General features: G+C 43.6%; 3 long non-coding RNA genes across 11 annotated transcripts; 2 read left to right on the top strand and 1 right to left on the bottom strand.

Annotated features, from left to right (window-relative positions):
* Positions 1-43,367: 43,367 nt before the first annotated feature.
* LOC122429477 lies at positions 43,368-55,258 on the top strand. Of its 2 annotated transcripts, XR_006266030.1 has the most exons (4): positions 43,368-43,842; positions 49,260-49,364; positions 52,995-53,129; positions 54,492-55,258. It is a non-coding gene; the product is annotated as an uncharacterized LOC122429477 (long non-coding RNA). The 2 variants fall into 2 exon arrangements; XR_006266029.1 differs by lacking the exons at positions 52,995-53,129; positions 54,492-55,258 and adding an exon at positions 52,064-52,198 and having other exon boundaries at positions 43,623-43,842.
* A 10,156-nt stretch (positions 55,259-65,414) lies between these two features.
* LOC122429469 lies at positions 65,415-92,560 on the top strand. 8 transcript variants are annotated; one of them, XR_006266010.1, is made up of 7 exons: positions 65,415-66,992; positions 69,084-71,985; positions 75,616-75,750; positions 76,195-76,527; positions 77,113-77,292; positions 77,898-78,044; positions 78,951-81,094. It is a non-coding gene; the product is annotated as an uncharacterized LOC122429469 (long non-coding RNA). The 8 variants fall into 8 exon arrangements; XR_006266006.1 differs by having other exon boundaries at positions 69,084-69,249; positions 71,903-71,985; positions 76,195-77,292; positions 78,951-81,060; XR_006266005.1 differs by lacking the exon at positions 78,951-81,094 and adding an exon at positions 89,255-92,560 and having other exon boundaries at positions 76,195-77,292.
* A 1,207-nt stretch (positions 92,561-93,767) lies between these two features.
* LOC122429476 lies at positions 93,768-101,396 on the bottom strand. The gene is made up of 3 exons (XR_006266028.1): positions 101,257-101,396; positions 99,126-99,258; positions 93,768-96,512 (listed from the first exon to the last, which is right to left on the bottom strand). It is a non-coding gene; the product is annotated as an uncharacterized LOC122429476 (long non-coding RNA).
* Between the last annotated feature and the right edge of the window lie 18,526 nt (positions 101,397-119,922).

The raw sequence follows: 119,922 nt of genomic DNA, 5'->3' as shown, positions 1-119,922 counted from the left end.
GTGCTGCCTGACATCAGACCCCCCATGAAGGACGTGTCGTGTCAGTGGGTGGGTACTCAGATCCTAAAGAACACCTGGGAGGTGTGTGCATGGGAGGTCTCAGAGTGAGGTCTCTGTGGGATGCCCTGAGTGGTCTCAGGGTGAGATTTCTCAGAGTGGATGTGTGGGAGGTCCCCCTATGGAAACAGTGTGGGTCTCTGTGTGGAGACTCCTAGTGAGGGCACCTCGGTTGCTGACTGTTCTGCCCCTTACAAGAGAAGGGCACAGGGATTTTCCCCTTCTGGTTTCTTGCTGTTCTGTCGCAGTCCCTCTGTGTCACTTCTCCGCACAGGTGTCTTCGGGGTCAGCTCCCCCCACCCTCAGCACTGACCTCTTGATGCCTCTGAGGACCAGGCAACCCCCAGGCTCAGAGTCTCTGCGTGTGCCTCCCTGTCTCCTGAGCTCTGGAGGCCACTCTGTGCCCTGAGTCCCAGCCGCTCCCTTAGACCCTGTCTGAGCCCCCACTGCTGTGCCCACCCTGAGCTATGGGGCCCAGAGACAAGACCTGGCTCAAGGCAGAGACCTCAGCACATGCAGGCCTGTGCATGCCGCCATGCAGACCTGGACCTGGTCCCGTGTGTGGGGGTCCTAACAGACGTGGGGGCAGGCCCATTCCAGCTGTCACTTGGATCAGTGCCCCCTCCTGGAGCCAGTCTCTCTACCCCATTAGTGATTCTGACACAGAGCCCCGAATCGCTCTAGAGAATTGTTCTTGTCTCCTTGCCTTCCAGGGCTTCCCTGGTGACTCAAATGGTAAAGAATCTGCCTGCAATTCAGGAGTTCTGGCTGCGAAACCTGGGTCAGGAAGATACCCTGGAGAAGGGAATGGCTACCCACTCCAGTATTCTTGTCTGGAAAATTACATGGACAGAGGAGCCTGCAGGGCTCAAAGAGTTGGAAAGGACTGAGTGACTCACAGTTTCTTGTGTAGATGGGTCCTGGGGAAGACAGCTGACTGCACCCTTCTCTACAGGTCACTTCCCACACACCAGTTGGCACACCCTGTCTGCTGGCTGCCTCCCTGTCCAGGCTCAGGGCTGAGCGAGGCTGATGACAGCTGAGACTCGGTGTGACACAGCAGAGCTCCTGGGACTGTTGAGTGCCACCTGTCCTCTGGGAGCCTCCTTGGGCCACATGCATAGGTAGAGGTCCTGGACCATGAGACTGTGCTGAGCTCCCAGTCCTGAGAAAGCCGATTAACTACACTCTGGAGAGGTCGAGATTGCCTGCTTGGAGGCTCTGCTGCTTCTGAGGGCCTGGCCCTCTGTCAGGGACTCCAGGTGACCTCCGTCTGTCTGGGCTCTGGGAATTGGAGTAGCGGGAAGGCTCTGGGGTGGGGCTTCCCAGAGCCAACGGCCCCGTAAGTTCTTTCCTCTGGGTGTGTAGATGCTGGTGGACATCAGGGGCTCCTTGGTCACTGCACCATCTATGCGCACCTCTGACACCTGCCTCCTTTCCCTGCATGCGACACTAGGGGTACTGTGTCCCACCCTCAGACAGTGAAGTGACTGCACACAAACATGCCCCCTGCCCATTCCCTGGCAGAGGTGAGTGCTATGAGCTGTCCTCTTCTCCAGGGCAGGGGTGGACCAGCCCTCAGGGGCCTTCATGCTCCACACTGCAACCCTTAGAGCTGAGAGTTTGCGATCCTTATTCTCACCCCTGCTCCAGAGCATGAGAAAAACAGGGGAAGGGTGACAGGCCTGGCATGTTTCATTACAGCTCCATCTGGAAGAGGAGGAGCTTCCAGTACAGCGCCATCTAATCCCACCATGACACGTGGATGAGGTTTCTCCCACCCTGGACTCGGGGCCAGCACTGCCCCAAACTCCCCTCCTTATTCTGACGGGTGAACTTGCTTCTGACACTTTGTGAGCCTGGGGGGAATTTCAGCTTGGGCAAACTCTTCCCCTACAGACTCATAAGTTCAAGGCAGAGAGAGAGGTGGGCAGGACTGAGCTGCATCCTGAGGAGAGGGAGGTCTTCAGGTCTAGTTCACCGTGACATGTCCTGAATGCTGTTGCTTGTTTCTAGAATGCTGTGCTGGTATTATGGACACTGAGGTGCAGGGAGGGAATTAGGGTGTGGATGAGTATCCATGCTGGAGTTCACTTTCCTTCCATGACCCCATCCCATATGGAAGTCAAAGCAGGCGCCTGGGAAGAGTGGACCCTGACCCATTTCCTTTCTCCAAGCAGGGCACAGACAGAGCACCATTTCTCAGGAGAAAAGACATTTATTTCAGAAAACAATTTTTTTGGTAGGAAGAAGCTTTTAACACACAGAGGATGTGCTAACATGAGAGAAAAATTGTTCATATGCACAGTATGCATTTTTTCTGGGAGAAGAATTTTCCTACCAGGAATGCTGTGACAGGGATGTTCTGATTGACCAGCAGAGGTGTATTTCTGAAGAAGACAGTGCCTTGGGCTGTGGAGGGAATGGCCTGGGAAACTTGTCACTCTTGATCCGTGCTGGCAGGCTCTGCCCTGCCGGGAACCTGGCTCCCTGGGTGGGAAGGTCCACGTGTTGTTCCTGGGACTGGTCCACTTCCTCTTTGTAGGATACATATGGCCTATGGGGGTAGCTCACTAGTGGTGGGCTGTTTGTTTCGTCACTCTCCTTTGCTCTTGATTTCAGAGAAAGCCGTGGCAGCAGTAAGCTGGACTTACTGGGGCCTAAAGTTCTGCTTTGTACCAGTGAAGCTCCGAAGATGTGGTCCATGGTGAAGCTCCATCTTCTCCTATAAGATCTGTCCAACAGATGTCAGTCATGAGAGCCTGAGCCTCAACACCTTGCTGTCCGCAATCAGACTTCTTTTGACAGTCCCCTGCCTCTGGGCAGTGTCTGCTGCAGGCTTGCTTTTTGCAGGGCTTGTTCCAGTCTTTTGCCTTCAGGGGCAAATCCACTGCAGAAACTGCTTAATCCTTTCTTTCAAGTGGTTTTCTGAAGAAACCTGTCCCTTCTTCAGGATTAACTGTTTTGTAGGGACTCTGCTGATTCCTTTTTCTGGCCAGGGTGGCTCATCCTGCGGGCCTGGTAGAACCTCTGTACCACCAACCCCTTTTTATGCTATTGTAGTTTGGGTCTCCTATTAGGCTCTCTCGCATCAGTGGAGACCAACTTCCTTTGCTGACCCTTAGGTTGGGGCTGCCTTCTCAGGGCTTTCTGCTGCCCCTGGCTGCTCCCTCCACTGGACATAACATCCCATGTGTGGGAATTGGACAGGGTTTCAGAAGAGCACAGAGTTTCCTGGGAAGCCAAGGTGTTTGTGGCAATGAATATATCTGAGTGACAGGTTTTGAGAAGCCTCCCAGCGGCACAGTCTTGAAAGAGCAGGCAAGTGTCCTGGCCTTAGCCTGTTTCTGCCAGTCTATGAACCCTTGGAACTTAAGCTTATGAAACTGTTCATCAAAGTATACATCTTCTGGATTTGTGGCAACAGACTTTGTGTTTGAGGAGGGATTTTTATGGGACCTTGGAGACCATGATCAATATTAATTATTTGGGATTTGATGAGTAGACTAGATTCAAAAGAATCTTTCTAAGCAGGGTCTCCCTCCACAGCCTCTTGTTTTCTGGAAGATTGGGAACATTCATCAGGGTCCATGACAGGCACACTAGAGCAAGTTTCTGGGGTGGCCCAATCCCCAGATTCCTCCTGTGCCTCATTCCTGGGCATTGCTGGATGTGGACTGGGCTCCAAGCTGCCTTTGTCAGCCTCCACAATAGACTCACTGTGCCAAATTCTGCTCCCAAAGGTGTATGTGGGGGCCTGAGAAGGTGGCTTGTCTTCCTGTCCAGCCAGAGGGGCCTCTGAGGGCTTCTGGATGTTTCCAGTTGAGGTTCCTCCCAGAGCCCCCCAGGTTTTCTCAGTTGCCTGGTAGGGAGCAGGGCAGGTACTCTCCAGGGTGGGCACTGCCTGGATTGTTATCACTTTCTCTCCTGGATGGGGATGAGAATGTTTTCCTGAGCCCTCTGTTAACTTGGGTTTTTGGGTGGTCCCCAGAGTCACTGGTAATCTTCAAGGTGGATCTTGGAAGTCGTATGTGATGACAAGTTTTCAACTTCAAGCTATATATGAACCTAGGAGAAGGACCCATCTGTGCCTCACCTGAAACTTTATTATATGAGCTTCCAGCTCCTGTTGAATATGAGGACTGAGGACAAGAGACTCATAGGAAGTCTACATGGGAGCTTCCCAATCCTGAGAACAACCTGCATTTTCTGTTCCCATAGGAGCATTTGACTGTCCAGGAAGGTCTATGAAGTGGTTGGCAGAAAGCCTTGAACAATAGACATTAACAGGGATCCAACCCTCATGGATCTGCTGTGACTTCCTGTTTATAAAGACCCCCAGGATTTCTTCTGGATGCTTCCTGCCTGGGCTCAACTCTCTTTCTAACTCAGGCTTTGCACTTGGGACCTTCACTGGAGGGTTTGCTGAGGTCATGCACAAAACTTTTAGGAACCTACTCATGCTCTGCTTTACATCTTGGCTCAGGAGCTTTCCTGTTGGGATCCTTGCTAGGTACCAGGATGACATTTTCTGTGTTTCCTGGCTGCTTTTGCCTAGACCTGCAGAAGGCCTTGAGGATCTCTTTGTGTCCATTGCCTGCCAAGGCCTTGGGGATTCGCCCTGAGGCTGCATCACTTTCTGAGACTCTTGGGTTCTGCGGGGCGGCCACTCTCTTGCTGCATGAACCTTTTGGAAAGAGGGCACTCCAGTCTCTCCTGAACCTCAGGGCTGATTAGATCCCCAGGAACAATGGAGACAGATTTGCGTGCCTGGGAAGACCTGTTTTCCTGGGGAAGATTGGGGGTGATCTGGCTAAAGACTTGCTGAGAATTTTCTAACCAAAGAGGGTAAAGTTTGCCCACTTTCTAGGTGCTTTTTAAAAAAGTGACATTGTAGGATTTGAATTGCATTGACGATCAAAGTTTATGCCTTATATTGGAATGTAGGTCAAGACACTTCATCATAGTCTTCAGTTGAGAGGAGGATGGTTCCACTGGGAAAGAGAGTGTGAGATGGGCAGTGGGTCCCCATGTGAGTCCGGGGTTGTGGTTGTGACTGAGGTTTGATTGGAGTGAAGGATTGGGTTCGGTCCTGGGTCCCCATGTGAGCCTGAGTTGGTGATGTCTGAAAGTGAGCTGCGGTTGGAGTCTAGGGTTGGGGTGAGTATGTGTGTCCACATGAGCTGGAGGTGGTGGCTGGAAGTGCGTTATGGGTGGAGACATAACTCCGTAGTGTTTTTTTTTTTTAATTAATTTATTTTCCTTTATAATATTGTATTGGTTTTGCCATTCATTGACATGAATCAGCCATGTGTGTACATGTGTTCCCCATCTTAAACCCCCCTCCCACCTCCCTCCCTGTCCCATCCCTCTGGGTCATCCAGTGCACCAGTCCTGAGCACCCTGTCTCATGCATCAAACCTGGACTGGCGATTTGTTTCACATATGACAATTTACACGTTTCAATGCCATTCTCCCATATCATCCCACTCTCACCCACTCCCAGAGTTCTAAAAGACTGTGAAATACCTCTGTGTCTCTTTTGCTGTCTCGCATACAGAGATGTCATTACCATCTTTCTAACTTCCATATATATGTGTTAGTATACTGTATGGGTGTTTTTCTTTCTGGCTTACTTCACTCTGTATAATAGACTCCAGTTTAATCCACCTCATTAGAACTGATTCAAATGTATTATTTTTAATGGCTGAGTAATATTCCATTGTGAATATGTACCATAGCTTTCTTATCCATTCATCTGCTGATGGACATCTAGGTTGCTTCCATGTCCTGGCTATTGTAAACAGTGCTGTGATGAACATTGGGGTACATGTGTCTCTTTCGATTCTGGTTTCCTCAGTGTGTATGCCCAGAAGTGGGATTGCTGGGTCATATGACAATTCTATTTCCGGTTTTTAAAAAATCTCCACACTGTTCTCCATAGTGGCTGTACTAGTTTGCATTCCCACCAACAGTGTAAGAGGGTTCCCTTTTCTCCACACCCTCTCCAGCATTTATTGCTTGTAGATTTTTGGATAGCAGCCATTCTGACTGGCGTGAAGTGGTACCTCATTGAGGTTTTTATTTTCATTTCTCTGGTAATGAGTGATGTTGAGCATCTTTTCATGTGTTTGTTAGCCATCTGTATGTCTTCTTTGGAGAAATGTCTGTTTAGTTCTTTGGCCCACTTTTTGATTGGGTCTTTTATTTTTCTGGAATTGAGCTGCAGGGGTTGCTTGTGTATTTTTGAGATTAATCCTTTGTCTGTTGCTTCATTTGCTATTATTTTCTCCCATTTTGAAGGCTGTCTTTTTACCTTGCTTATTCCTTTGTTGTGCAGAAGCTTTAATTTCACCATTGCAATGAAAAAAACAAAATACTTAGGAATATATCTAGCTAAAGAAACAAAAGACCTATATATAGATAACTAGAAAACATCGGTGAAAGAAATCAAAGAGGACACAAATAGATGGAGAAATATATCATGTTCATGGATTGGAAGAATCAATATAGTGAAACCGAGTACACTACCCAAAGCAATCTGTAGATTCAATGCAATCCCCATCAAGCTTCCAAGTGTATTTATCAGAGAACTAGAATAAATAATTTCACAATTTGTATGGAAATACAAAAAACCTTGAATAGCAAAAGCAATCTTGAGAAAGAAGAGTGGAACTGATGGAATCGACCTGCGTGGCTCAGGCTCTACTACAAAGTCACAGTCATCAAGACAGTATGGTACTGGCACAAAGACAGAAATATTGATCAATGGAACAAAATAGAAAGCCCAGAAATAAATCCATAGTGTTTTGATTGGACCTGGATCTCCACTTGAGCCTGAATTGGTGATTGACACTGGGGCATGGTTGGAGTCAAGAGTTGGAGTTGAGTCTAGCCTGAGTGTCCATGTGAGCCCGAGGTGGTGGATGAATCTGGGGCATGGTTGGAATTAAGGGTTGGGTCTGGCCTGGGTCTAAATGTGACTCAGAGGTGATGGTCTTAGCTGGGACATGGCTGGAGATAAGGACTGAGGCTAAGCCTGGGCTACAGGGTGGATCAAGGACTGGACCAATAGCAGTTGTGAAGTTAATTTAGCTAGAATTTGGGATTGCTTGGCCTTAGAGCATTCACAGAATACGATACGGTGCAAGTCTAGAGGGGACCCAGGTACTGTGTCAGTAGACACCAGAGACTGACTGTGCAGAAAGGGGAGACCCAGAAGAGCTGCCTGCGTGTCTTCTGTAGATGAACCCTCAATGTGTGAGGAAATCGGAGCTTTTTGGGACCAAGCATCTGTTCGGGTTTGCTTTTTATTTTCCACAAATGCTGGTGCCCAAGATGTCCTGCTTGTCACTCAGTGACTTAATTCCCTTCCCCAATGATGTCAGATGGCAGCCTGCCTCCTCCTCCTTTTCTTACTCTTTCCAAATTTTTAATTCCACTCTCCTGGTGATTCATATCTCTAGCAGCTTCTGGATATCTGTGCTGACAAAAAAGAGGCTACCTGCCTTTACTTGTCTGTTTCTGGGGTCTCACCAAAATCATGCCTCTGGTGAGTGTATGGGAAGGTATTCTTTTGGGTCCCCAAGTGTGTCAAGGTGGAGAAGCTCCATTCTTTGGCAGCCCCCACCACCAAGACAGGGTAGGAAGAGGATAGCTGGAACGGACGATCCCTACGATGGCTGGTCTCCAAGGGCAGCATGGGCGTGACATTTGTGGGACGGTGCCCGTTGTTAGTGCCATGGGCTCACCCTGAGGGAGGCTCAGCAAGGAGCCTAATGGTGCTGAGGTGGAAGGCAGGTCCCTGTATCAGGATGACATGGTGGGAAGGAGAGAAAACCAGTGGGTGGAAGACTGTCCAGGGGAAAGAGAGGCTGTGGTGTTGGCGAGGCTCTCAGGGATGAATCTGAGTGAGTGGAAACTAAGGCGGGAACTAAGCCTGGAGAAAAGCTGGAGAAATGCTTGAGGCTCGAGGCAGAGGCTGTTTGGGCAGAGGAGACATGGAGGACATGGGGAGCGGACTTTTCCCGCCAGAGCTGTTGGGCTCCAGGAGGTGTTTCTTTGCACATCTCCCCTGGGCCATCTTGAGAGGAGACCTGATAAAAGCTGCCTTTGTCAGAGAACCTCCCCAGATGTCTGCAGCAGACATGAGGAACAAGCTGCAGCCAGGAGTTTCTGGGCCGGGAGAACTGGGCAGGCTGGGAAGGGGTGGTCATCTGCAACCAACTGCCCTGCACGAGCCCCATACTGAATTCACAATGTCCGTGCTGTCTCTCACCACAGGATTTTAGCCATAACCCACCCCCAGGACTCCCCCTTCCAGTTGAACCCCAGGCTACCTGCAGCCCTGGGGTCACACCATAGGCTCTGGAAAGAAGAACCACTGAGGAGAGAAGGGGATGATTCTCTACCGTTGCAGAAGCGGTGTCACCTCCCAGACCTCTTCCAGTGGTTCCAGGCAACCTCTGCAAGCTGGAAATTAGCAAACTGGGTCATGGTGAGGAAGCCAGGGCATAGGGGTATTACAGGAGGCTGACTGCAGTATCCCTTTAAGGGGACACAATTGGGATATTGGAAACCAAGTACCAGGGCCCAAGGCCACATGATCCCTGACAGTGATGGTGAAGCTTGTGATAGGGTTTACATTAAAAAAGTGCTTTCATACCCACTACCCCTTGATGCCTTCACCAGTCCCTTTGTGAGGGAGAATGGGCAGCATTCACTGCTTAGATGAATCTGAGAAATGTTAAATGATGTGCAAAAATAATTAACCTCAAATTAAAATGAATAAATTAATTAAAAAAACAAAACAGTGTGTCCACAGTTGAACCTGGAGTCCCACATCCCAATCCAGGTGTTATTGGTAGTGTAGCCCAGAGGCTCCTGCTGGACCAAACCTTTTTCCAGGCCCCTCCAGCTTCATTCTCTACATGGAATCTGGGTAGTGTCTGGGTCCTGTTCTTCCAGGAGCTTCCCTGAGAGTTCTCTTTCCCAAGCGATGGGTTCTGCCACTGGCCTCCTCTGAGCTGGTGGACCTGGGCCCTCAGAGTCGGAGAGATGGGGCTAACTCCAGGGCACACATAGCTGAATGGCAAAATGTACCTTTCAAAGCTCCACTCCTTTCCCTACTCCTACTTCTCTGCTTTGGCTCCTTTTGATGCTGAGACACAGAAAAAATGAGGACTTGAGACCCAATTCTCAGTCTCTCCTCTCTAGACAAGCATCAGACTCTCAGTGTCCATACATAATATGACTTTTGGCATTTCACTAACAGAGCTCTGTGGTTTTCCTTTTCATGAATTTTTAAGGTGGATAAAAATATTTTGTTTTCCTTTTTTGAAGCACATAAGGATTTTTGATCTGAGATTCATCCGGATCTTTTGTCATTGTTCCTCTGCTCAAAAACGCACACATTCTCAGAACAATGGGTGAATCTGACTCTGTCAGGTGGTCCTCTGTTTCCGAGTCCAGTGCCCCACTCCAAGACTCTCAAGACCTCAGCACTGTCCTCAGATCAGTCCTGTCCAAGATACCTATTCACGGCTGGTAAAGCGGTGCTCGCGCACCTTGCTGTAGTTGAGACTGAACTCAGTATCCAGTCCTTGTGCCCTGGTTACTGTGCTTGGGAGATACCATGGAGCCCTCGAACATACCTGGAAAACTGATAATCTGAGATATTTGTAGAGACGTGTTCACTCTGCCCCCTGTCCAGCCTGGTTGTCTCCAGAGGGTAATGTTTTATTCTTCCATGAGAATAGATGTCCTATTCTTTCCCTTCTCAGGAATCTCTCTAGATGATTCAGAAGCGTAGAAATAATAATAGAAAAGAGAGGATCACGTACTTGTGGATCTCAGCCAAGGTTTCCTTATCTTCGTGATGGTTCCATGTTTCTAAGGAGGAGGAAAGAACGGGTTATTCTCGAGCTAAGGAAGGATCCAGAAAAGGAGTCCTAGTGTACACAGAAAGGGGAGGATGGTATCCATCTCCCAGGAATTGGAGCTGGAGTTCAGTCTGTATCAGAAGTGCTTTTCAGAGAAAAGAGAGGATTCTCCATTTTCTGCATCACACGGCTGCCCCCAGGAAACTGGGGACAGGGTGTGCTTGGGGGCTAACGTTCTAGGCCCACGTTCTCCAGCTCTGATCAGTCACAATGGGCTCCTGAGGGTGAGGAAGGAGCAATGGAGGCGAAGGCTGGGACACGCCACCCCCTCCCCGGGACATTCAGCCCTGCAGCTCCACCCACCTTCCTCCTCTGAGACTCCCTTCCAGCCTTAGTCAACTTTCAGTTCATCCTACCTGGAACTCAGACAATGCTTACTACAGTTTATGTCAGAAAAAAAAAAAAAAAAAAGATGGAGGGAACCAGATGCAAGTTTCTGGTTGTCTTTCCTCTGGGCTTGTACACTGCTCAGCTCTCTCAGCAAACAGTGTGACAGTGTGTGCAGAGCAGTGCTAGCCATCATTAAGCCTTGGTGTCCAGGGTTATTAGTGGGGCTCAGTCACATTCGAATGAAAGGATCATATGACTGTACTTAGCTACTTAGTCACCAGTACCCCTCCCTGACATCAGACTGTTATAGCCTGTCCAAATGACCAGGACTTGATTAATAAATAACAACTTTTCTAACTTTTCTCACTGCTTCCAGCTTAGGACAAACCAGAGAAACCCAAATATATATACCTAACCAGTCACATAAGGTGCCCTACTTTGGGACTTCCCTGGTGGTAGAGTGGCTAAGAACCTGTGTGGCAATGCAGGGAACATGAGTTTGCTCCCTGCTCTGGGAAGATCCCACATGCCCTAGGGCAACTACACCCGTGTACCACAGCTCCTGAGCCTGTGCTCTGGAGCCCACAACTACTGAAGCCTGAACACCTAGAGCGCGAGCTCTGCAACAATGAGCACCTTACTCATCACAGCTAGAGAAAGCCTGAGTGCCACAGTGAAGACCCAGCACAGCCAAAGACGATAATAAATGCAAACGTTACAAATATGCCCTACTTCTAGTTAGCTGTCAACAGCTTCCCAGTTCCAACAGCCTCTACTCAGGGCACACCCAAAGCCTCCCATTATCTCCCCTGTAAAGCTCCCCCCTCCCCTGCCAAGCTTTGGATCTCTGGCCAACACAAGTAATGGGGGCTGACTCCCTTGTTAAAGCAAGCTCCGAACAAACAACTTGGCTTCTTTTCATTTGGTTGGTTTGTATTTATTCCCAGCTACATTTTTAATGGCTTTCCCAGATTCAAGTCTTAAATGATAGAAAACTGAAATAGAAAAGTTATAGAAAGAACACTGTCAAGGTTCTGATTCAAGATGGTGATGCAGGAGGATGCTTTGCTCACCACCTTCCATGGACACGCACATTTTACAGCTCTATGTGGAATAATTTCCTCGGGGAGGGGCTGGGGGTCTAAAGACTGGCTGAGCAATAACTACACATCAGGCAAAAGAGAGAAAACACACACTGAATCAGATATGAGAAGGCAGACCACATCTCACAATTAACCCCACCTCTGACACTGCAACGCACAGTAGCGAGGGAACTCAAAAATAGGAGATTCTCCCTGAGAAGCAAAGGGCTTGAACCCCACATGGAGTACCCCAGTGTTTAAGACCTACATATGAGAAATGAGCCCCCAAAACATCTAGCATTGAAACCCAGCAGAGATTGCATGTATTATACAAGACCCTAAGACTGCCATGATCTAAGAAACAGATCTTAAAGAGCTCATGAATGACACTCACCCATCCAATGGCCCAGCCCATTGTGCAGACTTTAAGTGAGAGAGAACCATTTGCATGTATTACAGCACTGACCTGAGGGGCACACATCTAATTTAAAACACACATCAAAGAGTATTCTAGAACACTTGGGGGACAGAGACTCGGGGGGCATACCAGTCTGGATATGCATTCTCTCTGTCTTGCTCTGGACAACAGGCACCATCTATTTTTCTTCGTCTTCTTATGGGGGTACTCACCAATAGGTACCCACCTAGCTACAGTCAACAGAGGGCATGTTTGCATGCTATCTCTGCCATGCTCCAGAGCACCAGATTCTATCAGAAGGAAGCTTTTACAGGCTTCTGGTGCCCTGATTTCTGTAGCTAATGCCCAGGGAACCTCCTTAATCATCTGGTTCTGGAGACAATGGGAGTCTCGTATTCTTTCATGTCAGAGAGACACTTTTTGGTAGGCTATCAAGCCCAGAGCATTGCACAGATAGCAGACTGAAAGATGCCCCACACTTTTTTCAACAGTGGAGGAGGCATATTTGCTGATCTAAGAGCTCTGGCCTGAGGAGCAGGCTTATGGTATGATATAAATCCAGGGACCTAAGGTAGTGCTTTCAGGGAGCAGAGGCCATCAGAGGCGATCTCTGCATTCTCCCTTGGTCTCACCCCAGCTCATCAGTATCTCCCAGAAGGTAGCTTCTACCCTCAGCAGAAACCACAATTTTTGCACCTGCTGCCAGGTGATGCCTGTACATGGTCTGTCTCTGGTGGTTAAATGACTTACACTAATACATCCCACAGGATCGTAATCAAAAGAAGAAGTGTTCTCCGGAGCACAGCAAGAGACAACAGGCCTAGGAGCTCAGTCTATGAGACAGGCCTAATTTCTCTCTCTTTGCTATTGGAGTCAGCTTTTCCCCTTCAGGGGTTCTTATTCTTTATTTTTTGTTACTGTTCTTCTTCTTCTTCTTTTTTTTCCTTTTCTCTCTCTTTTTTTCCCCTCCCTCACACCCCACATCATGTGGGAGCCCAGTTCACAGGTCAGAAATGAGGTGTGAGCCCCTGTGGCTGAGTTTGAATTTCTTGAGTAACAGAGAATGTGGGGCCCCAGGAAATATTAATCAGAATAAAGTACCCAAGAGGTTCACATCTTAACACCAAGACCTGGTTCTACCTAACTAACTGCCTGCAAACTCCCCTTCTGGAAATGTCAGGCCAAACAACTAACAAGATGGGAATAAAGCCACAGTCATCACACACACACACACACACACACACACACACACACACACAAATGATGAGGCGGCAAGAAAAAAAATGTTCCAGATGACAGAGAAAGGTAAAAATTTACAAGACCAAATAAATGAAGAGAAAATAGGCCAACCTATCTGTAAAATAATTCATGATAGTAAAGAAGTTTCAAAATATCAAAATAGAATGGAGAAAATGCAAGAAAGATTTACTCATTTAACGAACACCTAGAAGAAATAAAGAATAAACAGGGATGAACAACACAGTACCGAAATTAAAAATACTTCAGAAGGAGTAGATAGCAGAATAACTGAGGCAGAAGAATGGATAAGTGAGCTGGAAGACAGAATAGTAGAAACAACTACCAAGGATCAGAATAAAGAAAAAAGAATGAAAATAACTGAGGACTGTGTCAGAGACGACTGGAACAATATTAAACACACCGACATTTGAATTATAGGGGTTCCATAAAAAGACAAGAAGAAGAAAGGGTATGGGAAAGTATTTGAGGAGATTATAGTCAAAAACTCCCCTAATATGGGGAAGGAAAACCACCCAAGTCCAGGAATTCTAGAGAGTCCCATACAGGATAAACCCAAACAGAAATGCACCAAGACACATATTAATCAAACTAACAAAAATTAAACACCAAGATAAATAGTAAAAGCAGCAAGGGAAAAGCAAAAAATAACAGACAAAGGAATCCCCAAAAGGTTAATACCTGACTTTTTGGCAGAAACTCTGCAGCCCAGAAGAGAGTGGCAAGATATATTTAAAATGATGAAAGAGAAAAACCTACAACAAGAGAACTCTACCCAGCAAAGATATCATTCACATTGGATGGTGAAATCAAAAGTTTCATAGACAAGCAAAAGCTAAGAGAATTCAGCACCACCAAACCAGCTTTACAACACATGCTTAAGGAAATTCTACAGCAGGAAAGGCCAGACAGGAGAAAGATCCACAAAAGAGACCTATTGCTAATCATCAAAGATGCACTCTGAAAGACAAATTTCTAATCAAACACACATGTGAGGTCTGACAGACATCCTTTCCGTAGAACTCAGAGGCTGGGTACTAGTAACATTTGACAAAATTCAACATCGATTTATGGCTAAAAAATCCAACAAAGTGATAGAGCAGGAACAGACCAATATGAAATAAAGTGATTTATGACAAGCTTACAGTTATGGTGAAAAACTAAAGCTTTTTCTCTAATGTAAGGAACAAGATAAAAACGTCCACTCCTGGTTTATTCAGGAAAGTGTTGGAAGTCCTAGCCAGACAAATTATTTAAAATAATAATAATAAAAGCATTCCACTAGAAATAAAGAAGTAAAACTGTCACTATTTGCAGATGATGTAATATGATTTACAGAATAAAATGAAGAAGGATCAGTCAAGATGACAGGGTAAGAGGATGTGAAACTCACTATGAACACAACAAAACTAAATCTACATGTAGAATAATTCTCAACGAAAGGTAACAGAAAACTGGATGAAGGATTCCAGTACAATCAAGACTATCAGAAGGAAGCACAGGTAGTCAGGTAGGAAGGGATGAAAAGCAATCTTCTTGACATCTGTGACCTTAAGAGGAAACTCAGAAGAAAAGGGAAAACACACAGCTGGACATCTACCCCTGGGAGGGATTCTTAATACCCACAAATTGGGTTCTAACACAAGGGAGACAAGCCCATTGGGTGGTGGAAGGACTGCTGGGACAAATAGATGGGCAGTGGGAAACTTGGACTTTCTTCACAGGGAGAGCATGTGCTTGCTGGCTTGCTCCTGAGGCAAGGCGAAGAGAATTCTGTTCTAGCAGCTGTTGATTTTCTCATTATCACCTCAAAACATGTCCTAGCCTTAGAAAAGCAAACACTTTGGTCCTGCTCACTCCATGGCAAAGTTTGGCATTGAATCTGGAGCAATGACAACCAGACATGAAGACGTGACCGTGGGTGCAGAAGTAACCTGGCTTTGGGGTAGAGCCTGGGTGCGGCAGAAAGAGTGCAATGCTTGGTGCTTACTCAGCAGGGCATCAGGAGCAGCCCAGCCCTCTGACAACAGCCACTGCATGATATCTTGCCCCCCAGATACATGCAGAGAGATCACCAAAGCCCTTTGTCTCCACAACTGGGCAGGAATGGCAGAAAATGGGGGCAGTGATCAGCTGTGAGGACCAAAGAAGTCTTGAACCTCACGCTGAATCTGTGCAGACTGAAAGAAGTAACTATGGGTGCCTGTCCATGCAGAGCATCAGAGAGAGCTCAGGCCTCTGTCCACAGCACACTTAACTGAAGAACCTCCAAAGACCCCACTTGCTGCATGTCTCCCCCGCTCAGAGGTAAGGGACCTGGTGAAGGGACAGGAGAAAACACACTTAAAGGAAACAGGGCCAACTTGGGCCCAACCCATCAAATAAGAATATGGGATTTCAACACCTCAAGTGCATCCGTGGCCTTCATTGGTACAATAGACAATAGATCAACTGGACTTCATGTATCACTACAAGACATTGTATCCTAAAGTAGTAGAATAAACATTCTTTTTTAAATGCACATGAAACATTCATATGAATACATCACATGCTAGGGCACAAAACAAATCTCAACAAATTAGAGAAGAAAAATTATATAAAGCATTTTTTTTCTGGTCACACCAGTACGAAATTAAAAATAAATTGCAGTAAGAAAAAGAGAAAAAGCACAGGAGGCTAAATATGCTAACAGCAGCAACAAAAAAGCAATTTGTCAGTGAATATCTCAATGCCAAAGAAAGGCAATGCCAAAGAATGCTCAAACTGCCACACAATAGTACTCATCTCACACACTAGTAAAATAATGCTCAAAATTCTCCAAGCCAGGCTTCAGCAATACATGAACCATGAAGTTCCAGATGTTCCAGATGATGTTAGGAAAGGCAGAGGAACCAGAGAGCAAATTGCCAACATCTGCTGGATCATTGAAAAATCAAGAGAATGCCAAAAAAACATCTATTTCTGCTTTATTGACTATGCCAAAGCCTTCGACTGTGTGGATCACAATAAACTGTGGAAAATTCTGAAAGAGATGGGAACACCGGACCACCTGACCTGCCTGTTGTGGAACCTGTATGCAGGTCAGGAAGCAACAGTTAGAACTGGACATGGAACAACAGACTGGTTCCAAATAGGAAAAGGAGTATGTCAAGGCTGTATATTGCCAGCCTGCTTATTTAACTTCTATGCAGAGTACATCATGAGAAATGCTGGGCCAGATGAAGCACAAGCTGGATTCAAGATTGGTGGGAGAAAGATCGATAACCTCAGATATGCAGATGATACCACCCTTATGGCAGAAAGTGAAGAGGAACTAAAGAGCCTCTTGGTGAAAGTGAAAGAGGAGAGTGAAAAAGTTGGCTTAAAGCTCAACATTCAGAAAACTAAGATCATGGCATCCGGTCCCATCACTGCATGGCAGATAGATGGGGAAACAGTGGAAACAGTGGCTGACTTTATTTTTCTGGGCTCCAAAATCACTGCAGATGGTGATTGCGGTCATGAAATTTAAAGATGCTTACTCCTTGGAAGGAAAGTTATGACCAGACTAGACAGCATATTAAAAAACAGAGACATTATTTTGCCAACAAAGATCCGTCTAGACAAGGCTATGGTTTTTCCAGTGGTCATGTATGGATGTGAGAGTTGGAATATAAAGAAAGCTTAGTGACAAAGAACTGATGCTTTTGAACTGTGGTGTTAGAGAAGACTCTTGAGAGTCCCTTGGACTGCAAGGAGATGCAACCAGTCCATCCTAAAGGAGCTCAGTCCTGAGTGTTCATTGGAAGGACTGATGCTGAAGCTGAAACTCCAATACTTTGGTCTCCTGATGTGAAGAGCTGACTCTTTTGAAAAGACCTCTGATGCTGGGATTAAGGGCAGGAGGAGAAGGGGACGACAGAGGATGAGATGGTTGGATGGCATCAGGGACTCGTTGGACATGAGTTTGGGTAAACTCTGGCCGTTGGTTATGGACAGGGAGGCCTGGTGTGCTGCGGTTCATGGGGTTGCAAAGAGTCGGACACAACTGAGCAACGGAAATGAACTGAACTGAACTGAAAGTGGAGGTAGTAATATTTCGTGTGTTATAGGTTTATTAAGAGGATCAAACCATGTCTATAAAGTCATTGCCTCTTTGGGAACCCATTATAAAGTTAAGTCGGGCTGATGACTGTTACTACCCTGGCCAATTGCCCAAGGTTCCCGAAAATGCAATGTTGGAAATTTAAGAGCTCCGACGATAAAAAAAAATTCATTTATTGACAAAAACACAGACCCAAGAAAGGACTCAGTTCAGTCTCTCTGTCGTGTCCGACTCTTTACGACCTCATGAATCACAACACGCCAGGCCTCCCTGTCCATCACAAACTCCCAGAGTATACTCAAACTCATGCCCATCGAGTCGGCGATGCCATCCAGCCATCTCATCCTCTGTCGTCCCCTTCTCCTCCTGCCCCCAATCCCTCCCAGCATCAGGGTCTTTTCCAATGAGTCAACTCTTCGCATGAGGCGGCCAAGGTATTGGAGTTTCAACTTCAGCATCAGTCCTTCCAGTGAACACCCAGCACTGGTCTCCTTCAGGATGGACTGGTTGCATCTCCTTGCAGTCCAAGGGACTCTCAAGAGTCTTCTCCAACATCACACTTCAAAAGCATCAATTTTTCGGTGCTCAGCTTTCTTCACAGTCCAACTCTCACATCCATACATAACCACTGGAAAAACCATAGCCTTGACCAGATGGACCTTTGTTGGTAAAGTAATGTCTCTGCTTTTTAATATGCTGTCTAGTTTGACCATAACTTTCCTTCCAATGAGTAAGGGTCTCTTAATTTCATGCCTGCAGTCACCATCCACAGTGATTTTGGAGCCCCAAAAAACAAAGTGTGACACTGTTTCTACTCTCTCCCTATCCATTTCCCATGAGGTGATGGGACCAGATGCCATGATCTTAGTTTTCTGAATGTTAAGCTTTAAGTCAACGTGTTGACTCTCCTCTTTCACTTTCATCAAGAGGCCTTTCAGTTCCTCTTCACTCTCTGCCATAAGGGTGTTGCCATCTGCATATTGGAGGTTATTGATATTTCTCCTAGCAATCTTGATTCCAGCTTGTGCTTCTTCCAGCCCAGTGTTTCTTATGATGTACTCTGCATATAATTTAAATAAGCAGGGTGACAATATACAACCTTGAAGTACTCCTTTTCCTATTTGGAACCAGTCTGTTGTTCCATGTCAAGTTTTAACTGTTCCTTCCTGACCTGCATACAGGTTTCTCAAGAGGCAGGTCAGGTGGTCTGGTATTCCCATCTCTTTCAGAATTTTCCACAGTTTATTGTGATCCACACAGTCAAAGGCTTTGGCGTGGTCAATAAAGCAGAAATAGATGTTTTTTTTCTGAAACTGTTTTGCTTTTTCAATGATCCAGCACATATTGGCAATTTGATCTCCGGTTCCTCTGTCTTTTCTAAAACTAGCTTGAACATCTGGAAGTTCTTGGTTCACATATTGCTGAAGCCTGGCTTGGAGAATTTTGAGCATTATTTTACTAGTGTGTGAGATGAGTGCAATTGTGCGGTAGTTTGACCATTCCTTGGGATTGCCTTTCTTAGGAATTGGAATGAAAACTGACCTTTTCCATTCCTGTGGCCACTGCTGAGTCTTCCAAATTTGCTGGCATTGAGTGCAGCACTTTCACAGCATCAGCTTTCAGGATGCGAAATAGCTCAACTGGAATTCCATCACATCCACTAGCTTTGTTTGTAGTGATGCTTTCTAAGGCCCAATTGACTTCACAATCCAGGATGTCTGGCTCTAGGTGAGTGATCACACCATTGGGATTATGTGCGTCGTGAAGATCTTTTTTGTACAGTTCTTCTGTGTTTTCTTGCCACCTCTTCTTAATATCTTCTGCTTCTGTTAGGTCCATAACATTTCTGTCCTTTTTCGAACCCATCTTTGCCTGAAATATTCCCTTGATATCTCTAAGTTTCTGGAAGAGATCTCTAGTCTTTCCCATTCTGTTGTGTTCCTCCATTTCTTTGCATTGATCACTGAGGAAGGCTTTCTTATTTCTCCTGGCTATTCTTTGCAACTCTGCGTTCAAATGGGAATATCTTTCCTTTTCTCCTTTGCTTTTTGCTTCTCTTCTTTTCACAGCTATTTCTAAGGCCTCCTCAGACAACCATTTTGCCTTTTTGCATTTGTTTTCCATGGGGAATGTCTTGATCCCTGTCTCCTGTACAATGTCATGAACCTCTGCCCATAGTTCTTCAGGCTCTCTGTCTATCAGATCTAGCCCCTTAAATCTATTTCTCACTTCCACTTTATAGTCATAAGGGATTTGATTTAGGTCATACCTGTATGGTCTAGTGATTTTCCCTACTTTCTTCAGTTTAAGTCTGAATTTGGCAATAAGGAGTTCATGATCTGAGCCACAGTCAGCTCCTGGTCTTGTTTTTGCTGACTGTATAGAGCTTCTCCATCTTTGGCTGCAAAGAATATAATCAATCTGATTTCGGTGTTGACCATCTGGTGATGTCCATGTGTTGAGTCTTCTCTTGTGTTGTTCGAAGAAGGTGTTTGCTATGACCAGTGCATTCTCTTGGCAAAACTCTATTAGCCTTTGCCCTGCTTCATTCTGTACTCCAAGGCCAAATTTGCCTGTTACTCCAGGTGTTTCTTGACTTCCTACTTTTGCATTCCAGTCCCCTATAAGGAAAAGGACATCTTTCTGGGTGTTAGTTCTAGAAGGTCTTGCAGATCTTCACAGAACTGTTCTGCTTCAGCCTCTTTAGCACTCCTGGTTGTGTTATGTGGCTCTGTGGAACGGGAACGTCTGTGAGGAGACATTCCGCGTCCAAGGGCAAAGGAGAAGCCCCAGCAAGAGGGCAGGAGGGGCGAAGTCACCTTTAGAGTCAAACCCCATGCCTGCCAGAGACTCTCATTGGGCTCACACATACGTTGTACACACCAGGACCCAGAGACCCCCACATGGACTGAGACAGAACTGTGTCTGAGCGTCTCCTGTGGGGGTACGGGTCAGCAGTGGACTGCCGCAGGGGCAGGGGCTCTGGGTGCAGCAGACCGGGGTATGGCATAAGCCCTCCTGGAGGAGGTAGCCATTAACCCCAGCACAGAACCGCCAGAATTTACATAGGCTTGGAGAAACAGACTGGTTGAGGGCACAAACAGAACCTTGTGCACACCAGGACCAAGGAGAAAGGAGCAGTGACCCCATAAAACACTGACCCAGACAGGCCCGTGAGTGTCCAGGAGTCTCCAGCGGAGGCATGGGTCGGTGGTGGCCTGCACGGTAGGGGCGCTGAGTGTAGCAGTGTGTCCATGGGACCTTCTGAAGGAGGTCACCATTATCTTCATTACCTCTACCATAATTTGGTCTCAGGTCAAATAATAGGGAGAGAACACAGCACCACCCATTGACAGAAAACTGGATTAAATATTTACTGAGCATGCCCTCCCCCGCCCCCACATCAGAACAAGAATCAGTTTCCCCCTCAGTCAGTCTCTCCCGTCATGAAGCATCCATACGCCTCCTATCCTTCTCCATCAGAGGGCAGACAGACTGAAAACCACAGTCACAGAAAACTAAGCAATCTGATCACATGGACCATAGCCTTGTCTAACTCAATGAAACTATGAGTCACTCCGTATAGGGCCATCTAAGATGGACAGGTCATGGTGGAGCATTCGGAGAAAATGTGGTCCACTGGAGAAGGGAAAGGCAAACCATTTCAGTATCCTTGCCGTGAGAACCCCATGAACAGTACGAAAAGGCAAAAAGTTAGGACACTTAAAGATAAACTCCCCGGGTCGGTAGGTGCCCAATATGCTACTGCAGGAGAGTGGAGAAGTAACTCCAGAATGAATGAAGAGACACAGCTAAAGCACAAACAACACCCAGTTGTGGATGCGAATGGTGATGGAAGTAAAGTCCAATGCTATAAAGATCAATATTGCATAGGAACCTAGAATATCAGGTCCATGAACCAAGGCAAATTAGAAGTGGTCAAACAGGAGATGGCAAGCGTGAACACTGATATTTTACAAATCAGTGAACTAAAATGGACCAGAATGGGTGAATTTCACTTAGATGACTATTATATCTACTACTGTGGGCAAGAATGCTTTAGAAGAAATGGAGTAGCCATCATAGTCAACAAAAGAGTCCGAAATGCAGTACTTGGATGTAATCTCAAAAACGACAGAGTGATCTCTGTTCATTTCCAAGGGAAACCATTCAATATCACAGATCACAGTAATCCAAGTCCTCTTGGGTAGTCCTCCATTATTTGAGACGTGGCACCGAGTCTCTCCTTCTTCGTGGAGATTTCTTGACTGTCCAGCTCTCATTGAGCCTTTTCACTTCAGCCCCTGTTATCTAGTCTCTGAGGAACAGTTTAGCCCCTAATTTTAAACTGTCATCTCCCCAGCGCCCCCCCCCCCCTCCGCCGCGCCACCCCTACCCTCGCCATGGGGGAGAATCTTGGCTAAGTATACATTGGTTGAACAGGGAATATTTATTGATATGCACAGCTCTTGTCTTGCATAAATGGACAGTAACAAAGGATGACAAGAATGAGGCGTTTTTTGTTGTTGTCGCTGTTGAGAAAAATGTATGGATCATCTCACTAATCTATTAGGAAATGGGATTTCTCCTTGGAATGCCATTCAAATTAGCAACAAGTCTTTGTAGTTCAGAAAAAGGATTATGGGATTAGAATCCATATTTATAAGATTTATGAATCAGAGTCTTATTTTCACAGTCTCCTTTTGGGAGGCATTTATTGACTTAGCCCTAGATAACGGAATACAGTATCCATCTCTCAAACTTCTTTAAAACCCTGGGACATTAAGATGAGGGGATGGAGTAAGAGACGGTCTATGAAGAGGTGACTTGTAGTCATTTTATGGAGGAAAGATAGAAAAATATTATTGTAGAACAATAAAAGAGTGTAAAATCAAGTACAAACCTTGTGTGACAAAGATGACAGTGAAGAATATGTTTTGTGATTCTTGGTGGTGTGAATATCTTTCTTGATTCTCTGAATAATTCCTGGTCCTACATTCTACAATATAGATATTCATTTGATCCTGGGCTTGAGTTAGGCTGTGCTCAGTCCACTTTCTTCATTACCAATTGGTATTGTATTCCTGAAGACTGATGATCTTCCAGCAGAGCTGGAAACTGCATTTTCAAACTGTCTGCACTGGATGCACAAAAATCAAGTGTTCAATAGGAGTTATTATCTATGAAAGGAATTCAAAAGAAATGTGAAAAACTAGAGAGAAGAAAAAGAAGTTGGAGCAAGAAGTAATGAATCTCAAAAGTCATATAGAAAAAAGAATATAATAGAACACAGTCAAGTTGAGCAGTATAAACAGGAGACTGTGGAAAGAGGGAGACAGGATCTAGCAGAGAAATAAAAAGAAGTCAAACTATTTTTGCAGGTTAATTCGTTGATCTGTCATGTGCTTGAATTCACTTTCACTGCAGATTACATTCCAGATGTAAACAGCTTATCTGTTTTCTCTATTTCCCTTAGAGCAGTTTGTTTTATAGATTTCAAAGAAGGGGACACTTGTCCTCCCTTTAGATATTTCAGTTTTCATCACACTTACACTAAATTGACCTATCAGAATGATCCTCACAAGAGAATCCTTTTACTTATCAATTGGTATAAAACAAGACTATGAGGAATAAAGAAAACATTGTGGTTTAGAGCTAGTATCATCCTCTTGAATTATTCTTGTCTTGTTCAATTTTTAAAATTTTAAGTTGATCCTCTTATTCTTTGAATTGTCAGTATATAAGTACTACTATAATAATGATTTCACTTTAATTTTATAATTCAGATTTAATTCACTTGACATTGTCAATAATTATTTTAAACTTCCGTTCTATTTTTTTTTTCACTTTTTAAATCTCTCTCTGAAAAACTGACTCAACACTAAAGGGAACAAATATAATATCCCACGTTATAAATATTTCTAAAATGTTACCTTTTTCAATTTGCTTTAGATAAAAGCAGGATCTCAACAGATGGAACTCAGAAGTAAAGTCTTGGACTCTGAACTCTCCAAGATGAAAACCTTGCATGAAGATTCTAACAAAGCAGAGTTGGAAAAATATAAGAAATTGTACTTAGTAAAACTAGATGTTAGAAAGTCATTGGAAGATAAACTACACAAGTGAGTCAAAACACAGAATCACAGAAAAGAAATTTAGGTCATTAATTTGTCTCTAAAGCTTAATTTTTATAGAGTGTGTTTCATGAGATTGGTAGAAAGTGAAAGCTAACTAGATAGTCACTGCTAAGGGAGGGCCCTAAGACAAACTATTAATACTGTATCAAGTTTTTCTACACTATGAGCAAAGTCTCTGTTTCATAATTTTATTAATATATTTTTATGCATCTACACTGTTCTTCAACTTTTATGAAAATATCAACATCAGTTCAGTTCAGTTCAGTTGCTCACTTGTGTCCAACTCTTTCTATTCCCATGGACTGCAGCACACCAGGCTTCCCTGTCCATCACCAACTCCGGGAGCTTTTACAAACTCATGTCTATTGAGTCGGTGATGCCATCCAACCATCTCATCCTCTGTCATCCCCTTCTCCTGATGCCTTCAATCTTTCCCAGCATGAGGGTCTTTTCAAATGAGTCAGTTCTTTGCATCAGGTGGCTAAAGTTTTGGAGTTTCAACTTCAACATCAATCCTTCCAATGAATATTCAGGGCTGATTTCCTTTAGGATGGACTGCTTGGATCTCCTTGCAGCCCAAGGGACTCTCAAGTCTTCTTCAACATCACAGTCCAAAAGCATCAATTCTTCGGCCCTCAGCTCTCTTTATTCCCCAACTCTCACACCCATACATGACTACTGGAAAAACCATAGCTTTGACAAGATGGACCTTTGTTGGCAAAGCAATGTCTCTGCTTTTCAATATGCTGTCTAGGTTGGTCATAACTTTTCTTCCAAGGAACAAGTATCTGTTAATTTCATGGCTTCAGTCAACATCTGCAGTGATTTTGGAGCCCAGAATATCACCGTCACTGTTTTCATTGCTTCTCCGTCTATTTGCCATGAAGTGATGGGACCCGATGCCATGATCTTAGTTTTATGAATGTTGAGTTTTAAGCCAACTTTTTCACTCTCCTCTTTCACTTTCATCAAGAGGCTCTTTTGTTCTTCTTCAATTTCTGCCTTGAGGCTGGTGTCATCTCCATATCTGAGGTTATTGATAGAAATACCAATATTTCTAAATTTCAGTATTTCATCCCAGCAATCTTGATTCCAGCTTGTACTTCATCCAGCCCAGCATTTCTCATGATGTACTCTGCATATAGGTTAAAAAAGCAGGGTGGCAATATACAGCCTTGACATACTCCTTTTCCAAGTTGGAACCAGTCTGTTGTTCCATGTCCAGGTCTAAGTGTTGTTTCCTGACCTGCATACAGATTTCTCAGGAGGTAGATCAGGTGGCCTGGTACTCCCATCTCTTATAAGTCATCAGGAAAATAGAAATTAAAATCTCAGTGAGATGGAACTACACACACATTAGAATCGGTGACATTTAAAAGGCTAACCATACCAAGTACTGGAGTGGATGCAAACTGGAACTCACACACTGCTGGTGTGAATGTGAATGCAAAGTGCACAACCACCTTGGAGGAGTTTGGAAGTTTCTTCAAAAGTTAAACTCACACCTACATTAAGACCCAGCCAGTTTACTCCATTTTATTTGGCCAAAGAAAAGGAAATACACACTCAGAACAGACTTGTACATCGACATTCCTGGCATCTTTTCTGTAACAGCCAACTGGAAATAACATAGTGTTGGCAAAGAAAGTTACGGGGAGTGACTCTTGTAACTCCTGGTGTAGTATAAAATATAATTCCTATATATTTCAGAAAGAGCCATCAGAAGTACAATTATCCTACACACAAAGCTATGCGTGTGTAAAATGATGCATCTACAAGGGTACACATATAGCTTTGTCTATAACAGCAAAAGGATGGAATCTGTTCAAGTGTCTGTCAATTAGGTAAATACATTAAAAAAAAAAACAAAAAAAGACACTGAACGTCCTCTATTAGTTTGCAGGGGTTGCCAAAACAGAATATTACAGACTGGGTGACTGAAACAAAAGTAATTTATTTTCTTACAATTCTGGAGGCTGGGAATCCGAGATCAAACTTATTAGCAGGTTTGTTTTTCCTGAGGTCTCTGTCTTTGGCTTGCAGATGGCTGCCTTCTTTGTTACTACATTTTGTTCTATAGGAAAACATTGTTTTTGTAATGTCACAAATAGAATAAATTCAACTCATCCTAAAATACCATCAATTGTGAAAAGCAATAGACCACGTGAAATGAGCACCTCCCTCCTCTATATCCTAGAGGATTAATACAGTATCAATACAGATACTTCTTCCAGTTATAGGGCTAAGACGAGAAAGGAAAGACAGACACATATTAGGGATAATCATATGTAGTGAAATGAAAAAAAAAAAACGGTCTTAATACATTTCAAAATATAGATTTAAAAAAGCTTAGGAAAAAAGACTAACTGAAATTTACTTAAGAAAAAGTAGAAAAGTTTGACTACAAACTAAAGAAAAGAAAAGAAAAAATCATCAAGTATCTCTCTCCAAAGAAGGTTTATACTGAGATAGTTAGATAGCTATCAATGCCATTTTCAAAGGTACATGTCTATGAAAAATAGATAAAGAAACTTGCACCACTAAAAACTGACATCAGAACACTGACACCCCATCTGACTGTGGGGCCTCTTGCTGTTCTGCCTTTATGTGGTCCACGTGGCCTCTTCACTGACTCTGAGCAATCGGGGCTGTATTAGTTGACTGAATTTTGGCAGAAAATGGTGCTAGTCCACTACCAGTCCTAGTCGTTCAGAAAATTAGCAGCACCCACATCCATCCTCTTAACCCTGCAGGGTTCCAAGCTGCCAGGTAAGAAGCCCAACCAGCTCACTGGAGAGAACCTCGCAAGAGGCCCACATGGAGAACAGAGGCCAAGCCATCCCAGTCAGGCCACCAGACGGATGCACCTGCAACAGGGACCCTAAGCAAGAGCTGCAGAACCTCCCAGTAGAGCCCAGTCAACCTGCAGACAGGGCTGGGAAAGTCAATCAAATGGTGTGGTTTAAAGCCATTGTGTTTGGATGGCTGTTTCATAGGAACAGATGACTGAAAACACTCACAAAGCAGAGACACATATGCTAATACATAGACACCCATCCCTTCTTGCTAAGCACTATGAAACAGCATCACTCAACGTTGCAAAATTCCACAATAAAATAACAGCAAATCAAATCTTGCAGTTCAATGAATGGTTAACACACCATGGCCAAAAGAATGCTACAAATGGACTGTAAGATAGCATAAGTTATATATATATGTAATCCATAACTTGAGGGAGTTAAAGGAGAAACCATATATGATCATCACTCAAGTTCCAAAAGTACACTTGGAAAACATGTTAATTACCACTGTTTTACTACCGTTTTAAATTTATTTTGAAGTGTCAGGCTGCACTGAGGGAGGCCACAAGTCTCGGCAGTTTTCCTGGAGAACTATGGGGCAGAGAGATGAAGACAGTGTCATTCAGGTTGAGTGAGGAAAAGGATAAGCTGCCAGCTATTGCCAGCAGTAGTCAACATTTTTCCGAAAGTTCCAGATGACAAAATCAATGTGAAAAAGAGATGACTTAGTATAGGAAAGTGGCCAAATCATCATCATTTACTGCTTTTTAATATTTATCAGCCAAAACCAGTTAGAAAATATAACAGAAAAGAAGATTCCATTCACATCAGGAACAAAACTGACAATATTTCATTGGAAAAACACCTGAAATGGGATTGTATTTTATATCCGTAATCAGTTAACAATGGGCACACTGGACGGTGGCATTGAGTAGGTAAAATGGGAACTTACTTTGATTTTCTACATTGTATGTTTTCTTTTATCTTTGTAATTGTGCATTACCTTTAAATTAAAATATATATATGTATATTAAAATTCTAGACAGAACTCTATAGAACCAACCAACATAAATCAATAAAACCTACAAAATTTTAACTTTTCAACCAGTATACATTTACTTCAAATAAGAACTATACTTATTATTTTATTTTGGGAATGAATCAGAAAAGTATATCATACGGTTTATATACAGGAATGATGCTGGGCTGGCAACAGGGCATTGGCCTTTACTGCAGGTTCCTCCTCACAGCTGACTCACATGGACTCTGGGCTCCCCTGCACATGGTTCCACATGCTTGGAAGAGCAGAATGCAAGGGAAGTGACCACTGGCCTACAGTTCAAACATCATCCATCCCATTCACTAGAGAAACTTCCTTATTGTTTCCTGGCAGAGATTCAGATGAAAATCTGATCTGGCTATGAATCTACGGAAAGAAGTATTTATAAGAATGAGGGGATTCCCTAGAGGTACATGGCTAGGGCTCTGTGCTTTCAATGCCCAGGGTGCAGGTTCAATCCCCGGTCGGGAACCAGATCTTGTGAGCCGCACAGCTTGGAAAAGAATCTGCCAAGGGCAGCCTGCTGACCTAAGTTCTAATACGTGTGTTGTGAAAATATGGAGATCCACACCCTAGGTAGAGGCTCTCTGTAGCTTGACTACTTGAGTATAATTTTGGCCTGAAATATTCCCGTCTAAGAAATAAATTGTACAGAGAGTGCCAGGTACTGGGTTTATCTGGGTTTTAAACTTGAATGTCTCTGAGATGACTGGGCTGGTCATGGAGGGGACTGGTGGAGAAAGGGTATTGACCAGCAGGTAGGACCCCCTTGTGCCTCTCTTATGCCTATCATTTCAATGGACAGTAGAAATTGCCCTCCACTTAGCTGATCAGCTCTTCCTGTGACTTTTTGGTCAATGTGACTCTGGGGGCGAAATTGCACAAAATTCCTTTCCTAGCCCCAGTCTCAATTTCCTTTTCCAAAATGGACATCCTGCGACACAAGCTTGCACACAGGCACGAGCCAGACCAGCCACCACTGGAAATGGGCAAAATCCATTGGGTCCTTTAGACACTGCCAGCTCCACCTGCCCATGGGATGTGGAAACAAACTTTGGAAACGCAGCTCCCTGGCCTGCACAGCACACTTCCAGCAACAATCCAAGAGACAGAGGGACACGAGGCCTCCCTTCACACCAGGCGAAGCTTTCCCTCAGTGTTTAAAAGAGTCGAACATCTAACAAGTGTTCACTGGCATGAAACTGAAACACAGGGGAGCATTTGGGGAATTGTAGGACGTTGTGATTACAGAGACAGCTTACTACACAAAGGGGAGAATCCTGATAGAAACTCAAACCTCCTGCACGCTGTGAGGACAGAATGAGAAATGGCAGTTTACATGCCGGGAAGCATTCTCTTTAAGCGCAGCATCTGCTAAAACCCTGACCTTGGACACTGCTGTAGAGCTGTGGACAGCAGGGTGGATGTGTGTGGATTCTCTGTATGGCCAGAGTACAAACTCTCTTTTGAGAACCAATACTTCAAAGTACAAACATACAACACAGATTCACAAATATGTTTACCATGGAAGGTAATGGGATTATATTCAGAAATGAAAAAAAAGAGAAATTAACATCCAAATGAAAAGAAAACAAACAAACAAACCAAACTCTTCTGCAATGCATTCCTGCATAAAGAAAGTTTCCATTTTGGAATCAAAAAGCAGTGGGCCTTGCGGGGGTAGAGAGGGAGGTGGAGAAGTGACCTTGGTTGGTGCAGTCTCACACCAGGAGGGAGTCTTAGCAGCCATCTGGCCAGGGGTCATGACAGCACACGCTCCAGAACGCCTTGTCTAATCAGCTGCTCGTACTTCCACTGAGGTAAAAAGTGCTCAGGGGAGAGGGGAGGAAGGGAGAGGAATGAAAAGTGTTTTAAATTACATGTTGTGTCATTAAAAACCAGCAATACACGATGAATATTTCAAACTGCACCAGTGAAGGAGTTAAAGTAAGCTTAAGTATATTTGCTATTCTCATCAACCGAAATTGATGTTACTTAGAGCTATACTAAAATCTGAATTTTATACACAAATGCATTCCTTGCTTAAGTTAAATTTAAACTAAAGACTTATGAATTCTAGTAGGTATTCTCCTCAGTGTTCGCATTTTAAGATTTAAACACAGGAAAGCCAGGTAGGTGATCTGGGCCACGGACCACAAGGGCTGTGGCAACAGTTCACTAAGAAGGCAAGCGGAAGGAGTGTATTCTCCACTAAACCTCTTTGAGGATCTATGTCTGAACAGTCATTCCTCTAACAGTGCAACGCTTCTCCCATATTCTTCAAGGATGAAAAGTCTTTGTAACCCAAGAATGCTGGTCACGCGCTGTGTGTGAGGCAAGTGGTGCCCGGCTAAGGCTCATCCTCCCCATCTCCTGAGAGCACACTGCTCTCATTCTGAGCTGGAATGGCATCTCCTGGTCTCATTCCCTCCCAAACAGCAAGGCTTAACACACAAGGGCACACTGACTAAATTCTGGTATGGGGAGGTGCAGGGAGTGAGGCAGGAAGACTTTTCAAGCTCACAGGTGACCAAAGGAAACTCAAAGACTAGACAGATACAGATACTTGAGTAAAAATGGAAAACAGTGCATTAGAAAGTGCAGCGTAGAGAACTCTAGAAAGGAACTGAAGGAGCGAGTAGAGTAAGTGCTCAAGGAAGCGGATGCTGTTTCAGCAGCACCGTGCGCCTGACAGTTCTCTACAAGCTCAAAGGCCTCGCGTGGGACCCACGGCCAAAGAAACTCCTGCCAACCAGTCATGAAGACCCATGGGCCAAGGGCTGATGTCTAACTTAACTGAATGTTTAAGTCTTACAACTATGAAATCCAAAAAGTAAAAGAAAAATAAAAACGATGGAGTTGTTCACTGAACAGTTATTCCAATGTCTACTAAAGACATTTGTTCTCATTTCTGGGCAATGAGAAACATGCCCCATAGAGTCAAGAATAAAGGACTGTATGGTAGGAAAATGTTTCCCTATTAATATTTCACATTGTGTGGGTGACCTATAACACAGATTTTATAGAAAACTTATTTCAGATGTGCTAAGATATGTTAGAAGCCCCTTAATGTCCACTACAGTCGATGATGCTCTTAAGTTACCCCAGTTTTACAGACTGTTACTGAGAGACAAAGTCTCATCAAGAGGAAGGCTTCTGCCCACAAACTCTAGAATCCACATGCCACAGAGCCCACACACCACAACTACCAAGTCTGCGTGCTGCCACAACGGAAGCCTGTGTGTCTAGAGCCTGTGGGGAGCGGGCAGTCTGACTACACCCATTATCCCTACATGATGTTCAAGGGTCAACTGTATCGTCCCTTTCTGCTTCAAGGTTTTAGCCAAAGGATAAAAGCATATTTTATGATAAAGTTAATGTCTATGACACAAATGATCATCGCAAGGTGGTATTTAGTTTACTACTGATTCCAACATTTCCATCATTTGACACTCTTAAAAAGTTAAAGTATCCTAAGACAGTAAATCCCTGGCTATGTTTTTTTTTTTTTTTTTTAATAGCACTGAAGTACCATCTTCAACTTCAAATTCTCCGTAGTCTTTTAGACACCACACCTGAAAAGAAAAACTGATGTTTTACAATATCTACATTACTTTTTTTTATTATGGAGTAACCATCCAGTACTTGGGCACTGTACATGCACCTACAGGTAAGCATTCGGCTCTGTTTGCGTCTTCTCTGTGTAGTTAGGCTTAGCATTCTTTCCTGAGGCATTCTAACAGTTCAAACTGTCCAGTTCTGATGGTGAGGAAGAAAAATGTCAAATCTCTGAATATATGTATAGGTCAGCATGGACAGCAAGGAAAGTGAAGGAGATGCCAAGGAGAGTTTTGGGTTGGTTTTTCACTTTGATTTCATTTTCTTTTAACAATGTGTAAAATACTTAAATGGTTCTAAAGCTAAAACTTTAAAAACAGGTACAGCCAGAAATTTTTAATTGTTCCATCCCATTACCACTACAGGCAAACGTTTTGGCTTGGGTTTATGTTTCCTCTCTTGTTTGTGCTTTGCTTTATTGTGCTTCTCTAATACTGATTTTTTTTTTTTTTTTTACAAACTAAAGATTTGTGTCAACCCTGCAATGTCAGAGAGCAGAAATTTTTAGCAATAAAATATGTATATAATGCTAAGACATACTCAATAGATGAGTATAAGCATGTTTTCCATGTGCGGGGAAACCAAAAGATTTGTGTGACATATTTCAGTGAATATTCACTTTATTGTGAGTCAGAAACCAAACCTATGGTGTCTCCAAGTTATATGGCTATATACACTAGTATATATTCCTATATCCTCTCCTTTGGACAAAAGTAAGCACACTCTAAGCATTAAAGAAACACCCATTAAAGGTATATTTACTTCCATATATAGGCTTTTTGGAGGTTTCACATCCTGTGTGATGTCCAAACTTTGGTCTCCTGCCAATGACCTCAAGTAGGTAGCAAGGGACATTTTGTAACCATTGAACCAGTCCACCTGGAAACATAAAGATGGCCATTTGACAAAGCTGTAAGAAAATAAACTTGCAGAAACTGTACACTAAGCCTTTCAAAAACAGCACAGATGCCCACATGCATATTTCCTATGACCATTCATTCAAACTACAAATATTATCGATTGCCTCTTATGAACCAAGCACTGGTACCTAGAACAGGAGGTATTGCTCATTCTGCACAGTGGTACCTAATAATGATACTTTCAAGGACTGGACGATTCAGTATTACAATAATGTTAACTGATCTACAGATCCAAGTCATTCTCAATCAAAACCCCAACTGTTTAAAAATATCAAACTTGACAAATAAGGCTAAAGTTTACATGGAAATGCAAAAAGCCAAAAATAGTCAAGACACTTGAGAAAGAAGAACAAAATGGGAAAACTTACTTAAGAAGTATTACAAAATTATAATCATTTAAACAGTATGAAAAAGGTACAAGGACAAACAGACTAAGACAAAAGAAAGTCCCCCCCCCCCCCCGCCAACCACAGACATGCAACTTGGCTCATACATTATTCACAAAAATCTATTCCAGTACCATGGATATCTCTGTGAAAAATAAAACAAGATAACTCCGAGAAGACTCTACAGAAAAACATCTTCATAACCTTCACTAGTAAAGTATGCGCATGAATACATACACACATACACCCCTCCCTCAGGTTTAATACTTGGCCAGAACGACTCTCAGGACCCAGGAAACCACCGCCCTGATGTCCACTGTTGTACTGTAGTGAAAGGAATACAAATGAGAACCAGCCAAAGGAAGAGACACCCAGGGTGAGGTCTGGGAGGGTCCCAGATGTGAAGCTTTGATTTCCCCTCCCCGAGGAATCAGGACACACCACCCTCCCGGCACACTGCCGTGGAACAATGCACATGATGTGGTGTCAACCAGGGAAGCTCGCACAAGCCTGGATGTCAGGACACAGGCTACATCGATGGATCAAACTATGACGGACTGAATCCAGGTGACGGAGCCCTACTTCTGGCTCCCCTCTCCTCTCTGCACTGATGTCAAGAGGCTGAAAGCCTCAAACCTGAGGGGAGAGTGGGAACCTCTGAATTTGCAGCCAGGTGGTCAGAAGGAAGAGTGGCCCTGGGAACCCCCAAACCATGGCTGGTGTCTGAAGTGAGCGCAGTCTTAACCTATGAAGTTTGGTCTAACTAGGGAGTTAGTGTCTGACTGCAGCAGATGCTATGACTTTCACTTTGCAAATGAGGGAATTTAGGCACAGGGAGAGATGGAGCCTCCTGCCTAGGATCTCACAGAAGCAGAGCCAATATTTCCACAAGAGTCTGCTTGCCTTCAATCCTGTGTCCTTAAATATTGTGCCTCAGTGACTGAACAAATCAAGAATTTATCACACATATTCACAAAGATAAGCAAAGTATGTGTGTGCCTGCTGAGTCTCTTCAGTCGTGTCCAACTCTCTGTGACTGTATGGACTGTAGCCTACCAGGGTCCTCGTCCATGGGATTCTCCAGGCAAGAATACTGGAGTGGGTTGCCAAGCCCTCCTCCAGGGGATCTTCCCAACCCAGGGATCAAACTCGCATCACTTACGTCTCCTACATTGGCAGGCAAGTTCTTTACCACAAGTGCCACCTGGCAAGCCCCAAGCAAAGTATGTACACACACATATTTTATGAAAAATTTCCAAATAATGATGCCACTTTTGCAGCCTATTGATGGATCTCTAGCAACTAACATAACGGGACCCTTTATTTTGTTAATAGTAGTTTTCCATACAGCATTTAGAATTACTACTACCATTCTCAAACAGACCAAAAACTACTGAAAATCAAAGGTTAAAACAAAAAGACAAGTACTATAAATACTACTGTAGAAATGAGCCAGAAGCTCAGCCAGTTTCCGACTTTACAGATTTGAACAAGAGTGTTAACTTATCTCTTCAGCAGACATGTGAAATCGTAAAGGCCTTGGCAAGACACTGCCATAACCCCACCTGAGGGCTCTAATCCGAAGCAGCTGGTCATGCCTGGAACATTAATACCGCATTGGAGCAGAAGTTGTCTTGATCAGGAGAGACTTAGGACTGAACCACCAGAAGGTAACACGTGGATTTGATTTGGTTCCTGAGGCAAACAAACCACTGCAAGGGGACACCTTCGGGACAACAGGGAAAAGAGGAGCAGACTGGATGGATGCTGTGAAGGGACGGTCACTGCTCCAGACAGGAGAGTTACACAGTGGTCACAGGTCAACTATACAGTGAGAAAAGGCCCCAGAGGGCCTTATTTCTTAAAGATGCACACAGAACTATTCAGCGGTAAAGTGCCCAATGTTTAACCTAGACACATAAGACAAAGCAATTATGGCAAAATGTTAAGAACTGTTTGACCTATATGATGGCTCCATGGGGGGCTGTAATATTACTCCCTAGTTTAAGAATACTGCAACTTTCCATGATAAAAAACGTTTAAAAGGAAACAAAGAGAAAATTCAGAATGCTCATAGAAGAGAGACATCGCCAAGAATTTCTGATACCCCCTGGGACGGGAACACCCTCTGCTTCCTGCCACCCCCGCAAACACAGAAGCTCACAGGCAGGCTCCAGCGCAGCGCTGACTTCTTAGCAAAGAACAGTGTCGAAACTTGATGGCTAGGACCAAATCACCCTGTCCTCCTGACTTTGCGTTATTCCTGGTAAAACATTTAAGGAAAAGAATGCCTACTGAGAACAAGTCACGTTTTCAAAGCCAGCTAACAACTGAGGCCATACTTGTTAGCCATTTGTGTTAGTAGTTAACCTACCTGCCTCCACATCAGAGCTTTTGCTAATAGGATAAAATAGAAAAGGGTCAGGGAATTCCCTGGCGGTCCAATGTTTAAGACACTGCACTTTCACTGCTCAGGGCAAAGGTTCAATCCCTGGTCAGGAAACTAGGATCCTGCAAGCTGTGTGCAGAAACTTAAATTAAATAAATAAATAAATAAATACCTAACTAATTTGCCTAGGATCATACTCCCACTCTCTTGCTTAGCCAAGTGGCACATTGGGTTTTGTACACTGATGAATTTCCATTGTCTCCAAAAGACAATCTTTGCCTCACTTTTTTAGAATCCCTTTTTCATGATGGGATAAGTGATCAAATATAATGGTGCATAAGATTATGGCCTCACATCATGCTCTCATCCTACGAAGTCCTCTTTCTATGATATCAATACTTTCAAATCCTCATTCCCAGAAAGTGAGCAAAGGACTCTAAAGTCAAGTGCTCCTCCACTCATCCAAGAAATAGTTCTTTATCTTCAACTCTGGGCATGTTTGTACTTTAGGGTCCTTTACACAGAGAGGGAGAAAATTTTGGCTTTACCCTATAAAATATGTGTCTCCTTAGATATCAGACAAGCATCACCCTTTCCAATCACATATACAATTTTTTTACTGGGTATGGTGTTTCAGTTTTGTAAAATGAAGAGTTCTGAAGAAGGTGGTGGTGGTGATAGCTATATGACACTATGTATGTTTAGAATACACAGAATGGTATGTGTTCTCAGTCACTCAGTCATGTCCGCCTTTTTTGACACCATGGATTATATCCTGCCAGGCTCCTCTGTCCTTGGAATTTTCCAGGAAAGAGAACTGGGGTGGGTCACCAGTTCCTTCTCCAGGGGATCTTCCTGACCCAGGGAATGCATCTCCTGCGTTGGCAGTCAGAATCTTTACCACTGAGCTATCTGGTGTGTATCTTAACCACAATTGAAAAAAAAAGAAAACAAAACAAAACCAGATGTACAGAATTAATAGATAACTACTTTAGAGTGTTAAAAGGAACAGATAAATACAAAATATATGTGCCTGCTCTAGGCCCTGAAAATAGAGGCAAAATATATGTCCCGTGTCTTCTAGATCTGTACCATGTACATAGATGTACCATGTCTTCTAGATCTGTTCGAGACACTTCTGCCATTCTAGAAACGTTAGATTTATTCTCCACACTGCTTACAATGTGCTCTTGATTATAATGAATAGCACAAATAAAATACACCCAACTTAACATCAAAGTACTTGATTCAGCACACAAGAACTTCCTTAAAGAATTCACATTTCCATGTGAGCAATTAAATAGGAATATATTTCTTCTGACAAAGAATTTTAACCAGAAACTGGTAACAGTGGTGTCCTGCCCTGAACCAAACTAGGAGGATAGGGCACAGAATTTTAGATCCTGATTTTCCCCATGGTAGAACAAAGGAAAATCATTCCCTTACTGGACCAAGGCCTGTTCAGTCACCTCCTAAACAGCTGTGTAAACTGTTCTCCTTCCCGCTGGACTGGCTCACCTCTCCTGTCAGCTGCATGACCACCATCCTCCCTCTCGATCCCACCATCCCCTATCCACATGGGGCCAGGGTCGTCCTTAGATGACCTTAGAACACAAACATGCCACCACCTGCCCCACATCCTTAGAAATCTCCCCTGGTGTTGCTCTCGGCCTGCTCACTAAGTTCCAGCCACACTGGCCTTTGGGAAGGCCCAGGTCCCTGGGCATCCCACCCTCTTTCAAAACTCAGGGCCTTTGCACATGTTGTTTCCTCTAACTAGAATGCTCTCTGCCCACAGTTACTTCCTCGCTAAAACCTGCTTCTTCAGGCTCCAGCTGAAGAGTCTATTCCTCGGAAAGAATTTCCCAGATTTCACAATCTACCAATATTTTCAGTGCATGACTCTCCTCCCAGTATGGTGTTTTCCTTCACAGCAGGTACTCTGACCCGCTTTACCTGCATTTAACACCTGCCTTCTGCATGACACTGTTGAGGGCCATGGGGGCAAACCTCTTGATTCTGCTGTTTACAATTGAAGCACCAGAGCCCTTTATCAGCTCATAACTGCTGCGTTGCAGGAACAAATGAAGGACTTGGGAACCCGAGTGCAGGACTTTCCATTTCCCTTACATTTACCGCAGACCTCTTGCACATCAGTTCCTCATCATCAGTAACACAGTCACTGCAAAGTGTTCCTACTGTTCTGTGTACTCCACGCACCCTGACAACATGCTACCGATTTCTATGCCCAACTAACTGATGAAAACACTACCGAACAAGGCCAGGGACGAAATCTCAAGTTGCAGAAATACTTCTCTCCAGGATGAGCTCTCAATAACTCATTTTCCCTCAAGCAGTCAGTACTCTTGTGTCTTATTCTTCACCCACTCACAGGTCCTCTGAAGTTTGTCATTCAGCTCAAATTCTCCCCTGTGCCAACTACCATGCTTGGCTCTAGACAGTCTGAAACTCCAGAACCCTCTAGCCTACCAAGCTGTAGTGTTCTGCAGAAAGAGTTCCCAGCCAACTTCAGTCAAGCTTTCACAAGTCTCTGCTACTCCTGCTAAATTTGCAAGCTGCCTCTTCTCCCTTTAAGCCCACTAAGGCCTCACCTGATGAAAACAAGCAGTGGAAACAATGCACTTTACTCATCAGCTCTGTTACTTGCTCCTGGATCATCTCTTTTGGATCCACCCTAATTCCTTTCAAGTCACACCAGTCAAACAAGAAGTATTTATTGAACATCTACCATGTGCCAAGCACTATTTCATCCCTAGAGACATAACAATCATTAACACAAATCCTTCTACTTCTGTATAGCTAGGGTATGGCCAGGCTCACAGAGAATTAAAAAAAACAAAAAAAACAAATCATATCTAAAAACTAATGTTAAGATGATCTGACATCAATATCATATTTCTTAAACTGTTTCAAAATATCAAGTTACCAACTTACCCATCAGGTAGGTTTTGCTCGTCTAAGGCTTTCATCTCCTCCAGAACTTGCCTCAGTCCATCCTCCTGGAACATATACAATTACACTCATTAATTCCCCCACCAAGTTGGTAGCAACAGTCTTTGCTTACGTATCTTATGAAAAACCAATAGTCCTTCCACACCTACTAAGATGGCTATAATAACAAGTGTTGGAGTGGATGTGGAGAAACTGGAACCCTTGTCCAATGCAGGTAGGAATGTAAAATGGTACAGCCCTATAGAAAACAGCCTTGTGAGTCCACAAAAAGTCAAATTTCGAATTTCCATCTTATCCAGCAATTATTCTTCTAGGTATACACTCAAGAGAATTGAAAACCTATGTTCATACAAAGTATGTCTATTCAACGGAAAATTACTCAGTCAAAAGGAAAATGCTGAGAGATACAACAACATGAACTTTTAAAACACTGCTTAGTGAAAGAAGCCAGACACAAAAGGACAAATATTGTATGATGCAACTCATCTGAAATGTCTAGAATAGGCAAACTCATAGAAGCAAAGTAGATTAGAGGCTACCAGGCTGAGGGGGTAGGAGAGTGGGTAGTCACTGCTAGATAGCTATAGAGTTTATTTGGGGTTATGAAAAAGCTTTGGAAATAGAGGTGATGGTTGCACAACAATGGGAATATAATTAATGCCACGGAAGTGGACACAGAAGAATGGTTAGAAATGGCAATATTTAGTTTTATATCACTTACTACAATTAAAAAAATTGAAAGGAATGAATTACCAACAAAACACACAATCAACATAGTCATTAAGGGTAATCTTAAAGACTGAGAAGTCAGACAGAAAGGAGCACACACTGTATGCTTCTAACTGGCCCTGTACAGAGGAATTTGCTTTTGCTGGCATGTGGACTCCAGAAATACAATAAAAAAGACAAATATAATCTGCAGGGGAAAGAAAATCCTTGGCTACCTAAGGCTGCAGATGGGAAGTAGCCAGTGCCACAAAAGAGAAAAGGGAATCCTTGGGATAGCAGAAATCTTGGTTGGGTTGCTGGTTATAAGGATTGTATACATTTGTCAAAACTCTATTAAAATGTGTATTGTGTTATAGAGAAATTATACCTCAGTAAAACTAATGACAAAAAACCAATAGTCTACAGAAGTAATAACACATGACAAAAGCATGAAAATAACTTACTATTTATTGGAAAAGGATCTTAAAAGGTTACTACTGAAAAAAAAAAAAAAAAACCTACACACTGCTAGGATAGAAAACAGAAGGGTAAAAGGAGTTTTTCCACTTTCTACTTTGACAAATTTCTAAAACAATTTCCCTTGGAAGGATAAAAATACTAGAATTATAGAATTCATAAATGCTACACACTGTTTGTCAATAGGAAACCCCTATGCCTGAAACACTGTAAATAAACTATATTTCAATTAAAATTTTTACCAAAATAAAACCCAATAATGCTATAACAATGACAACAAAAAACAAACAAACAAAAGAAACCTCAAAACAAAACAATGATAAGCAACCCATCTACTGTTAGAGCCAAAATAAATGCATTAGCAAAAAAAAAAAAAAAATGCTTTAGCACTACGGGTATAACTGTAAAATTACACTATTTAATGCTGCTTGGATGTAAGAAATGATTTCTAATGAAAAATGAGAACATGACTTTTACATACTCTTTAATCAATTGGTTAAGAAGATATCATGGAAAAGTCTGATTTACTAGAATTCACTTAAATATTCCTTTTATCACAAATATTATTTTAAAGGACAGACAGCTGAAACTTGCACGATTAGGAGATCAGCAGGTATACAAAAGATAATATGAAATAAACTTGTAAAGATACAACCGAGTTTTCAGATTTAAATTTTTATTTATTTTTTAAGACTTATATTTTTAAAATTTACTCTGGGAATTGCATCATTTTCTGCTCCCACCTCCAGCTGTAAGCCCCTGGAAACTCAAGATAATTTTCCTAAAGACTCAAACGATGATCAGTACTGCAGATACAAAGTGCATCATTCCAATTTGCCAAACACAGCACCTAAGGGATTCCAGAATGAACAAGGCAGAGTCCCTGCTCTAAACCAGCTACCATCTGCCAGGGAGGAATGATTCTTGAAAGCATGTGTGGGTTCAGGGTGTGAGGACTCAATCAGATCAAGACCAAGTCTTAGTCTAATTCCAACTCAGCTGTCCCAGTGGCCAGCCCCCAAAGGCAGCCACAACTGCAAGAAAAGGTGCACTGACGCCCTCTAAGACCCAGAAAAGCCAGTGATTTTACACTTCTAAGTTCATCCCTGAATCCCCCACCTCCACCCTGCCTCTTCCGAAAGTGGGAAACCAACACTTCAAGTCTGAGAGAAATAGACAGCCGGACTAACAGTCTGAAAAGCCAGCACCTGTGGGCACTGTCTGCACCTTTGGGCTCCTTTCTTCCCAAGTGACCTAGTCTTCCCACCCTAGTGGGGACATATTGGAAAGCCTCCACCCTTCTCAAATATCTGGCTTAAAACTCAGCATTCAAAAACTAAGATCATGGTATCTGGTCCTATCGCTTCATGGCAAATAGATGGGGCAAAAATGAAAACAGTGGCAGAATTTATTTTCTTGGGCTCCTAAATCATTGTGGATGGTGACTGCAGCCGTGAAATTTAAAGACCCTGGCTCCTTGGAAGAAAAACTATGATAAGCCTAGAGAGCTTTGCAGACAAAAGTCCCTCACTATAGTCAAAGCTATGGTTTTTCCAGTAGGCATGTAGGGATATGAGAGTTGGACCATAAAGAAGGCTGAGCACCAAAGAATTGATGCTTTTGAACTGTAGTGTTACAGAAGACTCTTGAGAGTCCCTTGGACAGCAAGGAAATCAATCCACTCAATCTGAAAGGATATCAACCCTGAATATTCCTTGGAAGGACTGATGCTGATGCTGAAGATCCAATACTTTGGCCACCTGATGTAAAGACCTGACTCATTGGAAAAGACCCTGATGCTGGGAAAGATTGAGGATATGACGAAGGAGAAGGGGGGGCTACAGAGGGTGAGATGGTTGGATGACATCACTGACCCACTGGACCTGAATTTGAGTAAACTCAGGGAGACAGGGAAGGACAGGGAAGCCTGGTGTCAGGCCTCAGTACATGTGGTCATAAAGACTGGGGCATGACTTAGGGACTGAACAACAACAACCCCTCTGTGATCTATGTCTCCAGTGAACCGCCCACTGTGGTCTCCTAACTTTTTAGATAAGGTAACTGCCTGAAGTTGCAGGAATAACAGACTGGAACAGAATTCAACCTGGGGCTCCGCTTCCAACAACTGCCAAGTTCAGACATGCCCATTAACTTGATGCGTAAGTCCAGTGGTTCAGCTTCCCCATCTGTTAAATGGCCCAAGTGTCAGACTAAGTGCCCTTGAATGTTCAAAACAAAACTCACCTTACCCAAAGGCTCTCCCTGATGACCGCCAGATGTTTACTCTGCTTCCTGAGAGAAGCCTCCAGAGACGCGGTGTTTCCCCTCCCCTGCTATTCCTCTCACCTCCACCCCTGTCCTTGTACCTACAAGACCTGTCCTCTCAGGACACGGTGTTCAGTGACCCCCGACCGGGCTGTTGACCACATCCATCTCTCGTGCTGTCTATCATAACTCACTCAGAACCAGTCTTTCTTCTACCTGATCCAATCCCCTAAGGACTGCGTGGTGGTTTAGTCCCTAAATCGTGTCCGACTCTTGCAATCCCATGGGCTGCAGACTGCCAGGCTCCTCTGTCCATGGGATTCTCCAGGAAGGAATACTGGAGTGGGTTGCCATTTCCTTCTACAGAGCATCTTCCCAACCCAAGAATCGAACCTGGGTCTCCTGCTTTGCAGGCAGCTTCTTTACCGACTGAGCTATGAGGGGAGCCCCTTCATTAGTGAAGTGAAAGTCGCTCAGTCTGACTTTGTGGCAGTCCATGCCATAATAGTGGAGTGGGTAGCCTTTCCCTTCTCCAGGGGATCTTCCCAACCCAGGGATTGAATCCAGGTGTCCCACATTGCAGGCAGCTTCTTTAACAGATGAGCCATAAGCACTGCGACAGCTATCTAAACACAGAGACATCCCATCGCTCCTCTGAAAAGCCTTGTGAGTGAAGAGCGAACCTCCCGCCCCAGAGCCCCCTTGCGGCCCGCCCTTCCGCGGCGGGGAGGGGAGGGTGTTTGCCTGGCCGGCCCCGGGGGGCTACCCACACCGCAGCCCTCAGGGCGCGGCCCTAACGCCCGGGCTACCCCGTCCCCACTTCTCCGGGGTAACTGGCACCTGAGCTCCAACCGCCCTTCTCCCGGTCTCTCCGCGCGTCTCCGGGGCGAGACGCCCACCGCGCAGCCCGCGCGCGCAGCGGCTTCCAGGACCTGGGGCAGCGGGGGGCGCTGAGGAAATGGCGGCGACCCCCGCGCGCGAGAAGCCACCGAAACCGACCTGCCCACAGCCACGGAGTGGAACCACAAGCACAACCGCCATCCCGCTCGCGGTTGTGCAGCCCCAGAGTAGCGGCCCGGGAGGCGCCCGCCCGCCCCCGCCCTCACTGCGCCCCGTCTCAGGCAGCCTTCCCTCGGCCGCGCGGCGCAGCTCCCGGGCGGCTCCACGGCCTTCTCGCAGAACACGGCGCAGGCGCCGGGCGGAGAGCTTAGCCGAGCCTCTGCGAGGGTCAGCCGCGCGCAGAGGGTGTGAGCGGCTAGTAGCTGCCGGCGCCTGCGGAGCGGGGGTCGTGTGGCCGGCGAGCCAGGCCGGCGCCTGCGCGGGCCGGCGGCCGGGGAGCGCGGGCCTGCGTCGGGGGTGAGAGCCGAGAGCGCCGCTGGCGCACTGGGGCGAGGGCGGCGGGTGAGCAGCGAGCCTGGCGGGGCGGGGAGCCGGGAGCGTGAGCTGGGAACGTGGGAGCGGCGAGCCGAGCCCGCACCGCAGGGGGCGTGTGAGCCAGAAACCGGGCCCTGTCATTGGGAAACGGGCGCCGGCGCCCCTGGGCCCTGTGAGCCGGGAGGGCGGGCGGTCGTCCTCGCCTGAGGGGCGGGCAGCTGGCCCCTTCCCTGAGGGCCTGGCGGGAGCCGGGAGAAAGGTGCGAGGAGCCAGCAGTGGGCTTGGCCAGTGCCTGGGTCCTGCCGCCGCTGGGCTCCTAATTGTTTTTAATTTGAGGATAATGACAATATCCTGATTTTCCTACCCTACACTTTGGCTTCTGAAGTGACATTTATCTAAAAACTGCTGCATTGTTCCAGGTCAGTCTGTAGCCACATGTTTGTGTTTCTTCCCTCCGTTCTCCCCTCCGTTTTACTAGAGTAGAACTGATTTACAGTATTGTCTCAGTGTTGGCTGTGCAGCGAAGTGAATCAGTTATGTGTCTATATGTGTACCTGCTCTTTAGAAACGTTTTTTCCATACGGGCTGTCACAGAATGTGGCGTCCCCTGTGCGGTACAGTTGGCCCTAGTTAGTTATGTTTCGCTCACAATAGTGTGTAGTGTGTGTGTCAGTCCCAGCATGCCAGCCACATGTGTGTTTCTTTGGTGCATGTGTGTGTGTAAAACTGCTAGAGGGTCAGAAACAGGCTGAATTGTGGTTTTTTTTGTTTTTTTTGTTTTTTTTTTAACTCTTCGGCTTTGAAAAGATAGTTCTTGAAACTTGAAAGAATTACTGCATTTGGATTGTATAGTTGATCTGCAAGGAACATTTCAAGAGACACAAAAGCGTGGGGGGTAGTGATAAATATGTGGGCTTATGACAACAGCAGTTTGCTTTAGTGATGTTTTAACAAGGGCTTCCCTGGTGGCTCAGTTGGTAAAGAATCCGCCTGCAATGCAGGAGACCCAGGTTTGATTCCTAGATTGGGAAGATCCCCTGGAGAAGGGAAAGGCTACCCACTCCAGTATTCTGGCCTGGAGAGTTCCATGGACTATATAGTGCAGGGGGCCGCAAAGAGTCAGACTCAACTGAGCGACTTTCACTTCTATGCTAATAATACAAAGCATTTTGTATGTGCAGAGTACGTTTTTGGCAGTTGTACTTGAAGAAACAGAAAGTAAGGCTGCCCTGTTTGAAGGTGGCACCACTGGAAGGAGACAGGAAGGGCCTGTTCTCTTCGTTGCAGGCGGCTGCTGCCTGGTGATCCAGCACCGTGCCTGAAGTCAGCATCCTGGTTCTGACACTTACCAGCTGTGGGATCTTGGCAAAACCTGTCTTACTGGGTTAAACGTGGGCAGTTTTTAAAAGTAGGGTATTTTCTTAGAAAGGGTTTAGGAAATCTTCAAGCACCTGAGTATTAATTTTAACAGAGTATCTCTGGGAGCCTTCCACAGAAGTATGTGGATCCTTTATCTGGAGCTGCTGGCCAAAGAGGAAAAAAGACATTAAATGGACAAGTAGAAGGTAAGAACTGGATTTGATAGAAAACTCATTGACAGAATGGTAAATTAAAATGGGACTGCTGACATATTCTAATAGCCAGAGAAAATCACCTGTTGGACGTCTAGTGACGAAAAAGATGAGGAGGGAAATAGTGTATCTTATCAGGTGTCAGCCACAGATTAAATTGAGATTGCCATTTCAGGAGCTAAGTTATGAGTTCCTGGACTTCCTTGGTGGTCTGGTCCAATGGTTAAGACTCTGTGCGGTTAAGACTCTCCAATGCAGGGGGTACAGGTTCGATCCCTGGTCAGGGAACTAAGATTCCATCTGATCCATGGCCAAAAGGAAAACAACAACAACAACAACAAAATATATATATATATATATATATATATATATTAGTTCTGTTTCAAGATACTCTACAACCTCAGGAAGGTTGAGAATTAAGAGGAAAGAGGAGGTGAAGGATGAGAGACGCATAGGGCACAGGGAGGAAATGAAGTGAAGGAGATGGAAGCAAGCATCTCTGGGGAAGGTGGCAAGGAAAGAGATGGGTCTTTAGTAAAAGGGACAGTCCTTGACATGGGCGATGATTTTGAAGTGAGCTTGTCCGAGAAGAACAGCAGAGTTTTCCCCATCTTCCTGTTCTCCTGGCTGTTAGAAGGCATTCAGCATTGAGGTGCCTGGGCGTGCAGAGCTGTGTGTAAGCCTCTGTGCAGGAACACGGGCATAGGTACTCGTCTGTAAATGTGTGCAGATTGATGTCATATGAAATGTTACTGCTTTATAGGATGGTGTCACGTTGGCCAGAACAAGAGAACTGGAAAGGAGAAAGCAGGGGTCGTGATGGGGAGATCAGGGAACCTACCACCTGATACAGTGTCCACTGGAAAGTTTCCAACTTCTAATGCAGTTTCAGTTTGGAGGGAAGTGTCTCCAAAGTGAGGGTAGAGTGAGAGTAGGTTGAGGCTAACATTTTAGAAGAATAAATTAAGTTGAAGTCATGTAGAAGCAGACTCAGTGTAGACCAGAGTTTCTCACATTTGATTTAGTTGCCTGGGGACCTTATGGGAAGTGCACTTGCTGAGCAGGAGGTCTGAGATTCTGTGTTTCTAACAAGTTCTCTGACTAGCAAGGGTGTAGCCTTGCCTTTAGAGACATCTGGAAGAAGAGCATTGGATAGTGCAGGACATAAACAGGATCAAGAAAAAGCATTATTTTGTTTTTCTTTCCGAGCGTGTTTATAGCCAGAGGGAAGCAAGGAGTTGAAGTAGCAATTACAGGTTTAAGATACCATTGCTAAGAAAAGAGGGAAAAAGAAGTGGTGGAGATGATCCATAGAAAGACTGTAAAGGGGGAAGACTTAAGACCACAGATCCAGAGAGTACCCTTTGGAGAAGACAGATTCTAGTGAAAGGAGGAAAGTAAGAAAGTAAGTCCTTAGGGAGGTGAGTTTGGAGTTGATGAGGACACTTGAGAGAATTCCTTCTAGATGGCTTCATTGTATTTCCACTGAAAAGAGATGAAATCATTGTTGCTCCAGAGAATACTGGGGGTTGGGGAGAAGGGTGGTGGTGCTAGAAGTAGGGGAAACCCCAGCCACTCTAAGTAACTCTCAGGCATCAAAGGTATATGTTGTATTGATATTTGTTATTTGAAGTAGATTAATTTGAATATGGAAGGCATTGATTTTCTTTTTCTTTTATTTAAGATAACTGATTTTTTGGCAGTTGTTTCACAGAAATCCTTTGAAGCATTAGCATGATGTAGCAAACCAAACTAAGTTTTCAAACAAAACAGATGAATAGGGTTCATTCCCTAAATGCTAGAGCTGTCATTTTCAATAAACACTACACTGATTTTCAAACATGCAAGGTTTTTAATATCTAATAATTTTGTGGCAATTGAATTGTTCATAAAGTTCTTATGGAATACAGAATAGGGAACAGATTGAGTGAATCAATGTAAGTCATACTAGAAAACTAAAAATTAGAAAAAATGAGACACACTAGTTAGCATCTCTTCATGAATGGCAGTGACGTGTAAGATACAATAAGCTGTGAAGGAGTAGTGAGTTTGAAGGGAGAGGAGGACGTGGAAGTGATTCTCTGACATAAGAGTTTGTAGGAGGTAGTCAGAGTTGTATTCTTACTCACATTCTAATAAATGGAGACTTTGTTTTCAGATTTTTCAGATTGGGATTCTACTCCTTTGAGCCTCAGTAATGAGACTTGTCAAAGAGCCAGGCATTTGCAAGTTGATGATCAGTGTCTGTTGATTTCACAACCAATGACCAAAAATCAGTCAGCATCCACAAACTTGGAACAGATGACCTTGTTAGGTAGTTAGAATAGGAAAAAAGAGTCCAGAACAGCGGTGGCTGAAAGACAAGGAAGGGTAGAGCCCACAAAGATAGAACAAAGGAAGGTCCAAGGACCGGAGTGAGGACCTCAGGTAGAACAAACAGCACTCCTGGCTAGCCCAATTTACATCGGGCAAGCCCAGGGGGAGGATAAAAAACATATAAGAGAGGAACCAAAGGGCCAGGGGTGTCTCCCCTATGCGTGTGCGCTCTGACTCTCTCTCTCTCTCTCCCCCTCTCTTCTCTTTGCGTCTTTTGGGTCGGCATGCCCTCACACCTCCAGGATGTATTTTCCAAATAAAACTGAGCTGTAACATGGAGCTATAACACTTTCGGAGGGCTGTGACGCGCCGAGAGGTTAAAGTCTGTTGCTTCAAATTTTTGCTGTGACAAGACAGAAGCGAGGAAATTACACACTCCCTTGACAACCTTAATAGATGAAGAAAAGGTGAATATTGGAGTGGTGTTTCTGGTAGGGAATCACATGCTCCATCAGCTGTGCAAGTCTCAGCTGCCAGAAGACAGAGAAAGCAAACAAGGCAGTGAAGAAGCCCAGAGCACTCAGCCCTGGGCCACCTGTGCACCGACGTTTCCAAAATTAGATGTTGTGGCAAAACCTACTGTGTGCTGACTCCTTTTATGCAACCTGCAGCCAAACAGTATTTCTTAGAAAGGTGTTTGCATTCTTCCTGTGACCATAGTAAGACAATGCATGACAAAGAGTGTCAGGAGAAAGTAAATTCATTTAGGCTATCATGTAGCATACCTGAGAGTGGGTAGCAGGATTATATGTAGAATTTTGCATCTAGTTGGGAGACCTGGGTAGACATCTAGACATTGCCTTCTCAAAATGTGGCTTCGTAGTCATATTTTTGCATAGCTCTAAATTCATAAGTATTTGTTATAAATTATATTCAGTATGACTGCAGGAGCACCTCTGAAGCCAAATGCTAAAATATTTCTTGTGTTTTCTATGACGTTATATATTTTAGAATTGGCTTTCCCAGTGATAATGGGAGTCATGGGAAATTGCTACATAGTACCTCCTCAGTTGTACCTGTCTAATATATCAACTTGTTTTATTATTTGTAATGAATTAATAGTTCAGAAGGAATGTTGGTTTTAAGAGTGCTGTATCATTTAAAAGCAGTGTATAGAAAAGCAATTCTTATTCTACTGGGATGCCCAGACTATTGAGTAACCACATCTAATACGTGTTGTCCATGAATACCAATTAATTTAGTGCCTTCAATCGGTCATACAATCAGGGCTCTAGTAAGAAATCATACACTGTTTCTTTTTTCACTCCTATTGTTTTTTCTTTTCTTTCCTCACCTGTAGAACTTCCCTTTGCGTTTACAAGATTCTCAGTTATCTCCTAGAATAGTGACTACAAGCTATAAACTCAAAGTGTTTTGTGTGTGTGTGTGTATGTGTGTGTGTGTTTTACATCTCTACAAGTGACTTGTTTGCTCTTGTTTCTCAGTGAGCTTGGTTGGTCCAAGAAGCACAAATTCAAATAAATCACCTACCTGAATCCTTTCAACACTGGAAGAAGTGACATAGGAAAACCACCAAATAAATAGAAGCAACTTCAGACAGTTCATGCAGATTCTCAGTCTCTTCTCAGTCGCTACCTTTTATGGAGTAACCGGCAGAGTCTATTCCTTTAGGGTCCCAGGATTTGTACATGTATTGATTTCATATAGATTTATTCTGTACTCGACCTAGAACATTTTATATCCTAAATATTTCTGGAACCATTCCCCAGTATAGGCCTGCATCACCTTTTTTTTTTTTCATTATTAATGTCTTCAGATTCTTCTCCCTCCACTTATTTGTATGCCCTTCAGATTCCATCCCCTGTAGTGTTTAGAGTCACCTGTCTTAAAAGCACATGTGACCGTAAACCACTCGTCAAATCGCATTAATATGTAGACATCTTACAGCGACGCGTGATGCTTTCATAGTCTGACTTGCGCCTGACTCTCCATCTCTCACCCTTCTGTCCTTTGCTCTGGAATCCTGAGCTGCTGCTGACGCCCCCTCACCCGTCCCTGCGCTCTGAACAAATGTTCACCCTCTCCTGTGCGCTTCTGTCGCCGTCTTGCTACAGCCTTCCGTGCGCTCCCTCTCCTGCCCGCTGTTCCCGTGAAGTGCTGAAGTCTGCGCTCAGGCAGTCTCTCTCGAAAAGCCATCCCTGACCTCCTTTATCTACACTTCTCTTTAAACTCCAATGTCTAGTACTGAGCAGGAACCCCCCAAATAATTATTGAATAAAGAACTAAAGACTTATGTATACCAGGATGATCTTGAAGAGCTTGTCCTCTGCAGTCTAAGAGCCAAGAGGGTAGACATGTGAAGAAATAACTTACATTCAGGTGATGAAGATACACTTGAAAAATCTATAAAGTCCTACGGAACTTTAGGAAAGAGATACCTGTTTATCTGGGGGGAAAAACAGCTATAATCAAGGAGAACTTTACGAAGCAGGCTGAGCCTTAAAAGGTGAAAAATAATTTGTTGGGAAAGAAGCATTTCAATTTAAGGAATTGAGAAAAGGAAAAAAAAAAGTAACAGGAATTTTGTAAACCATGAATAATGTTGCAGTTGAAGCTTGGCGTGTTGTTATGAAGTAGAGAAGAGAAGATATTGTGGCTAATGTCTGTCCAGTATTTTGAAATTTTGTTTGGTTTCTGATTGTTTTGTTCACTGATGTTTGGATGAATTTATGAATGAATCTTTGAGATGTTTGTGTGCCTGTAACCTGATGAATTCTGGTATCTCCCAAAAGGTTTCTTGAAGTTTTAGATCATTGGAAGTATTTCTTAAAGACGTAAAAATTCAGCTGAAGATTAAGATTGATATAAGCTGGGAGGAGGGATCAGGATGGGGAGCACATGTAAATCCATGTCTGATTCATGTCATTGTATGGGAAAAACCACTACAATATTGTAAAGTAATTAGCCTCCAACTAATAAAAATAAATGAAAAAAAAAGATTGATATAAGCTGTCATTTGATGCAATGTTTTAAATCTATGTTTTAAATATTCTATTTTTATCTAAATATTCTAGGTAATTTTAACAAAACGTACAGATTTGTCAGCAGAACTAGACTTAGAAATGACATGAGAGGAAGAACAAGAAACATCTGATGGAGATGAAAATAACCATTCACAGGTATGTGAAAGTGTAAATTTAAATTTCTGGTTTAATGCTATTTTCTAGTCTTTAACAACATAATACAGTTTGCAACAAAGTTCATAACAAATAAAATTACCTTTCAAAAGTAGACTTTTAGAATCAACAGATGATCACTTAAGTTTTTATAGCACTTCAACCAGAAAACATAAAATATTGTTAGAGTCTACTGTAATTTATAGCTTGTCTTTGGAATTTAGGCAAAAAGCTCTCCTGACTACTGTTTACTTCTTCCATTTTTATGATTTCTTTACATGGTAAAGAAGGTGAGATCAAATACCAAATCATAGGATTAAAGAGTTGAATTTATGAACAATAGGACAATGATGGTCCCTGACCTAGATATGTGTAAAGAGAAATCATTGCCAGTGGTCAAGGTTTTCTGTTGAAATTGCCAGTCACTGGTGCCAAGACTAAAGATTCATTCTCTCTGATATCTCAGCATAGTTGACTTCAGTTCAGTTCAGTTCAGTTGCTCAGTCATGTCCAACTCTTTGTGACCCTGTGGACTGCAGCAAGCCAGGCCTCCCCGTCCATCACCAATTCTCGGAGTTTACCTAAACTCAGGTTCATTGAGTCAGTGATGCCATCCAACCATCTCATCCTCTGTCGTCCCCTTCTTCTCCCGCCTTCAGTCTTTCCCAGCATCAGGGTCTTTTCAAATGAGTCAGCTCTTCCCATCAGGTGGCCAAAGTATTAGTTTCTGCTTCAACATCAGTCCTTCCAATGAACACTCAGGACTGACCTCCTTTAGGATGGACTTAGGGATGAGCATTCAGCAACAGAGTAGATCATAGAATCAGCCCAACTGCCTATTAAAAGTATTGAACCTTCCAGAGTGGACCTTTGTTGTTAGGGTACAAATAATAACTTTATAGTTTATTTCATTTCCAGGTGGGAAATCCGTAAATATTATTAAAAATGCTTTATCCACTTTCATCGGTGGCTGTTAGGATTTAATATAACTGAATGTAGGGGCTTCCCAGGTAGATCAGCTGGTAAAGAATCCACCTGCAATGCAGGAGACCCCAGTTCAATTCCTGGGTCAGGAAATTCCCCCGGTGGAAAGGCTAGGATACGCACTCCAGTATTGTTGGGAGATCTGGGTTCAATCCCTGGGTTGGAAAGATCTCCTGGAGGAGGCTGTGGCAACCCACTCCATGTTCTTGGCTGGAGAGTCCCCATGGACAGAGGATCCGGGCAGGCTACAGTCCTAGGGGATGCAAAGAGTCAGACAGGACTGAGTACACACATAACTGAATTTAAGCAGATAATGTGTATTGATGTATAACATTATCATTATATATAATTTGCATTAATTTAGGAATTGGTTTCTCTTTCTGATTGGTGTTAATAGATTTTGGCTCCTCATAATATAAAGTTTGTCTGTTCTCCAGATATTAGTCCTTAAAAAAAAAAAAAAAAAAGCTTTCAAATGTGCTGTAGGGACTCCCTGTTTAAGATATAGTGAGAGGAAATATTTTTAAGGGAAGCCAGCATTTATAACATTAAAAATCATCTCCTAATTCATTTTTGGTAGATTTAATATACATGAATTAATTCAAACAAACAGGGACAAAATTGGGTTTTGAGTTCAGGTGTTTCTCCTATTTTCGGGTAAGGCAAGTTACTTTTCACCTAACCGCAAAAGGGTGAGGTGAGGACGAGGGCCTCTGGCCGGAAGTCGTCTCAGGGCCTCGTCCCCTTGGCAGCTGAACTGTAGCAAATACACGTAAACAGCTGCACAGGCGCTATTTCCTGGGACAGGCAGTGGAGAACTGGATGGTAACTGAAGGGGAATAGGGAGTTCACAGGAGTTTCCTATTTTATATTCAGAGGGGAGCTTTTAGTGTATATATGCTGCTAGAAATGAGCCAGCAGAGGACGTGTTTATTGAGTTGAATCTTGTTTCCATTTCCAATCTTGGAAAGCTTATTGATTGTATGACATTATCTTTCAACTATTACAGTAAACTAATTGTACACAGTACTTCTGTTCATATATAGTTTTGTGGTAAGGGCTTGTTCATTGGTTCTGAAGTGTAATATTCTTATGTAATTGAATATGCAGATGATTGCTTCAATTAATTCTATCATACATAGATTTTTAAAAATTATAGAATCATGAATATACAAACCCTTAGGCTATACTGAATAGGATTTAATTATTCCTTGGTGATTCTGGATGATCGTATCATCGTGAGTAGCTACGGTTTTGTAAGGTACTCTGAAACATCACATCATATTAACTTCATGTTGTTTAGAGATTCCTGGGAAAAGGGGAAATTTTTGTTTATATTCAGTAGAAAAAGCTATTGACAATCTTTCCTTAATTATTATTTTTGGATCATGAAGTTCTAAATTACTAAAACCATGCTTCCCATACTAAGAGTGTCGTTAACACATCTTGTGTGCTCAATAAGTGCATGTCAGATGCATGTAGAAAGAGCAGAATGGTTACATGAATGCCTATTGATGAATTTCTTTCCAAAAAGCAAGTCTTTATTGCAAGTAGATTTCCAATATTGCCTACATGGAAAGATGTTTGATTTTTCTAGAAATATGCTAAGATTCAGAAATCATTAATTATTTATAGCTATTGGTAGGCATGGAATAATAATATAGATTCATTTGCTATGATATTACTTAGAAAGACTTCTTTAAATCTCACTTTCTCAGCATGCTTTGGAGCCGCAGTGTTGAGGCCAGACTTCCTGGGTTTGAACTCTGAGTCTGTTGGTGACCTGCCGTGGGCTTGGACATGGTCCTCAGTCTCTCTGTGCCCCATCTTTCCCTGTGTAGAGACCTCATGCATTACCTGTCTTCGAGAATCACTGTGAGGATCAAAAGTGCCTTCAGATATGGCAAGTGCTGATCATAATGCATAGTGGTTGCATAGGAAGTCCTCAGAAGACTAATATCATGGTTATTGTGGTTTTCTTAAAAATGGGTTTCTTTCTTATAAGGAATTAAGGAATACTCCAAGATAGGTTTCACTGCCATAAAAGGTAGTTCTTATTGAAAATGACAACTGCCGCAAACCCTGGTATACTGCTTCCTATCAAATAACACAAGTAATGTTATATTTTTCCTTTTCCTTTGATCTAAATTCAATGCTTTATTAGTATTATTCATATATTTTCTTTGTCCATTAATGCCACTCTTATTCATTGTTTAATCTTTTAGTAAAAAATTACTTCCCAGTGCAAAGGTTTTATGTAAAAAGCGAAAGTTTAGATATTGTTTGTATTTTTAAATATTTAATATTAGCCTGAAAAGAATCATTTGTTATTTTAGGGCTGCAAAGAAAACATCTAATGAAAAGAATAAGGTATAATAAAAAAGTTAATTATAAAAAATATCATCCTAGTAAAATATATTTTGTAAAAGGAATAGTGTCAAAACAGAAAATCTTCATATGTTGTAGAGACATACACTTTGAGAACTTAATTTAGAAACACTATTGATCAAAGTATCATTTTGATAAAAATCTGTCCTTTTAAGAAGTGTCTATTTTTCATTTAATGACGAGGTATTTATCACCTTTGCACAGTTAGTATATTTTATAAATATTTTAAGGACATTGTGAAACAGTATTGTTTATATGGAGGTCAAAGCACAGATTAATGACGTGAGCTACCTGAATGACTGAACTCAGTCATCTGAAAGTGCTTCCCAGGATGGTGATGTCTTCACTCTAAGATTTCCACATTGCAAGTAGAACCACTTGGCTTGAGGTATAAAGGTAGGACCATGGTGTAAATATCAACAAAAAGCCTGTTTGTGTATAGTGTAGTAATACATGCTCACCTTGTCTAGGACTGCTCTAGAGCTATGGATATTACAGTGCTGTGCATCTTATAGATATGTTTTGTATTAAAAGACAGTGAAAGTGAGTGTATACGCTGAGCCTATGATCATTCTTACTGTACCTGAATTTATAATTTTATATATATACATATATATGTCATTATTTCATTTCTCTTTCTCTTCTACTAGACTGCAAGCTAAACAAGAGCCAGGGTCATGTGTTTTATCTGGAGAGCTTAGAATAATGTCTTCCACTTGATAGACACTCAATATTTGTTCAGTGTATGGAGGAGTGGACATGAAAGACACAGTCCTTTATACTCAAAAATTACTCACATCAGTGTGTTTCTTGTTTCTATGTGTTTTCTTCTTGTTGCAGATTGTGTTAGCTTGTTGAAAATTCGGGATGCAATTCTTTCATGTGAAAGATAAATAGAACTTTAAAAAAGCCACTGTGAACTACTTAGAGGAGAAATTTAAAAACTGGAAAATAAGGTCCATGAGCTACAGAAAGAACTGTCGGAGAGAAAAGAAGTGAATCACAGTTAGGGCATCAGAAAGTGGAGTGGCAACGAGAGCTTGGCAGCTTGAGATACTGCACATCCTAGTTTTAAAGCAATATATGAACTGTTATTTACTTCAATACTGCAGAGACGTAGCTGTGTTATAATTTTTAACTTATCCTCTGGGATTTTACAGGGGAGAATACGTCGTTAGTATTCTGGAGTGTGAAATTCATGGAAATAATATAAGTTCTTAACAGTGAATGCTTCTAATGACTTAATGTATATTTTTCCAAATCATCATTTTCATGATCATACAGGAGTCCACCATAACGGAAACCTCATTCACGATTCAACAGATTGACTTTCGATTCTTTTTCACTTTTCTGTATTATGTTTAATCTTACAAGGAACATCTTTTCTACAGATTCATTTCTACGTTTCTAATTATTTTGAATTCCTTTTCTTTAATAATAGTGTATTATTTGGTTAAAGTATGAGAACGTTTAGAAACGGTCTTCGATCCATATTTCTAAACTATTCTTTAGAAAGTTTAGATTACTTTTCATTTCCACCCACAGAAGTATGAAGTAGCCATTTTTCTCAAGACAGAAAAAAATATTTATGCTGTTTTATTCTTAACCCTCTGCATGAAAACAGTGATCATTATTAAGTGTTCTTCACTGTATTTCCCATCATTTTACTATTTTAAACATTGTGAAGAGGGAATGAAAGTTACTGCAGCAGTGAATAGTCTCATGTTTTTTTTAAGAAGAGCTCTATGAATTTTGCAGATTGACCTTAAAGCAAGAAGAAGAGAAGAGAAGAAATGCTGAGATTTTATATGAAAAAATTAGGGAGCAGTTAAGAAGAAAGGAAGACCAATATAGTAAAGAAGCTGAAATGAAACAGCAACTTGAACTCACTCTCAGAGCACTAGATGGAACTGAAGACTGAGAAAGGATCTGAATCAGGTAGAGTAATCGTTGCTGAAAATTTCAAATTTCTAACACCATTTCATCAATATTATTTATAATATCCCATTTATTTAATATGTATTATTTAGATTTCAAACAAGGTGTTATCCCAACCTAGGTATGAACTGTGACATTCGTAGTTTAAGTGATTAGTTTCTTACTATTCTTGGCTTCTAATAGATGCTCTGTATGTGTTTTCTGAGTGGAGGACTGGATATAACTTGAGGTTAATTATTAACATAATGATTGGCACTTTTGATACATTAGACAAAATAATCTTCTTAATTCCAATCCATGTATTAATTTTGGGTTTTTAAATGTTAAAATACAGTCTAACTTGGCTTGAGACTGTGAAGGAACGAGTTAAATGCTTTGTAAAGAAATTTCCTTTCACAATAATATATCTGCATGCTTTTGCTCTGTGATAAATTTAGCAGACATTTAAATTAAGATCCAAGTTAATCACGTGAGATAAAGATTCTTGTGCTTGAAAAGGCTACTTCCTCTAAACAGTTTTATATATTTTATATTCTGCTTCTAAGCTTTTAACTGTTTTTTTTTTTTTTTTCTTTTAATGATATGGGCCCAAAAACTTCACCCGCCAACCACAGACATGCAACTTGGCTCATACATTATTCACAAAAATCTATTCCAGTACCATGGATATCTCTGTGAAAAATAAAACAAGATAACTCCGAGAAGACTGTACAGAAAAACATCTTCATAACCTTCACTAGCAAAGCATGCGCGTGCATACATACACACATACACCCCTCCCTCAGGTTTGATACTTTGCCAGAACGACTCTCAGGACCCAGGAAAGCACTGCCCTGACGTCCACTGTTGTACTGTAGTGAAAGGAATACAAATGAGAACCAGCCAAAGGAAGAGACACCCAGGGTGAGGTCTGGGAGGGTCCCAGATATGAAGCTTTGACTACCCCTCCCCGAGGAATCAGGACACACCACCCTCCCGGCACACTGCCGTGGAACAATGCACATGATGTGGTGTCAACCAGGGAAGCTCGCACAAGCCTGGATGTCAGGACACAGGTGAATCGATGGATCAAACTATGACGGACTGAATCACAGATGACGGAGCCCTACTTCTGGTCCCCTCTCCTCTCTGCAATGATGTCAAGAGGCTGAAAGCCTCAAACCTGAGGGGAGAGTGGGAACCTCTGAATTTGCAGCCAGGTGGTCAGAAGGGAGAGTGGCCCTGGGAACACCCAAACCATGGCTGGTGTCTGAAGTGAGGGCAGTCTTAACCTATGAAGTTTGCTCTAACTAGGGAGTCAGTGTTTGAAGTCACTGCAGCAGATGCTATGACTTTCACTTTGCAAATGAGGGAATTTAGGCACAGGGAGAGATGGAGCCTCCTGCCTAGGATCTCACAGAAGCAGAGCCAATATTTCCACAAGAGTCTGCTTGCCTTCAATCCTGTGTCTTTAAATATTGTGCCTCAGTGACTGAACAAATCAAGAATTTATCACACATATTCACAAAGATAAGCAAAGTATGTGTGTGCCTGCTGAGTCTCTTCAGTCGTGTCCGACTCTCTGTGACTGTATGGACTGTAGCCTACCAGGGTCCTCATCCATGGCATTCTCCAGGCAAGAATACTGGAGTGGGTTGCCAAGCCCTCCTCCAGGGGATCTTCCCTACCCAGGGATCAAACTCGCATCACTTACGTCTCCTACATTGCCAGGCAAGTTCTTTACCACAAGTGCCACCTGGCAAGCCCCAAGCAAAGTATGTACACACACATATTTTATGAAAAATTTCCAAATAATGATGCCAGTTTTGCACCCTACTGATGGATCTCTAGCAACTAACATAACGGGACCCTTTATTTTGTTAATAGTATTTTTCCATACAGCATTTAGAATTACTACTACCATTCTCAAACAGACCAAAAACTACTGAAAATCAAAGGTTCAAACAAAAAGACAAGTACTATAAATACTACTGTAGAAGCTGAGCCAGAAGCTCAGCCAGTTTCCGACTTTACAGATTTGAACAAGAGTGCTAACTTATCTCTTCAGCAGACATGTGAAATCGTAAAGGCCTTGGCAAGACACTGCCATAACCCCACCTGAGGGCTCTAATCCGAAGCAGCCGGTCATGCCTGGAACATTAATACCGCATTGGATCAGAAGTTGTCTTGATCAGGAGAGGCTTAGGACTGAACCACCAGAAGGTAACACGTGGATTTGATTTGGTTCCGGAGGCAGACAAACCACTGCAAGGGGACCCCTTCGGGACAACAGGGAAAAGGGGAGCAGACTGGATGGATGCTGTGAAGGGACGGCCACTGCTCCAGACAGGAGAGTTACACAGTGGTCACAGGTCAACTATACAGTGAGAAAAGGCCCCAGAGGGCCTTATTTCTTAAAGATGCACACAAAACTATTCAGCGGTAAAGTGCCTAATGTTTAGCCTAGACACATAAAACAAGACGAAGCAATTATGGCGAAATGTGAAGAACTGTTTGACCTATATGATGGCTCCATGGGGGGCTGTAATATTATTCCCTAGTTTAAGAATAGTGCAACTTTCCATGATAAAAAACGTTTAAAAGGAAACAAAGAGAAAATTCAGAATGCTCATAGAAGAGAGACATCGCCAAGAATTTCTGACACCCCCTGGGACGGGAACCCCCTCTGCTCCCTGCCACCCTCGCAAACACAGAAGCTCACAGGCAGGCTCCGGCGCAGCGCTGACTTCTTAGCAAAGAACACTGTTGAAACTTGATGGCTGGGACCAAATCACCCCGTCCTCCTGACTTTGCGTTATTCCTGGTAAAACATTTAAGGAAAAGAATGTCTACTGAGAACAAGTCACATTTTCAAAGCCAGCTAACAACTGAGGCCATGCTTGTTAGCCATTTGTGTTAGTAGTAAACCTACCTGCCTCCACATCAGAGCTTTTGCTAATTGGATAAAATAGAAAAGGGTCAGGGAATTCCCTGGCGGTCCAATATTTAAGACACTGCACTTTCACTGCTCAGGGCACAGGTGCAATCCCTGGTCAGGGAACTAGGATCCTGCAAGCTGTGTGCACAAACTTTAGTTAAATAAATAAATAAATACATACATACCTAATTTGCCTATGATCATACTCCCACTCTCTTGTTTAGCCATGTGGCACATTGGGTTTTGTACACTGATGAATTTCCATTGTTTCCAAAAGACAATCTTTGCCTCACTTTTTAGAATCCCTTTTTCATGATGGGATAAGAGATCAAATATCACGGTGCATCAGATTATGGCCTCACATCATGCTCTCATCCTACGAAGTCCTCTTTCTATGATATCAATACTTTCAAATCCTCATTCCCAGAAAGTGAGCAAAGGACTCTAAAGTCAAGTGCTTCTCCACTCATCCAAGAAATAGTTCTTTATCTTCAACTCTGGGCATGTTTGTACTTTAGGGTCCTTTAAACAGAGAGGGAGAAAATCTTGGCTTTACCGTATAAAATATGTGTCTCCTGAGATATCAGACAAGCATCACCCTTTCCAATCAGATGTGCAATTGTTTACTGGGTGTGGTGTTTCAGTTTTGCAAAATGAAGACTTCTGAAGAAGGTGGTGGTGGTGATAGCTATATGACACTATGAATGTTTAGAATACACTGATTGGTCTGTGCTCTCAGTCACTCAGTCACGTCCGCCTCTTTTTGACACCATGGACTGTATCCTGCCAGACTACTCTGTCCTTGGAATTTTCCAGGAAAGAGAACTGGGGTGGGTCACCAGTTCCTTCTCCAGGGGATCTTCCCGACCCAGGGAATGCATCTCCTGTGTTGGCAGTCAGATTCTGTACCACTGAGCTATCTGGTGTGTATCTTAACCACAATTGGAAAAAAAAAAAAAGAAAACAAAACAAAACAAAACCAGATGTACAGAATTAATAGATATCTACTTTAGAGTGTTAAAAGGAACAGATAAATACAAAATGTATGTGCCTGCTCTAGACCCTGAAAATAGAGGCAAAATATATGTCCCGTGTCTTCTAGATCTGTACCACGTACATAGATGTACCATGTCTTCTAGATCAGTTCTAGATACTTCTGCCATTCTAGAAACGTTAGATTTATTCTCCACACTGCTTACAATGTGCTCTTGATTATAATGAATAGCACAAATAAAATACACCCAACTTAACATCAAAGTACTTGATTCAGCACACAAGAACTTCCTTAAAAAATTCACATTTCCATGTGAGCAATGAAATAGGAATATATTTCTTCTGACAAAGAATTTTAACCAGAAACTGATAATAGTGGTGTCCCGCCCTGAACCAAACTAGGAGGATAGGGCACAGAATTTTAGATCCTGATTTTCCCCATGGTACGAACAGAGGAAAATCATTCCCTTACTGGACCAAGGCCTGTTCAGTCACCTCCTAAACAGCTGTGTAAACTGTTCTCCTTCCCGCTGGTCTGGCTCACCTCTCCTGTCAGCTGCATGACCACCATCCTCCCTCTCGATCCCACCGTCCCCTATCCACATGGGGCCAGGGTCGTCCTTAGATGACCTTAGAACACAAACATGCCACCACCTGCCCCACATGCTTAGAAATCTCCCCTGGTGTTGCTCTCGGCCTGCTCACTAAGTTCCAGCCACACTGGCCTTTGGGAAGGCCCAGGTCCCTGGGCATCCCATCCTCTTTCAAGACTCAGGGCCTTCGCACATGCTGTTTCCTCTAACTAGAATGCTCTCTGCCCACAGTTACTTCCTCGCTAAAACCCGCTTCTATTCTTCGGAAAGAATTTCCCAGATTTCACAATCTACCAATATTTTCAGTGCATGACTCTCCTCCCAGTATGGTGTTTTCCTTCACAGCAGGTACTCTGACCCGCTTTACCTGCATTTAAAACCTGCCTTCTGCATGACACTGTTGAGGGCCATGGGGACAAACCTCTTGATTCTGCTGTTTACAGTTGAAACACCAGAGCCCTTTATCAGCTCATAACTGCTGAGTTGCAGGAACAAATGAAGGACTTGGGAACCTGAGTGCAGGACTTTCCATTTCCCTTACATTTACCGCAGACCTCTTGCACATCAGTTCCTCATCATCAGTAACACAGTCACTGCAAAGTGTTCCTACTCTTCTGTGTACTCCACACACCCTAACAACATGCTACCGATTTCTATGCCCAACTAACTGATGAAAACACTACCGAACAAGGCCAGGGACGAAATCTCAAGTTGCAGACATACTTCTCTCCAGGATGAGCTCTCAATAACTCATTTTCCCTCCAGCAGTCAGTACTCTTGTGTCTCATTCTTCACCCAATCACAGGTCCTCTGAAGTTTGTCATTCAGCTCAAATTCTCCCCTGTGCCAACTACCATGCTTGACTCTAAACAGTCTGCAACTCCAGAACCCTCTAGCCTACCAAGCTGTAGTGTTCTGCAGCACGAGTTCCCAGCCAACTTCAGTCAAGCTTTCACAAGTCTCTGCTACTCCTGCTAAATTTGCAAGCTGCCTGTTCTCCCTTTAAGCCCACTAAGGCCTCACCTGATGAAAACAAGCAGTGGAAACAATGCACTGTACTCATCAGGTCTGTTACTTGCTCCTGGATCATCTCTTTTGGATCCACCCTAATTCCTTTCAAGTCACACCAGTCAAACAAGAAGTATTTATTGAACATCTACCATGTGCCAAGCACTATTTCATCCCTAGAGACATAACAATCATTAACACAAATCCTTCTACATCTGTATAGCTAGGGTATGACCAGGCTCACAGAGAATTTAAAAAATAATAATAATAAATCATATCTAAAAACTAATGTTAAGATGATCTGACATCAATATCATATTTCTTAAACTGTTTTAAAATATCAACTTACCAACTTACACATCAGGTAGGTTTTGCTCATCTAAGGCTTTCATCTCCTCCAGAACTTGCCTCAGTCCATCCTCCTGGAACATACACAATTACACTCATTAATTCCCCTACCAAGTTTGTAGCAACAGTCTTTGCTTATGTATCTTATGAAAAACCAATAGTCCTTCCACACCTACTAAGATGGCTATAATAACAAGTGTTGGAGTGGATGGGGAGAAACTGGAACCCTTGTCGAATGCAGGTAGGAATGTAAAATGGTACAGCCCTATAGAAAACAGCCTTGTGAGTCCACAAAAAGTCAAATTTCGAATTTCCATCTTATCCAGCAATTCCTCTTCTAGGTATACACTCAAGAGAACTGAAAACCTATGTTCATACAAAGTATGTCTATTCAATGGAAAATTACTCAGTCAAAAGGAAGATGCTGATAGATACAACAACATGAACTTTGAAAACACTGCTTACTGAAATAAGCCAGACACAAAAGGACAAATATTGTATGATGCAACTCATCTGAAATGTCTAGAAGAGGCAAACTCATAGAAGCAAAGTAGATTAGAGGCTACCAGGCTGAGGGGGTAGGAGAGTGGGTAGTCACTGCTTAAAAGCTATAGAGTTTATTTGGGGTTATGAAAAAGCTTTGGAAATAGAAGTGATGGTTGCACAACAATGGAAATATAATTAATGCCACTGAAGTGGACACAGAAGAATGTTTAGAAATGGCAACATTTAGTTTTGTATCATTTACCACAATTTAAAAAAATAAAAGGAATGAATTACCAACAAAATACACAATCAACATAGTCATTAAGGATAATCTTAAAGACTGAGAAGTCAGACAGAATGGAGCACACACTGTATGCTTTTAACTGGCCCTGTACAGAGGAGTTTGCTATTGCTGGCATGTGGACTCCAGAAATACAATAAAAAAGACAAATATAATCTGTAGGGGAAAGAAAATCCTTGGCTACCTAAGGCTGCAGATGGGAAGTAGCCAGTGCCACAAAAGAGAAAAGGGAATCCTTGGGATAGCAGAAATCTTGGTTGGGTTGCTGGTTATAAGGATTGTATACATTTGTCAAAACTCTATTAAAATGTGTATTGTGTTATACATAAATTATACCTCAATAAAACTAATGACAAAAAAACAATAGTCTACAGGAGTAATAACACATGACAAAAGCATGAAAATAACTTATTATTTATTGGAAAAGGATCTTAAAAGGTTACTACTGGAAAAAAAAAGAAAAAAAAAAAACCTACACACTGCTAGGATAGAAAACAGAATGGCAAAAGGAGTTTTTCCGCTTTCTACTTTGACAAATTTCTAAAACAATTTCCCTTGGAAGGTTTAAAAATATTAGAATTAAAAAATTCATAAATGCTACACAATGTTTGTCAACAGGCACCCCCTATGCCTGAAACACTGTAAAGAAACTATATTTCATTTAAAATTTTTACAATATAAAACCCAATAATGCTATAACAATGACAACAACAACAACAACAAAAAAAAACCAAAACCAAAAGAAACCTCAAAACAAAACAATGATAAACAACCCATCTACTGTTAGAGGCAAAATAAATGCATTATCAAAAAAAAAAGAAAAAGTGCTTTAGCACTACGGGTATAACTATAAAATTACACTATTTAATGCTGTTTGGATGTAAGAAATGATTTCTAATGAAAAATGGAAACATGACTTTTACCTACTCTTTCATCAACTGGTTAAAAAGATATCATGGAAATGTCTGATTTACTAGAATTCACTCAAATATTCCTTTTATCACAAATATTATTTTAAAGGACAGCTGAAACTCTTGCACAATTAGGAGATGAGCAGGTATACAAAAGATAAGTATGAAATAAACTTGTAAAGATACAACCAAGTTTTCAGATTTAAATTTTTATTTATTTTTTAAGACTTAAATTTTTAAAATTTACTCTGGGAATTGCATCATTTTCTGCTCCCACCTCCAGCTGTAAGCCCCTGGAAACTCAAGATAATTTTCCTAAAGACTCAAACGATGATCAGTTCTGCAGATACAAAGTGCATCATTCCAATTTGCCAAACACAGCACCTAACCATGAGGGATTCTGGAATGAACAAGGCAGAGTCCCTGCTCTAAACCAGCTACCATCTGCCAGGGAGGAATGATTCTTGAAAGCATGTGTGGGTTCAGGGTGTGAGGGCTCAATCAGATCAAGACCAATTCTTAGTCTAATTCCAACTCAGCTGTCCCAGTGGCCAGCCCCCCCAAAGGCAGCCACAACTGCAAGAAAAGGTGCACTGACGCCCTCTAAGACCCAGAAAAGCCAGTGATTTTACACTTCTAAGTTCATCCCTGAATCCCCCACCTCCACCCTGCCGCTTCCCAAAGTGGGAAACCAACACTTCAAGTCTGAGCGAACTAGACAGCCGGACTAACAGTCTGAAAAGCCAGCACCTGTGGGCACTGTCTGCACCTTTGGGCTCCTTTCTTCCCGTGTGACCTAGTCTTCCCACCCTAGTGGGGACATATTTGAAACCTCCGCCCTTCTCAAATATCTGGCTTAAAACTCAGCATTCAAAAATTAAGATCATGGTATCTGGTCCCATCGCTTCATGGCAAATAGATGGGGCAAAAATGAGAACAGTGGTAGAATTTATTTTCTTGGGCTCCTAAATCATTGCGGATGGTGACTGCAGCTGTGAAACTTAAAGACTCTGGCTCCTTGGAAGAAAAGCTATGACCAGCCTAGAGAGCTTTGCAGACAAAAGTCCCTCCCTATAGTCAAAGCTATGCTTTTTCCAGAAGGAATGTACGGATATGAGAGTTGGACCATAAAGAAGGCTAAGCACCAAAGAATTGATGCTTTTGAACTGTAGTGTTACAGAAGACTCCTGAGAGTCCCTTGGACAGCAAGGAAATCAATCCACTCAATCTTAAAGGAAATCAACCCTGAATATTCCTTGGAAGGACTGATGCTGATGCTGAAGATCCAATACTTTGGCCACCTGATGTAAAGACCTGACTCATTGGAAAAGATCCTGATGCTGGGAAAGATTGAGGATATGATGAAGGAGAACGGGGCTACAGAGGGTGAGATGGTTGAAAGACATCACTGACCCAATGGACATGAATTTGAGTAAACTCAGGGAGACAGGGAAGGACAGGGAAGCCTGGTGTCAGGCCTCAGTACATGTGGTCATAAAGACTGGGGCATGACTTAGGGACTGAACAACAAACCCTCTGCGATCTACGTCTCCAGTGAACCTCCCACTGTGGTCTCCTAACTTTTAGATGAGGTAACTGCCTGAAGTTGCAAGAATAACACAGACTGGAACAGAATTCAAGCTGGGGCTCCGATTCCAACAACTGCAAGTTCAGACATGCCCATTAACTTGATGCGTAAGTCCAGTGGTTCAGCTTCTCCATCTGTTAAATGGCCCAAGTGTCAGATTAAGTGCTCTGGAATGTTCAAAACAAAACTCACCTTACCCAAAGGCTCTCCCTGATGACCGCCAGATGTTTACTCTGCTTCCTGAGAGAAGCCTCCAGAGACGCGGTGTTTCCCCTCCCCCGCTATTCCTCTCACCTCCACCCCTGTCCTGTACCTACAAGACCGGTCCTCTCAGGACAAGGTGTTCAGTGACCCCCGACTGGGCTGTTGACCACATCCATCTCTCCTGCTGTCTATCATAACCCACTCAGAACCAGTCTTTCTTCTACCTGATCCATTCCCCTAAGGACTGCATGGTGGTTTAGTCCCTAAATCGTGTCCGACTCTTGCAATCCCATCGGCTGCAGACTGCCAGGCTCCTCTGTCCATGGGTTTCTCCAGGAAGGAATACTGGAGTGGGTTGCCATTTTCTTCTCCAGAGGATCTTCCCAACCCAAGAATCGAACCTGGGTCTCCTGCTTTACAGGCAGATTCTTTACCGACTGAGCTATGAGGGAAGCCCCTTAAATATGGGGAAGCCCCTTACTTAGTGAAGTGAAAGTCGCTCAGTCTGACTCTTTGTGGCAGTCCATGCCATAATAGTGGAGTGGGTAGCCTTTCCCTTCTCCAGGGGATCTTCCCAACCCAGGGATTGAATCCAGGTGTCCCACATTGCACGCGGATTCTTTACCAGATGAGGCATAAGCACTGCGACAGCTATCTAAACACAGAGAAATCCCATCGCTCCTCTGAAAAGCTTTGTGAGTGAAGAGCGAACCTCCCGCCCCAGAGCCCCCTTGCGGCCCGCCCTTCCGCGGCGGGAACGGAGGGTGTTTGCCTGGCCGGCCCCGGGGGGCTACCCACACCGCAGCCCTCAGGGCGCGGCCCTAACGCCCGGGCTACCCCGTCCCCACCTCTGCGGGGTAACTCCCACCTGAGCTCCAAACGCCGGTCTCGCGGTCTCTCCGCGCCTCACCGGGGCGAGACGCCCACCGCGCAACCCGCGCGCGCAGCGGCTTCTAGGAAGCGGGGCGGCGGGGGGCGCTGAGGAAATGGCGGCGACCCCCGCGCGCGGGAAGCCACCGAAACCGACCTGCCCACAGCCACGGAGTGGAACCACAAGCACAACCGTCATCCCGCTCGCGGTTGTGCAGCCCCAGAGTAGCGCCCCGGGAGGCGCCCGCCCGCCGCCGCCCTCACGGTGCCCCGACTCAGGCAGCCTTCGCTCGGCCGCGCGGGGCAGCTCCCGGGCGGCTCCACGGCCTTCTCGCAGAACTCGGCGCAGGCGCCGGGCGGAGAGCTTAGCCGAGCCTCTACGAGGGTCGGCGGCGCGCAGAGGGCGTGAGCGGCGAGTTGCTGCCAGCGCCTGGGGGTCGGGGGTCATGTGGGCGGCGAACCGGGCGGGCGCCTGCGCGCGGCGGGCGGCCGGGGAGCGCGGGCCGGCGTCGGGGTGAGAGCGGGAGCGCCGCCGGCGCACTGGGGCGAGGGCGGCGGGGGAGCGGCGAGCCTGGCGGGGCGGGGAGCCGGGAGCGTGAGCTGGGAACGTGGGAGCGGCGAGCCCAGCCCGCACCGCAGGGGGCGTGTGAGCCAGAAACCGGGCCCTGTCGTTGGGAAACGGGCGCCGGCGTGAGCCAGGAGGGCGGGCGGTCGTCCTCGCCTGAGGGGCGGGCAGCTGGCCATGGAACCCGGGCCCCTTCCGCGAGGGCCATGCGGGAGCCGGGAGAAAGGTGCGAGGCGCCAGCGGTGGGCTTGGCCAGTGTCTGGGCCCTGCTGCCGCCGGGCTCCTCTTTGTTTTTAATTTGAGGATAATGACAATATCCTGATTTTCCTACCCAACACTTTGGCTTCTGAAGTGACATTTATCTAAAAACTGCTGCATTGTTCCAGGTCAGTCTGTAGCCACATGTTTGTGTTTCTTCCTTCCGTTCTCCCCTCGGTGTTTATTGGAGTAGAGTTGATTTACAATATTGTCTCAGTGTTGGCTGTGTGGCGAAGTGAATCAGTTATGTGTCTATATGTGTATCTGCTCTCTTTAGAAACGTTTTTTTCCATACGGGCTGTCACAGAATGTGGCGTCCCCTGTGCTGTACAGTTGGCCCTCGTTAGTTATGTTTTATTCACAATAGTGTGTAGTGTGTGTGTCAGTCCCAGCCTTCCAGCCACATGTGTGTTTCTTTGGTGCATGTGTGTGTGTAAAACTGCTAGAGAGGGTCAGAAACAGGCTGAATTGTGGTTTTTTTGGTTGTTTGTTTTTTTACCTCTTCGGCCTTGAAAAGATAGTTCTTGAAACTTGAAAGTATTACTGCATTTGGATTGTCTAGTTGATCTGCAAGGAACATTTCAAGAGACACAAAAGCATGGGGGGTAGTGATAAATATGTGGGCTTATGACAACAGCAGTTTGCTTTAGTGATGTTTTAACAAGGGCTTCCCTGGTGGCTCAGTTGGTAAAGAATCCACCAGCAATGCAGGAGACCCCGGTTTGATTCCTGGGTTGGAAAGATCCCCTGGAGAAGGGAAAGAAAGGCTACCCACTCCAGTATTCTGGCCTGGAGAGTTCCATTGACTGTATAGTGCATGGGGCCGCAAAGACTCGGTCGCAACTGAGCGACTTTCACTTCTATGCTAATAATACAAAGCATTTTGGATGTGCAGAGTACCTTTATGGCAATCGTACTTGAAGAAACAGAAAGTAAGGCTGCCCTGTTTGAAGGTGGCACCAATGGAAGGAGATAGGAAGGGCCTGCTCTCTTCGTTGCAGGCGGCTGCTGCATGGTGATCCAGCACTGTGTCTGAAGTCAGCATCCTGGTTCTGACACTTACCAGCTGTGGGATCTTGGCAAAACCTGTCTTACCGGGTTAAATGAGGGCAGTTTTTAAAAGTAGGGTATCTTCTTAGAAAGGGTTTAGGAAATCTTCAAGCACCTGAGTATTAATTTTAAGAGAGTATCTATGGGAGCCTTCCACAGAAGTATGTGGATCCTTTATCTGGCGCTGCTGGCCAAAGAGGAAAAGAGACATTAAATGGACAAGTAGAAGGTAAGAACTGGATTTGATAGAAAACTCATTAACAGAATGTTGAATTAAAATGGGACTGCTGACATATTCTAATAGCCAGAGAAAATCACCTGTTGGACGTCTAGTGACGAAAAAGACGAGGAGGGAAATAGTGTATCTTATCAGGTGTCAGCCACAGATTAAATTGAGATTGCCATTTAAGGAGCTAAGTCATGAGATCCTGGACTTCCTTGGTGGTCTGGTCCAATGGTTAAGACTCTGTGTGGTTAAGACTCTCCAATGCAGGGGGTGCAGGTACGATCCGTGGTCAGGGAACTAAGATTCCATCTGATCCATGTCCAAAAGGAAAACAAAATATATATATATAAATAAAATATATATATTTTAAATATATTTTTAATTTTATATTTATTTAATTATTTTTAATTATTTATATTTATTTAAATATATTTATAAGTATATTTAAATACATTTAAATTATGTATAAATATATAGACCAGAGTTTCTCGCATTTGCATTAGTTGCCTGGGGACCTTGTGGAAAGGGCACTTGCTGAGCAGGAAGTCTGAGATTCTGTGTTTCTAGCAAGCTCTCTGAGTAGCAAGGGTATAGACTTGCCTTTAGAGACATCTGGAAGAAGAGCATTGGATAGTGCAGGACATAACAGGATCAAGAAAAAACATTATTTTATTTTTCTTTCTGAGCGTGTTTATAGCCAGAGGGAAGCAAGGAGTTGAAGTAGCAATTACAGGTGTAAGATACCATTGCTAAGCAAAGGGAAAAAGAAGTGGTGGAGATGATCCATAGAAAGACTGTAAAGGGGGAAGAATTAAGACCACAGATCCAGAGATTACCCTTTGGAGAAGAGAGATTCTAGTGAAAGGAGGAAAAGAAGAAAGTAAGTCCTTAGGGAGGTGAGTTTGGAGTTGATGAGAACACTTGAGAGAATTCCTTCTAGATGGCTTCAGTGTATTTACATTGAAAAGAGAAAAATCATTGTTGCTCCAGAGAATACTGGGGGTTGGGGAGAAGGGTGGTGGTGCTAGAAGTAGGGGAAATCCCAGCCACTCTAAGTAACTCTCAGACATCAAAGGTATATGTTGTATTGATATGTGTTATTTGAAGTAGATTAATTTGAATATGGAAGGCATTGACTTTCTTTTTCTTTTATTTAAGATAGCTGATTTTTTGGCAGTTGTTTCACAGAAATCCTTTGAAGCATTAGCATGATGTAGCAAACCAAACTAAGTTTTCAAACAAAACAGATGAATAGGGTTCATTCCCTAAATGCTAGAGTTGTCATTTTCAATAAACACTCCACTGATTTTGAAACATGCAAGATTTTTAAAATCTAATAATTTTGTGGCAATTAAATTACTCATAAAGTTCTTATGGAATACAGAATAGGGAACAGATTGAGTGAATCGATGTAAGTCATACTAGAAAAGTAAAAATTAGAAAAAATGAGACACACTAGTTAGCATCTCTTCATAAATGGCAATGACGTGTAAGACACAGTAAGCGGTGAAGGAGTAGTGAGTTTGAGGGGAGAGGAGGACGTGGAAGTGATTCTCTGACATAAGAGTTTGTAGGAGGTAGTCAGAGTTGTATTCTTACTCACATTCTAATAAATGGAGACTTTGTTTTCAGATTTTTCAGATAGGGATTCTACTAGTTTGAGCCTCACTAATGAGACTTGTCGAAGAGCCAGGCATTTGCAAGTTGATGATCAGTGTCTGTTGATTTCACAACCAATGACCAAAAATCAGTCAGCATCCACAAAATTGGAACAGATGACCTTGTTAGGTAGTTAGAATAGGAAAAAAGAGTCCAGAACGGCGGTGGCTGAAAGACAAGGAAGGGTAGAGCCCACAAAGATAGAACAAAGGAAGGTCCGAGGACCGGAGTGAGGACCTCAGGTAGAACAAACAGCACTCCTGGCTAGCCCAATTTACATGGGGCAAGCCCATGGGGAGGGAAAAAACCTATAAAAGGAGGAACCAAAGGGCCGGGTGTGTCTCCCCCATGCGTATGGGCTCTGACTCTCTCTCTCTCTGTCTCTCCCTCTCTTCTCTTTGCGTCTTTTGGGTCTGCATGCCCTCACACCTCCAGGATGTATTTTCCAAATAAAACTGAGCTGTGACATGGAGCTATAACACTTTCAGAGAGCTGTGACGCGCCGAGAGGTTTAACGTCTGTTGCTTCAAATTTTTGCTGTGACAAGGCAGAACCGAGGAAATTACACACTCCCTTGACAACCTTAATAGATAAAGAAAAGGTGAATATTGGAGTGGTGTTTCTGGTAGGGAATCACATGCTCCATCAGCTGTGCAAGTCTCAGCTGCCAGAACACAGAGAAAGCAACAAGGCAGTGAAGAAGCCCAGAGCACTCAGCCCTGGGCCACCTGGGCACTGACATTTCCAAAATTAGATGTTGTGGCAAAACCTACTGTGTGCTGACTCCTTTTATGCAACCTGCAGCCAAACAGTATTTCTTAGAAAGGTGTTTGCATTCTTCCTCTGACCCTAGTAAGACAATACATGACAAAGAGCGTTAGGAGAAAGTAAATTCATTTAGTCTATCATGTAGCATACCTGAGAGTGGGTAGCAGGATTATATTTAGGATTTTGCATCTACTTGTGAGACCTAGGTAGACATCTAGAGATTGCCTTCTCAAAATGTGGCTTCGCAGCCATATTTTTGCATAGCTCTGAATTCATAAGTATTAGTTATAAATTATATTAAGTATGACTGCAGGAGCACCTCTGAAGCCAAATGCTAAAATATTTCTTGTGTTTTCTATGACATTATATATTTTAGAAATGGCTTTCCCAGTGACAATGGGAGGCATGGGAAATTGCTACATAGTACCTCCTCAGTTGTACCTGTCTAATATATCGACTTGTTTTATTATTTGTAATGAATTAATAGTTCAGAAGGAATGTTGGTTTTAAGGAATGCTATATCATTTAAAAGCAGTGTATAGACAAGCAATTCTTATTCTACTAGGATGCCCAGTCTATTGAGTAACCACATCTAGTACGTGTTGTCCATGAATACCAATTTATTTAGTGCCTTCAATTGGTCATACAATCAGGGCTATAGTAAGAAATCATACACTGTTCTTTTTTCAGTCCTATTGTTTTTTCCTTTTCTTTCCTCACCTGTAGAAGTTATCTTTGCGTTTACAAGATTCTCAGTTATCTCCTAGAATAGTGACTACAAGCTATCAACTCAAAGTGTTTGTGTGTGTGTGTGTGTGTGTTTACATCTCTACAAGTGACTTGTTTGCTGTTGTTTCTCAGTGAGCTTAGTAGTTCCAAGAAGCACAAATTCAAATAAATCACCTATCTGAATCCTTTCGACACTGGAAGAAGTGACATAGGAAAACCACCAAATAAATAGAAGCAACTTCAGACAGTTCATGAAGATTCTCAGTCTCTTCTCAGTCGCTACCTTTTATAGAATAACTGGCAGAGTCTACTCCTTTAGGGTCCCAGGATTTGTACATGTATTAATTTCATATAGATTTATTCTGTACTCGACCTAGAACATTTTATATCCTAAATATTTCTGGAACCATTCCCCAGTATAGGCCTGCCTCACCTTTTTTTTTTTTTCTTTTTTTTCCATTATTAATGCCTTCAGATTCTTCTCCCTCCATTTATTTGTATGCCCTTGAGATTCCATCCCCTGTAGTGTTTAGAGTCACCTGTCTTAAAAGCACATGTGACCATAAACCACTCCTCAAATTGCATTAATATGTAGACATCTTACAGCGACGCGTGATGCTTTCATAGTCTGACTTGTGCCTGACTCTCCATCTCTCGCCCTTTCTGTCCTTTGCTCTGGAATCCTGAGCCGCTGCTGGCGCCCCCTCACCCGTCCCTGCGCTCTGGACAAATGTTCAGCCTCTCCTGTGCGCTTCTGTCGCCGTCTTGCTGCAGCCTTCCGTGCGCTCCCTCTCCTGCCCGCTGTTCCCGTGAACTGCCAAAGTCTGCGTTCAGGCAGTCTCTCTCGAAAAGTCATCCCTGACCCCCTTTGTCTACATTTGTCTTTAAAGTCCAGTGTCTAGTACTGAGCAGGAACCCCCCAAATAATTATTGAATAAAAGAACTAAAGACTTCTGTATACCTGGGTGATTCTTAAGAGCTTGTCCTCTGCAGTCTAAGAGCCAAGAGGGTAGACATGTGAAGAAATAACTTACATTCAGGTGATGAAGACACACTTGAAAAATCTATAAAGTCCTACGGAACTTTAGGAAAGAGATACCTGTTTATCTGGGGAAAAAGCAGCTATAATCAAGGAGAACTTTACAAAGCAGGCTGAGTCTTAAAAAGTGAAAAATAATTTCTTGGGCAAGAAGTATTTCAATTTAAGGAATTGAGAAAAGGGGAAAAACAGTAACAGGAATTTTGTAAATGAATAACGTTGCAGCTGAAGCTTGGTGTGTTGTTATGAAGTAGAGAAGAGAAGATATTGTGGCTTTATGTGTCTGTCCAGTATTTCGAAATTTTGTTTGGTTTCTGATTGTTTTATTCACTGATGTTTGGCTGAATTTATGAATGAATCTTTGAGATGTTTGTGTGCCTGTAACCTGATGAATTCTGGTATCTCCCAAAAGGTTTCTTGAAGTTTTAGATCATTGGAAGTATTTCTTAAAGAAGTAAAAATTCAGCTGAAGATTAAGATTGATATAAGCTGGGAGGAGGGATTGGGATGGGGACCACATGTAAATCCATGTCTGATTCATGTCACTGTATGGGAAAAACCACTACAATATTGTAAAGTAATTAGCCTCCAACTAATAAAAATAAAAGAAAAAAAAAAAGATTGATATAAGCTGTCATTTGATACAATGTTTTAAATCTATGTTTTAAATATTCTATTTTTATCTAAATATTCTCGGTAATTTTAACAAAACATACAGATTTGTCAGCAGAACTAGACTTAGAAATGACATGAGAGGAAGAACAAGAAAAATCTGATGGAGACGAAAATAATCATTCACAGGTATGTGAAAGTGTAAATTTAAATTTCTGGTTTAATACTATTTTCTAGTCTTTAACAACATAATACAGTTTGCAACAAAGTTCATAGCAAATAAAATTACCTTTCAAAAGTAGACTTTTAGAGTCAACAGATGATCACTTAAGTTTTTATAGCACTTCAACCAGAAAACATAAAATATTGTTAGAGTCTACTGTAATTTATAGCTTGTCTTTGGAATTGAGGCAAAAAGCTCTCCTGACTACTGTTTACTTCTTCCATTTTTATAATTTCTTTACATGGGAAAGAAGGTGAGATTCAAATACCGAATCATAGGATTAAAGAGTTGAATTTATGAACAATAGGACAATGATGGTCCCTGACCTAGATATGTGTAGAGAGAAATCATTGCCAGTGGTCAAGGTTTTCTGTTGAAATTGCCAGTCACTGATGCCAAGACTAAAGATTCATTCTGTCTGATATCTCAGCATAGTTGACTTCAGTTCAGTTCAGTTCAGTTGCTCAGTCATGTCCAACTCTTTGTGACCCTGTGGACTGCAGCATACCAGGCCTCCCCATCCATCACCAATTCTCGGAGTTTACCTAAACTCAGGTTCATTGAGTCAGTGATGCCATCCAACCATCCCATCCTCTGTCGCCCCTTCTTCTCCCGCCTTCAGTCTTTCCCAGCATCAGGGTCTTTTCAAATGAGTCAGCTCTTCGCATCAGGTGGCCGAAGTATTAGTTTCTGCTTCAACATCAGTCCTTCCAATGAACACTCAGGACTGACCTCCTTTAGGATGGACTTAGGGATGAGCATTCAGCAACAGAGTAGATCATAGAATCAGCCCAACTGCCTATTAAAAGTATTGAACCTTCCAGATTGGACCTTTGTTGTTAGGGTACAAATAATAACTTTATAACTTATTTCATTTCCAGGTGGGAAATCCGTAAATATTATTAAAAATGCTTTATCCACTTTCATCAGTGGCTGTTAGGATTTAATATAACTGAATGTAGGGGCTTCCGAGGTAGCTCAGCTGGTAAAGAATCCACCTGCAATGCAGGAGACCCCAGTTCAATTCCTGGGTGAGGAAATTCCCCCGTTGGAAAGGCTAGGATACGCACTCCAGTATTGTTGGGAAACCTGGGTTCAATCCCTGGGTTGGAAAGATCTCCTGGAGGAGGTTGTGGCAACCCACTCCATGTTCTTGGCTGGAGAGTCCCCATGGACAGAGGATCCGGGCAGGCTACAGTCCTAGGGGATGCAAAGAGTCAGACAGGACTGAGTACACACATAACTGAATTTAAGCAGATAATATGTATTGATGTATAACATTATCATTGTATATAATTTGCATTAATTTAGGAATTGGTTTCTCTTTCTGATTGGTGTTAATAGATTTTGGCTCCTCATAATATAAAGTTTGTCTGTTCTCCAGATATTAGTCCTTTTAAAAAAAAAAAAAAAGCTTTCAAATGTGCTGTAGGGACTCCCTGTTTAAGATATAGTGAGAGGAAATATTTTTAAGGGAAGCCAGCATTTATAACATTAAAAATCATCTCCTAATTCATTTTTGGTAGATTTAATATACATGAATTAATTCAAACAAACAGGGACAAAATTGGGTTTTGAGTTCAGGTGTTTCTCCTATTTTCGGGTAAGGCAAGTTACTTTTCACCTAACCGCAAAAGGGTAAGGTGAGGACGAGGGCCTCTGGCCAGAAGTCGTTTCAGGGCCTCGTCCCCTTGGCAGCTGAACTGTAGCAAATACACGTAAACAGCTGCACAGGCGCTATTTCCTGGGACAGGCAGTGGAGAACTGGATGGTAACTGAAGGGGAATAGGGAGTTCACGGGAGTTTCCTATTTTATATTCAGAGGGGAGCTTTTAGTGTATATATGCTGCTAGAAATGAGCCAGCAGAGGACGTGTTTATTGAGTTGAATCTTGTTTCCATTTCCAGTGTTAGAAAGCTTATTGATTGTATGACATTATCTTTAAGCTATTAACAGTAAACTAATTGTACACAATACTTCTGTTCATATATAGTTTTGTGGTAAGGGCTTGTTCATTGGTTCTGAAGTGTAATATTCTTATGTAATTGAATATGCAGATGATTGCTTCAATTAATTCTATCATACATAGATTTTTAAAAATTATAGAATCATGAATATACAAACCCTTAGGCTATACTGAATAGGATTTAATTATTCCTTGGTGATTCTGGATGATCGTATCATCGTGAGTAGCTACGGTTTTGTAAGGTACTCTGAAACATCACATCATATTAACTTCATGTTGTTTACAGATTCCTGGGAAAAGGGGAATTTTTGTTTATATTCAGTAGAAAAAGCTATTGACAATCTTTCCTTAATTATTATTTTTGGATCATAAAGTTCTAAATTACTAAAACCATGCTTCCCATACTAAGAGTGCCGTTAACACATCTTGTGTGCTCAATAAGTGCATGTCAGATGCATGTAGAAAGAGCAGAATGGTTACATGAATGCCTATTGATGAATTTCTTTACAAAAAGCAAGTCTTTATTGCAAGTAGATTTCCAATATTGCCTACATGGAAAGATGTTTGATTTTTTTACAAATATGCTAAGATTCAGAAATCATTAATTATTTACAGCTATTGGTAGGCATGGAATAATAATATAGATTCATTTGCTATGATATTACTTAGAAAGACTTCTTTAAATCTCACTTTCTCAGCATGCTTTGGAGCCGCAGTGTTGAGGCCAGACTTCCTGGGTTTGAACTCTGGGTCTGTTGGTGACCTGCCGTGGGCTTGGACACGGTCCTCAGTCTCTCTGTGCCCCATCTTTCCCCGTGTAGAGGACCTCATGCATTACCTGTCTTCGAGAATCACTGTGAGGATCAAAAGTGCCTTCAGATATGGCAAGTGCTGATCATAATGCATAGTGGTTGCATAGGAAGTCCTCAGAAGACTAATATCATGGTTATTGTGGTTTTCTTAAAAATGGGTTTCTTTCTTATAAGGAATTAAGGAATACTCCAAGATAGGTTTCACTGCCATAAAAGGTAGTTCTTATTGAAAATGACAACTGCCATAAACCCTGGTATACTGCTTCCTATCAAATAACACAAGTAATGTTATATTTTTCCTTTTCCTTTCATCTAAATTCAATGCTTTATTAGTATTATTCATATATTTTCTTTGTCCATTAATGCCACTCTTATTCATTGTTTAATCTTTTAGTAAAAAATTACTTCCCAGTGCAAAGGTTTTATGTAAAAAGCCAAAGTTTAGATATTGTTTGTATTTTTAAATATTTAATATTAGCCTGAAAAGAATCATTTGTTATTTTAGGGCTGCAAAGAAAACATCTAATGAATAGAATAAGGTATAATAAAAAAGTTAATTATAAAAAATATCATCCTAGTAAAATATATTTTGTAAAAGGAATAGTGTCAAAACAGAAAATCTTCATATGTTGTAGAGACATACACTTTGAGAACTTAATTTAGAAACACTATTGATCAAATTATCATTTTGATAAAAATCTGTCCTTTTAAGAAGTGTCTGTTTTTCATTTAATGACGAGCTATTTATCACCTTTGTACAGTTAGTATATTTTATAAATATTTTAAGGACATTGTGAAACAGTATTGTTTATATGTAGGTCAAAGCACAGATTAATGACGTGAGCTACCTGAATGACTGAACTCAGTCATCTGAAAGTGCTTCCCAGGATGGTGATGTCTTCACTCTAAGATTTCCACATTGCAAGTAGAACCGCTTGGCTTGAGGTATAAAGGTAGGACCGTGGTGTAAATATCAACACAAAGCCTGTTTGTGTACAGTGTAGTAATACATGCTCACCTTGTCTAGGACTGCTCTAGAGCTATGGATATTACAGTGCTGTGCATCTTATAGATATATTTTGTATTAAAAGACAGTGAAAGTGAGTGTGTACGCTGAGCCTATGATCATTCTTACTGTACCTGAATTTATAATTTTATATATATACATATATATGTCATTATTTCATTTCTCTTTCTCTTCTACTAGACTGCAAGCTAAACAAGAGCCAGGGTCATGTGTTTTATCTGGAGAGCTTAGAATAATGTCTTCCACTTGATAGACACTCAATATTTGTTCAGTGTATGGAGGAGTGGACATGAAAGACACAGTCCTTTATACTCAAAAATTACTCACATCAGTGTGTTTCTTGTTTCTATGTGTTTTCTTCTTGTTGCAGATTGTGTTAGCTTGTTGAAAATTCGGGATGCAATTGTTTCATGTGAAAGATAAATAGAACTTTAAAAAAGCCACTGTGAACTACTTAGAGGAGAAATTTAAAAACTGGAAAATAAGGTCCATGAGCTACAGAAAGAACTGTCGGAGAGCAAAGAAGTGAATCACAGTTAGGGCATCAGAAAGTGGAGTGGCAACGAGAGCTTGGCAGCTTGAGATACTGCACATCCTAGTTTTAAAGCAATATATGAACTGTTATTTACTTCAATACTGCAGAGACGTAGCTGTGTTATAATTTTTAACTTACCCTCTGGGATTTTACAGCAGAGAATACGTCGTTAGTATTCTGGAGTGTGAAATTCATGGAAGTAATATAAGTTCTTAACAGTGAATGCTTCTAATGACTTAATGTATATTTTTCCAAATCATCATTTTCATGATCATACAGGAGTCCACCATAACGGAAACCTCATTCACGATTCAACAGATTGACTTTCGATTGTTTTTCACTTTTCTGTATTATGTTTAATCTTACAAGGAACATCTTTTCTACAGATTCATTTCTACATTTCTAATTATTTTGAATTCCTTTTCTTTAATAATAGTGTATTATTTGGTTAAAGTATGAGAACATTTAGAAACGGTCTTCGATCCATATTTCTAAACTATTCTTTAGAAAGTTTAGATTACTTTTCATTTCCACCCACAGAAGTATGAAGTAGCCATTTTTCTCAAGACAGAAAAAAATATTTATGCTGTTTTCTTCTTAACCCTCTGCATGAAAACAGTGATCATTATTAAGTGTTCTTCACTGTATTTCCCATCATTTTACTATTTTAAACATTGTGAAGAGGGAGTGAAAGTTACTGCAGCAGTGAATAGTCTCATGTTTTTTTTAAGAAGAGCTCTATAAATTTTGCAGATTGACCTTAAAGCAAGAAGAAGAGAATAGAAGAAATGCTGGCATGTTATATGAAAAAATTAGGGAGCAGTTAAGAAGAAAGGAAGACCAATATAGTAAAGAAGCTGAAATGAAACAGCAACTTGAACTCACTCTCAGAGCACTAGATGGAACTGAAGACTGAGAAAGGATCTGAATCAGGTAGAGTAATCGTTGCTGAAAATTTCAAATTTCTCACACCATTTCATCAATATTATTTATAATATCCCATTTATTTAATATGTATTATTTAGATTTCAAACAAGGTGTTATCCCAACCTAGGTATGAACTGTGACATTCGTAGTTTAAGTGATTAGTTTCTTACTATTCTTGGCTTCTAATAGATGCTCTGTATGTGTTTTCGGAGTGGAGGACTGGATATAACTTGAGGTTAATTATTAACATAATGATTGGCACTTTTGATACATTAGACAAAATAATCTTCTTAATTCCAATCCATGTATTAATTTTGGGTTTTTAAATGTTAAAATACAGTCTAACTTGGCTTGAGACTGTGAAGGAACTAGTTAAATGCTTTGTAAAGAAATTTCCTTTCACAATAATATATCTGCATGCTTTTGCTTTGTGATAAATTTAGCAGACATTTAAATTAAGATCCAAGTTAATCACGTGAGATAAAGATTCTTGTGCTTGAAAAGGCTCCTTCCTCTAAACAGTTTTATATATTTTATATTCTGCTTCTAAGCTTTTAACTGTTTTTTTTTTTTTTTTCTTTTAATGATATGGGCCCAAAAACTTCATACAGTGTCTCTCCAGGTTATGGAAGAGTGACATGACTCAGAAGCAGCTTTCTGGAGAACGGAATGCCAGAAGCTTACAGGAGGGAATCCTGGCCAATCACCTTGGCAAAGAAAAGCAGAAAGAAGTGGCTGATAAGGAAATGAACTCTTAGGTATTTTCTGTATTCATTTATGTGTGTGTATGTATCTGTGTATGTATGTTGTTTATAAATGTGGAGTATGTACCATAGAAAATGTAGAGGCTTGTGAAAGCCTATATATCTATATTTTGAGGAGGGATGACATTTTTCATGTGTCGGATAAAGTAATATTTGTAATTCAGATCCATTTGTCTACAGCAGTCAGGTAGGGGCATACGTTGACCTCATCCAAGGAGAGGCCTTTAATATTTTCCATAGGAATTGATCTCAAAATTATTGCAACTGTATCGGAGTAGCCGGCACCCTCCTCTGATTGCGCTTTAGGCCAAGAGGATGGCGTGTGCTCCGCCATCGCGTGCGCTGCACACCAGAGTCCCTCTGCTCTGGGGGGAGCGTGTGCGCCGCTCCATGCCCGTCCTCACCTTCCGTGTCTCAGTCAGAGTCCGCTCCTGGCTCCACTCTCATTTCTGTAACCAGCGCCCTGTCAACGGCCTTTGCATATCATTTACAGTTTTCCAGTTTGTGAAAACTGCAAGATCAGTTGTAAAAACATTTTTGAACACTTTAAAAAGTAACTTCTTCAAAATAAACTTATAAAAGTTCTGCCTACCCCATCCCCCCCCAAAAACCATACCTCTTGCTACTAACAATAGATACTCTTAATTTTTGGTAATGATTTCACTTCCTTGATAAATCATTAGGGTCGGTTATCACTTCCACTGGTGGTAAGGAGGAAAAGTACAGGCAGTTCAGAGACCATATTTTGGATGTCATTCTTGTGAGGAAATGAACGCTTTGCTCTATGTAGGGTCGTATTTTAGTACAAGGAACTTTTAAAAACAGTGATAGATATATCATATGTTTAGTGATAATTAATAAGTGTTTTTCATTGTCTTTCACCCTATCTTACTATCTTAGACATTACAGAAAGGTATTGAAAGTTATGGAAGCAGCAAATAATCTCATGGTTGTCTAAGAAGAGCTCTCCAAGTTTTATCTATCACCATCTGTGTATGCACCGTGAGTGAAGTAAGAGGCTTATTCTGTGTTGATGTGTTTGCACCAGAGAAGTGGCCGTGGTGTGATGTACGAAGACAGGTTGAGTTGGAAGACCTGCTGCTTATTATATTTCTAGCTTCTTCCTTCCCAGAGTCGTTATAGCTGATGAGCTAACTGATGTTTTTGTAGAAGTGCTTACTGCAGCTGTCAATAGGTTTAATTCTTGTAATTGACTATTAAGATGTTAGAACAGTAACATATTCTCAAGAAAAAACTTTTTACAAAATGTAATCTGTTTAAATATGTACAGAGCTAAGGCTCTTATTGTAGGGCAGCTGCACAAGTTAGGGATCAGCTGTATAGTTTTTAAAGCTAGCAAGTGGTGGTGTGTACTGGACGTATTTGTCATATTTGTTGGGATAGTTTTATTTTTATTCATGTCAATTTGAATTAATTTGGGAAACATTTCAGCATTGAATCATTTATTTTTATAGCCTCTCAACTGTTTCAAGGCATCTACTTTAATAAAATCATAATTTGGAACTCAAGTGGTGAGCTTTACCCAAACTCTTCTTGATTTAATCTTCCATCTGCTATTTATGATTTACTTAGAACATTTTTGCAAAGGATTTGTTGATAATTCTCATTTTAAGGGTCAGTTACTATCGTTTAGGTACACGCTTGTCCACTAAAACTGAAGGATGGCAGGATTCATGAGCAGCAGGAATGGAGGGAGTCAGGGACAGGGTTGTAGCGGCTGCATTCCGAAGGCAGCTGTAGGCCAGGTTTTTGAGGCTCCTTGAAGGCATGGGAGCAACCTCATTTTTTAAATTTGATGTTTCTTTTATATTGGAATATAGTTGATTTCCAATTTTGTGTTAGTTTCCTCTGCAGGGGAGAGCTAGTGAGCCTAGGTCTGTCTGGAACATTCCTGAATCCTTCGGGGATACACTCTGTGTGTCAAGCTGAATACCAGACCTAGGGGGCAAAATTTGCATTTTTCTCTCAGGGAGCCCTAACGTGGTGCGGCCTAGCAACTGCTTGAAAATCCATCAAATTGCTGTTTCCTTCCTTCTGACAGAGCTAGCTTTGCTCCCCCCTTTGGGATTTCTGAAGCAAGGGGGCAGCACGAAACACCTCACCTGTGATCCATTTGAGATCCAAGGTGACCTCGACCAGGTGACCACAGTATGGAACCTGGCCCTCTCAGACACGCTCCCACAGCCTGCTTCCTCGTGGGCAGTACTGCTATGACCTAGGAATGTGTTTGCAAGGCTCGAAAAGTGCAGGGAGACACGCAGCCCTGACTTGGCAATTTAGGCCCTTGGATCAGGCCTGGAGGTCTGACGTCTGAGAAGTGAAACACGTGCTGCAAGATAGAGGCCTGGAAACTCTCTCTGGGGCTGCCTTTCCTGGCTCCAAGGAAGACAGCTTCCCCAGCCGCCTGTGGGCTGAGAGTCACACACGGCTGGAAAGCGCTTGCTTGGAGGTCATTTGTCAGTGGCAGTGGCCCTTGAGCCCCGGTGCCTAGGGAGGGGTCCCACACTCAACGGGAAAGACAAAGCAAAGTCCAAATGTCTGTTCCATCACGTTTCCTCTGCAGAAGAGATCTAGTGAGCCTAGGTCTGTGTGGAACATTCTTGGATCCTATGGGGACACATTCTGTCAAGCTGGATACTGGTCCTAAGGGGCAAAATTCGCATTTTTCTCTTGGGGAGCCCTAATGAAGTGCGGCCTAGTCAATGCTTGAAAATCCATCCAATTGATCTTTTCTTCCTTGTGACAGAGCTAGCTTTGCTCTCCCCTTTTGGATTTCTGAAGCAAGTCCATAAAATGACTACAAGTCACCTCTTCGTAGACCGTCTCTTACTCCTTCCCCTCATCTTAATGTCCCAGTGTTTTAAAAACTTTGAGGGATGGATACTGTATTCCATTATCTAGGGCTAAGTTAATAAATGCCTCCCACAAGGAGACTGTGAGAATAAGACTCTGATTCATAAGTCTTATAAATATCGATTCTAACCCCTAAGCCTTTTTCTGAACTACAAAGACTTTTTGCTAATTTGAATGTCATGCCCAGGAGACATCCCATTTCCTAATAGATTACTGAGATCTGAGATGATCCATACATTTTTCTCAACAGCAGCAACAGCAGCAACAACAAAAAACGCCTCATTCTTGTCATCCTTTGTTACTGTCCATTTATGCAAGACAAGAGCTGTGCATGTCAATAAATATTCCCTGTTCAACCAATGTATACTTAGCCAAGATTCTCCCCCATGGCGGGGGGGGGGTGGTGGTAGGAGATGACAGTTAAAATCAGGGGCTGAACTGTTCCTCAGAGACTAGATAACACGGGCTGAAGTGAAAAGGCTCAGTGAGGGCTGGACAGTCAAGACATCTCCATGAAGAAGAAGAGACTCAGTGCAACGTCTAAAATAATGGAGGACTACCCAAGAGGACTTGGATTACTGTGATCTGTGATATTGAATGGTTTCCCTTGGAAATGAACAGAGATCACTCTGTCGTTTTTAAGATTACATCCAAGTACTGCATTTCGGACTCTCTTGTTGACTATGATGGCTACTCCATTTCTTCTAAAGCATTCTTGCCCACAGTAGTAGATATAATAGTCATCTAAGTGAAATTCACCCATTCTGGTCCATTTTAGTTCACTGATTTGTAAAATATCAGTGTTCACGCTTGCCGTCTCCTGTTTGACCACTTCTAGTTTGCCTTGGTTCATGGACCTGATATTCCAGGTTCCTATGCAATATTGCTCTTTACAGCGTTGGACTTTACTTCCACCACCAGTCACATCCACAACTGGGTGTTCTTTGTGCTTTGGCTCTGTCTCTTCATTCTTTCTGGAGTCACTTCTCCACTCTTCTGCAGTAGCATATTTGGCACCTACTGACCCAGGGAGTTCATCTTTCAGTGTCCTATCGTTTTGCCTTTTCGTACTGTTCATGGGGTTCTCAAGGCAAGAATACTGAAATGGTTTGCCTTTCCCTTCTCCAGTGGACCACATTTTCTCCGAATGCTCCATCATGACCTGTCTGTCTTAGGTGGCCCTACAGCACACCAGGCCTCCCTGTCCATCACCAACTGCCAGAGTTTACCCAGACTCATGTCCAACGAGTCGCTGATGCCATCCATCTCATCCTCTGTTGTCCCCTTCTCCTCCTGCCCTCAATCTTTCCCAGCATCAGGGTCTTTTCAAAAGAGTCAGCTCTTCACATCAGGAGACCAAAGTATTGGAGTTTCAGCTTCAGCATCAGTCCTTCCAATGAACACCCAGGACTGAGCTCCTTTAGGATGGACTGGTTGTATCTCCTGGCAGTCCAAGGGACTCTCAAGAGTCTTCTCCAACACCACAGTTCAAAAGCATCAGTTCTTTGTCACTAAGCTTTCTTTATACTCCGACTCTCACATCCATACATGACCACTGGAAAAACCATAGCCTTGACTAGATGGATCTTTGTTGGCAAAATAATGTCTCTGTTTTTTAATATGCTGTCTAGGCTGGTCATAACTTTCCTTCCAAGGAGTAAGCATCTTTAAATTTCATGACTGCAATCACCATCTGCAGTGATTTTCAAGCCCAGAAAAATAAAGTCAGCCACTGTTTCCACTGTTTCCCCATCTATCTGCCATGGAGTGATCGGACTGGATGCCATGATCTTAGTTTTCTGACTTTTGAGCTTTCAGCCAACTTTTTCACTCTCCTCTTTCACTTTCATCAAGAGGCTCTGTAGTTCCTCTTCACTTTCTGCCATAAGGGTGGTATCATCTGCATATCTGAGGTTATTGATATTTCTCCCACCAATCTTGATTCCAGCTTGTGCTTCATCTGGCCCAGCATTTCTCATGATGTACTCTGCATAGAAGTTAAATAAGCAAGGTGGCAATATACAGCCTTGACATACTCCTTTTCCTATTTGGAACCGGTCTGTTGTTCCATGTCCAGTTCTAACTCTTGCTTCCTGACCTGCATACAGGTTCCTCAACAGGCAGGTCAGGTGGTCTGGTGTTCCCATCTCTTTCAGAATTTTCCACAGTTTATTGTCATCCACACAGTCAAAGGCTTTGGCATAGTCAATAAAGCAGAAATAGATGTTTTTTTTTGGCATTCTCTTGATTTTTCAATGATCCAGCTGATGTTGGCAATTTGCTCTCTGGTTCCTCCGCCTTTCCTAAAACCATCTTGAACATCTGGAACTTCATGGTTCATGTATTGCTGAAGCCTGGCTTGGAGAATTTTGAGCATTATTTTACTAGTGTGTGAGATGAGTACTCTTGTGTGGCAGTTTGAGCATTCTTTGGCATTGCCTTTCTTTGGCATTGAGATATTCACTGACAAATTGCTTTTTTGTTACTGCTGTTAGCATTTTTAGTCTCTTGTGCCTTTTCTCATTTTCTTGCAGCAATTTATTTTTAATTTCATACTGGTGTGACTAGAAAAAAAATGCTTTATATAATTTTTCTTCTCTAATTTGTTGAGATTTGTTTTGTTCCCTAGCATATGATGTATTCATATGAATGTTTCATGTGCAGTTAAAAAAGAACGTTTATTCTCCTACTTTAGGATACAATGTCTTGCAGAGATACATGAAGTCGAGTTGATCTATTGTCTATTGTACCAGTGAAGGCCACTGATGCACTTGAGGTGTTGAGGTCCCATATTCTTATTTAATGGGTTGGGCTCAAGTTGGCCCTGTTTCCTTTAAGTGTGTTTTCTCCTGTCCCTTCACCAGGGCCCTTGCCCCTGAGCGGGTGAGACATGCAGCAAGTGGGGCCTTTGGAGGTTCTTCAGGTAAGTCTGCTGTGGACAGAGGCCCGAGCTCTCTCTGATGCTCTGCATGGGCAGGCACCCATAGTTACTTCTTTCAGTCTGCACAGATTCAGCGTGAGGTTCAAGACTTCTTTGGTCCTCACAGCTGATCACTGCCCCCATTTTCTGCCATTCCTGCCCAGTTGTGGAGACAAAGGGCTTTAGTGACCTCTCTGCATGTATCTGGGGGCAAGATATCATGCAGTGGCTGTTGTCAGAGGTCTGGGCTGCTCCTGATGCCCTGCTGAGTAAGCACCAAGCATTGCGCTCTTTCTGCCGCACCCAGGCTCTACCCCAAAGCCAGGTTACTTCTGCTGCCACAGTCACGTCTTCATCTCTGGTTGTCATTGCTCCAGATTCAATGCCGAACTTTGCCATGGAGTGAGCAGGACCAAAGTGTTTGCTTTTCTAAGGCTAGGACATGTTTTGAGGTGATAATGAGAAAATCAACAGCTAGTAGAACAGAATTCTGTTCGCCTTGCCTCAGGCGCAAGCCAGCACATGCTCTCCCTGTGAAGAAAGTCCAAGTTTCCCACTGCCCATCTATTTGCCCCAGCAGTCCTTCCACCACCCAATGGGCTTGTCTCCCTTGTGTTAGACCCCAATTTGTGGGTCTTAAGAATCCCTCCCAAGGGGAGGTGTCCAGCTGTTTATTTTCCCTTTTCTTCTGAGTGTCCTCCTAAGGTCACAGATGTCAAGAAGATTGCTTTTCATCCGTTCCTACCTGACTACCTGTGCTTCCTTCTGATAGTCTTGATTGTACTGGAATCCTTCATCCAGTTTTCTGTTACCTTTCATTGAGAATTATTCTACATGTAGATTTAGTTTTGTTGTGTTCATAGTGAGTTTCACATCCTCTTACACTGTCATCTTGACTGATCTTTCTTCATTTTATTCTATAAATAATATTACATCATCTGCAAATAGAGACAGTTTTACTTCTTTATTTCTAGTGGAATGCTTATTATTATTATTATTATTATTATTATTATTTTAAATAATTTGTCTGGCTAGGACTTCCAACACTTTCTTGAATAAACCAGAAGGAGTGGGCGTTTTTGTCTTGTTCGTTACATTAGAGAAAAAGCTTTAGTTTTTCACCATAACTGTAAGCTTGTCATAAATTACTTTATTTCATATTGGTCTATTCCTGCTCTATCACTTTGTTGGGTTTTTTAGCCATAAATGGATGTTGGATTTTGTCAAATGTTACTAGTACCCAGCCTCTGAGTTCTACGGAAAGGATGTCTGTCAGACCTCAGATGTGTGTTTGATTAGAAATTTGTCTTTCAGACTGCATCTTTGATGATTAGCAATAGGTCTCTTTTGTGGATCTTTCTCCTGTCTGGCCTTTCCTGCTGTAGAATTTCCTTTAGCATGTGTTGTAAAGCTGGTTCGGTGGTGCTGAATTCTCTTAGCTTTTGCTTGTCTATGAAACTTTTGATTTCACCATCCAATCTGAATGATATCTTTGCTGGGTAGAGTTCTCTTGTTGTAGGTTTTTCTCTTTCATCATTTTAAATATATCTTGCCACTCTCTTCTGGCCTGCAGAGTTTCTGCCAAAAAGTCAGGTATTCACCTTTTGGGGATTCCTTTGTATGTTAGTTTTTGCTTTTCCCTTGCTGCTTTTACTATTTATCTTGGTGTTTAATTTTTGTTAGTTTGATTAATATGTGTCTTGGTGCATTTCTGTTTGGGTTTATCCTGTATGGGACTCTTTGGAATTCCTGGACTTGGGTGGTTTTCCTTCCCCATGTTAGGGGAGTATTTGACTATAATCTCCTCAAATGCTTTCTCATACCCTTTCTTTTTCTTGTCTTTTTATGGAACCCCTATAATTCAAATGTCAGTGTGTTTAATATTGTTCCAGTGGTCTCTGACACAGTCCTCAGTTATTTTCATTCTTTTTTCTTTATTCTGATCCTTGGTAGTTATTTCTACTATTCTGTCTTCCAGCTCACTTATCCATTCTTCTGTTTCAGTTATTCTGCTATCTACTCCTTCTGAAGTATTTTTAATTTCGGTACTGTGTTGTTCATCCCTGTTTATTCTTTATTTCTTCTAGGTGTTCGTTAAATGAGTAAATCTTTCTTGCATTTTCTCCATTCTATTTTGATATTTTGAAACTTCTTTACTATCATTAATTATTTGACAGATAAGTTGGCCTATTTTCTCTTCATTTATTTGGTCTTGTAAATTTTTACCTTTCTCTGTCATCTGGAACATTTTTTTTTCTTGCCGTCTCATCATTTGTGTGTGTGTGTGTGTGTGTGTATGTGATGACTGTGGCTATATTCCCATCTTGTTACTTGTTTGGCCCTACATTTCCAGAAGTGGAGTTTGCAGGCAGTTATTTGGGTGGAACCAGGTCTTGGTGTTAAGATGTGAACCTCTTGGATACTTTATTCTGATTAATATTTCCTGGGGCCCGACATTCTCTGTTACTCAAGAAATTCGAACTCAGCCACAGGGGCTCACACCTCATCTCTGGCCTGTGAGCTGGGATCCCACATGATATGGGGTGTGAGGGAGGGAAAAAAAAGAGAAAAGAAAAAGAAAAAAAAAAAAAGAGGAAGAAGACGAACAGTAACAAAAAATAAAGAATAACAACCCCTGAAGGGGAAAGCTGACTCCCAAAAACAAAGAGAGAGAAATTAGGCCTGTCTCATTGACTGAGCTCCTAGGCCTGTTGTCTCTTGCTGTGCTCAGGAGAGCACTTCTTCTTTTGATTACCATCCTGTGGGACGTATTAGCGTAAGTCATTTAACCACCGGAGGCAGACCATGTACACGCATCACCTGGCAGCAGGTGCAAAAGCTGTGGTTTCTGCCGAGGGTAGAAGCTACGTTCTGGGAGATACTGATGAGCTGGGGTGAGACCAAGGGAGACTGCAGAGATCATCTCTGATGGACTCTGCTCCCTGAAAGCACTACCTTAGGTCCCTGGATTTATATCATACCATAAGCCTGCTCCTCAGGTCAGAGCTCTTAGATCAGCAAATATGCCTCCTCCACTGTGGGAAAAGGAGTGTGAGGCATCTGTCAGTCTGCTATCTGTGCAATGCTCTGGGGTTGATAGCCTACCAAAAAGTGTCTGTCTGACATGAAGGAATACAAGCCTCCCATTGACTCCAGAACCAGATGATCAAGGAGGTTCCCTGGGCAGTAGCTACAGAAATCAGGGCACCAGAAGCCTGTAAAAGCTTCCTTCTGATAGAATCTGGTGCTCTGGAGTATGGCAGCGATAGCATGCAAACATGTCCTCTGCTGATTGTAGCTAGGTGGGTACCTATTGGTGAGTACCCCCATAAGAAGAAGAAGAAAAATAGATGGTGCCTGTTGTCCAGAGCAAGACAGAGAGAATGCATATCCAGACTGGTATGCCCCCCCCCCCCAGTCTCTGTCCCCCAAGTGTTCTAGCACACTCTTTGATGTGTGTTTTAAATTAGATGTGTGCCCCTCAGGTCAATGCTGTAATACATGCAAATGGTTCTCTCTCACTTAAAGTTTGCGCAATGGGCTGGGTCATTGGATGGGTGAGTGTGATTCATGAGCTCTTTAAGATCTGTTTCTTTGATCAGGGCAGTCTTAGGGTCTTGTATAATACATGCAGTCTCTGCTGGTTTTCAACGCTAGATGTTTGGGGGACTCATTTCTCATATGTATGTCTTAAACATTGGGGTACTCCATGTGGGGTTCAAGCCCTTTGCTTCCAGGGAGAATCTCCTGTTTTTAGTTCGCTCCCTACTGTGCGTTGCAGTGTCAGAAGTGGGGTTAATTGTGAGATGTGGTCTGCCTTCTCACATCTGATTCAGTGTGTGTTTTTTCTCTTTTGCCTGATGTATACTTATTGCTCAGCCAGTCTTTAGTCCCCCCACCCCCGCCCCAAGGAAATTATTCCACATAGAGCTGTAAAATGGGTGTATCCGTGGAAGGTGGTAAGCAAAGCATCTTCCTACATCACCATCTTGAATCAGAACCTTGACAGTGTTCTTTCTATAACTTTTCTATTTCAATTTTCTATCATTTAAGACTTGAATCTAGGAAAACCATTAAAAATGTAGCTGGGAATAAATACAAACCAACCAAATGAAGAGAAGCCAAGTTGTTTGTTCGGAGCTTGCTTTAACAAGGGAGTCAGCCACCATTACTTGTGTTGGCCAGAGATCCAAAGCTTGGCAGGGGAGGGGGGAGCTTTACAGGGGAGATAATGGGAGGCTTTGGGTGTGCCCTGAGTAGAGGCTGTTGGAACTGGGAAGCTGTTGACAGCTAACTAGAAGTAGGGCATATTTGTAACGTTTGCATTTATTATCGTCTTTGGCTGTGCTGGGTCTTCACTGTGGCACTCAGGCTTTCTCTAGCTGTGATGAGTAAGGTGTTCATTGTTGCAGAGCTCGGGCTCTAGGTGTTCAGGCTTCAGTAGTTGTGGGCTCCAGAGCACAGGCTCAGGAGCTGTGGTACACGGGTGTAGTTGCCCTAGGGCCTGTGGGATCTTCCCAGAGCAGGCAGCAAACTCATGTTCCCTGCATTGCCACACAGGTTCTTAGCCACTCTACCACCAGGGAAGTCCCAAAGTAGGGCATCTTATGTGACTGGTTAGGTATATATATTTGGGTTTCTCTGGTTTGTCCTAAGCTGGAAGCAGTGAGAAAAGTTAGAAAAGTTGTTATTTATTAATCAAGTCCTGGTCATTTGGACAGGCTATAACAGTCTGATGTCAGGGAGGGGAACTGGTGACTAAGTAGTAAGTCCAGTCATATGATCCTTTCATTCAAATGTGACTGAGCCCCAGTAACAACCCTGGACACCAAGGCTTAATGATGGCTAACACTGCTCTGCACACACTCTCACACTGTTTGCTGAGAGAGCTGAGCACTGTACAAGCCCAGAGGAGAGACAACCAGAAACTTGCATCTGGTTCCCTCCATCTTTTTTTTTTTTTTTCCTGACATAAACTGTAGTAAGCATTGTCTGAGTTCCAGGTAGGATGAATTGAAAGTTGACTAATGCAGGAAGGGAGGCTCAGAGGAGGGAGGTGGGTGGAGCTGCAGGGCTGAATGGCCCGGGGAGGAGGTGGCCTGTCACAGCCTCCGCCTCCATTGCTCCTTCCTCACCCTCAGGAGCCCATTGTGTCCGGATCACAGCTCGAGAATGTGGGCCTAGAATATTAGCCCCCAAGCACACCCTGTGCCCAGTCTCCTGAGGGCAGCCATGTGATGCAGACAATGGAGAATCCTCTCTTTTCTCTGAAAAGCACTTCTGATATAGACTGAACTCCAGCTCCAATTCCTGGGAGATTGATACCATCCTCCCCTTTCTGTGTACACTTGGGCTCCTTTTCTGGATCCTTCCTTAGCTCGAGAATAACCCGTCCTTTCCTCCTCCTTAGAAACATGGAACCATCAGGAAGATAAGGAAACCTTGGCTGAGACCCACAAGTACGTGATCCTCTCTTTTCTATTATTATTTCTACGCTTCTGAATCATCTATAGAGATTCCTGAGAAGGGAAAGAATAGGACATCTATTCTCATGGAAGAATAAAACATTACCCTCTGGAGACAACCAGGCTGGACAGGGGGCAGAGTGAACACGTCTCTCCAAAGATCTCAGATATCAGTTTTCCAGGTATGTTCGAGGGCTCCACGGTATCTCCCAAACACAGTGACCAGGGCACGAGGACTGGATACTGAGTTCAGTCTCAACTACAGCAAGGTGCGCGAGCACCGCTTCACCAGCCGTGAATAGGTATCTTGGACAGGATGGATCTGAGGACAGTGCTGAGGTCTTGAGAGTCTTGGAGTGGGGCGCTGGACTCGGAAACAGAGGACCACCTGACAGAGTCAGAGTCACCCATTGTTCTGAGAATGTGTGCGTTTTTGAGCAGAGGAACAATGACAAAAGATTCGGGTGAATCTCAGTTCAAAAATCCTTATGTGCTTCAAGAAAGGAAAACAAAATATTTTTATCCACCTTAAAAATTCGTGAAAAGAAAAACCACAGAGCTCTGTTAGTGAAATGCCAAAAGTCATATTATGTATGGACACTGAGAGTCTGATGCTTGTCTAGAGAGCAGAGACTGAGAATTGGGTCTCAAGTCCTCATTTTTTCTGTGTCTCAGCATCAAAAGGTGTCAAAGCAGAGAAGTGGGAGTAGGGAGAGGAGTGGAGCTTTGAAAGGTACGTTCTGCCATTCAGCTATGTGTGCCCTGGAGTTAGCCCCATCTCTCCAACCCTGAGGGCCCAGGTCCACCGGCTCGGAGCAGGCCAGTGGCAGGGCCTGTCCCTTGGCAAACAGAACCCTCAGGGAAGCTCCTGGAAGAACAGGACCCAGACACTACCCAGATTCCATGTAGAGAATGAAGCTGGAGGGGCCTGGGAAAAGGTTTGGCCCAGCAGGAGCCTCTGGGTTGGACTACCAATAGCAGCTGGATTGGGAGGTGGGACTCCAGGTCCAACTGTGGACACATTGTTTTGTTTTTTTAATTAATTTATTTATTTTAATTTGAGGTTAATTATTTTTGCACATCATTTAACATTTCTCAGATTCATCTATGCAGTGAATGCTGCCCATTCTCCCTCACAAAGGGACTGGTGAAGGCATCAAGGGGTAGTGGGTATGAAAGCACTTTGTTAATGTAAATCCTATCACAAGCTTCACCATCACTGTCAGGGATCATGTGGCCTTGGACCCTGGTACTTGGTTTCCAATATCCCAATTGTGTCCCCTTAAAGGGATACTGCAATCAGCCTCCTGTAATACCCCTATGCCCTGGCTTCCTCACCATGACCCAGTCTGCTGATTTCCAGCTTGCAGAGGTTGCCTGAAACCACTGGAAGAGGTCTGGGATGTGACACCACTTCTGCAAAGATAGAGAATCATCCCCTTCTCTCCTCAGTGGTGGTTCTTTCCAGAGCCTATGGTGTGACCCCAGGGCTCCAGGTAGCCTGGGATTGAACTGGAAGTGGGAGTCCTGGAGGTGGGTTATGGCTAAAATCCTGGGGTGAGAGACAGCACGGACATTGTGAATTCAGTATGGGGCTCGTGCAGGGCAGTTGGTTGCAGATGACCACCCTTTCCCAGCCTGCCCAGTTCTCCAGGCCCAGAAACTCCTGGCTGCAGCTTGTTCCTCATGTCTGCTGCAGACATCTGGGGAGGGTCCCTGACAAAGGCAGCTTTCATCAGGTCTCCTCTCAAGATGCCCCAGGGGAGATGTGCAAAGAAACACCTCCTGGAGCCCAACAGCTGTGGTGGGAAAAGTCCGCTCCCCATGTCCTCCATGTCTCCTCTGCCCAAACGGCCTCTGCCTCGAGCCTCAAGCATTTCTCCAGCTTTTCTCCAGGCTTAGTTCAGTTTCCACTCACTCAGATTCATCCCTGAGAGCCTCGCCAACACCACAGCCTCTCTTTCCCCTGGACAGTCTTCCACCCACTGGTTTTCTCTCCTACCCACCATGTCATCCTGATACAGGGACCTGCCTTCCACCTCAGCACCATTAGGCTCCTTGCTGACCCTCCGTCAGGGTGAGCCCATGGCACTAACAGCGGGCACCGTCCCACAAATTCACGCCCATGCTCCCGTTGGAGACCAGCCATCGTAGGGATCATCCGTTCCAGCTATCCTCTTCCTACCCTGTCTTGGTGGCGGGGGCTGCCAAAGAATGGAGCTTCTCCACCTTGACACACTTGGGAACCCAAAAGAATACCTTCCCATACACTCACCAGAGGCATGATTTTGGTGAGATCCCAAAAACAGGCAGGTAGAGGCAGGTATCCTCATTTTTGTCAGCACAGATGTGCAGAAGCTGCTAGAGATATGAATCACCAGGAAAGTGGAATTAAAGATTTGGAAAGAGTAAGAAAATGAGGAGGCAGGCTGCCATGTGACTTCATTGGGGAAGGGAATTAAGTCACTGAGTGACAAGCAGGACACCTTGGGCACCAGAATTGCTGGAAAATAAAATGCAAACCCGAACAGATGCTTGGTCTCAAAAAGCTCCGATATCCTCACACATTGAGGGTTCATCTACAGAAGGCATGCAGGGAGCTCTTCTGGGTCTCCCCTTTCTGCAGAGTCAATCTCTGTGGTCTACTGACACAGTACCCTCTAGACTTGCACCCTATCTTATTCTGTGAATGCTCTAAGGCCAAACAATCCCAAATTCTAGCTAAATTAACTTCACAACTGCCATTGGTCCAGTCCTTGATCCACCCTGTAGCCCAGGCTTAGCCTCAGTCCTTGACTCCAACCATGTCCCAGCTGCAACCATCACCTCTGAGTCACATTTACACCCAGGCCAGACCCAACCCTTAATTCCAACCATGCCCCAGATTCAACCACCACCTCAGGCTCACATGGACACTCAGGCTAGACTCGACTCCAACTCTTGACTCCAACCATGCCCCAGTGTCAATCAGCAATTCAGGCTCAAGTGGAGATCCAGGTCCAATCAAAACACTATGGATTTATCTCTGGGCTTTCTATTTTGTTCCATTGATCAATATTTCTGTCTTTGTTCCAGTACCATACTGTCTTGATGACTGTGACTTTGTAGTAGAGCCTGAGCCAGGCAGGTCGATTCCTTCAGTTCCACTCTTCTTTCTCAAGATTGCTTTGGCTATTCGAGGTTTTTTGTATTTCCATACAAATTGTGAAATTATTTATTCTAGTTCTCTGAAAAATACAGTTGGAAGCTTGATGGGGATTGCATTGAATCTATAGATTGCTTTGGGTAGTATATTCGTTTTCACTATATTGATTCTTCCAATCCATGAACATGGTATATTTCTCCATCTATTTGTGTCCTCTTTGATTTCTTTCACCAATGTTTTTTAGTTATCTATATATAGGTCTTTTGTTTCTTTAGGTAGATATATTCCTAAGTATTTTGTTTTTTTCATTGCAATGGTGAAATTAAAGCTTCTGCACAACAAAAGAATAAGCTAGGTAAAAAGACAGCCTTCAAAATGGGAGAAAATAATAGCAAATGAAGCAACAGACAAAGGATTAATCTCAAAAATGTACAAGCAACCCCTGCAGCTCAATTCCAGAAAAATAAAAGACCCAATCAAAAAGTGGGCCAAAGAACTCAACAGACATTTCTCCAAAGAAGACATACAGATGGCTAACAAACACATGAAAAGATGCTCAACATCACTCATTACCAGAGAAATGCAAATCAAAACCACAATGAGGTACCACTACACGCCAGTCAGAATGGCTGCTATCCAAAAATCTATAAGCAATCAATGGTGGAGAGGGTGTGGAGAAAAGGGAACCCTCTTACACTGTTGGTATGAATGCAAACTAGTACAGCCACTATGGAAAACAGTGTGGAGATTGCTTTAAAAACCGGAAATAGAACTGTCATATGACCCAGCAATCCCACTTCTGGACATACACACTGAGGAAACCAGAATCGAAAGAGACACATGTACCCCAATGTTCATCGCAGCACTGTTTACAATAGCTAGGACATGGAAGCAACCTAGATGTCCATCAGCAGATGAATGGATAGGAAAGCTAAGGTACATATTCACAATGGAATATTACTCAGCCATTAAAAATAATACATTTGAATCAGTTCTAATGAGGTGGATTAAGCTGGAGCCTATTATACAGAGTGAAGTAAGCCAGAAAGAAAAACACCCATACAGTATACTAACGCATATATATGGAAGTTAGAAAGACGGTAATGATATCTCTGTATGCAAGACAGCAAAAGAGACACAGATGTATTGAACAGTCTTTTAGAACTCTGTGGGAGAGGGTGAGAGTGGGATGATATGGGAGAATGGCATTGAAACGTGTAAATTGTCATATGTGAAACAAATTGCCAGTCCAGGTTTGATGCATGAGACAGGGTGTTCAGGACTGGTGCACTGGATGACCCAGAGGGATGGGACAGGGAGGCAGGTGGGAGGGGGGCTTAAGATGGGGAACACATGTACACCCATGGCTGATTCATGTCAATGAATGGCAAAACCAATACAATATTGTAAAGTAAAATAAATTAATTTAAAAAAGAACCACTATGGAGTTATGTCTCCAACCATAACTCACTTTCAACCACCACCTCCAGCTTATGTGGACACCCATACTCACCCCAAGCCTAGACTCCAACCGCAGCTCACTTTCAAACATCACCAAATCAGGCTCACATGGGGACCCAGGACTGAACGCAATCCTTGACTCCAATCAAACCTCACTCACAACCACAACCTCGGACTCACATGTGGACCCACTGCCCATCTCACACTCTCTTTCCCAATGGAACCATCTTCCTCTCAACTGAAGACTGGCTATGATGAAGTGTCTTGACCTATAGTCCAAAATAAGGCACAAACTTTGATCCTCAGTGCAATTCAAATCCTACAATGTCACTTTTTTAAAAAGCACCTAGAAAGTGGGCAAACTTTACCCTCTTTGGTAGAAAAATCTCAGCAAGTCTTTAGCCAGATCACCCCCAATCTTCCCCAGGAAAACAGGTCTTCCCAGGCACACAAATCTGTCTCCATTGTTCCTGGGGATCTGATCAGCCCTGAGGTTCAGGAGAGACTGGAGTGCCCTCTTTCTAAAAGGTTCATGCAGCAAGAGAGTGGCCGCCCTGCAGAACCCAAGAGTCTCAGAAAGTGAGGCAGCCTCAGGGCGAATCCCCATGGCCTTGGCAGGCAATGGACACAAAGAGATCCTCAAGGCCTTCTGCAGGTCTAGGCAAAAGCAGCCAGGAAACACAGAAAATGGCATCCTGGTACCTAGCAAGGATCCCAACAGGAAAGCTCCTGAGCCAAGATGTAAAGCAGAGCATGAGGAGGTTCCTAAAAGTTTTGTGCATGACCTCAGCAAACCCTCCAGTGAAGGTCCCAAGTGCAAAGCCTGAGTTAGAGAGTTGAGCCCAGGCAGGAAGCATCCAGAAGAAATCCTGGGGGTCTTTATAAACAGGAAGTCACAGCAGATCCATGAGGGTTGGATCCCTGTTAATGTCTATTGTTCAAGGCTTTCTGCCAACCACTTCATAGACCTTCCTGGACAGTCAAATGCTCCTATGGGAACAGAAAATGCAGGTTGTTCTCAGGATTGGGAAGCTTCCATGTAGACTTCCTATGAGTCTCTTGTCCTCAGTCCTCATATTGAACAGGAGCTGGAAGCTCATATAATAAAGTTTCAGGTGAGGCACAGATGGGTCCTTCTCCTAGGTTCATATATAGCTTGAAGTTGAAAACTTCTCATCACATACGACTTCCAAGATCCACCTTGAAGATTACCAGTCACTCTGGGGACCACCCAAAAACCCAAGTTAACAGAGGGCTCAGGAAAACATTCTCATCCCCATCCAGGAGAGAAAGTGATAACAATCCAGGCAGTGCCCACCCTGGAGAGTACCTGCCCTGCCCCCTACCAGGCAACTGAGAAAACCTGGGGGGCTCTGGGAGGAAACTCAACTGGAAACATCCAGAAGCCCTCAGAGGTCGCTCTGACTGGACAGGAAGACAAGCCACCTTCTCAGGCCCCCACATACACCTTTGGGGGCAGAATTTGGCACACTGAGTCTATTGTGGAGGCTGACAAAGGCAGCTTGGAGCCAAGTCCACATCCAGCAATGGCCAGGAATGAGCCACAGGAGGAATCTGGGGATTAGGCCACCCCAGAAACTTGCTCTAGTGTGACTGTCATGGACCCTGATGAATGTTCCCAATCTTCCAGAAAACAAGAGGCTGTGGAGGCAGACCCTGCTTAGAAAGGTTCTTTTGAATCTAGTCTACTAACCAAATCCCAAATAATTAATATTGATATAAGATCATGGTCTCCAAGGTCTCATAAAAATCCCTCCTCAAACACAAAGTCTGTTGCCACAAATCCAGAAGATATATACTTTGATGAACAGTTTCATAAGCTTAAGTTCCAAGGGTTCATAGACTGGCAGAAACGGGCTCAAGGCCAGGCCACTTGCCTGCTCCTTCAAGACTGTGCCGCTGGGAGGCTTCTCAAAACCTGTCACTCAGATATATTCATTGCCACAAACACCTTGGCTTCCCAGGAAACTCTGTGCTGTTCTGAAACCTGGTCCAATTCCCACACATGTGATGTTATGTCCAGTGGAGGGAGCAGCCAGGGACAGCAGAAAGCCCTGAGAAGGTAGCCCCAACATAAGAGTCAGCAAAGGAAGTTCGTCTCCACTGATGCGAAAGAGACTAATAGGAGGCCCAAACTACAATAGCATAAAAAGGGTTGGTGGTACAGAGGTTCTACCAGGCCCACAGGATGAGCCACCCTGGCCAGAAAAAGGAATCAGCAGAGTCCCTACAAAACAGTTAATCCTGAAGAAGGGACAGGTTTCTTCAGAAAACCGCTTTAAAGAAAGGATTAAGCAGTTTCTGCAGTGGATTTGCCCCTGAAGGCAAAAGACTGGAACAAGCCCTGCAAAAAGCAAGCCTGCAGCAGACACAGCCCAGAGGCAGGGGACTGTCAAAAGAAGTCTGATTGCGGACAGCAAGGCTGTTGAGGCTCAGGTTCTCATGACTGACATCTGTTGGACAGATCTTATAGGAGAAGATGGAGCTTCACCATGGACCACATCTTCGGAGCTTCACTGGTACAAAGCAGAACTTCAGGCCCCATTAAGTCCAGCTTACTGCTACCACGGCTTTCTCTGAAATCAAGAGCAAAGGAGAGTGATGAAACAAACAGCCCACCACCAGCGAGCTACCCCCATAGGCCATATGGATCCTACAAAGAGGAAGTGGACCAGTCCCAGGAACAGCACGTGGACCTTCCCACCCAGGGAGCCAGGTCCCCGGCTGGGCAGAGCCTGCCAGCACGGATCAAGAGTGACAAGTGTCCCAGGCCATCCCCTCCGCAGCCCAAGGCACTGTCTTCTTCAGAAATACACCTCTGCTGGTCAATCAGAACATCCCTGTCACAGCATTCCTGGTAGGAAAATTCTTCTCCCAGAAAAAAATGCATACTGTGCATATGAACAATTTTTCTCTCATGTTAGCACATCCTCTGTGTGTTAAAAGCTTCTTCCTACCAAAAAAATTCTTTTCTGAAATAAATGTCTTTTCTCCTGAGGAATGGTGCTCTGTCTGTGCCCTGCTTGGAGAAAGGAAATGGGTCAGGGTCCACTCTTCCCAGGCGCCTGCTTTGACTTCCATATGGGATGGGGTCATGGAAGGAAAGTGAACTCCAGCATGGATACTCATCCACACCCTAATTCCCTCCCTGCACCTCAGTGTCCATAATACCAGCACAGCATTACAGAAACAAGCAACAGCATTCAGGATATGTCACGGTGAACTAGACCTGAAGACCTCCCTCTTCTCAGGATACAGCTCAGTCCTCCCCACCTCTCTCTCTGCCTTGAACTTGTGAGTCTGTAGGGGAAGAGTTTGCCCAAGCTGAAATTCCCCCCAGGCTCACAAAGTGTCAGAAGCAAGTTCACCCGTCAGAATAAGGAGGGGAGTTTGGGGCAGTGCTGGCCCCGAGTCCAGGGTGGGAGAAACCTCATGCACATGTCATGGTGGGATTAGATGGCGCTGTACTGGAAGCTCCTCCTCTTCCAGATGGAGCTGTAATGAGACACGCCAGGCCTGTCACCCTTCCCCTGTTTTTCTCATGCTCTGGAGCAGGGGTGAGAATGAGGATCGCACACTCTCAGCTCTAAGGGTTGCAGTGTGGAGCATGAAGGCCCCTGAGGGCTGGTCCACCCCTGCCCTGGAGAAGAGGACAGCTCATAGTACTCACCTCTGCCAGGGAATGGGCAGGGGGCATGTTTGTGTGCAGTCACCTCACTGTCTGAGGGTGGGACACAGTACCCCTAGTGTCGCATGCAGGGAAAGGAGGCAGGTGTCAGAGGTGCGCATAGATGGTGCAGTGACCAAGGAGCCCCTGGTGTCCACCAGCATCTACACGCCCAGAGGAAAGAAGTTACGGGGCCATTGGCTCTGGACGGCCCCACCCCAGAGCCTCCCCTCTACTCCAGTTCCCAGAGCCCAGACAGAGGGAGGTCACCTGGAGTCCCTGACAGAGGGCCAGGCCCTCAGAAGCAGCAGAGCCTCCAAGCAGGCTATCTCCACCTCTCCAGAGTGTAGTTAATCGGCTTTCTCAGGACTGGGAGCTCAGCACAGACTCACGGTCCGGGACCTCTACCTATGCATGTGGCCCAAGGAGGCTCCCAGAGGACAGGTGGCACTCAACAGGCCCAGGGGCTCTACTGTGTCATAGCAAGTCTCAGCTGTCATCAGCCCTGCTCAGCCCTGAGCCTGGACAGGGAGGCAGCCAGCAGACAGGATGTGTCCCCTGGTGTGTGGGAAGTGACCTGTAGAGAAGGGTGCAGTCAGCTGTCTCCCCAGGACCCATCTACACAAGAAACTGTGAGTCACTCAGGCATGTCCAACTCTTTGAGCCCTGCAGGCTCATCTGTCCATGTAATTTTCCAGACAAGAATACTGGAGTGGGTAGCCATTCCCTTCTCCAGGGCATCTTCCTGACCCGGGTATCGCAGCCAGAACTCCTGAATTGCAGGCAGATTCTTTACCATCTGAGTCACCAGGGAAGCCCTGGAAGGCAAGGAGACAAGAGCAATTCTCTAGAGTGATTGGGGGCTCTGTGTCAGAGTCACTAATGGGGTAGAGAGACTGGCTCCAGCAGGGGGCACTGATCCAGGTGACAGCTGAATGGGCCTGCCCCCACGCCTGTTAGGGCCTCCACACACGGGACCAGGTCCAGGTCTGCATGTCGGCGTGCACAGGCCTGCTTGTGCTGAGGTCTCTGCCTGGAGCCAGGTCTTGCCTCTGGGCCCCATCCCTCAGGGTGGGCACAGAGGTGGGGGCTCAGACAGGGTCTAAGGGAGCGGCTGGGACTCAGGGCACAGAGTGGCCTCCAGAGCTCAGGAGAGACGGAAGCACAAGCAGAGACTCTGAGCCTGGGGGTTGCCTGGTCCTCAGAGGCTTCAAGAGGTCAGTGCTGAGGGTGGGGGGAGCTGACCCCGAAGACACCTGTGTGGAGAATTAACACATAGAGACACCAACAGAACAGCAAGAAACCAGAAGGGGAAAATCCCTGTGCCCTTCTCTTATAAGCGGCAGAACAGTCAGCAACCGAGGTGCCCTCACTAGGAGTGTCCACACAGAGACCCACACTGTTTCCATAGGGGGACCTCCCATACATCCACTCAGAAATCTCACCCAGAGACCGCTCAGGGCATCCCACAGAGACCTCTCTCTCAGACCTCCCATGTATTCCTTATGATCTGAGTACTCACCCGCTGACACATCCTTCACGGGGGTTCTGATGTCAGGTAACAAACAGGCAGCACAGGAGAAGGACCAGGGATGGTGCCCCGCCCCGAGCCCCGCTCTCAGAACTCCAGACATCCAGACATCATCAGCATTGCCCTAATATATATAAAGAATGCCTTTATATATATATAATAAAATATATAAATATAAATATATTATATATATATATATATATATTGCCCTGAATATAAAGAATGACATGCTGTGCTATGCTGCACTTAGTCACTTAGTTGTGTCTGACTCTTTGTGACCCCATGGACTATAGCCCACCAGGCTCCTCTGTCCATGGGGATTCTCCAGGCAAGAATACTGGAGATCCATTATGCTATCTCTCCAGAATACAACCTCCTCACCTCTCTCCCAACATATAAAGAGAAGGACACTATATATGTATATCAATCCTCACCCTGAATATATGAATATATTACCTACTACAACATACAGGTATAAACACCCTAACAGTCTTCAAAGAAATACATTTAAATACTCCTAGCACTCCATACATTATGAGCACTTTCATAATTCATGCACCTAATGATGGACACATACAAATCAGTATACACAAGTAAGACGGATAGAAATATCTCCAGGAAACCACTTATGAAAAAACTTCCATATACCAAATGATCCCTAGCTATTAGAAGCCAGCTCATACATCTGCATATACTAACAAATAATCACATCACATATTTCAAATATATATATATATATATAAATGAAATTTACCAACTCCCCTGTATAAACCTGAAATCTCACCTTCTCATCAGATATATACATACTAACTTCTCAAAATATGTAAGCCTAGGAGGCCCCTACTGAAAAATAGAAATCTAAAGCACTAGCAAATATTCCTCCAGATGGCCATGCCCCTTGAATACACACACAAGCTCATTATACACACAACTCTCCATAAGCCCCAAATATAACCACAATTACCCACTACATTACAAATATGCAAAGATATGACTATATACATATACTCTGTTTCAAATACATACCACACTACCTGCATATGCTTATCCCACATTCCCAAATTCTCACACAGAATTAATTCTCCCATCTTGCAGAATACAGAAACATAAACACAAGAATAAGCAACATCTACCAGCCCCTAAAAATAGCCACAGACTTGCCACCTACACAGCAAAATATATATAGATGGCCCCATAGAAAACTCCTGAAAACCCACAGGCAGAAACTGCAGAAGCATACAAGCACTAGACACAAAAGGTGCCCTCAGTACACAGATTATCATCCCATATTCCTCAAGTACACAGAACAGACTGTACACCCAAACTAGAATACACCAGTACTTTTCCTAACATTGCCCTTACACATATGAAAACCCACCATTAAACACATACAAATCCCCAAATTCACGGGTGAAGCATGTAAAAATAGTCCTCAAACATCAAACACCTAGTCACCAACTACTTGATGCCCTTGTTACAATCTTGACACCCTCCAAATACAACACTCACCATTACACACACTCACCAGAATACAGACGTGAACTCCCCTTAATCACAAACATCCAGACAAAACCACCTACACGTTGGACAATCTATCAGACTCCCACCAACAATTAATAGGTACAAACCCCATCTATGCTTGCAAATCAATCATGTTTTGACATCAGACTACAAATAGCTGTCTGCTACTTCATCATGGATAAGAGTGTCCTTTGAACATATGCGTTGACTGATATTTTCACGTTAAATAGGAAGACATCTGTGAAACTATGGGCATGCGTGTTAGATCTTCACTCACTCTCCACTCACTTCCCAATGACCTGCGCTACTTCTTGCGATGAGCCCTCTCAAGTAGAAGAAATTCCCTCTAGCTTTTGTCCTCAGAAGGCACGGGCCAGAATGGCACCTGTTTAACTGCTCTCAGGATTTCGCCTCCACTGCGGGCCCTGCAGCCGCGGAAGCATCCTTGCGGCCTGCTGCTCACAGACGTCAATGACCCTGGTGCTAGCACCGCCAGGGAACTGCGCGCTAAGGGGAGTCTCCCTACCCTGACAGGGGCACAGGTGTCCCCAGGCTGAAAAGGACGACCACCGGGGCGCTGAAGAGTGGGTGTCTCCCTTACCTCAAATACCTCAACGTTCCTGTGATTGATTCTAGAGGCTGCCAGGAGAGCCCGCCCGCGCCCAAGCCAGGCTGGCCTTTGGGGCTCTGCCCTCCCTATTGCAGCGAGAGCTCAGCCTTAACCGACGCCGGGAGCAGCTGTTGGACAACGGCCTTCAGCCTGCCCGCCGTGGGCGTGCGCATGCGCATGCGTGAAGACACCGTGGGGGGGGGGGGGAGGGGAGGGGCACGCACACAGCTGTCCCAGGAGGTCGCTGCAGGAGCGGAGAGAAGTGGAGGGTCCGGGCACGCGTGGGAGCTTCTCTGTCCATGGCTTCTCACCGGGAACCTTTGTGGCACTCTCTTCTTAAAACCAGCTCTTGTGAGATGTGCACCGGTGATTTTTACATTGCGCACGTGAAATGCATACAAGATTTTTGGAGACCGCCACCCTAAGCACCATTTCCTTAAATTGGGAAAGTGTTTTCATGCCCTTTCATGCCTTTTCTTGTCCTTGGACTGCAGTTCAGTGATTCCTGTTTATGTCTGTCAGAAACCAGTAGGTCCTTTTCCCTAGTAGGCCAAAAGTTTCTGTTAAAGAACAATTCTAGCAAAGAATTTCAGATCTGGGAAACGCTCTGAGATACTGTCTGCTGACCCCATTCTTATACTTCCCAAATGCATTCACTCTACTAGAGTAGTTTTTCTTATTATTTATTTACTACATGGAGGTTCTTCAGTCAATGTTGATTCTCAGATGTTTCCTTGCAAGGTTATTTTTATATCAATAACTTTGATCAAGACTTGAAAATTCGGGTCAGTTTCAGTTGACATAGCAGTAGCATGGGAATAATTATATGCTCACTTCCATTTTTATTATATATTGGAGAATTTAAGCTGCCCAAACTCAACAAAAGAAAGAAAGAAAGAAATAGTAGCAGAATCAACTTATTGATTTGGGTTAGTAATACTTTACAAAGAAGACTCAATCATCAGATTCTCTTAGTGATCAATTCCAAAATTACTACCATTTCTACTCCACAGGATACCTCTTAAAACCCCTCATATCTAGCAATACTGAGAGCCTCCAAGCACACGGATTGAAAATTCTACAAGACATGAGCATGGGATCCCACTGTACTTCTAATGGTCCATGGTTCAGTAGAATACGATCGGTCATCTAAGGTCTGTGATCCAAGCCATAGACTTTTTTCTCAGCAAACAATACCTGCCCCCCACCTTTCTGCATGAATAGTCAGAGATCATGGTCCAGAGGACTTTTGCCACGCCCTTCTGTTGCCTGTCTCCCCAAATTACTTCTGGACTGATTTAATTACATCTGCCTCTGTGGTCTAAGGTTTTGATGGAGTGCAAAATGATTGTAGACATGAGATGGGATAATTTTTTCCACAATTCCGTTTTTATATCAGTGGCCCTGGGAAGGCCCATTCAAACTCTACTCAGAGCCATGAATGAGACTCTTCTAACAACGGATTGACAGTCCAAGGGGAAGGATCAACGAGAGAGCCTGCCTTCCTGGAGTGCCAAGGTACAATATTTTACCTCCCCATTCCTCTAGTGTGAAGTTATTGGTTAAAAATGATTTCATCTTTTCCCCTGAGAAAGGCTCAAATAGTGAGAAATGTCTCCAAGTTGTTAATTTCTTCAACCCTTAACAGTTTGTTTGTTTGTTTGTTTATAAAGTTTACTGTGATTTTTCCTTAAATTGCTCTCACCTCATCTTCTCAACTGAGGTCAAGGGAGAGTGCACAGAGTAGCTAACCCAGAGAATAGAAAATAAAAGTTAGGTGCCTGTAAGAAGATACTTTTGCACTGAAGAGCACTACAGGCCTGGGAAATATGCAGATGGACAAGCCATTCCCTTCAAGTGACTGGTAAAACCCTCTGAAAATATCAAATATATGTATCATTGAAATCTTTCAGATTTAGAGATCGAGAAAAAAGAAATCATGAGGAAATGGGCATGAGTTAAGGACAATTTACTACAGAGTTGTAACAAAGAAGAGGAAAGATACCTGAGTTCTGAATTCCCAATTCTCTATCTTTCTTTTTCAATATGGCCACTGTTAACTTTTCATACAAGTCTGCCCTTTTGAGGCATTTTTTCTCTTTCGTTATTATTATTTTTTTTTTTTCACCAGGAGTAAAAAACTTTTTAAGCAGAAAGAAAAACTTGTGTCCCAAGGGACTCAACTGCACTTTTAAATTTTTACAAACGTTAAAAAGCAATTAAATGGAAAAGGAATAGAGTTTTTAATGGATATTAAAATTAACTCAAAATGCAACATAGATTTAAATGTAAAATTTCAAATTTTGAAATATTTTTAAGAAAGTAGGAGAAAATCTTTGGGTCCTAGGGCTTGATGAAGGCTTTTTACACTTTGAGCGCAAAACCATTATTCATAGAAGAAGAGAAAACTGGATTTTATGAAAATTCTATATTTACCTACATGAAAGACTCGGTTAAGGATGAGAAGCAGCTATGAGTTTGGAGAAATTATTTGCAAGTCACACATCCGACCAAATTCTTAGAGTGTATAGAAGACTATCAAAACTCAATAAAAATAAGAACATTTCAATTACAAAAATGCGGGAAAGATATGAAGAGACATTTCACCAAAAGAGGACATCTGTTTGACGATTAATTCATGAAAAGACGTTCAAAACTCCTGGTCTTTAATGAAACTCAAATTAGGAACACAATGAGAATAATCATATGTTGATTTAGAACAGTTAACATGAAAACTAACTTTATTGTTAGTGAGTATGCCAAGAAATTAGATTTCTCATAGCGCCACTAATGGAAATGTAAAATGATACAGTCAGGCTGAAAAGAAGTTTGGCTCTTTCTTTAAAAAAACTAGATATACATTTACCATAGGGTCCAGCAATTGCATCCCTGGCCATTTACTCCAGGAAAATGAACACAGGGTAACAGGCATCTGAGTACCGTCTGCAGGAGTACGAAAAAGAATGATATTCAAGTTCTGTAAGAAAGATCAAGATTGGAATTCCTGTTCCCACTAATTCCTACCTATGTCACCTCTGAAAAACTGCTAGGCTTCAGTTTATTTTTAAAAAGCAGCTAAACCAATGATAATGCTGAGCACTAAGTCAGTTTCAGGCAAAGGGGAACTGGCTGGGCTGGAGCTGACATTTGGTCCATCTGTTATGCGGATGTTTGAATCCCCTGGTTAGAGGTCTAAGGACAGCCAGGAGAAGCAGAAAAACATCTAACTCCAGAAATAAGATGTAGGAAGGCCAGGCTCCAGGGCACAGGCAGCCTGGGGCTGCTGGGGTTGGGAGGAAAATAAGAACTTAGGACCAGTGGAGCGGCTGCTAGTGCAGCTGAACTGCCTGAGCTGCCCGGTCCTTCTGGAGAATGTGTGTGGACCACATGGCATCTCAGTAGCTCCCTGACTCCGGGGCCCTTGGCGGTCTTGCCTGAGGACCCATCCCTGAGCTCACCACCAAGGGAGGGAATGCTAGTCTTCCCCCTTCCAGAGGCCACTGGGCGTAAGGGCTGATGCTGGTGGTGGACACAGGGCTAAGCATGGCGGCGTCTCAGTGGTAGAACCCCAGCCAGATGCAGGGACTGTGGAAATGTGTGGACGCTTGTCAGACTCTCTGGAGGCCTTCCAAGCTCCTCTTGGGGAGGGAGTTCCTGTGAAAATTCCTGGCTCCAGACATGGGATCCGTGTGGGAGTGCTTGCGAGTCCATTTGTGGCCATCTGTGAGTGGGAGACCGGGATATGTGGGCAATGCCAGGAATGCAAAGAACTTGTCCTGAATCTTTTGAGTTGTATGTAGTCCATATTGGATATGTGCTAAAGGGGAAATTTACCATATTATCATGGGTCCTAAAGGCTGGGGTGGGTGCATTCTGAGGCCTCCTGGGATGTGGCGGGTTCCACAAGGACTCTGTGCCAGGTAGACTGGCAGGAAGGATGATGAGAACATTTCTTCAAGGCTTATTGCCAGGCCACTAAGTCCTGAGTCAGCGAAGCAGAAAGAAGACACTAGGCTCCTACTGCTGAAGGTGTGTGGACACTTGGGACAGGCTGGCCTGGGTCTCTGGCCAGAAGAGAGCAGTTTCATGTGGGGTTGAGGGCCAGGAAGGTGGGCAGTGAGTTTGGGACCGTGGGGGTAGGTGAGGGATCCGTGGGGGTGGGTGAGGTATGATGGTATCCATGAGGGAACATGGGGTGGGTGAGGGATCCGTGGGGCCCGAGACGGATCAGTGGGGTCCTTGAGGGATCATAGGGTTGGTGAGGTGTCATGGGGGTGGGTGAGGAATGGCTGGGAGTCAATTCTAGGAGCAGAGGTGTGAGGACTGCCAGACTGGACCTCAGCTCACAGCCTGGCAAGGGTCCCCTCGCTGTATCTGCTAGTCAGTGCGCCAGACCCCCCACATGCAAGAGCCTTCTGTGCTGTAGGCAGGAACCGCCTTCCTCATGGCCTGAGTCGTGTACTCCAGTCCAGCTCAAGTGTCCTGATGTGGGGATCATCCCCCTACCTCCACAGGGGTTAGGTCATCCCTTCTCCAAACCCAGGGAGTGATGCTTCTTTACTTTGAGAAAGATTCTTACTCCCCTGCAGTATAGACACCTGACAATATGTCTTACTTCCTATTACAGGCTGAATTCTGACACCCCCACCCCCAGTTCTCTGGCTGAGATGGTAAAGAATCTGCCTGCAGTGCGGGAGACCCAGGTTTGATCCTGGGGTTGGGAAGATCCCCTGGATCAGGGAATGGCAACCTACACCAGTATTCTTGCCTGCAGAATTCCATGGACAGCGGAGCCTGGCAGGCTATATACTCCATGAGGTCACAAAGAGTCCAGCATGACTGAGCAACTAACACACACAAAATTCTTATGTTGAGTCCTAACCTCCAGCACTTCAGAATGTGACTTTCTTTAGTCTTCACAGTCCTGCATGTGGGTTTTTGGCTCTTTAACAAGAGACTGAACCTATGACCCCTGCATAAGAAGCCTGGTATCTTAACCACTGGACAACCAGAGAAGTCCCCAAATATGACTTTATTTGGAGTAGAGCTTTTAAAGAGAGAATTGTTGGTGGGAATGCAAACTAGTACAGCCACTATGGAGCACAGTGTGGAGATTTCTTAAAAAACTGGAAATAGAACTGCCACACGACCCAGCAATACGACTCTGGGCATACACACCGAGGAAACCAGATCTGAAAGAGACACGTGCACCCCAGTGTTCATCGCAGCACTATTTATAATAGCCAGGACATGGAAACAACCTAGATGCCCATCAGCAGATGAATGGATAAGGAAGCTGTGGTACATATACACCATGGAATATTATTCAGCCATTAAAAAGAATTCATTTGAATCAGTTCCAATGAGATGGATAAACTGGAGCCCATTATACAGAGTGAAGTAAGCCAGAAAGATAAAGACCATTACAGCATACTAACACATATATATGGAATTTAGAAAGATGGTAACAATAACCCTATATGCAAAACAGAAAAAGAGACACAGATGTACAGAACAGACTTTTGGACTCTGTGGGAGAAGGCGAGGGTGAGATGTTTCGAGAGAACAGCATCGAAACATGTATATTATCTAGGGGGAAACAGAAAACCAGCCCAGGTTGGATGCGTGAGACAAGTGCTCGGGCCTGGTGCACTGGGAAGACCCAGAGGAATCCGGTGGAGAGGGAGGTGGGAGGGGGGATCGGGATGGGGAATACATGTAACTCCATGGCTGATTCATGTCAATGTATGACAAAACCCACTACAATGTTGTAGAGTAATTGGCCTCCACCTAATAAAAATAAATGAAAAAATAAATAAAGAGATAATTGAGCTAAAATAAAGACACTAGGGTGGGTCCTAATCCAATACGAATGGTACCCTTACAAGAAGGGGAAATGTGGACACAAACACACAGAGAGAAGACGATGTGAGCACACAGGGTGAAGATGGCTGTCTATAAGGCAAGGTGAGAGGCCTCAGACTTCTGGGCTCCGGAACTGTGATAGATTCCTGTTGTCTCAGCCACATTGTCTGTGATATTTGTTACAGATAAATGCTTTGCTCACCACCGTTTCAACACTAGAGTTTTCTGATTTTAACTGTGTACTTATCTGTCCCAGTGAGTTTTATACTTTGATAGAGTTTCCTTTTCCTAATTAGCCTCTTTTCATTTCAGCTTGTAGAACTCCTTTTAACATTTCCTATTAGACTGATCTAATGGTGATGAAAGTAGGGAAAACCACTAGACCATTCAGGTATGACCTAAATAAAATCCTTTGTGAGTGTACAGTGGAAGTGAGAAATAGACTTAAGGTACTAGATCTGATAGACAGAGAGCCTGATGAATTATGGACGGAGCTTCGTGACATTGTACAGGAGACAGGGATCAAGACCATCCCCATGGAAAAGAAATGCAAAAAGGCAAAATGGTTGTCTGAAGAGGCCTTACAAATAGCTGTGAAATGAAGAGAAGTGAAAAGCAAAGGAGAAAAGGAAAGGTATTCCCATTGGAATGCAGAGTTCCAAAGAATAGCAAGGAGAAATAAGAAAGCCTTCCTCAGCGACCAATGCGAAGAAATACCTGAAAACAATAGAATGGGAAAGACTAGAGATCTCTTCAAGAAAATTAGAGATACCAAGGGAACATTTCATGCAAAGATGGGTTTGATAAAGGTCAGAAAAGTTATGGACCTAACAGAAGCAGAAGATATTAATAAGAGGTGGCAAGGATACACAGAAGAACTGTACAAAAAAGGTCTTCATGACCCAGATAATCATGATGGTGTGATCACTCACCTAGAGCCAGACATCCTGGAATGTGAAGTCAAGTGGGCCTTAGAAAGCATCACTATGAACAAAACTAGTGGAGATGATGGAATTCCAGGTGAGCGATTGCAAGTCCTAAAAGATGATGCTGTCAAAGTGCTGCACTCAGTATGTCAGCAAATTTGGAAAACTCAGCAGTGGCCACAGGACTGGAAAAGGTCAATTTTCATTCCAATCCCAAAGAAAGGCAATGCCAAAGAATGTACAAACTCCTGCACAATTGCTCTCATCTCACATGCTAGTAAAGTAATGCTCAAAATTCTCTAAGCCAGGCATCAACAGTACGTGAACCATGAAATTCTAGATGTTCAAGCTGGATTTAGAGAAAGCAGAGGAAACAGAGATCAAATTGCCAACATCTGCTAGATCATCTAAAAAGCAAGAGAGTTCTAGAAAAACATCTATTTCTGCTTTATTGACTATGCCGAAGCTTTTAACTGTGTGGATCACATAAACTGTGGAGAATTCTGAAAGAGATGGGAATACCAGACCACCTGACCTGCCTCTTGAGAAACCTGTATGCAGGTCAGGAAGCAACAGTTAGAACTGGACATGGAGCAACAAACTCCTTCCAAATAGGAAAAGGAATACATCAAGGCTGTATATTGTCACCCTGCTTATTTAACTTATATGCGGAGTACATCATGAGAAATGCTGGGCTGGTAGAATCACAAGCTGGAATCAAGATTGCTGGGAGAAATATCAATAACCTCAGATATGCAGATGACACCACCCTTATGGCAGAGAGTGAAGAATAACTAAAGAGCTTCTTGATGAAAGTGAAAGAGGAGAGTGAAAAAAGTGGCTTAAAGCTCAACATTCAGAAAACTAAGATCATGGCATCTGGTCCCATCACTTCATGGAAAATAGATGGGGAAACAGTGACAGACTTTATTTTTTTCGTCTCCAAAATCACAGCAGACCATGACTACAGCCATGAAATTAAAAGACACTTGCTCCTTGGAAGAAAAGTTATGACCAACCTAGACAGCATATTAAAAACCAGAGACATTATTTTGCCAACAAAGGCCCATCTAGTCAAGGCTATGGTTTTTCCAGTGGTCATGTATGGATGTGAGAGTTGGACTGTGAAGAAAACTGAACTCTGAAGAATTGATGCTTTTGAACTGTGGTGTTGGAGAAGACTCTTAAGAGTTCCTTGGACTGCAAGGAGATCCAACCAGTCCATCCTAAAGGAGATCAGTCCTGGGTGTTCATTGGAAGGACTGATGCTGAAGCTGAAACTCCAATACTTTGGCCACCTGATGCGAAGAACTGACTCATTTGAAAAGACCCTGATGCTGGGAGGGATTGGGGGCAGGAGGAGAAGGGGACGACAGAGGATGAGATTGTTGGATGGCATCACCGACTCAATGGACATGGGTTTGGGTGGACTCCAGGAGTTGGTGATGAACAGGGAGGCCTGGCATGCTGAGGGTCATGGGATCACAAAGAGTCAGACACAACTGAGTGACTGAACTGAACTCAACTGATTCTATACCTAAAAAAAAAAAATCCCTTGTGGAAATAATCCCACCTCTAGGCTCTCAAGTCCTGTCGCCCATGGTATTTTTCACAGGATTCAACTCCCAATTCCTTCATCTGTTCCTTTTTCCACCTCTGGGACTCCCTTCATTCCAGGCCTTGCCAGCCCATATCATGTCACAGAATACCTATTGTGCTGGTTGCTTCCAAGCAGTCCACATCCTAGGCTTAATGGATGCTCACACTCGAGGAATACCACTCCAGCATAAGAAAACATATTATAGGGCAAAAGCCTCCAGGTTAATGTCTCCAGGATACTGAGCTACATTTCTAGAAGTGCTCTTTCTGGATTGCAGGTTATTCAACACGTGAGCATCCTCTTCTAAGCCAGAGGGAAAACTTCTGCAGTATATATTTAAAACCTGAAAAATTTCAAAATAGACAGACTGAAAAGGCAAAAACTTGAAACTCTATTGTAACATGGCCTGGGCCTTTTATAAGCTGGAAAGTGAAGAAAACATTGCCTGAAAATAGCCTGAAAATGGCTCTCTAAATTATAACACCATCTTGCGATTAGTTCTTTACTGTTGCAACATGGAAAAGTGGATTGAGGTTCCCTATGTTCAAGCCTTCATAATCCTGGGAATTCCCTGGTGGTCCAGTGGTCAGGACTCCAAGCTCTCACTGATGAGGGGCCAGGTTTGATCCCTTGTTGGGGAACTAAAATCCCACAGGTAGCTTTGACAGACAAAAGGAGGAAAAAAAAAAAAAAAAGGTTTAATTGTCCTTTACCAAAACCCTACTCTATCTTGCTCCTGTAACCAAAAGCCTAGGGAATCAGTAAACACTTCTGATGGTAGATGATCCCCTTCCAACCTTTCCCAACTCTCAGGTGAGAAAAACCAAGCCCCGCCTACCTCCCAGAACCACCGACTTATCTGGGGCCCTCTGACTAACCCCACACTCTGCCTCCTTATATTCCTTTATATCCTCCGTTACCTCAGGAGGGAGGGACTAGGCCCTCTGGGGTAACCTGTAGTGGAACCTCCTGTCACCCAGGATCAGGTTCAAAGTTAGCCCCCACCTCTGCCCCACAAGGCCTTCACCCACTTCGGGAAGTGGCTGAAGGGAACAGAGAGACTACGACTGCATGTCCCCTTCTGAACGGGACACGTCGGAGTCTGTAAGGAGAGGTTTCACAGGTTCTCAGAGAACCCTGAAAAGCTGATGGATGAATTTATCAGGCTGGAGTTGACATTCTCTCTCACCTGGCAGGACATCATGGTTATTCTGGCCTACAGTTACACCTCGGCTGTAAAGGACTCTATACTGAGGAAGGCCAGGAAGCATGCAGTGGGCCACTGATCCATGCCACCAAATTTATCAGGTGGGTGGGGATGCAATCCCAGAACACGACCCACACTGGGACTATGAAGATCGTATAGGTCAGGCTTGGATGAGTTATTATATTACTTGTCTATCAGAGAGAATGAAAAAGTTTGTGGTGAAGCCTGTAAATTATGATAAGATCTGACAGGTTACACAGGAAAGAGATGAAAACTTGACAGTCTTCCTGAGCTGGGTGACAGAGGCATTCAGGAAAGCCTCTGTCTGCAGAAGGGAAGATACTCTTGGCCTTGCATTTTGTCACCCAGGCTACTTCTGATATAAGGAGAAAATTACAAAAACTTGAGGCTAGACTCCCAAGCCCATTGTCAATCTTGGTAGAGGAGGCATTCAAGGTCTATAATAACCAGGACTTGATGGAGGAGGCCAATAAGGAAAGGGGCTAGTAAAGAAAGCAATTTCTGGCTGCTGTGATTCACCCACTGCATCGAGAGGACCCTGGAGGGCTTAGATGTCTGGACAAATGGCAAAGAAGCTGCCTGGGCTTGAACCAATGTGCCTTTTGTCATAAGGGGAAGCACTGCAAGGGGGAATGTCCTGAGTGCTCTCCTATGGGATGCGTAAGGGGCAATCCCAACTGACGCCAGGTCCTTGTGAATCTATGAGAGAGTTCTACACACCAACCACACGCCTGAGTACCTGCCTGGCTCCAGATTCCACTTGATCCATCCTCATTACTCCAGGGAGTCTCGGGTCACCCCTGATAGAGCAGGTAGGAGAACTGAATTTCTTGTAGACACTGGAGCTGCCTGCTCTGTTCTGACTTGGCCCTCTCTCCAACTGAGACTGTACTGTGATGGGAGCTGATGGACTGTCAAAGGGAAGGCAATTACATCTTCCCTTACCTGAAGAGTCCGGTCCATTACTACTTCTCACTCCCTTTTGTATATTCCAGAATTCCATGTCCCTTTCCTCAGAAGAGATCTGATAAATAAGTTAGGAGCTAGTATACTATTAGGACGTGGTGAAGTCCAAGAAGGTAGAGAATTCAAGGAGAGATTGCATCTATTAGCACCCCCAGATGACTCACTCATCAAAATATTCCCCCCAAAATTAGAGAACAAGATCCTGCAGTTTGGGATACCTCAGGACCAGGAGAGGGGAAACAAGTTCCTCCAATAAAAATAAGGTTAAGGCCTAGCGAAATATACCCCTGGAAAAAACAATATCCTTTAAAACTTGGGGCTGTGAGGGGAATCCAACTGCTGTTCACCAGATTGCTAAAACACAGACTCATTAGGCCCTGCCAATCCCCTTGCAACACCCCGATCCTCCCCACCCCGACCCTGCACCATTCAGGACCCTAATAGGGAGTATCAGTTTGTGCAAGGCGTATGAGCAGTGACTAAGCCAGTTGTCCCTATTTACCCACTGCTACCAAACCTATGCACTTTCCTCACCCAAGTGCCATGAAGCACTCAGCATTTCTGTTTAGTACCACAAAGATGCATTTCTCTGTATTCCCCTACGTCTAGACTCTCAGTACCTTAATACTTACCTTTGTTGTTTGTTTTAATTTATTTATTTATTTTAGTTGGAGGCTAATTACTTCACAATATTGTAGTGGTTTTTGCCATACATTGACATGAGTCAGTCATGGGTGCACATGTGTTCCCCATCCTGAACTCCCTCCCCATCCCATCCCTCAGGGTCATCCCGGTGCACCAGCCCTGAGCACCCTGTCTCATGCATTGAACCTGGGCTGCTGATCTATTTCACATATGATAATATACATGTTGCAATGCTATTCTCTCAAATCATCCCACCCATGCCTAATGGAGGGACCCTGACACCCTGGAGGCTACTTAATATACCTGGACAGTGCTCCCACAGGGTTTTCAGGACAGCCCCCATCTTTTTGGAAATGCAAGGGAACTGAGTCTTGATAAGGGTACTCTGCAACAATATACTGACAGTTTATTGATAAGTAGTGATGTTACAGGGAAGAACAAAATCTGACTACTGTTGAGTCTGTTTCTTTCACTTTCACCTTTGCTTCCCATTGCTTTTGTTCACTGAAAGGACACTGTTTATACATAATGGTTTGCCTCAGGGAACACTGTCTCTGCCTGCATGTCAAACCAAAGTGCCCTTGTTTAGAGAAACATCCTGACCCTGGACACCTTTGAACAGTTGCAAGAAAGAAGATATTACCACACCCTCTCCCTGAGCTTGGCTATTCGGGAGACTTTTAGGAAGACTTATGGTCTTTTTCTTTACTTTGCCTTTAATTCCTCAGTTCCTCCCCATCTCTGTTCTATAAAAGAAACTGGAATCCAGGCCCTGATAAGATTTTTGTTTTTTAGAGACTAGCCTGCCATCTCCTTAGTCTGCCAGCTTTCTGAATAAAGTTGTTCTTCCTTGCCCCAAAACCTCATCTCCCAGTTTATGGTCTGTCATGCTGCAGGCAGAAAGAGCCTGGACTCAGAAACAAATTTGGTGAGCCAGTCAGGAGCCCTAATATTCCAGCCTAGCCAGCCCTAGTCAGGGAATACTGGGGCAAGGTCCTAGCAGTTGCTAGGACCGTTTTCCGGAAGATCTTCCCTTCAAAATTCCCTGAAGTGACACTGACTGCCCCAGCACTTGGCAGTCAAGCAAGGAAACAGCAAACTTGTGCGAGGAGACGGACTCAATTTTGTAGGGTAAGTCATGCCACTGCGCACGCCAGAATCATATTCCTCCCTCAGTTTGGGCTTTACCTCTACAGGACAGGCCAGTTTGCTTAATTGGGGCACCAATTTGGAGAAGGGAATTGTAATGGCCTCTACCTGGTTTGGGAGCCAGTTCACTGGTTTTGTAGGGTAAGTCTATTTGATTTGAAAACTGGTTCATTGGTTTCGGTTTTGGCTTGGTTTTGAAGGAGGAACAGACAGAGCTGGACTCCATCTTAGGCCAGGCTGCGAACATTAGGCTACAGGCATGGTCACCCTCCCAGTGGACTCTGAACTTCGTGCCCGGTGTCTATAGAAGTGGCATACCAATGGAAAACCAGACACCCCCCCTCCCATAAAAGAGCCTCAGGAATTGGACTTGGACTTGAACTCTCTGTCGCCTAAAAGAATATGCTAATTATCTCTGCAACAGGACAAAGTTGTAAATTCCATTATGTTTATCGGGATATGACCACAGGGCTACTGATAAATGTCCACTGTTTAACTATCTAGGCTTATGACACATGAATCAGGGGTTAACTTTGATCGTATCTCTCTTTTACCTTGTCCAGACTAGTTTTAAGGAATTTGGGGAGGTGGGTTTGAACAAGTACACTTAGGGCATATAAGGTTTTCACAAAAGCTGGTCAGGGTCCTTGGCTAAGAGGAGACTCTGCCTTGGGCCCGGCGGTGTAATAAACTGCACCCCACTACCTGCATTGTCCTTCTGAGTGAGTTTGTTTCCTGGAACAGAACGTGTGGCTGCAACAGTTTTGTGTGCATCAATGCTGGAATTTGTTTGGACTTTCTGTGTTGGGATCTGTGCATTTTGTGCTTCGGCGTCAGATTTATAGAAATGAGAAACACTCCATTTATCCCGAAGGAGACCCCTTTGGGACATACCACAGGGACAGACTCCTTTGGGATAAATGGGCAAAACTTAGACATGAGCCTATGACTAAGACACGGTATACCATTGTAATAGGGTGAGGACCTAATATATGTTAGATCAAAGGGGAGCTCCTGAATGGCTCTCCTAGTTAGAAGTGTTTTGCAAAAAAGCAGGGAAAAGAGATTTGATTCCATATGTAGAGGCATTTATGCTATGGCCTCAGGAGGAAAAGTAGTCAGAGGATTCCCACCTTATGTGCACCAGTTTGAAAGGCAACCCAGGGAAGAACCTGGTTTACAAGGAAAGAGGGGCAAACTGAGTGTGGGAACATATTACTTCAAAACTTAACCCCTCCAGTCTATCCCGCTCCCCCAGCAGTCAAGCAGGCGACACTGGTGCTTGTTCTGACTGCCCCTTCCCTGCATGCCATCAACATACTCACCACCTTCAATTTTCCCCACCCACGGAGATTAAGTAGGAGGTTCTATGCTAACCCATGGCACACAGGGACCTTGTCTGGTATCACTATGTAAGACTTGACAGCGTACCCAATTTGAACCAGGAGCCACTTCCACAGCAGGGCAATTTCCCCCACACTAATATCTTATAATAGGCCAGAGGACTCCCTTGGACTTGAAGCTTCCTATTTCAATGTCCCCACAAGAGTCCTGGGCAACTTTGACAGTAGGTAAGGAGTTGATTGACTACCACTCCCCAAACCTATCCTATTTATCTTAGGAGGCTTGTAAATATTAAACAAAAGGGAAACAAAGTCATCCAAGGAAAATATGCCTGTATTTGTGAGATGCAAAAGTCCTATCTGCTCTTCTCAGGAACTCTCTCATCTCTGCTATCTTTTTCAAATGCAGATTTTGAAAAGAGGGTAAAGTAATTTTGAAATTGATTTGTCAAGGGTAAATAGAAATCATAAGTGCCTTTTCTGTAATTTTATAGCCATCTAGACAAGTGAGCTTAATTTGTTCTGTTTGCCAGAAATCCAACTTTTATTGAACCTCTTTTGTAAACTGATGCACATAGGTTTAATAAAAGTTAAATGAAATCTTGCAGTGATTTTGGAGCCCAGGAAAATAAAATCTGTCACTGCTTCTACTTTTCCCCCTTCTATTTGCCTCCTCAGACAACCACTTTGCCTTCTTGCATTTCTTTATCTTTAAGATGATTTTGGTTGCTGTCTCAGGCACAGTGTTGAGTCTCTGTCCATAGTTCTTCAGGCACTCTGTCTACCAGATCTAATCCCTTCAATCCATTTCTCACCTCCACTGTATAATCAATCATAATGGATTTGATCTAGATCATACCTGATTGACCTAGTGGTTTTCCCTACTTTCTTCAATTTAAGCCAGAATTTTGTGATAAGGAGTTCATGATCTGAGCCATAGTCAGCTCCAGGGTCTTGCTTATGCTGACTGTATAGAACTTCTCTGTCTTTGACTGCAAAGAATATATGCAAAGAGGAGAAAGAGAGTCAAAAAGGCAGCTTAAAATTCAACATTCAAAAAACTAAGATCATGGCATCTGGTTCCATCACTTCATGGCAAATAGATGAGGAGACAATGGAGACAGTGACAGACTTTATTTTCTTGGGCTCCAAAATCATTGCAGATGGTGACTGTTGATGAAATTAAAAAACATTTGCCCCTTGGAGGAAAAGTTATGACAAACCTAGAGATCATATTAAAAAGCAAAGCCATCACTTTGCCAACAAAGGTCCATATAGTCAAAGCTATGGTTTTTCCAGAAATTGTGTATGAATGTGAGAGTTGGACCTTAAAGAAGGCTGAGTCCTGAAGAATTGCTGCTCTTGTATTGTGGTGCTGGAGAGAAGACTCTCGAGAGTCCCTTGGACAGAAAGGAGATCAAACCAGTCAACCCTAAAGGAAATCAATCCTGAATATTCACTAGAAGGACTGATGCTGAAGCTGAAGCTCCAAAACTTTGGCCACCTGATGCAAAGAGCTGACTCACTGGAAAAGACACTGATGCTGGGAAAGATTGAAGGCCAAAAAAGAAGGGTGCGGCAGAGGATGAGATGGCTAGATTGATTGCATCAACTACTCAATAGACATGAATCTGAGCAAACTCTGGACATAGTGAAGAACAGGGAAGCCTGGCATTCTGCAGTCCAAAGGGTGGCAAAGAGTTGGACACAATTGAATGACTGAACAATAGCAACAAATTTAATCAATCTGATTTTGGTATTGACATTTCATGATGTCCATGCATAGACATCTCTTGTGTTGTTGGCAAAGGTTGTTTGCTATGACTGGTGTAGTCTCTTGGCAAAACTATTGTTAGCCTTTGCCCTGCCTCATTTTGTACTCGAAGGCCAAACTTGCCTGTTACTTGGTGTTAGTTCTAGAAGGTCGTGTAGGTCTTCATAGAGCCATTCAATTTCAGCTTCTTCAGCATCACTGGCTGGGGTCTAGACTGGATTACTGTGATGTTCAATGGTTTGCCCTAGAAACGAAGTGAGATCATTCTGTCATTTTTGAAACTGCACCCAAGTACTGCTCTTTTGGACTCTTTTGTTGACTATGAGGGGTACTCTGTGTCTTCTAAGGGATTCTTGTCCACAGTAGAAGATATAATGGTCATCTGAGTTAAATTCTCCCATTCCTATTTTAGTTCAGTGGTTCCTAAGATGTTGAGGTTCACTCTTGCCATTTCCTGCTTGACCTCATCCAATTTACCTTGATTCATGGACCTAACATTCCAAGTTCCTATGCAATATTGCTCTTTACAGCATCAGACTTTCCCCACCAGATACTTCACAACTGAGCACCGTTTCTGCTTTGGCACAGTTGCTTCACTCATTCTGGAGCTATTTGTGATTGCCCTCTGCTCTTCCTCAGTAGCAATATGGACACCTTCTGACCTGGGGGGCTCATCTTCTGGTGTCACATCTTTTTGTCTTCTCATACTGCTCATGAGATTCTCACAGCAAGAATCCAGAGTGATTTTCCATCCTGTCCTCCAGTGGACCACGTTTTGCCACAGCTCTCCACCATGACACGTCTGTCTTGGCTGGTCCTTCATAACACGGCTCAGAGCTTCATTGAGTTACACAGGCCCGTCATCACAAAAGGTTGTGATCCGTGATGTGGCAGAATACAGTATTATAAATTATCATTGTCATGTTATACATTAGCTCCTCAGACCTTATTTCTTCATTTTATTTTTCATTTTATAACAGAAAATCTGTATCTATTTGTAGACCTGTTTCGAATTCCCCCAGGACCACCTACAGAAAATTTCTACTCTGTGTCATATGATTTCAATTTTTTCTTTTTTTAGATTCCACACATAAATGATAGCATGCAGTGTGTCTTTTTGCTATTTTTTGCTATCAGGTTTATATTATTTATAATAATGATCTCCAGGTTCATTGATGTTCTTGCAAATGTCAGGATTTACTTTTTCAGGCTGAATAATATTCCATTGTGTATGTTATGTATGTATATTTGTGTGTGTGTATCACATATTATCATGTATTCTTTATGCATTCACCATGACAAACAGGAAGTTTCTTTCCAAGTCATTACTGTGAATAAATTTTCAAAGAACATAGAAAAATACTGTACCTCTTTAGGCTTACAAACTTTGTTTCTTTTTGCTATATGACCAGAAGTGAAATTGTTGGATCACATGGTATTCTAATTTTTTTTTAAGAACCTCCATACTACTTTAAATATTTGTTGTACTAACTTATATTCCAAACAGCAATATACATGGTTTGTTAAGTGATATCGGGCTTGCCATGAAGGAACTATCAAAGGGTGTATGCTCAGATCCTAAAGAATATCTGTGATGTCTGTGTGGGGTCACAAGAGAGGTCTCTGTACAATGATCTGAGAGGACTCTGGGTGAGAATACTCCATGTGGGTTTGTGAGAGGGTCCTGTGGGGTCAGTGTGGGCCTGTGAAAGGTTCCCAGTGGGGTAAATGTGCATCTATCAGAGGTCTCTGTGTGGGGTCAGTGTGGGTGATCGAGAGATCCCTGAGCAGGATCAGTGTGAATCTGTGTTTGACCCCTGTGTGGAATCAGGGTGGATTTGTGGGAGATTCCCGAGTGAGGTTAGTGGAGTCTCTGTGTGGGTCAGTGTGGGACTGACAGAGGTCTCTGTGTGAGGTCCGAGGGTTCGTGGGCAGGGTTGTTGTGAGTCTGTGGGAGATACCTGTGCAGAGTTAGTGTGGGTCAGTGGGAGGTCCCTGTCTGGGGTGAGTGTGGGTCTCTGGAAGGGCCCTGTGCAAGGTCAGTGTGGGTGTGTGGGAGGTTTCTGTTCGGGGACACTGGGTTTATCAGGGGTCCCAGTCTGGGTTGAGTGTGGGTCTGTCTAGGTTTCATGTGGGGTTATTGGGGGCCCTGTGCAGCAGCAGTGCTGGGTCACTGTGGGTGTATGGGGGGTCTCTCTATGGGGTGAGTGTGGGTCTGACCCACTCTTCATGGGGGCCCTCTGCTGGATCAGTGTGGGTGTGGGGGGGGGTCCCTCTCTGGGGAGAGTGTGGGTCTGTCGAGGTCTCTGTGGGGTTATTGGGGGCCCTGTGCTGGATCAGTGTGGGTGTATGGGGAGTCTCTCTCTGGGGTGAGTGTGGGTCTGACCCACTCCTCCTGGGGGCCCTGTGCTGGATCAGTGTAGGTGTATGAGGGGTGTCTCTCTGGGGTGAGTGTGGGTCTGTCGAGGGCTCTGTGGGGTTATTGGGGGCCCTGTGCAGCAGCAGTGCTGGGTCACTGTGAGTATATGGGGGGGTCCCAGTCTGGCGTGAGTGTGGTTCTGTCGAGGTCTCTGTGGGGTTATTGGGGGCCCTGGGCAGCAGCAGTGCTGGATCACTGTGAGTATATGGGGGGTCTCTCTCTGGGGTGAGTGTGGGTCTGACCCACTCTTCATGGGGGCCCTGTGCTGGATCAGTGTGTTGTGTATATGGGGGGTCCCTCTCTGGGGTGAGTGTGGGTCTCTCGAGGTTTCATGTGGGGTTATTGGGGGCCCTGTGCAGCAGCAGTGCTGGGTCACTGTGGGTGTATGGGGGGTCTCTCTATGGGGTGAGTGTGGGTCTGACCCACTCTTCGTGGGGGCCCTGTGCTGGATCAGTGTGGGTGTATGGGGGGGGGGTCCCTCTCTGGGGAGAGTGTGTGTCTGTCGAGGTCTCTGTGGGGTTATTGGGGGACCTGTCCTGGATCAGTGTGGGTGTATGGGGAGTCTCTCTCTGGGGTGAGTGTGGGTCTGACCCACTCCTCATGGGGGCCCTGTGCTGGATCAGTGTAGGTGTATGGGGGGTCCCTCTCTGGGGTGAGTGCAGGTCTGTCGAGGGCTCTGTGGGGTTATTGGGGGCCCTGTGCAGCAGCAGTGCTGGGTCACTGTGTGTATATCGGGGGTGTC

The sequence above is a fragment of the Cervus canadensis genome, chromosome 28 (assembly GCF_019320065.1).
Source record: "Cervus canadensis isolate Bull #8, Minnesota chromosome 28, ASM1932006v1, whole genome shotgun sequence".
In the NCBI taxonomy this organism is placed as follows: Eukaryota; Metazoa; Chordata; class Mammalia; order Artiodactyla; family Cervidae; genus Cervus; species Cervus canadensis.
The sequence above is the reverse complement of the archived record's forward strand: the minus strand, read 5'-3'. Positions and strand labels throughout refer to the sequence as shown.